Below are 144,179 nucleotides of genomic sequence, written 5' to 3'. Positions count from 1 at the left end.
AGGAGACCCAAACTTTAACAATTAGACTTGGAGCCAGTCAAGAGGGCAGGCTGGAAGATGGGGGAAGGTAGGAGGGAACACAGGAACATTAGTGGGGGGTGGAGTTGGCATTGTTGGTGGAATTGGTGCTTCAATATTGTATGTCTAAAACTCAACTATGGATAACTTTGTAAATCATGGTGCTGTAATTTTTTAATGTGTTGAATGAAAAATAAACTTAAAAATGTAAATCATCAACACTGGAAGAAAAAAGAAAAACCAAGACCCAATTTTGCATGGTTTGACATTTGCCGGGAAATACAGGTGAAAGCCAATTATCTAGTTGAGAAATTTCTCCGAAATAGGCAAAGAGGAGATTCCACAAACTAAAAGTATTTGGAATTGGATGAAGTGATCAAACAACAATAATAACAACAAAATCCCTTGTTTATTTTTTCTAAACCACAAAGCAGAAATCCAAGGAGATAACATTGAGAGATCACTGCCTAAGAAAATGAGGGACAAATTTGTCTCCAAAAAAAACACTAAACCTATGAGTCTACAACTAAGGTTAGTTATTTGCTTTCTCCAAGAGATAGCTCAATTTTATTAAGAAACACTGAAATAATTATGGGAATTGGAGAATCATCACAGGAAGGCTTAATAATTAGGCAAACAGGTAATAATCCAAATATGGTCAATCAGACAAAAGACAGAAAGACAGATGGTTGAAACTATAAACACAGTCAATCTCAAACACAAAAATAACCTTCAAATCCCTTACAAGTTCTAGTGACAAGAGCAGCTTAGAGATTCCAGAAGGAAAATCAGTAGACTTGAGCATAGATAGCTGCTGAAAGACAATGTGATGATCTAAATCAGACAAATCCTTCATTTTGCTCCAACTCCACATTCAACAGGAATTACTGATTATCATTTTACTCCCAGAGGAGAGCTACAGAGAGAGGTAATATACTCATCTTATTACCTAAATATTCTTGCTAAGGGGATGCTCAAAACTCTCATTGCAAATTAATACTGTTACTTTACTTTATACATCTATCTCTTATCACCTGGGTTAAAAGGAGCCTGTCCCCTAAGAGCTGAATATATAGCAAGCATGCTTAAAAATTTTAATGTTCAGATATAAAACTCTAACTTGCAATAGAAGAGAATATATCATAAATGACCATTTAGGAGACACAAAAATATGCAATCAATCTTCTTTAATAATATTCCCCAGCACTGCTTTATGCCATCATTCAAATTAAAATAAATAGCAGCGCTGGGTACACATATGTTAGTTCACTTCAAATAAGCCACAATGTTAAAAAGCATTGTAAAATTGCTGTGTAACATAAAATTGGAGAAATTGTCTTGAGCTATATGTGTATTGCAAGAAACAATTCAAGGTCTTTGGATTTTAAGTAAATTAATTGATGTTGAGTATTAAATTATTAAGTGGTATAGCCTAGCTTAGATATTTGAGCCACAAAGTAATCAGTCCAGTTTTCTATGTCACACACCTACACTTTTTTCAGAGCCTTGAAAAGATACTTCTAGAATTTATATCACTTCTTAGCAATTTAAAATAGTATGTAGCAAAAATCAAATAGTTTTTTTTCCATAAAAAAATAAGTCACCATATTTCTTTTAAAATAGTGACATTCTACACGTCAGGGGAAAAAACATACTGAACAGACAAATTATTTTGAACCACATAAGAGTTTAAAATTTCTGTGATCAAAATAGGAGACTAACACCCAAGAGTGGCCGGGATTAGTACCAGGAGGTTTGCTCATGGCTTGGAAGCCAACCACATATGCTAGGGGAAAAGGGAGCTCAGATAGAGAAGGGAGAACCAAATAAAGGGTGTTTGGAGGATCCTCCCAGGATGGAAGAAACTGATGAAAGTAGACTATAGACCAAACATGATTGCCACTCAATAACTCTTTTGCAAACCACAGCATCCAAGAGGAGAGAGAGAACAAAAGGGAATTCCCTGCCACATCAGCAGGGTGGGATGGGGGGATGGGGGTGGGAGGGATACTGGGATCCATGGTGGTGGGAAATGGGCACTGGTGGAGGAATGGGTATTTGATCATTGTATAATTGAAACCCAAGCACAAAAATTTGTAAGTCTACAACTGTACCTCATGGTGTCTCACTAATAAAAATTTTTTTAAAATTCTGTGATCAGTCTAAAGACTTGTGAAGGAGTAAAATTATAGAAATAAAGGGGTCTGAACTAAGATAGTGACAATGAAGAGGACTGGATTGAGGATATACTTAAGGCAATATGGAAGGTTAAATTTAAAAAAAAATCTGCACTCTAAACACAGCACCAAATTAAACAATCTCTTAAATGCACAAAGGAGCTCACAAAAAGTAAAGGATTGCACCTCTATGAAAGTAAAGTCTGTGTCAGGTAGATAGTACAGTGGGTAAGGATGCTTTTCTTGCACACAAACGACCCAGATTCTATCAATGAAACCATATATGTCCCCCGAGAATACCAGGAGTGATCCCTGAGCACAGAGCCAGGAGTAAGCCTAAGGACCAGGTTTTGGTGTGGACCAAAAACAAACAAGTAAAAATGAAGTCTAGAAACATCTGCCTAAAGAGGTCTGTCTTAGTCAAAACTACAAGTGGGCCTCTACCACTAAAGACAAAGACAAACAACAAAGACAGAGACAGAATATTGAAAGAAGCAAGATATAAAAAAGGAACTTACTTAAAAAGGAAAACCCATAAGAATCATAGAAAACCTATCAACTGAGACTCTACAAACCCAAAGGGAATGAGGGGATATAGAACAAAAACTCAATGAAATGAACACCTCTCCAAGCATCTTACTTATGCTGAATATTCTCTGTGTGAGTAAGTTTCTTCTTACACTCATAGATATTTTTATTACAATCTTTTATTAATGTAGACACTTAACAGTATCTAAAATATATATTTTTCTAATATAAAGTTAATATTCCCTTTCTTAGGGCAAAACATAATTTGTACTTTTTGTATGTCTGTGGGGCTGGAGCGATACCACAACCGGTAGAGCATTTGCCTTGCACACAACCTACATGGCTGCCCCGAGTTCAATTCCTCCACCCCTCTCAGAGAGCCCCGCAAGCTACTGAGAGTATCTCGCCGGCACAGAAAAGCCTGGCAAGCTACCCATGATGTGTTTGATATGCCAAACACAGTAATGTTACTGGGTCCGCTCAAGCAAATCGGTGAACAATGGGAGGACAGTGACAGTGACAGTGTTTGTTTGTGGGCCACTGCAGGTGGTGCTCAGGGGTTCCCTGGTTCTTCACTCAGAAATCACTCCTGGTAGTACATGAGGACTATATGGAATGAGGGGGATCAATTCTGGGTCAGACACTTGCAAGGCAAATGCCCTACCCGTTGCACTATGAGTTTGGTTTCACAATTTGTACTTTTTCAGGCCTATTCAGATGTCCCCTGTAAATGTTCTTAATTCTCTTCACTCTTTGTTTTGGCTTTTTTTGTGTTTGACCATACCCAGTGGTAGTCTGGGCTTAATCCTGCTTCTGTGCACAGGGATGACTCCTGGCATGCTCAGGGGTCTATATGGAATATGGGTGATAGAACCCAGATGAATGCATGAAAGGCAAGTACCTTACCCACTGGACTATCACTTTGGCTCTGTATTCTTATTAAATTTTGCATTGTAAAACATGCCTAGTTTTAAAAATTTTTATGTTATTTTTATAAAGTTGTTCACAATAATTTATTACATTCAGTATTCCAACACCAATCCCACCACCATTATACCTTTCCATTACCATATTTCAAATTTTTCCACCCCAACCCCCAAGGCCTTCCCCCAAAGCAGTACCTAAATAATTTATTTTGTATTGCTTGTTATGAATAATCTGCTTTAAATTTCCTCCCCGCCCCGACCAGGGCTCCGGCAGCCAAAGACCTCCAGGACCAGCCACCACCATGCTGAGACCACTCTCCACACACATGAAGGTACTGGCAGAGGGACAAAGTCATGCGGGTTCCAGGGCCGAGATCTCCAAGCCTACTCAGATTTGGGCCGAGCATCCTCCACCCAGATCCTCCAAATTCCAGTAGGCGGGGGTCATACCCACCAACTGGCCCCCTGGCGCCGTGTAATCCCATCAGCGGCCAAGACTCAGAGACTATAAAAACCAGCTCCAGTAACCGCGCGGCCGCAAATGCGACCGCGCAACCTCTTATTATGACATCTTATTATCTCATTCATACTTTGAACAAACTGGCAGGCTACCAAATGTAGCCTGCCCACACAGCAGAGTCTGGCAAACTCCTTGTGGTGTACCTAATATGCCAAATACCAGTAACAATGATGGGTCTCATTCTCCTAAAGAGCCTTGAATATAATCTCAGGGTTAGGATGAAGGAGACATTACTGGGGCCTGCTCGAGGCAATCAACGATTAACAGGATGATTTGTGATTTGTGTGATTTGTGAAATGATCAAAAAAAGTTGCTTAGAGGGAAGTGTGCAAAAATTGGTGTATCTCATCCTAGAGCCATTAAGCCCTTGTATAAGAGATTACTAATATGTTGTTACAGGTTAAACCTTGTGTGCTAATATCTATCTATCTATCTATCTATCTATCTATATATATATATATATATTATTTTTAATCGATATTTGTTGCCTTCTACTTTACACCCCATAAATGTAGTGTGCTATTCTTGATACATCAATAGATATGCCTATTTCTTATAAACTAACTAACACAGAATTATCCCACGTATTAATTGTTTACATTTGTATGCTTCATTTGAAATATAAAAAGAATTAGTTTTTGAAAAAAAAATTTTTAGTTTACAATTTTGTGAAATTTCAGGAGATAGCTCTCTTTATCTATATAGGTATCTCTACCTCCACAGGGGAAAAGGGGGATGGAAAGAAGGAAGATCTCTCCCGCATGAAACAAATAAAAATAGTAAGAGAACAAGAGAGGGTCAAAGTCATTGGAACTAAAGATCTTGTCTATGAACTGGGCTTAGATGGGTTGAGAAGAAGAGTTTTGGGGGAGGGGTTGTCCTTGGTACACTGGTGAATGGAAGCTGATTGTCTGGTAATGGGTCTGGTAGTGAAATGTGGAAAGTGTGATTAACACTATTATAGGGGCTAGAGAGAGTACAATAGGTAATGTACACATCTGACCCAGTTTGACCCAGTTTGACCCAGAACACTGCATATGTGCCCTAGGCACTCCAGGAGTGATCCCAGAGCTAGGAATAAGTCCTGAGCACAGTTGGGTGTGACCCAAAACCACACAGTATTGTAAACCCCAGTACCTAGAAAAAAGTGGTCAAATAGGGCTGGAGCAATAATAAAGCAGGAAGGGCATTTGCCTTGCACATGACTAGTTCAATCCTTGGCATCCCATTTGTTCCCCAAGCACCACCAGGAATAATTCTTGAGAGCAGGACCCAGGAGTAATCCCTGAGGATTGCCAGGTGTGGGCCGAAAACAAAAAAAAAAAGTGGTCAAATAAAATGTTTAAGTGCATAAAATAAAGCATTTATCACACACACACACACACACACACAATATATTGTTGTTTAAATAATTAGAAAATAGGGCTGGAGCGATAGCACAGCAGGTAGGGCGTTTGCCTTGCACGCAGCCAACATGGCCGACCCGAGTTCGATTCCTCCGCCCCTCTCGGAGAGCCCGGCAAGCTACCGAGAGTATTCAATATGCCAGACACAGTAAAAACAAAGTCTCCAATGGAGACGTTACTGGGCCCGCTCGAGCAAATCGATGATCAACGGGAGGGCCTTTACTTACTCACTTTTACTTACTTAGATTTTAAAATGAGTTTCAGGTCCAAGGCATCCTTTTCTTGACTGCTCTCTGGCCACCGATCTGTTAGGTAATGGTCCATGAATGTGTCTTCAAGTCTGCAGAGGATAACCGTCTCAGAGAAACCTGTGTTGAAGACTGAGTAGCATTGCAAAGGATCAGGGTTAACAACACAGATAGAGTTTTTATGATATGAAGTAATCAGTAAATGTTCATTCTTCCAACGACTTCCACTTTTCTAAAACTATGCATTTAACAGAAAATCATGTTAAGTCATGACCATGCCATTGTAACAGGCATGAGGCAATATCTTATTATGCGTTTGGCTTGCATTTCCCTAAGAATAAGTGATAAAAAGTCTCTTCATGTGCCTGTTGGGCTTCTGGTGTCTTTGGATAAAAATCCAGTCAAAGCTCTCCGGCACGGCCATGGGTCCAGAAGCACAAGGACTTAATGCAGAGCCCGCCAGCTTGTGGCAGAAAAGTGAATGGACTATGTGTTAATCCTTGCACGGCACCATGCCTGCCCGGGAGGGAAAGGGTGTTGCTCCTTTCCGCCTTTTCCTCCCTGGACAGCAATATGGCGGCCGCCTCGGAGCTTTTTGGAAAGCCAGGTATGAGCCGGTGGTGATGGGGCAACTGAAACTTCATGGGAAGAAGGGCGTTCCCAGCTTGTTCTTCACGGCCTACCGAGGTCATGAGTTGCCCCCCCACGAGAGGCTCTCCAGAACAACCATGGCTCCAGAGTCACAGAAACCAATCTCATAATTATCTGGCTCTCGGCAGAAATACTTCCAAGCTTAATAAGTAAAATATCAGAAATCCAAAATCACGCGGCCGCAATAGTGGCCTTGTAGCATCATTTGATTCTTGTGACCGGCTGTAGAAAACAAATTATTTCACAATTCCTTTTCAGCAGTTCTGATTTTGGGGTGTAAACTCTAAACAATAATGGTGCATCTTTTGTCGAAACAATGAATCTAATCAAAGTAGATAGAGTGTTAATTAGAATTCGTCTGCCTCACAGGCATTGGGAAGGGCAGGAGGGGGGTATATTGGGGTTCTTGATGGTGAAAAATAAGAACTGGTGAAAGGAAATTTGTTTGATCATTGCATGCCTGAGACTTAAACTTGAAAGCTTTGTAGCTTTTCCCACAGTGATTCAATAAATCAATTTTTTAAAAAATAATAAAGTATTAATTTGGTGGGTGAAAAAAAATCCAGTCAAATCTTCTGCCCATGGTTTTGAACTTATCTTCTTCACATTTCCTTTCCCTCACTGTTGTTGTCACAATGACCAGAGGTCATGAGCTGGGTGGGGCCCACACAGTTTAGTTGTCTGGGCATCATGTATGAGTTAATGTATCAGTAGCCATGTTGGCACACTCAGTCACACTGCTCGACAAGGGGACACTGCTTAGTTGTGGTGTTGGCATACACCATGGTGGCGCACCAGGGTGATGCTCACACTTCCAGTTGAAGTGCTCACTCAGGGATGGCTGTGACACTCACAGCTGCGCTCACAAGGGGTCATCTTCCTAGTCAGAGAGCGCCTACATCCTTCAGTCGCTGTGTGTGCCAGGCCTCAGATACTGCTGGAGTGTTTGCACATAGCGGTAGCTTGTCCAGAAATCACTTCAGCACTGGGAATCCTAGCTACAGACTTGCCAAGCTTAAGCAGCAGAGTTGACAACTCTGTATTTTCCACATCCAGTGGCACCAGGGGCTGAAATTATGCTTTTGATTGCAACCTATGAGCCCTAAACCCTAACTTCATAAGTCATGGATTATAACTCTATAAGGCTGGAGTGATAGCACAGCGGGTAGGCGTTTGCCTTGCACGTAGTCGACCTGGGTGATCTGGGTTCGTTTCTTCCACCCCTCTCAGAGAGCCCAGCAAGCTACCGAGAGTATCTCGCCCTCATGGCAAAGCCTGGCAAGCTACCCGTGATGTATTTGATATGCCAAACACAGTAACAACAAGTCTCACAATGGAGTTGTTACTGGGCCCACTCGAGCAAATCAATGAACAACAGGAGGACAGTGCTACAGTGTAGTGATATAACCCTATAATGGGGTCATCTAACTGAATTTGGAGGTAGAGAACAAAAATTTGCAACATTAGGTTTTCTGAATTTGAAAAAATAATACCTTAATTCAAGAGGTGTTTACCAGCCTCATAATGAATCTGAGGTGTTTGATTACCCAGCATCCCATAGCCCTTCGAGCATCGCTGGGTATGTTCGTAAAGATCCATGAACACTGGGGAGGGGGGCCTCTGATGGTCCCCAGCACCACAGGATACAAATAGCAACAGCCTGCAGTCCTCCTAGCACTCTCTCATGCTGCTTTTCTCTGGTGCAAAAAAGTCATGAGTTTAAGTAAGAAAAAGTTTAAGAAGCTTAGCTCTAGAATCAATGCACTATCTCCCAGGACCCACCACCTATTTTTAAATTAGCTATTTTGGATATTGTTGTTGAGACACATGAATTATTTTATACTTTTTAGCCATGAATCCCTAACTGGATGTATGATTTGCACATGTCTTTTCCCATTCGGGTTGCCTTTCCATTTTGATAATGGTTATTTTCACTATGCAAAAACTTTTTCATCTGAAGAAGTTCTACTTGGGTTTTTTGTTTGTTGTTTGTTTGTTTCATTTGTTTCTCATCATTGGAGCTGAATTTCACCAGGGCATGGCTAAGATCAATATCAAGTAGCCAACAACCACATTTCAATGCATCATCACCACAGATTTTAAAGCAAAAAAATTTTCTTTGCATAAAAGTGGAATATGACCATTAGGTGAGGATTTATATGTAGATTTACGTGTGTGTGCACACGCACACATGTGCATATCAGTGTGTCAATATAAAGAACTATCTTTGGTGCAAAACTAAGATATATATAATGCTTGTGTATATGTGATAAAGTTGAAAAATTCTCATTGACATACATCATTTCATCTTCACACTTTAGCGAACACGTTTCTGGTCTGAAAAAAGTTAACTAGTTTTTTTTATTTGAAACATTACACTTTGGAAAATTTAAAAATTTACAAATTTTACAGCAATATTGGGCTGGAGCGATAGCACATCGGTAGGGCATTTGTCTTGCACGCAGCCAACATGGCCGACCCGAGTTCGATTCCTCCGCCCCTCTCGGAGAGCCCAGCAAGCTACCAAGAGTATCTCGCCCGCACAGCAAGGCCTGGCAAGCTCCCTGTGACATATTCGATATGCCAAACACAGTAACAACAAGTCTCTCACAATGGAGACGTTACTGGGCCCGCTCGAGCAAATCGATGAACAAGGGGAGGACAGTGCAGTGCAGTGCTATAGCAATATTGAAAAGCATAGATTTGGGGGATTTGGTCTTCTGTGCTACTTCCATAGGTTTTGCTACCTGACACTAATCCACAGAGACAATGTCCTTAGTCTGCTGGTCTGCCAATGTGCCCTCTTTCGATTCACCAAGTACATTTGAAATTTTTGTCTTTATTTTTTTAATTAATTACTTAATTTCTTTTTTTTCCAGACTACACCCAGCTGTGCTTAGGATATATTCCTGGCTTTGCATGCAGGGATCACTGCTGGCTGACTCAGGGGACTGTATGGGATTCCAGGGATGCAAACTGGGTCAACTACATACAAGGCAAGTGCCCTGTCCACTGTACTATCGCTCAGGATTCAATATTGTTTATTTTAAGCTTTTTATACAGTTTTATGTGATAGAAAGTCCTAAGTTTTTTAGAAAAGAAAATCCTAACTCTTTTTTCTTCTCTTTTTGTTTTTTTTGGGTCACACCCAGCAATGCTCAGGGATTATTCCCCACTCTGCACTCAAGAATCATTCCTGGTGGTTTTCAGAGTACCATATGGGATGCCGGGGACTGAACCTGGGTCTGCCTCATGCAAGACAAATGCCCCACCTGCTGTGCAATTGCTCCAGTTCCAAGTCCTAACTTTTAATTGCCTATGAGAATAACATTTTCAAAGATAGGCAGGATTAATTCCAGAGGGTGTCGGTGGGTGATCATGGCTCAGTATCCCCTCCTTGCAGAAGCTGTTCACTCAAACTGACCATGCTCACCCACTGAGAACTCTGGGGTTGGGCATTTCAAGTCAGGAGAAAACGAATGTGCATCTCTCTGCCACTGGCGAAATATATTAGTGCTCTGTTTACCATTTCAGCTGCATGACGAATAGAATTATACCATGCCACAGTTTACGTGATGAAAGGTTGGAAACCAGTTTTTTAAACTGTAAAAGCACGGTGTGACAATTACACAGTGAAACATGGTGCCTTTGTTTCCTCCTATGCATTTTATGATTTCTGGTCTTAATTTAAGTATTTAAAACATTTTAGTTTTAAATTTTGTATAAGATAATAGTCTGGTTTCATTATTTTACATGTGGTTCTCCAATTTTCCCATAACTATGTATTAAAAGGACTCTGGGGGCAGAAAAAATAACTCAAGTAGTAGAGCAAATGACTAGCATATGTGAAACTTTGTGTTCAGTCACTTGAACCACGTGTTTCCCTCAAGCTCCACCAAGTTGGCCCTGGTAGCTCCCAGCACTGTCCATATAAGCACCAGTTCCCCCTACTCTGCTGAGTGTGTCCCTGTTTAAAATATACATAGCTTGGGGCTAGAGTGATAGCACAGCAGGTAAGGCGTTTGCCTTGCAGGCAGCTGACCCAGGTTTGATTCCCAGCATTCCATATTGTCCCCCCGAGCACCACCAGGAATAATTTCTGAGTGCATGAGCCAGGAGTAACCCCTGTGCATTGCCGGGTGTGACCCAAAAAGCAAAAGATATATACATATATGTATATGTTTGTATACATATCTTTTGGTATAAAATAGTCCATATATATGTGGAACTCTTAATTCTGTTCCACAAATCTATGTTTGGTTTACTTCAACAACATTGCTATTTTGGTTGCTGTAGTTATGCAGTATAATTTGACATCATGGCGAATAAGACCTAATTGGAATGATTTTAAGTTATCATTCTGAGGAAGAAAGACTAAATAGAAATAATAGAAAGACTAAATGCAGAAACTTGTAGATATGAGCCTCAACATTAAACTTTCATCAAGATTTTTTGTTTTACTGAAAAGCGAGAAATTAATGAAACAGTTTATCTTTCACAAATAAACACTCAAACAATATGCAAATTAATTACCAGTTTTCTCTAATGCAAATATTACTTTAATAAGAGTTTACCTCAATAGGTACAACTGTAAAATTCTTTAGGAAACTGAAACCAAATACAATTAAAATGTTCCTTATTTTCTAGATAAACTTTCAAAAAGACAGCTGAATTTTCAAATACATTTTCTCATTGACTTTCATTACAAATTTGAAGATACTGTACAGTCCCTGTCAATGAATGTACATGTTTTAAACAGAGGACTATTACAGTATAAGTGGTACTATATATCACTATGTACAAAGAAATATAATCTAACACATTTTATAATTAAAGTCAAGAAAACCGGGAAAGGTACTTTATAATTGTGACTATTCTTTTATGGTGATTAAATTTATGGCTTTAGAATTAGCTTTCACCACCTTAACTGGCTGGGTAAATGCATTCAATCCATGTAAACTCTAAGCCTTAATTTTCTTACCTGTAATATAGAGATAATATTTATTTAATGATATTGTTGTTGATTACAGCATGAAATGACAGGTTAAAAAAAAATCCAGTAAGTGATGAATAAGTAGAAATCAGAAGAAGAGTAATAGTAGCAATACTATGGCAGAGTTAGTAATGGAAGTAATAGTTATCTATTTAAATGAGAACTGGCATTACTTTCATAGAAATACCTGAGAATATGTGTGAAATGATTATGAGACAACATGAAAATGTATTGCTTGGAAAGATAGCTCTTGCCTCACATGCAGTCAACTGGGTTTTATTTCCAGCACCACATCTGATCCCCTGAGCCTTACCAGGGTAACCTCTGAGCACAAAGCCAAGAGTAAGCCCTGAGCACTGAGCACTCTCAGCTGTGGCCCAAAAAGTAAACGAGAAAGCAAACTTATTACTCAAAATCATACCTTAGAAATCAGACTTTGTTTACATACAAGTTGTACTACATAGAAAGTATCATGCTAAGTGAAATGAGTCAGAAAGAGAGGGACAGACATAGAAAGACTGCATTCATCTGGGGAATATAAAGTAACAAATTGGGAGACTAACACCCAAGAATAGCCAAGATAAGTACCAGGAGTTTCACTCCATAGCTTGGAGGCCAGCCGCACATGCTGGGGGAGAAAGCAGCTCAGATAGAGAAGGGAGCACCAAGTAAAGGGTGTTGGGAGGATCCTCCCAGGATGGGAAATGCATGCTGAAAGTAGACTATGAACCGAACATTATTGCCACTCAATGCCTCTTTTGCAAACCACAGCACCCAAAAGGAGAGAGAGTACAAAAGGGAATGCCCTGCCACAGAGGCAGGGTGGGATGGGGGGAATTGGGGGGTAGGAAGGATATTGGGATCATTGGTGGTGGAGAATGGGCACTGGTGGAGGGATGGGTACTCGATCATTGTATAACTGAAACCCAAGCACAAAAATCTGTAAGTCTACAACTGTACCTCATGGTGTTTCACTAATAAAAAATAATTAAATTTTTTAAAAAATCAGACTTTATGCTTGGATTTCCTGCTATTAGAATAAACAATAACAATACCAATTTTAGGGGCATTTTCAGGAGACCCCTAATAAAACATGAGCCCCTGATTATCTGAGAAATGAGAAGAATTTTTGAGGATTTACTCTCACGAGGAAGTAAGAAGAGTAGAGGAATTAAGGGACTTGCCCATTCATGGAGCAATGGAGACATTAGAAACCAACTCTGGTATGTTATGAAATTCTATAAACATATCTATAATTTGTTTTTCTGCTGAGTTTAATCAAGTGGATTCCTTCCCAGTAATTCCTAAATGCTGAAGAAAGGCTTTTAGATATTATTTAATTTATTGAAGTTATTGGTTAGGGGGTCACAACCAGCAAAGCTCACCGGCTCTGCACTCAGGGATCACTCCTGGCAGTGCTCAGGCTATCATATACAGTGCCATGCATTAAACCTAAGTCAGCCGAATGCAAGGCAAGCACCTTACCTGCTATACTAGCTCTCCAGCCCAGAAATCTATTCCTAACTAAATATTTGTGCAAGTAGATTTTTGTTATAATTCAGGAGATGGTATGTTTTATAAATCCAAGAATCAGCCTTAGAGATCTTGACATTGACCTTGAATGTCTGCCGAATGTAAGAAGAACCTCAGAATCTATCCTAACTGGATCACAGCAGTAGGCAGACACAGTTGACATGAGTTTGACATTTGATATCTAAATTCTTATTTACTACTCATCATTTTCACTACCAAATCTAACTTTTCCTGATTCATTCCTATCAACTCTTTAGTTCTCAAGTTTAGTTCGACAATAGTACTCTATATACTTTCTCATCATCAATCAGAATCTCAGACAGCAAATTAAGTAAACAAGCAATTCTCTCCACTGCCAAAAAAAATGGAGCACCAGAATACCAGAGAGAATCTGGGAGCTTGTCATTTACCAATAGCAGAAGGCAAGACCTCCGGACTTATTCCCAAAGGTGACCAATTTCCAAGGGGAAGGATCTTATTAAGGTTATTCCAATTTTATTTTCACCATTTTGCACCATATGTAAGATCATTATGTTTAAATAGCCCCTGGATTGCAAAATACGGAGATATCAGAAGTAGAGAACCAGAAAACCAAGCTGGAAGGAGAAGAAAATTCTTCCAGAAAGCCCATGCTTTACTCCTAAATATCTCCACTAAAATACTCTTTGAAGTTGGAGAGATAGTACATTGGGTAGGGTATTTACTTAGCACACAACAGATCTAGGTTTGGTCCCCAACACTAGGTATGTTCCCCAGAGTACTACCAGGAGTGACTCCTGAGCATAAAGCCATCAGTAAATCCTGAGTACTGTCAAGTATGGCCGCCAAATCAAACAAAAACCCAACTCCCTTCCCCGCAAAAAAAAAAAAAAAATTCTTTGGGAATGGTTGGACAGAATGTGTGGACCTAAAGTTGCATGGCTTTATACCACCAATCCTGTTCAATCCCTGTCACTACAACAAGCAACACTGCATCTCTTGACCCTGGCCCTCAGAGACAATCCCACACCAAAAAAAATCACCTTTTGGGATACAGTGTAAGAAGAGGACTTCAGGGGTTCCTGTACATAATATATATGTATATATATAGATATAGATATATAGATATATATATACACAGATAAGCAAGACCAAATACCTGAATTCTGTCAGCTGTATGCTAGCAACATGAGAGACATACAGCTCAGATCATGATTTTTTTAATCCTTAAGAAAGCTTAAATCTTAATGACCACAAAAACCAGATATACATTATCAACATAAAAATCCAGTTTAGTCTTTATTTTCCTATTATGTTACATATATATGTATACACACACACACATATATATATATATATATATGCCTCTCGGAGAGCCCGGCAAGCTACCAAGAGTATCCCACCTGCATGGCAGAGCCTGGCAAGCTACCCGTGATGTATTTGATATGCCAAAAACAGTAACAATAACGGGTCTCATTCCCCTGACCCTGAAAGAAACTCCAATATGGCAGCATTGGGAAAGATGAGTAAGGAGAGGCTGCTAAAATCTCAGGGCTGGGACAAATGGAGACATTACTGGTACCCGCTCGAGTAAATCAATGAACAACGGGATGACACCTGGACCATCTTAGGTGAAGAATCTTAAATGTATGAGAAAATAGTCAGGAACACGGCTCACCAGTACTTACCTTGCGTGTGAGAACCCCTTTTCTGAAATTCTGGCACTGCATCATTCTTTGAATATGACTGGAATTGACCTTCAAGCACCAAAAGGGATGTGGCCCTAAAAGTAAAATTGAAAATCTTGAGAGGAAAGGAAAGGTGTCTATTTGTGTGTGACAAAGGAGGGCTCTTGTCTTTTAGCCAGCTCACCCTTGTTTATTCAGCTCTGGCAATGTTCTACATGCATTCTAATCCCAAAGCTGTCCCATGTCCAGTGCACGAAGACTGCTGATAGACATCTTTATGCAATATAACACACATCCCACAAATCAACCTAGATTGTACAGAGAGAATATCTCTATCCCAAGATGAGCCAATCTACCCCTTTTCAGAGAAAATTGTAAATTCAACCATCAGATGTTCACTTTAGATACAGAGGCAAAGAAAGGGATCAAAGCCGAACCATAAAACAGACCTTTGAGCTATGGTCACAGAGGTGACAAGCGGGGAGGAGGAGGTGAAGAAGCAACGAAGGAGGGGGCCAAAGTACTGTGGGCTGAGGGAGTTGGTGGGAGATGTGGTGTGGTAATATGCACTTGGAAGTTATGAAATTGCATCCCTAAAACACATACAGTCTTGTAAAACATTACTTTAAGAAAATAGGAGAATGAGAAGCAATGGAAATCAGGGGAGGAAGGAAGAAAGGAAGGAAGGAAGGAAGGAAGGGAGGGAGGGAGGGAGGGAGGGAGGGAGGGAGGGAGGAGAAGCCAACACAGGGATACCTAAGATAGATGTCCATCCCACAACTACATATTTCTGTCCTTGAATTTCATGAGACACCCTCTTACCTTTTAAAAAAAAATTCCCCTCAACCCAATTTCTGTTCTTTGCAAACGTTCAAGTAATAATAAGAAGATTTATCCCAGAATTCATGATATTCCTTTATTGTTTAGTATCAACCACCTCCATTTAAGTTTTCTACCTCAACACAATTAACTGAGAAACAGAATGAGCACCATGAACTCATCCTGACCACTTGTCTCACTATATGTAAGCCATCCCTGGCTAACCTCCTCACACAGCTACACCATAAAAGTAGGTCTCAATTTCCCCCAAATCTCTTCTCTTTCATGTGAACCTAAGGAATAAATGGGATCCAAGTGGCTACGCCTGGTTGACATGGAACCGAGAAGTTATGTGCATTCTTTTTTTTTTCTTTTTGGGTCACACCCGGCAATGCACAGGCATTACTCCTGGCTCTGTACTCCTGGTGGTGCTCAGGGGACTATATGGGATGTTGGGAATCAAACCCAGGTTGGTTGCATGCAAGGCAAACGCCCTACCCCCTGTGCTATCGCTCCAGCCCCCCATGTGCATTCTTTACCTCTGCGTGATGTCCAGCAAGTAGGCCTGCTTTGAATGGGACTTAGGAGCTGTAGTTCTCAGAGAAGAAAGTCACATCTAGGACAATATTTTTTTGTAGGGAATCACTGTAAGATACACAGTTACACAGTTGTTCATGATTGGATTTCAGTCATAAAATGTTCCAACACCCATCTCTTCACCAGTGTACATTTCCCACCACCAATGTGCTCGGTTCTCTCCTGCATCACCCCTCACCAGCCTGCCTCTATAGCAGGCACTTCCCCTCCCCCCCCCCTTTTTCCTTTGGGCATTATGTGCATCTAGGACCATCTTCCTAGAAGTCTGACAACGGATTCTGAGAAAATGTTAGGAAAGAAAGACATTCAGAACACTTGTGATACTTTTGCTGAAGACCCAAAAAAAAGATAACCTCTGAAAACAAAGGGCAGAAATTGTCTCTTTCTTCCTGCAGTGAAGGTGTTGCATTTTACCAAGTTTTGAAGCAAGAAACATTTGACCAGGAAAAAATAGTGGAGTCCAAGGAGGAAGAGTCTAATTTTGCACAAGATCTAGGAAGCAACCAAGGTAAATTGCAACAATTTGGGTTCATAGGAAATACTCAGTGTCCCAGAAGTTTGTCTCAAAGAGCACTAAGCAATTCATCCATATGGAGATGTTGTTATTCTTTATTAATTTTCCCCCTTCATTCTTAAACCCAAGGACCCAATCAAATACGAAAATTATGGGAATGCCTAGGTCCTGTCTGATTTTTTTGACATCTGTTTACTACACAAAGTAGCAGAAAACCTGCTTAATCTTTATCAAACGGTAGAAAAACAGTCATAAAGAATCCATATGTTTTTTTAATCATCATAATTTGCTAATTAAAGAATTCATAAAGTTTAACGTTTGCTTGTTTTTTTGGCCACACCCAAAAGTGCTCAGGATTTACTCCTGACTTGTTGTCAGGGATTATTCCTAGTAGGGTTTGGGGGATGGTGCCAGAGATAAAACCTGGGTTGGCTGCATACAAGGCAAGTTCCCTGCCTGATGAACTTTTGCAATAATTTTGATTAACTTATCATAAATTTGGGCCGGAGTGATAGCACAGCAGTAGGGCGTTTGCCCTGCATGCAGCTAGCCCGTCCAAGCTGGGTTTGATTCCTCCGCCCCTCTCCAAGAGCCTAGCAAGCTACTGAGAGTATTCAATATGCCAAACACAGTAACAAGAAGTCTCACAATGGGATTAGAAACTCTTAAAGAGTAATCAGAGGTCAAATCATAAGAGTACAATGTCAAAAGCTACATTATGGGCTTTAAAATTTATCTGAAGGTAATAGAGAGCAACTAAATAACTTTAAGTAGAAATATCATTTCACCCTGATATGAAGTGAAGCTTGGAAAAGGGCATGGATGGAAGCTGTTGTAAAAATTCAAAGAATGAGTAATATAGCTGATGAAACTAGGGATCTGGTGGCTAATAACACTGGCTTCATTCTGTAAAGCTTCTTCACCTAGCATTAGTGTGATCTCTGTGACCTGCTTTAACTTCTTTATTCCTCATTTTCCTTATCTGCAAAAATGAGATAACACAAATACTGGCATCTATTCAATAGACTGCAATCTATTCAATAGTATTGTTCTGAGAATTAAAGAGAATATACATTTAAAGCAATTGGTTTAGAACATGGTACATAATAAAGATCCAATAAAAGTTATGATTTTTGAAATTTAAAAAAAAAAAGAAGTCTCACAATGGAGACGTTACTGGGCCCGCTCGAGCAAACTGATGAATCATAAATTTGAAGTATTGATGGAATTGATGTAGAAGTTTATATATATATGTATATATATAATTTTTTTTGTAAAAGCCCTGAGAGGAAGAGAAAGAAATCAAACAAAATGTATAGAAACAAATTAGCTGGACATGCAAACTGCTTTGATTCACCCAGAGTTGAAACAATCACAAATTTCACAGTTTCATATGGGGATGGGGGTGGGAAGCACGGAGAGGGCCGAGTAAAGCTTTCGATCAATGGTGAGGTTCCTGCTACGACTTGTCAGCAGGGCAGGCTCTGCCCCGACCCCCTCGGGCACGAGCATTAGTGTGGAGAGATGCGAAGAGGAAGAGAACATGAGAAACCCCAAATAATAACAATGCAGATAACAACAATCATCGCATGTGGGGAACAGTGGCCGGTGGGGAACTTGATTCTTGTTTGCCTTGAGTTAAGGACAGAAGTGGGCTCCGCCACACCCAGGCAGCCCCAAACCCCCCTTCCCGCCAAGCCAGACCCCTGGGCTCCCCTGCCTTCAGGCCTGGCACCAGTGAGGGGAGAAGTGGGGGACCCGGAGAAGGCCGTGGGGCTCAGCTACAGTGGGGTCTGGGACCTGCTCCACGCTGGGACGAGCACAGCGGCCATAATGTAGAAGTTTAAATAATGATCTCTCCTTGGTTCAAAGTGAATATCAATTAAATAGGTGCGAGACAAAATTAATCTTGGAAATTAAAATTATTTTTTTTAAAATATTGCTTATAAAACTAAAATGCTGAAATTTAAATATAAATCTGCATGGTCCTTCAAAATTACTTCAACTATTCCAAGAAACTGCTATGCTGAATTCAATCATTATCTTTAGGTTATCTAGTAACAGTTTAATAATCCTAGGCTTTGGTTTTTAAGTGCAAACACTATTCTCGTTTCCCACACATAGTATACTACTAACATATGGTGCAGTACGTAATTTACTAGAGAGCCACTTGCAAAGCTCTGGAAAATCAAGATTTCACAGACGTCTGTGAGGATTCTTCTGCTTCTGCTATAAAAACATATTTTGTCGGTTTTAATTATATTCATGAAACCCAAGTTTTCTGGGTTTTCATCATCTGTAACTGGATTTCTCAATGCACCAAGCATTTTTTTAAATGTTGCTCATTTTCGTAAACCTTTTTTGTATCCCCTAGGTTCTCAGTGGAGTGACACCCTGCCCATCTGTTCTGTCTCTCTCTGCTAAGTCCCCTGCTATGTTGCCAAGGCAACACTACCTGTTACGACATCATAAGGAAAGGTTATCCCTTTGCTAGACTTCTGATATCAAATGCAACGCTTGACTTTCAAGACCACAGCTTTTTATCTTTTGAGTTAAGGTCCCTTCGGTAGGAAATACCTGCCCGGGGAGGCAGCGAGCACTCCCAGCAGTCATCTTTCCACTGTTTCCTTAGCCAACAGCTTCCCTCCATATTTAGGAAACCCAAAGATCTTAAAACACCCCCCATTCCATCTTTCACCCTCTCAATCACAATCTCTCACAAAGACACCGAGAAACACTCGGGATTGGAAACCACTGGTAGGAAGACAACTGTGGGTGGTTTTCCACCTGCAGCATGACTCAATCCCCCCTTCCCTACCCCCAGGCTGCCTATAATGAGGACGAAGTCTCGGCTCTATCCTTCTTTGGTTTAGATTTAGTAACTGCGGTGCAGAATCTAGGCTTCTTGTCAACATCTCCTGGACAGAGGAGCAGTAGCATTCGGAAAACATTGACCTAGATTTTCTAATTCAGGCAGCCCAGCATCATGGAGTTTGACGTGTGTTTTTGTATACACGGGACTTGGGTACATGCATCAGCACTGCTGGGGAGTTTGACTGAAAATGCAGGTGCCAGAATTCTGCTTTTTACAGCAGAATCTGAGTCCAGGATCCAAATATCTGTATTTTAACCAACACACAGAGGCAATTATAATGATGCATGAGAAATCCAAGAATCTAAATCCAAACTTTGCCACAAAAATAATCAAGAGCCCATATTTGAAATAAATAATAAATAAGTGAATGTTTCCTATGTATAAAACAAAATGCTGTGATAAAATCTTTACCGTGATAAAATTTTGTCCATTAAACAATGAGAAACCATGTATTTTAAACAACAACAAATCATGGTTGTTTCTGAATCAGGAAGGGATATTTAATTGCTACACCAAAAATACTGCTTAGTCTGGCCATCAGTTCTGAATATAATGGAGTCTTCCAGAAAATCTGGGGGCAAACTCATCCCACCAAAAGGCATACTACAGTACTCCAACCCATTTTTGAGAAATGGTGGAGGGTCACAGAATCAAGGAGGTAATTTCACAAAACTGTTAATCCATAAAATATTTCTGTATTTCATGAAAATCTGGGTATTATAAGATGCAATATATAGCTGTGATTTCAGAAGAGAGAAAGACAAGGAACATTGCCTTGGAAAGGTTCTTGGACAGATTTTCTTTCAAGTTACTCCATCAGCATTATATTTCCTATGCTTATATGGATGAGCACTTCTACCAGAATCTTATTTTCTGAGTTTACTCAAGTCCAAAAATTTCTTTTCACCACCAAATATGACGCTTAAAAATAAATATAAATACTGAGCTTCCTTTACCCCTAGCACGTGTGGCTGGCCTCCAAATCATGGAGCAAAATTCCTGGTACTAATCTCCGCCACTCCTGGGTGTTAGTCTCCCATTTTGTTGCTTTATGTTCCCCAGATGAATGCAATCTTTCTGTGTCTATCCCGCTCTTTCTGACTCATTTCGCTTAACATGATGCTTTCCATGTAGTACCACTTGTATGTAAATTTCATGACTTCATCTTTTCTAACAGCTACATAGTACTCCATTGTGTAAATGTACCAAATAAAGAGAACACCAAATAAAGGGTGTTGTGAGGATCCTCCCAGGGTGGGAGAAGCATGCTGAAAGTAGACTATAGACCAAACATGATTGCCACTCAATGCCTCTCTTGCAAAACACAGGACCCAAAAGAAGAGAGAACAAGGGAGAATGCCCTGCCACAGAGGCAGGGTGGGATGGGGGGGGGGGGCTGGGAAGGATGCTGGGACCCATGGTGGTGGAGGATGGGTGCTGGTGGAGGGATGGGTACTTGATCATTGTATAACTAAAACCCAAGCACAAAAATTTGTAAGTCTATAACTGTACCTCATGGTGTTTCACTAAGAAAAAAAAAGAAAAAAATGTGTAGAATAAAATAGTACAGTATTGTATTATTGTTTAATAAAATAATATTGAATAAAAAATAAAACATAAATAAATATAAATACTGAAATAAATTCTTCTGGCCTGGTGAGAATCAGGGTACAATGCTTGCCTTGCATACAACTGACATATGGTTAATCCTTGACACTCCCCCAAACACTGCCAGGATGATCCCTGCACACAGAACCAGAAATATTCCCTAAGCACAACCAGGTATCACCCTGAAATTAAAACTAATAAAATAAAGTATTTTCCCTCCTGTCATTGGCAGTCCAGCTTTCCAAGATGCTTTCAAGATGCCATCCTAGCGATGAGTCCATATCAAGAATAAAAATTATAGATTTGTACCAGCCATTTCACAGATTCAAGGGTGCAAAGTTGAGGCTATGGTTCAAATTATCTGGAGTGATGGAAGAAGCAGAACATAATTGTCTGATTTCTATTTCCAGTTCCCATGCCGAAAGCATCCCCATCAGTTGAAGACTGCTGTTCACTTCCGAAGGGCCCTCCGACAATAAACAAGTCTGGACAAAAAGCCTCCTCAAGAGTGGCAACGGTGACCGCGGCCCATAACCCTCACACTGACCAACCTTCCTCAACGTGCAGAGGGTGGAAAACAGTCTGATACTGAGAACAACTCGAGGAAGACAATGAAATAATTGGAAAATAAAACCTTTGGGGAAGGGCTAAAGGAAATAGGATATTTTGCCTGGAGAAGAGAAGGCTGAGGAATGACCTAATTATAGGCTTCACGTACATGAAGAATTAATCTACAGCAGATGGTGACCAGCTGTTTTCAATTCCCATTGAATACAGTACAACAGAAAATTGGCTTAGAGGGTAATATAAAGGATTTAGGATAGATAAAAGAAGGAATTTGCTGGGTTTTGAGGGTCACAGAGGTTAAGAGGAGATAGGCTCTATTACTTAGGGACATGGCAACCCCTCCTTCTCTGAGGTTTCCTGGCTGGATTGGTTTGTTCAAGTGCACTGAGGGGGAAAGAGGGCTTTATTGTGTTGTGAAGACCAGCCTATTCTGTGACTGGGGATCACACCTGTGCGCTTTATTCGTATGGCTTCTTCTAGCTATAGTTTTTGTTTTCCATAAGTCATTATAAATTGAACCAAGTGGCATTTATGAAGTGCTGAGTGGCTGCCAGGCATAATCAAAGAAAACTACAGAGATTCCACCTTTTAGTCTGCAACCTTTGCCATTTGGCAATTATAAGCCCATATTGTGTGCCAGGCACTGTTTCAGGCGTACGGGGAGATGAATTTAAATGAATGAAAGTCTGTTCTCAACAACAGAGGACACACATATTGTGTGTGTGCATGTGTGTGGGATGGGGGAAGGTGGCAAGGGACATGTGATGTAATCAACTGAGGGATTTTAAAAGCACATGAGGGCAAGGTGATAGCTCAGCAGTAGAAAAAGTCACATGTTTTGCGTGTGTCAGGACCAAATTCAAACCCTGGCACCACCTGGCCCCTGGAACACCATAAGGTATAGCCCTGCTTCCCCTGCGCACCACCACAATGCACTAGTGAGCCCCCAGCTCTGCAGCAATGGCCTTGGTGGTTCCTGATTGCATCCTCAGGCCTAGTGTTGCCCAGCCTTGTTGGCTACATATCACCAGGAGTGATTGATCCTCATGTCCCTGAGCACTTCTTGGGAGTCCCTTTTCACCACAAAGTCACATACCTAGGACCCATGGTTATGGCTCAGTGGTGGAACAGCTGTCCCAAAGGTGTGAGGCCATGAGTTTGATCCCCAGTGCCTCCCCACATCATCAAATGCAATCCCAGAAGCAACCCCAGCAGCATTGGTGTTGTGATACCTAGTATCACAACAGGTGTGCAGTCTCTGGCACATAACTAGGTGTGTGACAAACACACCCCCAACATTGCACCAACAGCACCAATAATAGGGGAAGAGACAGGAGGAGAGAAATAAATACTTATCACTTCCCTCCAGAGTCTGATTTTCCTTCTTTGATGCATTCTGCCACATCATTATCATCTCCTGTAAATTGAGATAATCCATACATATGTGCAAAGGTTTTTTGACCACACTCAACAGTACTCAAGACTTATTCCCAGCTCTGCACTCAGGGATCACTCCTGGCTGGGTTCAGGACACCATGCGGGGTTCCAGAGATCAAATCCAGGTTGGCCAAATACAAAGCCAACCACTTAATATTGCTCTGGTTGCAGGAGTCCTTGTTGTGTTTTTTTTTTTAACTACAAAGTATCACAAGAAACACATCTTATTTATTCATTCATGCATTTGTTTATTTTTAAAGGGACTTATTCTTTATAATGACTCATGTCAATTGTCAACATCCAAACAGCTTTACTGTTGGTTTTTCTTTCTCTCGATCAAGCCCTTAAGAGACCTCAGCGAAGGAGAGCTCATTAAAAGACAGTAAGCAGCAGGAGCGATGCACACCTAACAAACCTCAGAAAATTCACTGAAAAGGGGATTGGAGAGGGTAATAAATGTTTAAGGATCAGGATAGAAATAAATTTTAACTGTGATCCAGTACACATTCACATGCATACATAAGCACACACACACACACACACACACACATTTATACATGTAAATGCCCATGACTGAAAAATTTTATAGAGCAGTACTACTTTTATATTTTCTATTCTATTCATTAACTTACTGTTTGATTTTGAGTCACGTCTGGCAGTGCACAGGACTTGTTCTTGTCTCTGGGCTCAGGGATCTCTTCTGGCAGTGCTCAGGGACCATACGCAGTGCCAGGGATTGAACTTGGGTTGACCATGTGCAAGCAACCCCTGATGTTATCTTTCTGGTCCTTCTATTCTATTAATGCTGGTTATTCATCTTTCCCCCTGTCTTTCCTTTGTTGTTTCTATAATGACAAGGGGTCACACACTCATGGTTGTGGTTCTAGCACACTTGGTTGTGTCAAATGTTACACAATTGCAATTCTTGCCAAGGCTCACACACTTTGGTTGTGTTCTCATACTTTCTGGCTGCTTCCCCGTGAGGGTGGGGAAGGGAGTATCATTGTGATGTCATATAGATAATTTTCAGTGCAAACTTCCTGAAGGAAGTTGGGCTTGCACTTCTTTTAATTGTGAAAGAGTTTGAGCGTTTTTCCATTGGTGCGTATACAGCCTGGCCACAGTACAGTCAGAAATCACTGGTAGCTTATTCCAGACAGCAGAGCACCAGGCTCAAGGAGCAGAGCTGTCAGGCATATACCCAGCACTGTGGTGGCCCCAGTGCTTCAATACTCACTCTCATATTTGTAAGTAACTAAGATATTCCATCAGACGCCAATAAGTTGACTTTTCAACTTGGACTGATCATGACCCAGTTTGAAGAACCCTGCCATATGGAAAGAGGGCAGCTTCAGCCCATCCTGGGAGACAGAAATTTATATTCTTTTTTTTTTCTTGTTTTTTGGGTCACACACACCCGGAGATGCACAGGGGTTACCACTGTCTCATGCACTCAGGAATTACTCCTGGAGGTGCTCAGGAGAGCATCTGGGATGCTGGGAATTGAACGAGGGTCGGTTGCATGCAAGGCAAAAGCCCTACCCTCTGTGCTATCACTCCAGCCCCAGAAATTTATATTCTTAACATTTTAGCTAACAGACATAAAGTATGGAGGTGGGCAGGAAAATACCTCAGGAGGTCAGAGTGAATGCTTTGCTGGCAGAAGACCAGGGTTTAATTCCTGCTACTACACAGTGCCCCAAGCACTACTGGGGACAATCCCCAGCACCAAGGAGGGAGGAGCTCCTGAGCACTGCTGGGTGTGGCCAAAGAACTAAATAGTAAAAATAGGGAAAAAATAGTACCTTTTAGCTAAGAAATATAGACTAAGGTCTCGAGAGCCTTTCCAAACCTCAAGCTGAAAAGCTGTGTGTGCATTTATCCCATTACCAAGAGGAGAGGCCAGAGCTCATGGGTAACAGAACACGCTGCGACTGGCCTCTGGGACATCTCTGTCCACCAGGTGGATGGGGATAGAAACTGACTCACAGGCGATAGAGATTCAGGCAAGAAACAAATATGGCATATTTGAATAGACACCAAGCAAAGAGGAAACCCAGTGAAAGGGAAAATTAAAATGTCGGATTCCAGTCGCAGATAGGTCACGACTTAGCTCAAGGGATCCAAGCAGGTCACTTAATATCCCAGGAGTCTGCAGCAGAATCTGCTGCATAAGAATGCCAGTGCCTCCAGCACCTACCACTCAATGATTATTCTCCCTTAGCAAGTCCCTTTGCAGGGTGGACTGCGGGCCTAATAGCCACCAAATAAGAATGTCAGTCAGCATTTTCCCCTACTACCTGGGGAGGCTTCCCTTCAAAATTGTGACTTAAGGCTTAGCCTCCAGCCTTTTCAAATGGATTCAAGAGCAAAGATTAAGTTTCAGGGGTCAATTGGTTATCAAACAAAGGAGTTGCAGATGGAGAGGAGAGTCCAGCCTGTCGCTCTGGGAACCTCTCCTTCCAGCCCCCAGAGCGCTTGAGGGAGTTCAGCTCCTTCCAGGAAAGCAGGCAGTGCAGGGTAGGGTGTCTGCTAGCTCCTGAGAGAAGAGTCTATGTCAGCTGGCTAAGCCTGGAGCTGAGACACTTGCACAGTCAGAGATTCAGGACAGAGAAGGCACAGCCGAGTCAGTCTCAGTGGGGAGAGGTGGGCAGTGCCTGGGTCTAGCCCGGTAAGCGACCCTTGTATTCCAGCTGCTCTGTCCCTGCACTGGTCAGCAGCACTCAGGCTCCACCAGATCCAGGTAGACCCACCAGGTAAGGGTAAGAGGGGAGAGAGAGAACTGGGGCTTCCAGCCCTGAGAAGGCGTTGGGCAGCATCAGCTGTGTCCCTGAACTCTACCATTCACCTTACCTTGGTGGTGGGTCCAACAAGCCAATCCTTTTGCACAATGAGTTCTACGGACAGTCCGTTCAATTCCTCAACCAGACACTTTCATACACATATGTATGCATTCAGACAGGATAATACACTAAAAAAAAAATCATGGCTTCTATCCTCAGAGAGCTCAGACTTAGAGAGGGAGACAATGGAAATGAGGAAACAAAATAAGGCCTTTAATAGTCCACAATAGAAATATAAATGATTAAAATACAGGTGCATCTGACTCCCTAATCACAAGTTCCTAAGTTTCCAGTTCATTTCCCAGTCAGGGCTATAAGGTACCTTCCCTCCAAGGGGACATTTAGAAATATGGTGCATAATCTTGCTTGTCAGATGTCTTAATCCATTAAGGCTGTTATCACCAAATGCCACCAATGATGTAGCTTCAAATAACAGAAATTTATTTCCACAGTCCTGAAAACTGGAAGGCTGAGATCAGAATGACAGCACTGTCTGGTGAGGGATCTCTCCTTGACATGGACTTTTTGCTGAGTCCTACTTGGGAAAGCAGCTAGAGCTCTCTGTGAGGTGGGTCTCTTTGTATGATTGCTAACCTCATTCAGAAGGGCTCCAAACTCATGGATCAATAGCTCCTGTCTTCCAGAACCATTTCAATGGGCATTTGGATTCCAATATGTGAGTAGCTGGGGACACACATTCAAACCATAGCATTGGATGACAAGGGGTGATGCTGGGAAGTTATGGCTAAGGGAAATGTGTGCAAAATGTCCTGTTCTGTGTAGGACCGTCCCACTGAAAATGCCAACAACTGCCTTGCTGAAAAAAATATCTTTTAAGGCAGCTCACATAGAGAAGGGAGCACCAAATAAAGGGTGCTGGGAAGATCTGCCCCAGGATGGGAGATGCATGCTGAAAGTAGACTACAGACCAAACATGGTTGCCACTCAATTTGTCTTTTGCAAAACCAAGCACCCAAAAGAAGAGAGAGAACAAAGGGAATGCCCTGCCACAGAGGCGGGGGGAGGGAAGGAGGTGGGGGGGGAGGGATACTGGGATTAGTGGTGGTGGAAAATGGGCACTGGTGGATGGATAGGATCATTGTATAACTGAAACCCAAGCACAAAAACTTGTAAGTCTACAACTGTACCTCATGGTGTTTCACTAATAAAAATTCAAAAACATATATCTCTTAAGATTCATGCCAGAAATCCTAATGCTCCCTAAGATTCCCCAGCCACTGACATATCACTTTTAAATTCAATAAAAATGTATTGTCATTTGCTGTGAGAGTTTGAATGTTTGTCTCCTCCTCACCACTTCATGAATTGGTGTCCAGGATGATAGTAATAGTCAGTGGGCCTTTGGAAATTCAGTCCTGAAGTGGAACCTCATAAATAGGATTATTGTTCTTACAAAAGAGGTGCCACAGAGAATCTTATGCTCTTCCTTATTCATACTTAATGAAGGACCTGGCAGTAGTTCAGCTGTAGAGCACCTGCTTTGCAGGCAGATGGCCCCAAGACAGGTTAAATCATAACAATATGATGCATTAGTGATGAAGGTAGAAAATAAACAAGTAAACACAAGTAAGGACAACATGAGATGGTGTGAAGTGATTTGAAATAAAATGGAGAAGGGTAATGAGTTAGACAATGACTTGGGAGAGGGGCTAGCTGTTTTCAGACAGGATGGACATAAGAAACTTCTGTAAACTTTTGAATTATGACCTGACTTATAAGAATAACTCGTGTATAGAATTGGTGAAAAGAACATTTCAGGCAGAAGGAACAATTGCAAAATGAAAAGGTCTGAGTTCGAGGTGTGCTTGGCAAATTGTAGGACCAGCAAAAAAGCTTGAGGAGAATGAACATGGGCATGAGCCCTGGGGAGTGTGTATGGAGCATTTAGTCAGTAGTTGAGCACAAGGACCATCAAGAGACTTCATAGGCCATCATAAAGACTTGAATGTTAAATATAATGAAAGGCATTAGACAATTTGAGTCAAGAGTGACAAGATCTGACTTATATTTTGAAATAGTCTATTCAGTCTATTGAGAAGACACAAAATGAACAAGTGTAGAAGAGAGAAAACCAAACTTAAAATGTCAAAGAAAGCATCTACCTAGCCAAACACATGACATAGCTACACCATAGTTGCCAGAGATGGAGCAGATCAAAACCTGGCTTTCAGAGCAAAGGACAGTTCCCCACCACCATCACCCTGCCACTCACTGGATTCCTAATAATCTAGCAACACTCTGAATGGCACAGCGATTATCCAGACAAAGTGCATGACCAAGCCAGTACTTCAGCAGAAACAAATGGCCATGGACATTCTCCAATGCAAGAAGGAAACAGAACCTCAAACACAAGTTTAAGGAAAACTAGCTAAAATTTAATAAAATCACCTTTGTTTGTGTTTGCATTGGAATCCTTTTAGGAGTGGTAAAACAAGTGATTTTTTTTCTTCCTTGGATTTGGCAAAGAAAAATGAGTTGCAAGACACGGTCTAAAAAAAGAAAAATTCAAGAAAATGATAAAAGAACAAGAACAGATTGAAGAAAGTCAAGGATAAATAAACAGATGAATTAAATAAAATAAAAACAAGTTCCCAGACTATAAGACTAATTATAGGCCACCAGAAGAAAAAGGAAAAACGGAGTATATAAATTGGGTAAAGTTCCCAAGTGATGATGAAAGATAGAATTGAATTTTCTTTCTTTTTTTTTAAATTTTTATTTATTTATTTATTTATTTTGTGTACCCATCCCTCCACCAGTAACCATTTCCCACCACCACGGATCCCAGTATCACTCCCACCCTCCTATCCCCCCATCCCACTGTGCCTCTGTGGCAGGGCATTCCCTTTTGTTCTCTCTCTCCTATTGGGTGTTGTGGTTCGTAAGAGTTAAGCCTGATTTTCAGGGAGAAACGTTGGATGATTTACTTTCCATTAATCATTTTGTAAATAAGGAGATGTCGCGTAAGCAACCACGTGGTTTGGAATAAAAGTCCTGGTTCCCGCATGCCCGAGCTATGCTTGCAGAGGCTCGTGGTAACCAGGGTTCCATCTGGAGAAGGCGGGATGTGGCACCTACCCCATCTGGGACTTCCCGGTGATCTCGGCTCTGTTTGGGACCTGGAGTATTCTCCGGGAGCTGTGGAGCCTCCCAGTGGTTTTTCTTCTTTGCTGCTGTGTGCTGTAAAGATGGCACTGGGGGGCCTAGAATTGAATTTTCAATGGTAAACTCTTTTTGTTTTGTTTTGGGGCCACATCTGGCAGGATTCGTGGCTCTGTGCTCAGGGATCACTCCTAGCAGTGGTCAAGAGACTATATGTGGTGTTGAGGGTCAAACTGGGGTCTGTTGCAAACTAGGTAAGTAACTTAGCCCCTGTGCTTTCTCTCTAGTCCCCTCACTAATAAATTTGATGCACTCTACACACGTGTTGGTTTTGAATGATGTACAACTAAAATCATAAATATTATGTTGCATAACTTGAATAAAGGAAATAAAAGCCAAAGGGACTATAAAGGTCAACATTCATAATGGCAGAAATAGATTCTACAGTGACTTTATGGTGATCATGCAGATATTTCATAAAGATACTAATAAATTACACCATTTTATGTGAGAATGGGGAGAATATAGAATGCCAACTCCAACAAATTTACTGTGATAGCAGGGCTCCACAATTGGAAAAGAGTAAGAGGCGAAAATGGCAAGTTATCTACAACACAGTGATTTGAAAAGGTCTTGGTGAGCAACAAGCAGTGCAGAGAGGGTAAAGTGTAGAGTGACAGAGTGACAATCAGTCTTTGGCAGTAATAAGTAAAGAAAACTTAAAGTAATATGCATTTTTTAAAATCAAGAGTTTTATGCATGGTTTGCATATAAATACAAGCAAAGAGGAAAGAAGGAAAAACATATAAACATTTTGACAATTGAGGCATTGCATAATGTGTATATTTTAATTGTGTATGCTTGATGGTAGGTATTTTTCAGATTTTCTTTAATAAGTAAATGTCTCACATAGTTTTCTTCAAGTGGGTGTTAAAGGTCATGGTAAGGTGGATGATTCTTTAAGAAGAGATTAAAAATAAGAATCCAGACACATGGCTCTGGGCTATTCAGGCAGGTATGACTTTTTCAGAGGAGGCTTTAGAAGGAGACTCAGCTCAAGGACAAGACTTTTTGTTTCCTTTTTATTTCAAAACAAGTCTTTTCCATCAAGCACTGGCACAATACTCCCTGAGAGACACAGTAGTCATGGAACAGTGCTGGAGCCAGTCCCAATTATGCTCAAAAGCCTTGGTGACTCATGACTCTGAAAGAAGCACTCGTGAGGCCGCTCTGGGCTATTGTTTAGCCCTTTTCCCCCATGTTCACTGGTGTAGACTCTGCTCCAGCAGAAGGCCTACTCATCAGTACCGTCCACAGCCTGGACTCTGCAGCATGTATCTGTTCCTGCTGGGTAGACACTTCCCCAGCCTTCTCTCTCCTCATCTAAGAAGCATCAGTTATTCCCCAGCACTGCACAGTGGAGCACTTAGACCCTCTCACCTACCTACCCTGTCTCACGGTTGTCTGTGACTCCTTCCTCCCTCATTAATTATAACTTCTGCTCTTTGTGTTTTCCAGAGCATGGAATACGGTGCCTGATAAACGTTTGCTGAATTTCACTAACAACGGCATTAGATTGGGTGTGACAAAACGTGGTTGATTCACGCTGAAAGTTTGTACCCATTCAGACCCTGATTCAGACCAAATCTAGGAGTGAAAGCACATCTGATGATCCATTCTAGAACACACATACTTACATTTTGGAGCTCTTGAGTGATACATCACAGAAATGTTCTGCCAATAGAGAACTCGGATATAAATAAAACAAAATGAATAAAAATAGCAAAAGTCAGTTTTCTTTAAACCATATTCACAGTCTCTTTCTCTCTTTTAATGCAAGTACTTGACACATTTTTTTTTTTACCATGGAGGCACCCATTTGAAAGATACCCATCTAGAATTAGCAGTGCCAGTTGTATGCATAAATACTGGCTAGACTACTAAATATGGACCACTCTCCCCCGCCCGTGAAATTTCCTTTATTAAAAAAAAAAATCTAGATACCCAAAGTAACTGATCATTTCAGGTGATCCCACTTTTCCCTTCCCACACCCTAATTTCTACCTTTATTATATGGAGGAACCTGAGGGGCCAAATTCTCACTTTTTGTCTTTTTATCTACCTAGCACCCTTGCTCCATTGCTCTTCGGTATGCCAGGTACTAAAGACCATGTGAATAAAAAATCTGCTTGTCCACAGTTCCCTGGTAGTGATTGTTGAGGTGCATATTACAATCCTAGTAAGAACCACAGGGCTTATCTAGCCAAAGGCTCCTGTGAGAAAAACATATGTTACAACCAATTAAGTGCCTTCAGACACATTTTGTCATAACTGTATAGACTTTAACTAATACAAAAAGTTTTTTGAAGTAAGCAAGTCTTTAAAATCTTTAACATGGGGCTGGAGCAATAGCACAGCGAGTAGGGTGTTTGCCTTGCACGTGGCCGACCCGGATTCGATTCCCAGCCTCCCATATGTTCCCCTGAGCACCACCAGGGGTAATTCCTGATTGCATGAGCCAGGAGTAACCCCTGCGCATCACCGGGTGTGACCCAAAAAGCAAATAAAAATAAGAATAAAATAAAATATTTAATGGATTTTTATCCATGTTTCAGAGACAACTACCAGCTTACTTTTACTACTCAAAACCATGTCCACATGCTCTGTGAAAAAAGGTTAGACTGGACTTTTTTTTTTATAAAAATGAGATATGCATCACGAATTTGCTCATTGAATTGTTTGTTTCTTAAATATAAAGGTGCAATTAAGAGAAACATATAAACCCTGTCTACACTTGTTATAACTGAGTGACCCGGAAAGCAGGACATATAAGGGAAGATTCGAAATGTCTGTATTAATCATCCTTACTCATACAGTCAATCAAGATTTCCATGTCTTTAGGACATGTTTAGTTCTATGACCTGGACCATTTGGAAATATGGAGCTTGCCTTGATTGAACTTATAATACAAAGAACATGGATGGAGTCACTTTGAGGAAAGACTCATGACTGTGCCTGTGGGAGGAAGCACAAAGCCTGTTCAGACACCTTCCACAATCTTGTGAAGATTGCTGGGCTATGTGAGTCAGAGGAGTGGAGGAGCTATTTTTACAGATTTGGGGGATCATGAGCTTAAAGGTGGTAAATGAAGTCATAGAGTAGATACCAACCTCCAGGGGTGAATGAGTGGTGGGTGAAACAGGGCAACACAGTGTGAAGTAATTGGATATAATGATACTATTGAAGGAGGCTTGAGAACAATGGTCTACAATAAAGAGAAAAACCAAGGAATATCTATCATTTGTGGTAAGCTGTATCAAATGTCACAGAGAAAACAACAGCTGACAGTCACTTACTTTTTACTCTCCCATCAAGAAGAGAGGTTCTATGACCCTTTCCCTTAAGTGGTGGTGCGTTCTGTGTCTATCTTGCCCAATAACTGACGAATTAATGCTACACCAATTTTTCAGGCCTAGAATTTAAGAGAACGGCAGGATCCAATTCCTTTTTCTTAGAATGAATCCTGCCTCGGATGCAAAAACGCACGGTAGAAATGACATTTGTACCTTTATGGTCATTGCAGCACTGTTCTCAATAGCCAGAATCTGGAAGGGAGAAAGTAGATAAAGGACCAAATGTGATGGACTCTTAGTATCTGTATTGCAAACCATAATGCCCAAAAGTAGAGAGAGAGTATGAGGGAAACCGTCTGCCTATGGAGGCAGGGGGAGGGTGGAAAAGGAGACAGTCATTCTATGATTGTCCCTCACCAATACTGGGGACATTGGTGGTGGGAAATGTGCACTGGTGGAGGGATGGATGTTTGAACATTATATGATTGAAACTCAAACATGAAAGCTTGTAACTGTATCTCATGGTGATTCAATTAAAAAAAAAAAAGAATCTGCCTCAGGAAGAAGCCACATAAGACATCTGACTACTTTGAAATCACACTGAAAAATCCCAAGCTGGCCACAAAGAGAAAGGTGCCCGGACAATCCTGCATGTTCCAACCGTCCTATGCCAGGCACCATTTGTCCAATTCTTGATCCCATGTCATTGCATTACATTGAATTACATTGAATATCTAAGATGTGGCTAAACCCAGGTAGTCAATAGATCTGTGAGAAATTATATTTTTCAATTAATTTTTAATTTATTGAGGTATTGTGATTTATAATATTGTTAATGGCCACTCCACATGTACATATTCATCAACACCACACCCATCACTGCCAGTGCATCCATGGCACCTCCCAAGGATTTAATGTACCTGACTTTTAAGCCCCAACCCCAATGAATTTATGTATTACTTCTCTAATTGTGTTGCCTTTAACCCTTCCTTGCTACCTACCTTGTTGTGTATCTTTAAGTCCCACACATAAGTGAGAGCATTCTGTACCTATTTCCTTCTGACTTTGCTCAGCATGATATCTCTAGTTCCATCCATGTTGCAACAAATTGTCTGATTTTGGTTCTCTCTTAGAACTACATAGTATCCCATAGTATACCACAACTTCCTGCTCCATTCTTTGTACTTGAGCTAGTTAGGCTGTTTCCATATCTTGGCTATTGTTCTAAGGGCTGCAATGAGCATAGGTGTTCATATATCTTTTTTAATGCTTTCTAAATTATTTTTAAACAACTAAGTAGATGATTTGTTTCATAGTATCTAATATCAACCCCCAAGTGGAATGTTGACACTATCTATCCAGAGTTAATATTGTCTTCACAGGTGGAGAGAAAAGTCCTTTGTAGGAGCCCTAACCTCAGACACAGCTGTTCAGAGTGTTCCCAGGCCATTGTCTTCTGACTGAAAATTCAAAGGTTTCCAGAATTCCCATAGGTTTAAAAATCCTCTCAAGTGCCTTGAAACTTAGAAAAGTTAATGCTTATGATTAAAGTTTTATTATAATGAATAAAATCGGGCTGGAGCAATAGCACAGTGGGTAGGGCGTTTGCCTTGCACATGGCCCACCCAGCCCACCTGAGTTCGATTCCTCCATTCCTCTCCAAGAGCCCGGCAAGCTACCAAGAGTATCTCGCCTGCACAGCAGAGCCTAGCAAGCTCCCTGTGACTTATTCAATATGCCAAGCACAGTAACAAGTCTCACAATGTTACTGTGCCCTCTTGAGCAAATCAATGAACAACAGGAGGACAGTACTACAGTGCTACATAATGAATATATGTAGGGAGAAATTTGGGAGCATCATAAAGGCAGAACATCTATGCCCTTTCCCCAGGGCATGAGATCAGGTCAACTGGCACAATAGGGTCTTCACACACTCAGTAAAGCTCCTCCAAGCTTCAGTATTCAGAAATTTTTTTATTGTGAAATGACTACGTTTTATTATATAGTCTTTTTTTTTAATGAATCACCATGGGATACAGCTACAGGCTTACAAACTTTTGTGATTGCATTTCAGTCATACAATGATCAAGTACCCATCCCTCCACCAGTGCCCATTCTCCACCACCAATGTTCACAGTATCCCTCCCTCCCACCCTACCCCCACCTCTGTGGCAGGAACATTCCCTTTTATTCTCTCTCTCCTTTGCGGTGTTATGGTTTGCAATACAGGTTGTAAGCAGCCAACATGTTTGATCTATAGTTTACTTTCAGCACACATCTCCCATTCTAAGCAAGCACCCCAAGCGTCATTCACGTAGTGGTCCTTTCTCTATCCCAGCTGCCTTATCCCCCAGCTTGTGAGGCCAGTTTCCAAGCTGTGGAATGATCCTTCTGGCCCTTATTTCTATTATCCTTGGGTGTTAGTCTCCCATTCTGTTACTTTAGCACTGTAGCACTGTCCTCCCATTGTTCATCGATTTGCTCGAGTGGGCACCAGTAACATCTCACAACAAATTGTGAGACTTGTTGTTACTGTTTTTGGCATATTGAATATATCACGGGTAGCTTGCCAGGCTTTACCGTGCGGGCAAGATACTTTCGGTAGCTTGCCGGGCTCTCCAAAAGGGGCAGAGGAATCAAACCCAGGTTAGCCATGTCAGCTGCATGCAAGGCAAACACCCCACCCACTGTGCTATAATTGCAAGAGCCAGAGCCTGGGGGCAGCAGAGAAAAACAGAGGCTCACGTAGGCGGAGCCCCTCCCCCATCCTGCACTGTCAAGGGCCTGCCCCACGCACAGCGGAGTGGTCCCTGGACTGTCCAATAATTCACAACCAGGCCAAGGGACTCCACTCTCCTCTCCACCATGGCGCTGAGGTGTCCTGAGCTGGAAGGAGGCACTGCACCCCAGCTTGGCACATGGAACCACTACATCCCTCAGCTCTGCATGCAGCACCACCACAATGCCCTTTCTGATACTTTATATTCCACAAATAAGAACAGTCATTCTATGTCCCTCTCTCTCTGGCTCATTTCACTTAATATGATACTCTCCATGTTGATCCACTTATATGAAAATTTCATGATTTCAATTTACTGGGACTATTTGATTGCATAGATATGCTTGATTAAATCATTGACCCAGTGACTGAAAAGCACCTCTAGCCTCAGAGGTGACTGATCTACTGATCTAATCATCTAATCAAGGTATACTTCCTAATGATGAACCCGTTCCTAAAACTGTTAGGGGACCCATCACTACTCATTTAATTAGCCTAATAAACATTCCTCACAAACAGGTCATTCTAAGTTTGGTGAAATTCTGTGCCAGAAATCGAGGGTAAAACCCAAAGTCTTTGTGGTATACTACATGTAGCAATAAATATCAAGATTTATGTCAAGAAATTAAGAATAAAACATACCCATTACATTCTGCAATGTGTACAGATAGTATGAGGGTTAAGGTACTAAACAGTTCAATCCCCCCAAACCAATGATTCGCTGAACGCCACCAGGAAAGACTCCTGACTATAGAACTAGAATTGCATCCAAGTGCTACTAGGTGTGGGCTCAAAACAAATAAACAAACAAAAACAGTGGATAGATGATGCAAAATGTACCATTTTAAGCAGCAGTTGAATTTGAAACAGGAATTACGTGCTCAAACATGACACGCTATTCAGGGACTCTCAAGATAATAGCACTGTTAAAACACAAACAATAACATAGTATAATTTTGTGTCAAAAATTTTTCTTGTGTGTTAAGTAAACAAACAGCCCAGGTGGGTTGCGGTACACATGGGGATGTTGTCAGGAGCCTTGAAAGGAAGGAAATGCTGCCAGATGGAATATAGGCAGTCCGCAGATGGTCTACAGCTGTCGGCTACTTAGGAACTGGCCTCAGCTGCAGAATAACCCTGCTGAGGAAGTGTGCTTCCTAGGTGTGTAAGGTCAGAAGGTCAGAGGTCAGAGTACTCAGGAGAATTACAAGCAATAGGAAAAAACATAGGCGTGTGTTGTATATATTGGTATGTATGAGTTTATTATATATCCTATTATTACTTACTTGATTGAGCGGGCCCAGTAACATCTTCATTGTGAGACTTGTTGTTACTGTGTTTGGCATATTGAATACATCATGGATAGTTTACCAGGCTTTGCCGTGTGGGCGAGATACTCTTGGTGCCTTGCCTGGCTCTCCGAAAGGGAAGGAGAAACCGAACTCGGGTCAGCCGGATGGGCCGCGTGCAAGGCAAACGCCCTACCCGCTGTGCTTACTTGATCAATTTATTTTAAACCTGTAATAATTTAGTTTTGTTGCCCACACTAATTTGTGGGCCAGAGAAATAGTATAGGGGTTAAGTTGTAAGCGTCAACCTCAGTTCAAATTGCCCACACCACCAACGATCTCACTCCTGAGCACCACTGGGTATGGTCCCCAAACCAACAATGAAATTAAAATGTTTGTTACATATTAATGTAAATATTAAATGTATAGAAATATATTTACATAGCTGACCCATGAAGGACATAATTTGTTAAGGATTTTTTGTTCTGTGGTTGTTTGAGAGCCACACCCCCCCAGGCTATACTTGGGTCTTACTCATGGTTTATACCTAGGAATCACTCCTGGCAGGCTCAGAGGACCATATGGAATGCTGAGGCCTGAACTCAGGGTGGCTGCATGTGAAGCAAGCATCCTACCCCCTGTACTATATCACTCTGGGCCCCTGAACAAGAGAACTCGAAACGTATGGGTCTACTTATATAACTGGAATTTTTTTTAAGTGCATCTTCAAATTTTATTTTCATGTAGTTTTAAAATAAATTTTGAAATCTCCTGGAAATTTATTTATTTATTTTATTTATTGAATCACCATGAGAACAGTTACAAAGCTTTCAGGTTTAAGTCTCGGTCATACAATGATCAAACACCCATCCCTTCACCAGTGCATATTTTCCACCACCAAGAACCCCAATATACCCCCTATCTCACCCATCCCTGTGCCTGTAAGGCAGATGATTTCCACTTAACTCTCTCTCTACTTTGATTATATTCATTATTTCGACAAAATATGCACCATTATTATTTGGATTTTTCCCCAACAATCAAACCTGCTGAAAAGGCATCGTGAAATAATTTGTTTTCTATTGCTGGTTATGAAGACCATATGATGTTGGCCACGCGATTTTGGATTTCTGATATTTTACTAATTAAGTCTGAAGGGATTTCTGCCAAAAGCCGCATAGTTCCGAGATTGGTTTGTGTGCCTCTGGGACCATGACCATGCCGGAGAGCCGCTCGTGGGAGGCAACTCGTGGTCTTGGCAGGGCAAGAAGGATGTGCTGGTTCTGCACTCCCATCCCATGAAACCACAGTTGCCCCATCACTGCTGGTTCATACCTGGCTGTCCAATAAGCTCTGAAGTGGCGGCCACCATGCTGCTGGGGGGTGGGGGGCGAGGAAGGCGGAAGAGACAGACACCCTTTCCCTCAGGGGGGTGGGGGGTAGCATGGCACCATAGCTTAATGCATTCACATTTCTGCCAGAAGCTTCTGAGTTCTGAATTAGGTCCGTGTGCCTCTGGGGCCATGGCCGTGCCAGAGAGCTGCTCATGGGGGGCAACTTGTGGTCTCGGCAGGGCTGGGAATTTTTTAAATATAAACAAATTATGTTGCTAGTTCCTCACTAGAATCTTCATACATATGAATAAGGAAGGATTTATTTTTCACATTACTTTTTTGCTTGTGATGTCTATGGTTATTTTTATCTGTAACATCTACAGTTTATGGTCCATGAAACAATACTGATACAGTTAGTAATGATTATTCTTATAAATTCTTGATAAATATAGTTCAGAAATACAGCACTATACATATATGTTCTCTTCCTTATGACTTTCACAATACTTCTTCTCTGTCTTTTAAGCACACAGCATATAGTACATAAAATAAAGGCCCTCCCATTGATTGTCGATTTGCTCGAGCGGGCCCAGTAACGTCTCCATTGGAGACTTTGTTGTTACTGTGTTTGGCATATCGAATACGTCACGGGGAGCTTGCCAGGCTCTGCCGTGCGGGCGAGATACTCTCGGTAGCTTGCCTGGCTCTCCGAGAGCTCCAGTGGCGCAATCGGTTAGCGTGCGGTACTTATACGGCAGTATGATATAGTACATATAGCATACAAATTATGTGTGGACTTTGTTATTGGCAAGGATTCTGGTAAATCACAGGCTGTTCATAGTTAAGTTTGTTGAAGTTAAACATAGATCTGGGGAGGCCTCCTAAATGGTATTTGGATGAGGATTGGGTGGTGTCAGAGGTTCCCCAGAATATCCCAGGATGTCTGGAACTTTAAGGGCCACACCTGGTGGTGCTTGGATGCCCATGTGGTGCTTGGGATCAAACCAGGGCTTGAAGTATGCAAGGCATGTACCTTAGCTCGTGAGCTATCTCTCTGGCCTCTGTACCTAGATTTTTATCTGTATAATACTTGTCACACCTAATTTCCCTGTTGTTCAGGGGTCAGTTGGTATATGGGGGGTGGGAAGGGTGTCTATAAATAGAGACAGAGTTAGAGATAGGGAGATAGATTCTGAGGAATTGATTCACATGGTTCTGGAAGCTAAGTCCCATAATAACTGTCATCTGTAAGCCGTGGGCCCAGGAAAGCTTGTGGCATGAGTCCCAGCCCAAATCTGAAGAGCTGGTGATGTAAGCCACAAAGTACAAAAGAGAACATCGCAGCTCATACAGTTAGGCAGAGACAATGAATTCCCCTCTCCTCCTTTCCTGTGCTTTTTAGGCCATCAACTTGTGGGATGGCGTACACCCACATGGGGGAGGGCAATCTGTTTCACTGGGTCTACTGATTCAAATGTTAATCTCATCGGGAAACACCCCCACAAACAAATTCAAAAATAATGTTTAGCCAAATATTTGGGGACCCAGTGTTCCAATCAAGTTGACACAAAATTAACCACGTCATGAGCAGCCTGCATCTGGCCTGAGGGAGGCAGCATGTAAGTACAGACCTCTGTATGAAGAGAGACACACCAATGGATAACAAAGTGCCTTTGGCCAGGGCCGCACACAGCACAGCTTCTCCATCTGCCCCATCCTGCTGCTTCGTCTTTTCATAGGTGTAGATTCACATTAAATATCTGGTATACTATGTTGAAACCACAACACCCAAAAGGAGAGAGCAAAAGGGAATAAGCCTGCCACAGAAGCGGGGGGGGGGGGGGGGGGGGGGGGGGGGGGGAGGGGGGGCGGGCAGGAAGGATACTGGGATCATTTGTGGTGGAGAAAGGGCACTGGTGGAGGGAGGGTTATTCGATCATCATATGACTGAAACAAAAGCATGAAAGTCTGTAACTACACCTCACGGTGATACAGTAAAAATAATAAGAAAATGATAATAAAATATATTTTTTAATTATCATTTTATATATATATATGGTATTCTGGTCTCTGGGTCTGCCCTGACAACATTTATATTCTCTGAGCCTACGTGGCTTGGAATAGTGAGATATGAGGGAAAGGACATGTATTTTAAAGACAGCTATATCTAAATTCCAAACACAGATCCCCTACAGATTGGCTATGTAATTACGTTATTCAGCCTCACTTGGTTTTGTTTTTTTTTCAACTGTAAAATGTGAATGAAAATCACATATACTGTAGGGTTGTCATACAAATTAGAAACAAATAAAAGGTGATATCCCTGCCACATTGGAATCATTCAGTATAGGAATTAATGGTCCACATGGAGTATAACCAATATAACCCAGTTGAACTTCCAGAGTCCAACATGAGATGCCAGCCTAGTAACCTGAAATCTCTTAGCACTTCATTCAAAACACACAAAGAACAACCTAATCAGAAAAAGAATCATGGAAACAATACTCTAAGTATTTCACTTACTGAATAGCTGAGTGGTTTGTAACAGTTATACATAACAAAAACATAAGACTATTATAACAAAAACAAGAGATCCTAACTAGTCTATAAAACTGGGGGGGTGCTTTCCAAAGAAATCATAATTTACATGAATTCTGAAAGAAAATTAATAGTAATCTTCCAGATAGAGTATGTATACGTTTAAAGGGAAGAAGATATACTCACAAATGAACTAACACTCATTTTCATATGCATCGTGACCTAATTATGAAACATACAGAAAGAAAAACATATGTGCACATACATTTTTTTATTTCATGCCACAGTCATATATTTAAGGAGCTGAAAGCCCCAAACTAAAACTGATATGTCTATTCTTGTTTATTAATACCCACTTGCTATTATGAGCCATCTGTGACATGAACACGTTGTGCTGGGACCATCTGTAATGTTCCTCATCTAATGGCTTAAATGATGGCTCATGCTCTCATTAGAAGATATTAGCACCTCAAAAACATTTGTTGGAAATAGCAAGGTACTGATCCCTTCAGATACTAGCAAATGGCTAAACTAATGTGCATAGGAACAGGAACAAAGAGAAGTAAGTGTGTTGTGTCCTGTCTATGGATCAGTACATTTAAGACTATTTAAGACTCATTAATTCTTTCAATAATATCACGAGATGAGTATTGTTATTCTAGTTTGACTTATTTTTAGTAAAATAGGCTTTTTAAAGGTCGATTAACTTGCCTAAGATGGCACAGCTCCAAAGTGATAAGAGTCAGAATTTAAACTCCAGGTTACTTCTAAGATCTGTGAAATCTGCAGTAGCTGTTATATCTCCCTTACCCGCTTTTCTTTCTTCCGAGACTTGATTTCCATAACTTCTTGGAGTACTTTCCAATACCACTAGCAATTCGGTTCTCAGGGGACATCCATCTGGCATTCTTCAAATTTCTCAATTCTGGCACTGTTTACCTGGAGATGGCATAGGTTAAAGGGTCCAGCAGTACATTCTGCCTTCCTTCCACATTAGACACCAATCACAAGTCCCAGGATTGCCTGTACTGCTAGTTGACAAGCTATAAATTAGGGTTCCCCAAACTCCCACCTTCGGGGTGTAATAAGGCTAATGGCTAGAAGGGCTTCTTACAAAGCATAGAGAAGCAGTGACTGATACTATTTGTTCTAAAGGATATTGCTCAGGAACAGCTAGCTGAAGACAGAAGGGGTACACTCTCTGGCATGCCACCCTCACAGTACCTCCACATGTTCGCTAGCCAACAAGCTAACAAAATCTCTCATTGTTCAAGCTTTCTTAAACAAAACTTAATCTGCAGTATTCCTCCCCTTTCTGCACTTGGTAGACAGGCTGGAAACTCTGGTGTGACAAAAAAGGAGTTCTGATGAATTATAAGACTCTCATCACTCAGGACATTTCAAGGGTTTGGGGCTCTCTAAGGAGCAGGCACAGAGATGAAGTCTGTCTCTTATAGGCTGCACCTCCACATGAAATATTGAGATTTAAAGGTGGACCTCTCTGAGCAGGCGCAATTATCTTTTGGGGTTGTCCAGTTCTTTCCTCTTAAGGATGATCTCATGCACCGTAGGATCTTTTTCTTTTTAATTTTTTTATTTATTATTTATTTAATCACAGTGAGATACATAGTAACAAAATTGTTCATGATGATTGGGGTTCAGTCACACAATGTTCCAACGCCCTCCTTTCACTAGTGTACATTTCCCACCACCAATTTCCCTCCCACCCACCCACCCCTGCCGCTGTGGCAGACACTTTCATTCTCTCTCTCTCTCTCTCTCTCTCTCTCTCTCTCTCTCTCTCTCTCTCTCTCTCTCTTTCTCCCTCCCCCCAACCTACCGCACCAACACTTCCTGCCAGAAGTGATCTCTGAGTGCAGAGACAGGAGTAATCCTTGAAAATTGCCAGGTGTGCCCCAAGCCCCATCCCCAAACCATCTCACTACAAATAAACAAACAATCCCAAACATTGGGTTTTCTGTTGTTTGTTAAAGCACACAAACTGCCTGATATATATTCTGGAGATTGACACTATGGGAACTGGGGCATGGGTCACACCTAGTGGTGCTCAGAGCTAACTTCTAATTATGCGCTCAGGAAACCATATGTGGTGCTAAGGATTGTACCAAGGTCAGAATATGCAATGCAAATCCCTTAATTCCTGGACTATCTCTACAGTCCCTCTTTTTCACACTTTCAGGTTCTACTATTTCTACCTGGACTAGAGAACATACTGATTTGACATCGTTAGATGCAAAGGTATTGATTTCTATTTCAAAAGCTAGCTAACTTTCTATTCCCTACTTCAATTTTGTTTTTCCTTCATGCACCAACCTTCCATGTTGCTTTTTCCTCTTTGTAGAAAAAATATATTCTTTTTCAGTTATGGGAAAGTTTTTATTCTCTCAAAATATGAGGTACTGGCGCTGGAGCACAACGGGTAGAGCTTTTACCTTTCACACAGCCAACCCAGGTTCAATTCCCAGCATCCTATATGGTTCCTCGAGCACTGCCAGGAGTAATTCCTGAGTGCAGAGCCAGAAGTAACCCCTGAGCATTGCTGGGTATGACCCAAAAAGCAAAATATAGATGGATAGATAGATAGATAGATAGATAGATAGATAGATAGATAGATAGATAGATATGAGACACTTAAGTTCATTGGCCTTAGTGTGCAAATGCCTTCAACAAGCAAGTCAACTAGGTGTGGTCAGATTAATAACATGAGAGTGAGAGCTGACAAAGCCGTAGGAATCACAAATTTTCCTCCTGGAAAACATCCAGGAGACCTCAGTGGCAGAGCACAACACTTGTTATGTGTAAGCCCCTCACTCGTTAGCATCATTCCCAAATGAGAAGAATTCCTCATGCCTCATGCTCCCTTAGCTTAAAATCATTAAATATTTCCATACAAATTGGTTCTTTGTCTAGGATAATAATAAAAACTCATTATATAGATTTTACATACTCCTGTCTCTGAAATGATAATTTCTCATTGCAATTTGTCATTATGCCCTGAGAGATCAAACTCATAAACTAAGTTCATGTGTGTCCATTCCTGAAAGATGAATTCACTCTTACTGTGCAGAGAAATGAGGTTTCTCAGCCTGATTTTCTATATATAATATCTTGTGAGTTCTCTGGGGAGACTGACTCATGAACATAAAACTTTCATCATTTTCTTGTGAAGGACAAACACGATTTTCTTGTATGTTATTTGTTGATGACTTCTAAATTTTAATTCAAAGGGGTTAGAATACTCATTAGACCTATCTTTCCCATTACTACCACTTGCTAACAGTCATGACCTGAAAAATTACTTAATCTGTTTAAGTGTTAATCTCTTTCTGCATAAAATAAAGATGGGGTGTGGGGCGGGGATATAGCTTAGCTATAGAGCACTTGCATTGCTTGTGTGACATTGTGAGATGAATTCCTAGCACTGCAAAAAAATAAAAAGCATAGAAAATCAAGAAGTTTTTAAAGCTATTAAATTTTTATGAAGATTAGGTGATTTGAATTGCTTTTGTTAAACATTTATCAGTTGTATTAAGCTTGGAACATGTAAATAAATAGAAAATAAGTAAAGACTCTGGAGTCAAAAGAGATAGTACAAGGTTAAGGTATGTGTTTGCATACAGCTGACATCTGTTTTATCCTGGGCATCACATATGGTACCCTGAGCATCACCCTGGTGATCCCTGAGAACTACCAGATATAGTGTAATACCTCTCACTCACCATAAAAATAAAATTTCAGTGTTATTTGGATTGGAGAGATAGTACAGGAGTTAAGGTGTTTGCCTTGCATCACACTCATCCTGGTTCAAATCCCCCAGTACCATAAATGGTTCCCTGAACATCACTGGGGCCATTACTAAGCACAGAGTCAAGAATAGCACCTGAGCACTATAGGGTGTGGTTCAAAGACCAAATAAAGAAATATGGGTAACTTAACTAGAATTTTCAATGACATTGGTGGTGGGAAATGTACACTGGTGAAGAGACGGGTGTTGGAACATTATATAACTGAAATCCAATCATGAACAAACTTGTAACGGTATATCTCACTGCATCATTCAATATTAATTTTTTAATTAAATAAACATTTATTTCATACTAGAGGAATCATAAATGTATATCAGGCATGTGAAAAAAAATTGACCCCAGCTACAATGCAGTTCTATGGTATCTCTATTAATTACTAAATTTCCAACTATTGGTTTGCCATTAATTCTAAACTTTCAGATAACTTTTTTCTGAGATTAAAAAGCTGTCTTGGAGCATCAGAATTTGTCATTAGAGAAAGAATCTCTCAGCTACAGGAATCAGGTAGGGCCCCTTTCCACTAAGTTCAAAACAGGTAGTTATAACTTCTTTTCAAAATTTGGTTCTCCCTCTAAATGAGCTTCTGCTTTTAGAATGCTAGTAGAAACCTTTAGTAACAATTAATTCTCCATACCAGGTTAATTTTTAATAAATTTTATCACACATTTTTATTAATTTTTGTTGTGTATTCTGTTACTGTTTATGAACTCTAGGTTTTTAAAATTTGTTATTGAAGAACTATGATTTACAATTATTGATAGTTGATTTTTAAGCATATAATATTTCAACATCAATCCCGCCACTAGTGTTAACTTCCCTTTACCAGTGTCCCCTTATTCCCTACCTCTACCCCTACCTTATTCCTCTTGTCAACTTGACAAGCACATTATAAATTTTCAGTGGTTCCAGCTTAGATCTCATGTTTTCAGTTTTGCTGAGTCTGTGTTTTGGATATATGGCCATACCACTCACCCATATCAGCAGCATAGCAGAAGCCCAGATGCCTGTTTACCCATTACTTCTCATTGTCTTCTTCTCTCCTTGATTCCTTTCCTTCTCTGTCTCCTCTCTGAACACAGGGGACAAGGGTGATCTAGGCATCTCCCTTTTACTATATTTCCTCATCCATAATTCTATATACTACAGATGGATGAAATAAACCTGTTTGTCTTTCTTCTTCTGGCTTACTTCACTTGACATATCTTCAACTTCTAACCATGTTGCAGAAAATTTCATGATTTCAACATTTCTTGTAGCTGCATAGCATTCCAGTATACACACACACACACACACACACACACACACACACACACACACACATACCGCATCCTTATCATTCATTCATCTGTCATTGGACACCTAGGTTTATTCCATATCTTAGCTATTGTCCTGAGTACATCAATAAATAACGGTATGCATATGTCCTTTTGAGAGAGTGCTTTTATGCCCTGGGAATAGATGCCCAAAGTGGTATTGCTGGGTCATTGGTCGTTCAATTCTAAGTTTACTGAGAAATCTTCATACCATTTTCCACCAGACAATATTCACACCAGCAGTGAATGAGATGAGCTTTGGTTTTAATAAATGAGAATAAATTAGAATATCTAGAATAACTTTTTTATTAGATTATTAGAATCAGAATATATTTTAACAAATAAATGAGGGATCTCTCATAATTTATTAGATCTAATTGAAACATTAAAATGGTGTATTAGAATTGCATTAGCTTTTAAGATAAAATTTCACTTGGTTAAAAATTTTTCTTTGAAGTGAATGGACTATGCATTAATCCACAGTACCATGCCTCCCCAGGAGGGAAAGGGTGTCGCTCCCTTCCACCTTTCCCACGCCCTGCCCCCCCACAGCCCCCGCACTCGCCACCCCCCCACCCCCCACTTGCCACCCCCCCGCCCCCCCACCCCCGGCAGTAAGGTGGCCGCTGCCTCAGCCTCAAAGCTTATTGGAAAGTCTGATATGAGCCAGCGATGACAGGGCAACTGCAACCTCATGGGAAGGGTGGCATTCCCAGCTCATCCTTCACGCCCTACCAAGGTCACAATTTGCCCCCCACGAGCGGCTCTTCGGCACAGCCATGGCTCTAGAGCCACAGAAACCAATCTCATAATTATCTAGCTCTTGGCAGAACCAGCTATAGAAAACAAATTATTTCACTATGGCTTTTCAGCAGTTCTGATTGTTGGGTGGAAACTCTAAACAATAATGGCACATCTTTTGTCGAAGTGGTGAATGTAATCAAAGTAGATAGAGAGTTAAGTAGAAATCATCTGCCTCACAGGCATTGGGAGGGGTGGAGGGGGGTATATTGGGGTTCTTGATGGTGAAAAATAGGTATTGGTGAAGATAAAGGTGTTTGATCATTGCATGACCGAGACTTAAACCTGAAAGCTTTGTAATTCTTCCCACAGTGATTCAATAAATTAAAAAAAAATTCTTTGAAGTATGTATATATTTATATATTGCAATATCTATATATAAATAGAGATTCTGAGTTTTAAAGTTCTAGAGTAGGTACAACTTCCCTTAACCCCATCTGCCCTGTACTTGTCATATCGGATGTAATAAACAGAAATCTAATACCCAAGAGCTTCACTGAATGGTATACATACACTGTCTCCCTGGTTCTCAATCAAATATAACTTAGGTACTGATGCGAAGGACTTTTGAAGATGAAGCTAATATCCCAAATCAACTGACTGCAAGATAGGTAGATTATCCTGGGTAGGCCAGACCTAATCAATTGCAGTCTTGAAAAATAAAGGACATTTCCTGAACTAAGCTTTAAGAATTGAAAATAAGGGAAATTCTCTTTTGTTAACATTAGGATGAAGTCAGCCATGTGGTAAGAAAGGCAGAGCAGCCCCTTGCCAAGGAAGAAAGAAAATAGAAACCTGTTAGACAACTGCAAGATGAATCCTACACAGCACATGAGGTTGGAAAAGGACCCAAAACTCCTGAAAAGGATGCAGCTAGACCTACATCTTGACTTTAGTCATGTGAAATCCTGAACAGAGATCCCATTGCCATCATATTTTAACCTGCGGAACTGGAAATTCATAAATGGATATTTTTGTGTGTGCGATATTTTGTTATTTGTCACTATTTTGTAACATTTCAGCAATATCAGCTCAAGCTGACAGGGTATGCAAACATTGATATATAACCTCTATACTAGATGATGTGGTTTGGAACCTGTACAATGAGAATTACAATATTCCTGGAAGCCATTTGTACACTGGACAGCTTGCAATAATTAAAGTATACACACAAAACTCTGCTAAAAATATCCTATGAAGCTGCGCTCTCAATTTAACTAAAAAATATGTGGGTACATTCTAGCACTTTACCGAAGTTGGGTACATACAATGATTAAGAAGTCAGAGTTGGAAGAGATAAGAGAATACACTAGTAATATTTATTTTGAAAATTTTACATAAAAGGACAGCATTTGGCCATGTGAACACCTTTGCCTTAAAAAGGGTTCATGTAGCTTAAGAAAACTGAGCTTAAGTTTCTTTAGGTTTATGACAATTCTCTCTCCATTTAACATTTGCCAAAGTACCCAGCCTAAGAACGGTAGGTCTCAAAGAATTTTTCTATATAGTACACTAAATTAATCATTGAACAGGTGTTTATTTTAGTAGAAGTCATTTCAAAGTTTTTTTAAAGTGATAAATGCCTGTGAGTTTCCAAAGGAAAAACGGTGGTGCACGGCAGGGGGGAGGGGAGGGGGGAAGTACTTGGTGGCCGAGAACAGTTCCCCTGGTCAGCCCATGGTGACAGATGGATGATGGACCAGGGGAATGTAGAAACAGGTCCCCAGACTGGTCAACAAACAGTTTATTTCTCTCTCCTCCCCAGTGTAGTCCAATCTGTCCCTTATAGCACAGTCGTAGTCGTAGTTTTGGTCTCATCCTTGTCCTCATTGTAGTCCTCTTAGTTCTTGTCTATTCTAGTCCTTATCTTTCTAGTCCCTTCTTTCCCCTTACAGCATATAGAAACCATGAAAGTTGGAGGCACACATAGGTGGGGTTCACAAATCACAAATCACAAATCATCCTGTTATTCGTCGATTGCCTCGAGCAGGCCCCAGTAACGTCTCCTTCATCCTAGCCCTGAGATTATATTCAAGGTTCTTTAGGAGAAAGAGACCCATCATTGTTACTGGTATTTGGCATATTGGGTACGTCACGGGGAGTTTGCCAGACTCTGCCATGTGGGCAGGCTACATTCGCGCGACATCTTATTATGACATCTTATTATCTCATTCCTACTTTGGTCAAACTGGCAGGTGGGGTTGAACATTGTCATAACAACAAACAGAGGTAAAGCCACTCCTTCAGGGGAAATTCTAGGAGATTAACTCAAGGACAAAATCTCATCTGAGGGTTCAGCACTCCAGATTATTAAGAGATCAGATCAAGGGCGGGATTCCATCTATAGTGTATTGCTTTATCCTTTCCTCAGCTAATCCATTTGAACAATCATAGTAAACTTACTTCTTAAAATATTTGTAGTAATTTTGTATGAACACAGTAAGAGATATATTAAGCTTAAAGATTGGCTCTTCCCGGGGACATCTCACTATATGTCCCAATCCACAGCCCTCAGGCCAGGTTAGTCTTTCCTAACCCCTGCAGAGCCCGTTTTCAGTTACTTCTCTTTGGGTCATGACAGAGTTTGTCCCATGACCATGCTCTTAATTTATTATACTCATGGTGCTTAGCTTGTCCCCTATAATGCCAGGGTAGCTTACAGTTTGCCCTCGATCCATTTGGTCCCTTCATCAGGTCCCTGCTTTTGGAGTTCAAGGAACTAAGGGAAACCGAGGCTTAAGTCAAGTAAATATGGATGGCCAGGATAAATATTATTTTGAAGTCAATTAACTCTCATGTTACAAAGCATAGCATAAACTGTCTTCCTGTGTCCATATGAAAAGGACATTGCTAAACCATGCAAATGACATAAAGGAAAGAGAAAAGCAATATAGGATTATTAGTGCTTAATGGAATTGGGTGTGCCTCAGGAGCACTGTGTGGGAGTAACTCAATAAACCTAAGCTCCCTGTGGGAGGAGTGAGGACAACCCAATGTTATCCAACCTTGTTTATTTTAGTAGAAGTCATTTCAAAGTTTTCTTAAATTGATAGAAGCCTATATACTAAGTTTACTTTCAATTTCCTATATCCTGAGTCACTTATAATAAGACATGTTATATACTAACTTCCACACTGCTTATTTGCAAGAAAGGAAAACAATTCAGTCTTTCTGTTTCAATTTTTCTTGGTTTGTTCCTATAAATAAGCAAAATAGTTTAAGTTTCAAACTAAAGAATCCCACATCTCTCCCTTCCCTCTTTTCCTTCCTTCCTTCCTTGCTTCCTTTTCTTTTTTTATGTAGAAGTACTGCTATTTATTCAGCCACTGATTAGGCTGATTGAATTGTGCATGAACTCCACCTTACTTTTTTTTCATTTTTTATAATTTTATTTATTGAATCACCATAAGAGCAGTTACAAAGCTTTCAGGTTTAAGTCTAGGTCATACAATGAAACACCCATACCTTCACCAGTGCCCATTCTCCACCACCAAAAACCCCAGTATACCGCCATCCCACACCCTCCCCCTACCTGTGGGGCAGATGATTTCCACATTACTCTTTCTCTACTTTGATCACAGTCAATATTTTGGCACCAGATCCACCATTATTATTTGGGATTTTACCCCAACACTCAGATCTGCTGAAAAGGCAACAGTAAACAATTTGTTTTCTATTGCTGGTTATGAACGTTAGACAGAGTGGCATCTTGAACTCCCGAGAAACCTCAATGAGCTTGGTTATTGTGTGGATATGGTCGATGGTGCTGAATCCTTTGCGGAACCCGGCTTGCTCGCATGGTTGTCCTTCATCTAGTGTTCTGCCAATCCTATTTAGGATGACTCGAGTGAACAACTTGTAGATGACAGACAATAGGCAGATCGGGCGATAGTTGCCAATGTCGTGGATGTCTCCCTTCTTGTACAGTAGTACAGTCCTGCTGGTTTTCCATTGGTTCATTGGTTTAAAGAAGGCCTTTGATTCTGTTGAGACAGAAGCAGTCATGGAAGCCCTAGCCAATCAGGGCATTCAAGCTCAATACATCAAGCTCCTCCGTGAGCTTTATTACGGATTCACTACCAGGATCTCACCATTCTACAAAGAAGTAATCATTGATGTCAAGAGAGGGGTTCAGCAGGGTGATACCATTTCACCGAAACTCTTCAGTGCAAGAACATCATGCGATGACTGGAATGGGAAAGAATGGGAGTGAAGATAGATGGTCGGCAACTACACCACCTCCGCTTTCTGATGACATTGATTTAATAACACCAAACATTAGCCAAGCGGCACAAATGCTGGCCGACTTTGACCGTGAGTGTGGAAAGGTCGGACTACAGCTGAATCTTAAGAAGACAATGTTTATGAGAAACAGCCTCGTTCCTAATGCCCCATTCGCTCTCAATGGAACGACCATCTCCGAATGCAACAGCTATGTGTACCTAGGTCGAGAAGTCAACATGACAAATGACCTGGCACCCGAGCTGCACAGGAGGAAGAGAGCGGCTTGGAACACCTTCAAGGGTGTCAAAGAAATACTAAGAGGACAAAGAACCTCCGGGTCCGGGCACATCTCTTTGATTCCACTGTTCTTCCTGCATTAACATACGTCTCAGAGACCTGGGCCCTACGTAAACAGGATGAGAACGCTATTCGGGTCTCCCAAAAAGGAATCGAAAGAGCTATGGATGGTTGGAATATCACGTTTCACTCAAATGAGAGAAAGAATCCAGAGTTCCGACCTCCATCGACAATCAAGAATCAGGGACGCTGTCTCGTTTGCCAAGGTGTCAAAAATTAGATGGGCTGGTCACGTAATGAGATTTAAAGACGACCGCTGGACTAGAGCTGTTACCGACTGGATTCCATGGGATGTCAAAAGACCGCGTGGCCGCCCACCTACCAGATGGTCAGACTTCTTCATCAAGATCATGAACGATCGGTTTGAGGCTCTTCGTGTTCCTAGAGCGAACAGATGCCATTGGGCTACACTAGCACATGACAGGGACAAATGGAGACTTACTGGCGCCCACTCGAGCAAATCGACGATTAACGGGAAGTCAAGTGATCAAGTGATTGCTGGTCATGAATAACATATGATGTTGCGCGGCTGCAGTAGTGGCCACGCAATTTTGAAATTCCAAAAATTTAACAATTAAATCTGGAGGGATTTCTGCTAAAACCTGCTGTGGTTCCGAGATTTGTTCCCGAGTCTCTGGGATCATGGCCATTAAGCAGCTTAATCAGGAGCCAGAGAGGCTGTTCGTGAGCGACGTCTCAGGCTCATTTTGGGACAGGGAGGAAAGGGCCGCTCCACCCCCATCCCGTGAGGCCCTGCATGTCTCACCACTGCAGACCCAAACCTGACTGTCCAGTGGCCTCTGGAGGATGGTGGCCACGGAGCTACCAAGGGGGGAGCAGGTGGAGGGACAGCACCCTTTCCCCCCCTGGGGTGGCCTGGCGACAGTAATCTACTGTGCAGTCCGGACACATTTCTGCCAAAAGCTGCTGGGTTTTGAGATTTGTTTCTGAGTCTCTGGGATCATGGCCATTAAGCGGCTTGATCAGGAGCCAGAGAGGCCGTTAGTGGGTGCCGACTCAGGGTCTTGGGGTAGGGAGGAAAGGGCCAGCTCCAACCCCATCCTATGAGGCCCCACGTGTCTCATCACTACAGACCCAAACCTGAGTGCCCAATGGCCTCTGGAGGATAGCGGCCACCGGGTCGCCAGGGGGAACAAGCCAAGGCACGGAACCTATTCCCACCTGGGGTGGCTCAGCACCAGTAACCTACTGCAGGGACCTGACACATTTCTGCCAAAAGCCGTTGGGTTTCGAGATTTGTTTCTGAGTTTCTAGGATCACGGCCATTAAGCAGTTTGATCAGAAACCAGAGAGGCTATGCCTCCAATTATATAGCTGAGTCAGAGGTGGTTTGTGGGTGTGTCTCCCACTTACCTAACTTTTTTTTTAATAGTTTATTTCTTTATTGAATCACTGTGGGAAAAGTTACAGAGCTTTCGGGTTTAGGTCTCAGTCATGTAAGTATCAAACACTTTTCCCTTTACCAATACTTATTTTTAACCGTGAACCCCAATAGAACCCCACCTCCCACCCCTCCCAATTCCTGTGAGGCAGATGAGTTCTAGTTAATACTCTATCTACTTTGACTAGATACATTGTTTCGATAGAAGATTTACAATTATTGTTTTGAGTTTACGACCCCCCCCCCCCCCAATCAGATATGCTGAAACAGTGTTGTGAAATGATTTGCTTTCTACAGCTTGGTTTAAGAATAAAATGATGTCACGGTCGCGCGGTTTTGGATTTCTGCTGTTTCACTTATTAACCCTGGAAGTATTTCTATTAAAAGTTAGATAGTTAAGAGATTGGTTTCTGTGCTCTGGAGTCATGGCCGTGCCGGAGAGCCGCTCGTGGGGGGCAGCTGGTGACCTCGGTCAGGCGTGAAGGCCCAGAACGCCCCCCTTCCCATGAGGCCCCTGCTGCCCCCCGCCCCCGGCTCAAACCTGCTGTCCACCCACTTACCTAACTTTTGGCCCTTTACTTTCTTGGTAAACTTGGTCCCAAGTTTTTGGGATCTGGCCAAAGACACAACAGCAATTTGGGGATATCTGAAAGTCTGAAGGCGCCATCAGGCTGCTGATGCACTCGCCTCACAGGTACAGATTGACCTGCCGGCAGCACCATACCCCTATCGCTCTTTGCTTTCTTTCTTTGTGTTCTCTCCTTTAAAAACTGCTCCAGAGTAAAATCTTACCAAAAAAAACTAATTGTAAAATAATTATTTTTAGATCATTTTTATGAAATAATTTTACAAGTACAAAACCTCGAAACCACAATAAACAATTTTATTTTATTTTATTATTGTTTAGGAAACACGGATTACAATAGCATGGATATTTATATTTTGAGTATACACAGCTGCTACACCATCACTAATGAAGTGTCCCCCAGCACTCCACCACTGTCTTAGTTCCTTCTACAACACTTTATCCCTTACGTCCCTACCAACCTTCACTTGGTTACCTCCGTTTAAAGTTCAGTTTCCGGGAAGCTACTGAGAGTATCTCGCCCACACAGCAAAGCCTGGCAAGCTATCCATGACGTATTTGATATGCCAAAAACAGTAACAACAAGTCTCACAATTTGGTGTGAGATGTACTGGTGCCCACTCGAGCAAATTGATGAACAACGGGAGGACAGTGCTACAGTGCTTCTTCAGAAACTAATCTGAAGAAAATTTTTGTTGGTAAATAGGTTAAATGAGCCAAATTTTACCCATCTGATTTTAGATGGCAAAACACTTCTTACCTCTTGATCTCTTTAGGTGTGGAAGCAAGATAGTATTGTGACTCCCAGTGACCCTTGTCTCATATGTTAATGCCCTCTGTAGTCCTTTCCTGTGCAATATACTAGCAGATCTTGGACCAAATACATCCATCACAAGTGATGTGACATTCAGGCTTGTCCTTGGATCTGCTCTCCCTCCTATCACTTACTCTAGAATAAATTAGCTACCATGTGGCTACTCCAACAATCTGATAGAGATATCCCTGTGACAATCTGTCCAATCAGGAAGCAGTTTAATAGTACAAACTTGTCTCGTGTGTGTGAATCCCCAACACAACAACAATCAATGAGTTAAAGTGTTTATATACATAAAAGAATGTCTCCTGACAAGAGTCCTGTGAGTGAGTCAACTTGGATGGTAACCTCCAGTCCCAGTCAGGCCTTCTCACGGCTGAAAGATTAGTAGCAATGCCATGATAGAATCCAAGCCAGGCAGCCACAACCAAGTTATTCCTAGAAATGTGATGTGCAAATCTTTGGTAAAAATATTATTTTCTTATCGCTCATATTTTTGAGGAAAGGCTCCTGATCACTGATAACAGTTTAAATTTCTTAAACTGCCTAATTTAAAAGAGTAATAAGAGGACTGGAGAGGTTAACAGTGGCAGAGGAGTTGCAATACATGCATTAGGCCCTGAGATTTGAGCCATGGCTCTGCAAACATAAATTCATTAGTTAAAATAAGATAAAAGAAAAGAGCAATAGAACAACAGAGATTCTAGGCACAAACCTAAATTAACTTTGCATAGTCCTCTATGTAAACCCTTAGATATAAAATCACTTTTTAAAATACATTATAGTTATTTTTTAATAACACCTTTTACTTATTTTGTTGTTGTTGCTATTTGGGGGATATACTCAGAGGTACTAAGTAATCTCTCCCAGTAGTACTAGGGGTGGCTCCTTGAAGGTAATTGGGGCAGGGGGCAGTGAGTAGAGGGGGCCTGAGATGCTTGGAATCAAACCCAGGATTCCTGCATGCAAAGCATGAGATAGAGACCTTGGAATACACACACACACACACACACACACACACACACACACATATTTAAACAAGAAAGCATGTGGGCTGGAGAGATAGTAGAGTGGGCAGGGATATTTCACAGTTAACCTGGGTTTGATCTTTGCTGCCTCATATTCCCAAAGCTCTGACCCCTGCCAGGAGTGATCCCTGAGCACAGAGCTAGGAGTAAGCCCTGAGCATGATTATGTGTGGCCCCCAAACCAAAATTAATAAATTAGTTTAAAAAGGAAGTGTGGAAGATCTACTCTTATTTTCTTCAGATTAGAAAAAAAAATTGATTCTATGGTGGTCATTTTCCTTATACTCATTCCATTATGCAGAAAATCCTGATGATGTCATTGTTAGTGGCAAGATAAGGATTGCACATGAGGGAGGGGTCCAGAAGAAGGGTGAAACACGATCTCACTGTTCCTGTACCACTTATTTCCCAAGATCTCATCTCACACAAAAGACATCCTTAGCAGAAGGTTTTCTCTATCCAAACCTCCCACTGGGACTGAGCTAGCTTATACAGTCTCAAAATTAGAGAGAAAACAGATTTCTCTTTATCAAACTTTAAAGGCCGTTAGTGCTAAAGATTAAAATTAATGGAAATACTCTTGGGAGCAGTAAGTGGTTTTCTCTTGAGTACAATGTGAGGTACACTCTTCTGCATTCCCATTCTCATTCCAATTCTAATTTTTTTTTTACCAACTAACAACTATCCACCAACTAACAGAAGACACAGAACACATTAAAGGTGAGTAGAGAATAGGGTTTAAAGTAATTTTATGATCTAGTCTCTGCAGATAAAAAAAAATGCAGGTAAGATATTACTAATGCAATGTGATTCTGTTAGAGAGGTCTTTAAATACATTCTAAGGACACAGCAGAGAGTCCCGGAAGGCACCACAGCTCCAGAGATCCCTCTGGGCCCCATACCATTCACTGGGGCACCCCAGATGGAGCAGGTGCAGTCTCCCTGCCTACTCCAGATGGAATCCCAGAGACCAAGAGTACCACAAGTAAGGCCCAGGTATATGGATACAGAATTAAATCTCTAAGCCACATGTTGGCAGAGGCACTGGGCTGTCCCTTCCTGGATCCCTGCCCGCTCCACAGCTTGGCTGTCATGCTCACAAGCTTCCACCAGGCACCTTCTTAGTGCACCAACAGCCCTGGTCCAGAGACTCCCAAGTGAATCCCCAAATGAATCAGTGCCCTACAAAGATGTCTCTGGAACCTAACCATTTACAATGTGAAGCTCTCATGATATTCAAAATGAGCAATGAAAAATAAATTATCTAGCGTCTGCCCCTGGCAGGCAGGCTTAAATGGTGGTGGGAAAATTCGGGCAAAACATAATGCCCAAAAGTAGAGAGAGGGTATTGGGGAAATTGTCTGCCATAGAGGCAGGGTGAGGACTAGGTGGGTGGGTGGGTGTGAATACTGGGGACATAGTGGTGAAAAATGTGCACTGGTGGAGGATGGGTGTTCCATCATTGTATGGCTGAATCTCAAACATGAAAGCTTTGTAACTGTATCTCACGGTGATTTAATAAAAAAAAAAAAAAGAAAGAAAGAAAAAAGAAAGAAAAAGAAAAAAATACATTCACAAAAACTTTTCACCTGCAATTTGGTATACATGTCCTCTCCTCATAAAAATCTACTTTGGTGAGTACGCTCAGATCTTTCAGCAATTCTATTATGTAAGAAACTGAGATTTTATATCTATTAAAAATTTTTTAAAAAGTTTGAAGAGGATTTTCTCAATGGCAAGTAGTTAGAGGCAGGGAAGAGATTGTAAAGAGACCTCTTAGAATTCAATATTGCCAAGGTACTGTGATCACATAGACCTGGGCAGCTGCTATGAAATCCATGCTGGATAAGTCTTGAGTGAGGCTTGGCCCACATACCCACTTCAACACAAAGCATGCATTTAGGAATTGGCAGGGAATAGTTTGGCTTGCCGTAGACAGCAAAGTGTGGGGATTACAGACAGTGGGACCTTCTTGCAAGCAGGTTTTGCTTTGGGGATGTTTCTTTCTGGTTGTAGGGATGCAACTTGATTGCTAGCATTAGTGGGCACTGGTGGAAACCGATGGGGACAGGGTCTCTTTGTATGCAAAGAGTAAGCACTCTTGGGACTGTAGCAATAACACAGGGGGTAGGGCATTTGCCCTGCATGTGGCCAACCTGGGTTCAATTCCCAGAATCCCATATGATCCCCCAAGCACCGCCAGGAGTAATTCCTGAGTGCATGAGCCAGGAGTAACCCCTGTGCATCGCTAGGTGTGACCCAAAAAAGGAAAAAAAAAAGAGTAAGCACTCTTGGGAGTTGTTTTTCTGATCTTAAGTAGCTCATATATTTGCTAAGAGTATGGAGTTTTCCTTAGAAATTTGCCCTTAGAGTCTATTACTATGGAGAATAAGTTTTTATTTGGTATCTACCATGTCAGCCAGCTAGCAGTCAAGTTGTGAGGGGGTCACCAAGATGGCGTTTGCAATTAACTCTGGCCTGGTTTATATTCTATAATTCCTTGCCTCTTATTCCATAGGACTATAAGGATAGTATGGACACCTATTTGGCACACATCTCTTTTGTTTGTGTTTTTTTATTTTCTTTTTGCCTCAGGAGTTCTATTTGTCTGAGGTTCAGGTTTTGTTTTTATTTAGATTAACCAGATTTGGTTGTAGATATAGTATAACTTAGAGTAGAGATAAATATGTCTTCCTTATTTGGTCATCTTGACCCAACCTTATCCCTAGCCCCCAGCAATTTGTTTTTAGGTAAAAGTATAGGTTACCTAGAGAAGATTATATATGACACAGGAATATGGCTCAGCATTAATATGATGATGATGAATTTATCAATAAGACAAAAGTTGGGAAGTAAGAATGAAATTTCACACGCAAGGAACAGAATGTGCCAAGTTCATGGGTCTGCTCAGGGAAGTTCAAGTTTCACAAGGAAATTAGTTTAGTGACCCATATCCTCTAAAGTTGGCAGATAAAGGAGAAAAGGAGATCATTGTTTGGGTACAGTGACTGGGGTTTAGTGGCCTTGCTTCCTATTGCTCAATACTTTCTCTTTGTTGAGCTTTCACTGTGTAATTTTACTAGCAACCCACCAGGAGTGAACACAGAGGAAGGAATAAGCCCTGAGCACCACGAGGTGTGGAACCCACAAAAATCAAAGAAACAACGCAGTAAAAGGGCTTATTAGTATCTTTGTTAATTTAATTAAAGACAAGAGAAAAAGCAGCAAAAATTAACAAATTTAGGTAAAATGATGGTACACAGAGAAACATTACATTGAAAAGTCACAAAATTTAATGGACACAATATTTGCACACCATACATTTGACCTAATATCCAAATTATGTAAGGAACTCACAAAATGCAACAATTAATAAAACAACAACAATTAATAAAAACAAAAAATGGGCAGAAGAGTTTAACAGACACTTCGCTGAAGACATTCACATGTTCAATAAGCACATGAATCACAAATCAAGAATCACGACCATCCTGTTGTTCGTCGATTGCCTAGAGCAGGCCCCAGTAACGTCTCCTTCGTCCTAGCCCTGAGATCAAAGTTCATTCAGAGTTAGGAGAACCCATCATTGTTACTGGTATATGACATATTGGGTACGCCACGGGGAGTTTGCCAGACTCTGCCGGGTGGGCAGGTTACATTCAGTAGCCTGCCAGTTTGTCCAAAGTAAGAATGAGATAATAAGATGTAGCATGAAAATAGTTATTATCACTTACTATCAGAAAAATGCAAATCAAAACAACAAAGAGATAATCACCTCAGACCTCTGAGAGTAACCTATAACAAAAGGATCAAAACCAAGAAGTATTGGCAGGGATGTAGAGAGAAAAGAAACTTCATACACTATTAGTAGAAATATAAGCTGATTCAACTGCTACGAAAAACAATATGGAGGGGGTGAATTGATAGTACAGCAGTTAGGGTGCCTGCTTTGCATGAAGCCCACCTGGGTTTGATCTCCAGTACCCTATATGGTGACTGAGCCAAGCAGGAATGACTCTTGAATTGAGAGCCAGGAGTAATCCCTGACCACTGTTAGGTATGGCCCCAAAACCAAAACCAAACCAAACAAAAAACAGCAATAACAAAACCAAAAAAACCAGCATGAATATTCTCAAAATATTTTTTCAATATCTGATATATTCTGGTAATTTTACTCCTAGGTATTTATCCAAAAAACACAAAAACACTAATTTGAAAATACATATGCACAACTGTGCTCATTTCAGCAGTACATGGAAACACCCCAAGTATCCCATGACAGAAAAGTGGATACAAAAAAAAAAGATGTGTGGCTATGAATAAAAAATACTAGTAAGATGTAAGAAAAGATAAAATTTTGCCTTTCGTCGATGAAACTGCAGAAGGTCATACCAAGTCAGAAGGAGAAAGACAAATACCAAATGAGCTCAGCATATGTGGGATATAAAGGAATAAAATAAGGAACAAAATCAAAGGAAAACAAATCCTTCAACTCCTAAAGACTATACACTGGGGTTAGTAAAGAGAGAGGGAGAAGTATACTGAAATGCGGATGGGGGGCGGGTGAATGGTGCCCAAGAGCTAATGTACATTAGAGTAACATACATTTTGATCCCTATAAAAGTGTACCCTTTGTAAATCAACATTGCCTTGACCTTTTAAAAAGGTAAAAGGTAAAAAGGTAAAAGGCCCTCCCGTTGATCGTCGATTTGCTCGAGCGGGCCCAGTAACGTCTCCATTGGAGACTTTGTTGTTACTGTGTCTGGCATATCGAATACTCTCGGTAGCTTGCCGGGCTCTCCGAGAGGGGCGGAGGAATCGAACTCGGGTCGGCCATGTTGGCCGCTTGTAAGGCGAACGCCCTACCCGCTGTGCTATCGCTCCAGCCCTTTAAATACCACCCTGAACGCGCCCTATCTTTAAAAAGGTAAATAAGTTAAAAACAATACATGATTCTGCTTCTACTTCCTCTTCCAGAATTGTGCTCTATCAGAATATGGTCTGGTTTAGCTGCAACCATCATGAGTGAAGCGAAACATACATTCAAGAAATAAGAGGTGAATGAGCAAAAGTTAGGCTTTCTTTGAAACAAATTTTCAAAGAGTAAATTATGAGTATTCAAAAAAAATTCAAACTGTACAAACAAATTTCAGGGAAAGGTAGACCTTCCAATCCCACCACCTCCTTTGGTTGGTACCTTGTGTTTCCTTTAAGAAGATTTAGGCGCCGGAGTATCGTCCTTTTTTCATAGAGCTTTTTCATACTGCTGGTTTTCAACTTTTATACACCTGCAGATCAACACTGGACTGGCAGTTGAAACCCATTACTTGTACAACATATTTATATAACAATAAAGTAAAAGTTACACATGACCATCAGTGTATCCTTTCTATGTCTTATGTATTTATTTGTAAGTAACATACAATATTAATTTGTTATAAATATATACATATTGGGCTAGAGCGATAGCACAGCGGGTAGGGCGTTTGCCTTGCACACAGCCAACATGGCCAACCCGAGTTCGATTCCTCCGCCCCTCTCGGAGAGCCCGGCAAGCTACCGAGAGTATTTGATATGCCAGACACAGTAACAACAAAGTCTCCAATGGAGACGTTACTGGGCCCGCTCGAGCAAATCGATGATCAACGGGAGGGCCTTTACTTTACTTTACTCGTGTTGTGCCTTGGTTTCGCTAAGGATAAATCACCTTTTCGCTCTTGCTGCATTAATATCGCACCACAGTAGCATATTCTTGACACAGTAGCATATCCTATTCTTGATTTAACAGTACTCAGTTCACAAATGCTCCCACTTGCACTGTCAAGGATCTGTCCTCAAACACAGCAGCACTGTGCCCCTCCGTGCTACTTGAAATGGTTTCCGAACTCGGAGCATCTCCCATTTTAAGGGAGGTGTGGGGTGGGGGTGGGGGGGTGGAAAGGAGAGGAGCTTTTTGCACCCAGCGATGCTGTGGGGCTGACGGTTCTTTCTAGATGGTGCTTAACATACGCGGGGCCGGGGTGGCAGGGGATGCACGCCTCCCACTGGGATCGGACCAGGAGATTTATACACGCTCCAGCCCTTGCAGCCACCTCGTGGACCTCCAGCACTTTTTCAGAAGGTGTACGACGAAGCACGAGAGCCGCCACCACCTGCTTCCCATCACGTGCCCCGCAGCCCACGACGGGCGGAAGAACGGGGCACTGGTGCTGCGCTCTGTGACGAAACCAAACCTCTCCCTCCCCTCCCCCAGTCTCCTTCCAGTCACCAGGCTCGCCAGCTCACGAGCTGGAACACTCCCACGCCCAGCCTCGCCCAGCTTAAGGGCGGACCAGGACGCACCGGGAACTGCCGGCCGGACGCTGGGCGGGACTCCGGGAGGGCTGTGTCACGGACAGGGCCGTGCCGGAGGGGCGGAGCCCATTCTGGGGGCGGGGCCAACCGGGGGCGGAGCTCTTGGGAAGGTGGGGCCAGAGCCTGCAAGCTGGCGTAGAGGGCGGGGCTCCGGCCGGCGGCTCTCTTGGCAGGGGCGGGGCTCCGGCCGGCAGCGCTCTGGCGGGGGCGTGGCTCAGGCCGGCGGGGCGCGGCCCGGCGTACGGGGCTCCTCCCCTTTCCGCCGCCGGCGACGGCCGTCCGCAGCACTTCCGGGTCGACGCGGAGGCGGGGCGGAGGCGCCGCGGCGGCTGTTATTGTTCGACAGAGCTCGGTCGGGCGCTGCGTCCCTGGACTCGGCCAGTGTCAGTTTGTCCCGCTTGCTCTTGGCCCGTCACTCCCGTGTCAGAAGGCGAGCGCAGCGGCGGCGGGCGGGGTGTGGCGTTTCCAGGCCGAGCGGCGCCGGGGTGAGGGTCGCGGAGGAGGAGGAGGAGGAGGAGGAGCAGCAGTAGCCGGAGGAGGAGCCGTGTGCCCTGGCACCGAGCGGCCGCGGCCATGGCGTACGCCTATCTCTTCAAGTATATCATCATCGGCGACACAGGTGAGGGCCCGGGGCGCGACCGGGCGGGCGCGGGTCGCCTCCCCGGCCCGGGGCGAGAGGGGCAAACGGCGTGTGTCGGCGGCGCGGGCGCGGCCCCGGCGCGGCGCCTCCCTCCCTCCCTCCCTCCTTCCTTCCCGGCCGCGCCGCTCCATTTCCGCAGTGCTGGAGCTGGTGACGTGGGCACTGCGAGCGGCGCGGCCTGGCCGGCCCGGCCAGGCTCCTGGGCCCCCGCGCGGGCCGGCGCTCTGCAGCGGGGGCGCCGCCGCAGCCGTTTGCCCAAGACTCTTCCGGGCCCGGGTTGGACAGGAGGGGCGGCCCGCGCTGGGGGGGGGGGGGGGCGGCCGCGCCCGTGACAGCTCGAGGTGGAGGGGAGAGGCTTGGTCTGGGGGGCGGGGGTGTTGGGTTCTGGCCAGCCCCGTTTCCTCTGACCTCTAGAGCGCATCTGCCAAGGCCGGGGCACCGTGGGGTGGGACAGCCTGCTGAAAAGGGGGACAAGGGACTCTTGGAAAAAAAAATACATATATATATATTTTTGGCTTTAAATGTCTGTACCGTCCTTAGCGCCCCCCCCCCCCCCAGCAGTAAGTCACATCTCATTATACTCGACGGCTGGGCAGTTCTTTTCAGTGTATTCTTTAAAGCGTGAAGAGTGGCGTCGTCTCTTGCCACGTGTAAATTACCGCGGGGTGACTTGATAGTATTGCGGGCTGCAGCGCTGCGGGTGGGTGTGGTAGGTGTCCTGGTGTCCTGGTATCCTGGTGGTGGTGGTGGTGGTGGTAGTGGTAGTGGGTGGGCGTGTGCGCGACATTGATTTTGGAGGACAGTATCCAATCGGGGTCCCAACTGCTCGTGACTTGCAACCACTTTCTAGGAGGAAGACGTTGAATTATTGTATCTCACTTCAAATCACGCCCAAGTATTTGACGGAGAAGTAAAGACACTCTTTTGTGTTAATATTTTTTTTAATACCTGTGATTCTGGGGGGCGTGCGGGGTATTACTTTGACTCTAATAATATAACTCAGATTTGTTCAGGTGTTATAACTATTAATATACTAGGGTCTGATTTCACTGACAGCTCTTGCACAACTTTGGACCCTTTGCACAACTTCGGAAATGGAAGCGGCAACTTGTGGCTGCACTAGTGAGAGAAGCCGATTCAATAAGTAACACAAAGAAGCATGCTGATTGCTGCCTAAAAAAACATGTTTTTTTTTAATAAGGTGTTTTCACCATATTTCCAAGGTGCTTTGGTATGTTCAAGGAAACTAGCTTTCTAGTAAGTCCTATGAGAAACAGTGTTGTGCAGCTGTCTCGAGTTTTGTTTTTTTAAATACAAAATGTCTTCGTGTCTGTTAAATGAGAAGGAAGGGAGGTTCTGGACCTGGCTGTGAAGCCAGAACTGCAGCGGAAATTCTTGTTTTGAGTGGTTTGATAAGTAGAAGCCAGTGATGGTGGCCGTTTATCTGTAGTAAAGGTTCAAATTAGCCTTTGCAAGTACCCACCTTTCAACTTTTCTGCTTGAGAATCAACTGTGGTTTAAATGTACTGGTGGTTGTTGAGCTACAAATACTGGTTAGTGCTGTTTTCTCTTGCAATTTGTCATTTGGAAACAACCCCAAGGGAATTCAAAGAAGCTACTTCTTTCTTGCCAATACTCTGAACACCTGACACTGGCCTGTTTATAGCAGTGCTTTCTCCCTTACTGCTGTTCAACCAGTAAGTTTACTGTCAGATTAATCTTCCTGAGACATGGCTATCAGGAGACTATTCCTCTGCTCACATTCTTTAGCTAACATTTAAGGAACTCCAAATGTTACCCGTATCTAGTTTTCTAACCTTTCTCATTATTCACTCTCCCCTCCCTTGCTTCTGGCACTTTGTCTTACTGGCTGACCTCTGTGAAGTCCGCCCCCCCCCCCCCCACCACCAATAATTCCCCATTGCTTTCTCTGGTTGGTATGCTTTTTCTGAATATTGTCTGTATGTCTTCCATAATACATTTAGTATCAGCATATTAAATACTTTTTTTCTTTTTGGGTCACACCCAGCGATGCACAGGGGTAGTTACTCCTGGCTCTTGCACTTAGGAATTACCCTTGGCGGTGCTGGGGGTGGGGGGGGGGGACCATATGGGATGCTGGGAATAGAACCTGGGTCAGCCGTGTGCAAGGCAAACACCCTACCTGCTGTGCTATTGCTCCAGCACCAATATATTAAATTCTTACGGATGTGTCAGGATTTTTTTGTCAATCTTGGTTAGAAGTTAGTAGTCCTCTGTAGCTGGATATTTGTATCATTCTTATGATATAAGTTCCTGACCATGGAGGAATGTAGATAGTTGTGGAGAAACCAAATTTTTATTGTAGACTTCTTGCAGGCAGAAAGGGTGATTTACATGGCTTTTTATTTCAGCTAGAAATAAAAATTTTAAAGCCTTGTGAAAAAAATTGTCCGCATTTAAATTAGCACAAAAGTAGCTTAACATGCCAATATATTCCTATTGTTACACATTACTGATATGGCAGTATTATTCTTTTAAGCAGAATTTTGAAATTTGCCACTCCCTTTTCTTTGATGCTTTAGTTGAAAACTTTTTGTTTTGCTTTGTTTTGTTTTTAAGTTTTTGGGTCACACCCAGTCATGCTTCTGTTACTCCTGGCTCTGCCTTGAGGACTCACTTTTTGGCCAGCTTGGGGGACATTATGGGATGACAGAGATTGAATCAGGGTCAGCTGCATGCAAGACAGGTGCCCCACTATCTCTCCAATTCCAAAGCTTTGGTTGAAATCTTTTACTGGATTTCTTTAATTCCAAGTATTCCTCAGGTTTCAGAGGCCGGAGAGACAGTACAGCAACTTGGGTACTTGCCTAGCATAAGGCTGAGCTAGGTTCAGTTCCCAGTCCCCAGTGCCCCATCAGGAATGAGGCCTGAGCTCAGAATCAGAAGCCCCAAGCACCACTGGGTATTGCTCCAAAACAACAGTAAAATAGTCCCCGAAGACAGTAAACAGTATAATACCCGTAATTATTATTTTTTTAAAAGTTGCTGTTCAAAAACATGTGTCTTGGGGGCAGGGGGACACTTGAGCCACACCTGGCTCTATTCAGTGACTTACTCCTTGATCTGTGTTCAGAGATCGCTTCTAGTGGTGATCAGGGTATCATTCAGTGCTGTCAGTCACATACAAGGCAAGAACCCTAACCCATGTATTATCACTCTGACCCCCAAAACATGTAATTTAGAATGAAGGAAATAACTCTTTCCCTAATCTATAAAGCATTCTTAGCTTGTTTTGCTCTGGGCAATGAGATAATAAAGGAGGACAAATGTGAAAGTATTTATTTTCTAAGAGAAAGGAACCATGCCCATTTTCCTTTTCAAAATTCTCTTTCATAGAAGAGATTTTTGAAGTTTTTTATATTATCATGATGATTCAACTGAAATTCTTGGCTTCCTGTTTTATGGCCAACTACTATTAAAATACAGTTTTTAAGAGAAAGATCGTTTTTTTTAAAAAAAGTTTTTCCAGCTTCATTGAGTTACAAATTTTTGCAGTTTCAGGAATTCAGCTTTAATTATTTGTATGCTAGTGTCATCACCTCCACAATAGACTTTTAAAAATATCTGTCTGTCATAAACGTGGTATATAAAGAATTAGTGTATGGGAACAACAAATGGCCAAAACCATTGGAACTGGAGATTTTTGCCTGTAGAACTGAGCTTATATAGGAGGGGGTTATGGCTAGGAGTAGTCCTTGGGACACTAGTGGAAGAAAGTGGACGGTCTTCATGGCTGTGGTGTTGGAATGATGTATGCTTGCATGAAAATTATAATGAACAGTATTGTAAAGCCCAGTACCACAATAAAAACAAGAAAAGCAACTTTAACTTTTAAGCTTTTTTATTGGTAATACCTTATTTTGAATAAAATCAGCCCTTTTTATGAAATTTAATTACTTGATTCACTTCTGGCTACAGCAAACTATACTTGAGGGACAATGGGGTACCAGGGGTTGAACTTCTGCATGCAAAATGTGCTCCAGCCCTTTAAGCCATCTCTCAAGCACAAGAAATCATTTAGGAAAAATTGTTATTTGAATCTAGATATGAAGTGGGAATTGATTTTTAAAAAAGCCTGGCCTAATGGAAAATATCTGCAGAGGGAGAGACTTGCAATAAATTTATAATTGTTGCTCCTGAAATTCTGGCATCTGCTTCCTGTTTTAACCTTATCCATAACTCATTCTTTTCATTCCCTTACAGACATGGTTATGTTCTATCTGTTGTGCCCCTTCTTGCCCCACTACTAACCCAAAATGAGAAAAAAGGCTAGGTTAAAACTTTTTTTACTTGGGGCTGGAGATACTGTGCAGCGGTAGGGCGCTTGCCTTGCAAGCAGTCCACCCAGGTTCTATTCCTGGCATCCCGTTTGGCTCCCCCAAGCCTGCCAGAAGTGATCCCTGAGTACAGAGCCAGGGGTACTGATCCTCGAGCATTACTGGATGTGACCCCAAACCCGAAATAAATAAATATTGAAAAAATTATTTTTACCTGGCTAACTCTTTATTCAATCAATTCTACATTCTGCTTGTCCTCCTCTCTTTTGTTTTTTGTTCTTTTTTTCCTCCTCACTCCACGTGGGGTTTTTTTAATCTCCCCCCAAGTTAAAATATTTTTGAGGAGGGGTACATAATTGTGGCTCAGTGGCCCTATGTTCAATTCCTGGCATGACCAAAACAAAACAAAAAAAAACTTTTGGGGGAAATAGTATTATATAAGAAAAGAAAAAGTCCAGCTTAGTTGCACATTATCATATTACCCAAATCTTTTTATTTCCCCAGTGCCAAGAATCTAACCTAGAGCCTCGTACGTGTAAGGCAGGTGCCCTATTTCTGAATCCCATTTCTGATCCCTGAATCTTTTGAACTGTACCCAGTGATATTTAAGGGGCTATTGCTGACTAATGCTCACTTGATTGTGGCAGTGCTCTGGGAATTAGACCTGGGTACCTGCATGGAGGGCATGTGCTTTTTCCCTGGTCCTGAATCTATTTTTACATTGATACGTAATTGCAGGTAATATTCCTTTTAGGTGTCCCACATAATGATTTCACATTGGTATGTATTGCAGAATGATGGCCACAACATCTATCAGCACACAAATAGTTTTAAAAGTTTCCTGTGATAAGAACTTGTTTTAAAACTGGAGAGATAGTACAATAGTGAGAGAACTTTGTGCACAGCTAGCCAGGCCTTAATCCCTGGCACTGCATATGGTCCCTCGAGCACCAGAAGTAATCACTTAGCACAGAGCCAGGAGTCGGCCTGAATGGAAAGAAAGAAAGAACTTACTTTATTTGGAGTCCACACTGGCGGTGCTTAGATGTTTTTCCTTGGATGCTTGGTGGACCCTATGTGGTTTCAGGGATTGAACAAGCATTTGCCACATGCCACTACCTTGTCCTATCTATCTGGACCCAATGATAAGAACTTTTAAAATGTGTACTGTTAGCTTTCAACTCTGCAGTGCAATGGTTAGTATACTCCTCATGGTGTACATATGTATCTCATGTGTCTTAAAACTTTTATATTAAGCTTTATTATTACAACTGGAAGTTTGTAACTTTTGGTCACTTTTACTTACACATGTTGAATCTTTGATGGAAAACTTGCTTTGTCTGGATCATAAAAGAAGAGCATCCAACTGTCATATTTGGATGGATCCTTGAGGGATGAAAGTGCTACACGACTTTGCCTGGGAGGTGATAGATTAAATTCAAAATAGAATGTGAGTAGAGTACTTGGGGAAAGAATGGGTTAAGGCAGAGGTTTCTAAACCTAGCCTAATGTGCCCTCTTAAGGAAAGAAACCACTCAGTGTCCTTCTAGAAATCTGCCTTCTTTAACTGAACACACAGAGCACCCCTACCAGTTGGAGTCAAGGTTTAGACTACCTCCACATCTGTGACCTTTCCATTAACCTGGGGCAGTATCTCCCACTTTGGGAAAAACTGGGATTAGATTTTCTAGAGCCTTAACTTCTTTAATTAGCAAGGGGTTGGGGGGTGGGGGGTGAAGGGAGGGAACCTGGGGACACTGGTGCTGGGAAATGTACACTGGTGGAGGGATGGGTGTTGGAATACTGTGTGACTGAAATCCAATCATGAACAGCTTTTTAAGGGTCTGTCTCACAGTGATTCAATTAAAAAAAAAGTTAAAAATAAAAACCCCACAAAAAGTCTTTAACTGTAGTCAGTCAGGTCATATAACAGTAACGGGCCATAGTCTAGAGGGGGTTTTTTTGTTTGTTTTTGTTTGTTAGTTTTGCCTTTTTGGGTCACGTTCAGCAATGCTCAGGGGTTACTCCTGGCTTTGCACTCAAGAATTACTCCTGGCAGTGCTTAGGAGACCATGTGGGATGCCGGGGATTGAACCCGGGTTGGCCATGAGAGCAGTAATAGCAAACGCCCTACCCGCTGTTCTATCACTCCAGCCTCCATCCAGCCTCCATAGACCAGAGCTTTACCAGGCAGATTTCTGCCAGTGGGAGAATCAGACATGAGTGTACATTTTTAAGTGTTATTTTTTTTAAAGCAGTGGCCCTATCCCGAATAATTTTGATTAATTAAATCTGACATGACTCCTTATTGCAAAATCTGAGGCCAAAATCCCTTATCATTTTATTGACAGATTTGTTAATTATCTTTAGTAAACTAATAGTTGGGGGTGGCCTGGGAAATTCAGTTAGAATAATTTTATTAAACTTTTTTATTATGAAGTATATCATTGAGTAGAAGCACATACATGTGTAAAATATGTATACATAGGTAATAGTTTTTTTAAATGGTAGAAATAAAATCATGCTAAAGAAATACACATCCTCATCACATCCTTCCTCTCCCAGCCTTAATTTTCTATTCATCCTTTCCTTACTTCATAGTTGTATCACTGATACACTCCTAAGCTACATTATTTTGTTTCGTCTGTTTTTAGGTGAATGTAGACGTATTTTCAAATAAGTGCTAAAACATGTTTGAAACCTTTTAAAGTCATCTAAATTTTTACATGTTTTCCTAAAACCTTTGTTCTCTGCGTGTTGTTGGTGATTTTTCAAGATTATTGCTGGCCTCTTTCTTTTCTTTCTCTCTCTCTTTCTCTCTCCCCCCGCCCCCCTCGTTTATAAATGAAGTTCACATTTTCTTTCCTCAATAATTTTGTATGTGGCTATATTGAACCATAGAGGCTGTTGCCCAATTGTTTTCATGCCTATTTGTCCCTTAACCTCTACTGGTGAATTTATGTCTCTGTGTAAATCTACCATCTCATTGCAAAAAAAATTGCCAGCTCTTCTTGCTCGGTGCACTTTTCCTTTTTGTCCCTGCTCCATTCCTGCTCCTGCTCTAATATGAAGTTAATTTTCTCCTTTATCTCCCCCAAAGCCTCCTCTCCCTCTTTTAACCTCATCAACCCTCCCTTTTTTGCAGTTTTATGTGAGCAGATTCCAGTTCTGCCTGCTCAGCTATTTTTCTCTCATTCTGTTCCAGCTGTGCTTGCTCCATTTTGTCATTCACTTCTCATCCTCAATCTTGAGGCTGTGTCCTTTGCTCAAAACATGCTGCCACGCATTGACCTTCCTGGTCCATTTTCCAGCCTAACGTTTTCTACGCTAAACTTCCCAGTTGATTTCATCAGCCTGGTTTATCTACAAGTTTTAAAATATTCTGTGTTCTGGCTGATGGTCTTTACTTGTAGGTAAAGAATGCCTTGCAAGAAGATGCTAGATTTCCTTCCAACTATCTATTTACTACTATTTTGATTCCCATAGTGTTTCTCTATACAAGCCACTTGAATCTCATCCCGAGATGGCTTTCACAGTAAATCGGCAGTATTATTTGTAATAACAGGTCTGTAGTATTCCTCCACTGCACAGTCATTTTTTTTACATGTTTTCTGAATTAGATTCTTTCATGTCTACTGTTTATCTGCTTCCTGAGATTTTATTTGAAATCCGTGTTTAGTGTTGGGGTTATATTACTTAAGTTTGGGGCGCTATATATAAGGGAGGAGTTCTTTGTAGGTTTGTACACAATTTTAAAATCTTCTTTTAATTTTTAGTTTTAACACATATATTACACTAAAATTTTACAGATTAAATGAGTTTTTGTTTATTATTTATATTTTGGTTGGGAGGAGGCACACCTGAGTGTGCTCAGAGCTTGCTTTCGGCAGTGCTCAGGGAAAATATGTGGTGCTGGGCATTGAACCGGCTCAGCCTCATGGGAGCCAAGTGCCTGCTCTACTATCTCTATGGCTTGATAAGTTTTGTTTTGTTTTTAGAATTGCTGCAACAATGGTAATTTTATATTAATACTTTGAGGGTGCTGTGTTCTTTAGGACAGATTTCTTCCATCACTCCCCTATCTCTTTTTAAAAGTTTTAACTTTGCAGAGCTATTATGATTTTTAAGCTACTCTCTGTTCTCTGCTTCAGATGTTTCTATTTTCAGGTATAACTGACAGTTACTCTGTTTCTTGTCAGAAACTTAAAGGAGTAAAGGAAGAAAATGAGTGTTGATAAATGCTGCAACAAGATTTTCATGAGGAGGAGGGCTGGTTGGGAGCCATACCCTGTGGTACTCAGATCTTGCTCCTGGCTTTGCACTTGATACCCGTGGCAGGGGTCAGGGAATCATATGGAGGGGCCAGAGATTGAACCCAGGTCAGCACCTGGCAAGGCAAGTACCCTACCACTGTACTATTGCTCTGGCCCCTGCAGCAGCAACAGTTTTAAAATCAGTGTCTCCAGGGGCTGGAGCAATAAATGGCACAGCAGGTAGGGCTTTTGCCTTGCACAGGACCAATCGGGTTCGATTCCCAGCATCCCATATGGTCCCCCGAGCACCACCAGGAGTAATTCCTGAGTGAAGAGCCAGGAGTAACCCCTGTGCATTGCTGGGTGTGACCCCCCCCCCCAAAAAAAAAGCAAAAAATAAATAAAGTCAGGGTCTTTGCCTGGTACTGTTAGAGCTTCCATAAATGTTGAGTGTGTACTAGTTAGTTTCTGATCGGTAGGCTGCATGCATCGACAAATTCATTTTTTTCCTGTGTAAAAACAGGATTTGCATAAGATTTTTGTTTCAAGAGTTGTTTTTTTTTCCCCTCTGCTTTTTGGGTCACACCCAGCAATGCACAGGGGTTACTCCTGGCTCATGCACTCAGGAATTACTCCTGCAGTGCTCAGGGGACCATATGAGATGCTGGGAATCAAACCTGGGTCAGACACATGCAAGGCAAACGCCCTTTCTGCTGTGCTATCACTCCAGCCCTCAAGAGTTTTTTAATTAAGTGAAATGTTATATGTTATGTGTGTATGTATGTATGTATGTATATAGTATACACATGAGCTGGAGCTATAGCACAGAGGGTAGGGCGCTTGCATTGCACGTGGCCAACCCGGGTTCGATACCTCGGTCCTTCTCAGAGAGCCTGGCAAGCTACTGAAAGTATCCTGCCGGCACAGCAGAATCTGGCAAGCTCCCTGTGGAGTATTTGATATACCAAAAACAGTAACAAGTCTTAACAATGGAGAGTTACTGGTGCCCTCTTGAGCAAATTGATGAACAATGGGAGGACAGTGCTACAGTATACACATATATGTATGTGTGTGTGTGCTGCCACAAACTTACTAATTCAAAATACAATTATTGTACTGTTCTAAAGTTCTAAGTAAATGCTACTACATGGCAGAAGTCTGACATGTGTAACCTGTCAAATGTTTCAGAAAAGCTAGATTTCTTTCTTGAGGTCCTTCGCTGTGTGTTGGGTGAATATAGCATATTGCAGTTTTAAATCTAAGATTTTCATTTTCCTGTTACATATCATCTAAGGGGTATTCCCAGTTTCTCTAGTTCACCCTCACACCCACATTCCTTGGCTCATGGTCCTTTTCCTATGTGCTTAAAACCAGTAATAGGAGTTCTAGTCTCAGTGTTATCCTGACTTCTGTTGGTTTATTCCATCTATCAGGCGGGAGCCAGTAGGATAGTACCATAGTTAGGCACTATCCTTGCATGGCTAACTTAGATTTGATCACTAGCACCCTATATGGTCCCCCTGAGCCCGCCACGAGTGGATCCCTGAGGGCAGAGCCAGAAGTAAACCCTGTGCAGTATTGGGTGTGGTCCTCAAACAAACAAACAATTTATGATGATTAGTTTGGGCTTGCCTAGGTGACCTTCAATAAATCTCCCCATCTCAGACATCTGATTTTAGTTGTATCTGCTCATTCCCCTTTGCCATGTGGCCTGTCAGTCACAGATTTGGGGCATGGGGATTGCATTGTGCATATCTTTAAGACAGTGGGGTTGGGATAGTGGCATTGTTTCCCACTTCAAAGAGAATTTTCTTACTTTTGTAGGAGAGACAACTGTTTCTCCTTAGTAGAAACTTGGACAGAAACCTAAGTAGAAATAAAGATGAAGGGCTGTGGAGATAATGCAGGGAGGGTTTACCCTTCCAATCAGGTTTTACCCCTTACACTTCATGGTCCAAAGTATTGCCAGGCTTACTCCTAAAGACCCCCAAACACAACTGGGATGACGCTGATGGTCCCTGACACCATAGGTCCTGAGCAGCACTGCATCCTTTGGCCCTGGCACTGACCCCTCAGCCTGTTTTGGCCAAATTACTGGGAATAGCTTCCTGAGCCCAGGGAAGGTCATCAAATTAAAAGGTCCATTTAAACGAAAGTAGTGAAGATGAAATAAGAAGCAGCATTAATATTTAATATATATGATAATGACAAATGAAAAATGGCATCTCCTTTTGAAGTAGGCATTGTATTTAGCTCTCACAGTATAAAGAGAAATTTGCTCATTTCCCCTGATTTCAAAATTTGTGGCATCCATATTAAAAATGTGTATGTATATATTTCATTACGCCATACTGGATCTTGATAGAAATTTTTTTCTATTCCTTTTATAAGGAATTCAATGTCACAGTGAAAAACTAAAGCTACTAGAGCAGGAGTATCCGTCTGGAAGGCTCTGATCAAGTTGCGCTGTGAACCTAGGTCTTTCTTCCTCCAAAGTTCAAGCTCTCCCTCATACATGTTTGATTCCCATAGATTCCATATTACACCTCTTCTGTTGGCTTACTAGCTCTTGGTCTATTAAACTGCAATTTCAGTTTTCTTTCTAAAAACAAATCTGTGAGTTGAAGGGATAGTATATAATTAAGGGCTGGAGCGATAGCACAGCAGGTAGGGCTTTTGCCTTGCACATGGCCGACCCAGGTTTGATTCCTCCATCCCTCTCGGAGAGTCCAGCAAGCTACCGAGAGTATCCTGCCTGCATGGCAGAGCCTGGCAAATTCTCCGTGGCGCATTCGATGTGCCAAAAATGGTAACCAGTCTCACAATGGAGACATTCCTGGTGCCCACTCGAGCAAATCGATGAACAATGGGAGGACAGTGCTACAGTGCTTCTGTGCCAACCTCAGTTCAGTCCCCATCATTTCCAAGAGTAATCCCTGAGCACACCTACGTGTGACCCAGAAATAAAACATAAAAAACCTGAAAGGCAAATCAGACCTCCCTTTGTGCAGAACTGCCCTGTATAAGATAAAGTCTTTTCTCTGTGCTTTACCAGCTTTATGCATACTTCCTTAACCTCTTGAGTCTTGATATCCTCATCTTTAAAATTGGAATGAATATTTGAAATTGTATGTAATGTTGATTTAGGAAATGCTTAACCTATATCCTTGATGTTTATCCTGTCTTTTTGACTTTCTATAAATTTCACCATATGCCTTTGAAAAACCAACCAAAGTTGTCAGTGCTACTTGGTGTTTTATGGTTATTTGATACTTTGAGATGTTTGCTATCCATGACTCTTTTTTTTTCTTGTCTATGTTAGTGTTTTCTCCTTCTCATATTTGTTTACATCTTAATGTCTTATGGAAAGCTCAGATTTGAGATTTATTTATAAAACTCTCTTTTATTCCATGTTACTGATTTTAATAGTTTGTCATAATTTAGTTCCTATGACCAACCAAGTGCACTAATGGATTAGAAAGATTGTAGGATTTTGTTATCAAAAGGATCCTTTTGGTAATACCAAACAGAAACCTATTCCAACAATCTCAAGAAAAGAGACATAATAATTCAAAAAGTACACAATGAAATTCTAGAAAAAAAACGTAAGGCAGATTTCTGGGAATTGGCTTAGCTGAATTTCTACCTTCCTCTCATAACTTCTTGATAGGGAGGAGCCTTCAGGGGAGGGGGTTTTTGACCTCACCTGGTGATGCTGAGGGGTTGCTCCCAGCTCTGCACTCTGGAATTACTTCTGGCAGTGCTCAGTGGACCAAATGGGATGCCAGGGATCTAACCTGGGTAGGCTGCATGCAAGGTAAAGGCCCTACCAGCTGTACTATTGCTCTGACTCCTCATGGTTCTTTTGAACCTTGAGAGTAATAATACATACAGTTTTTCCAGTTTGTTTTTTATTAAAGGAAATTTTAAGGTGGACTTTTTGTTGTTGTATAAGACAATATTATAGGATTCTTCTGAGTTTTGTTTATATTTTAGGTTGTTTGTTTTTGCAGTGCTGGGGAACTACATCCTCAGCCCTGTATGGATTTTTTTTTTTGTAGGAGGGTGGGGCACACCTGGAGATACTCAGGGTCTATTCCTAATTTCCGCTCAGGAATCACTCCTGGTAGATCATATGGGGTACCAAGGATCGAGCCTGGATCAGCTGCATGTAAGATAAACACCTTCACTGTACTAATGCTCCAGTCCTGCCTGGATTATTCTAATGCCTGATTCCTTGAATTTGAGTTCTAGAAATATGCCTTTAAGTGGCATTGAAGGTGGAAAATGTACACATTTTCATTTCACCAGCTAATGTTAATTTAATTTTAATCATTTCCAAGGGCAGAATAAAAGAAAGTGCCTCAAATCATTTATGCTCCAAAGCTTTACGCACTTGATACTAAATTTAAAAATAGGGAAATGAGTTGTTACAGAATGAATCAATAATCATAGTATGCCTGGGCAAGTTGATTTCACTTTACTTTTTCAAGATGCCTTTGACAGAAAGTGAAGAAATTAACTGGTTTTTCTACTAAGTGAATTTTTTAACTGGTTGAATAAACTTCCATGAATGATGCCACAATGGCAAATTGGAGGAAGCATGCTGCTACATTCAGTCTTGATTATTTACAGTTCATATTAGTGACAACTCAAAATTCATTTTGTTGAAAGGTGTGATTTGTGGAATACTCCAGACAGAATAGCTGACTCCATTTAGAAAATCAAATTTAATAAAGTGAAGTTAAAGCTGTATGACATAAAATGGAGACCAACTGAGTGAATAGAAATATATATTTAAAAACTTGGTTCAGTATGAGTCAGATGAATAATCTAACCAACTTAAAGTATAGCACTAGGCTGATAAGAGTATAATTCTGATAAAGCAATTAGTATTCTATCCTTTCAGGACTATAATTCTATAATAGAAACTTATTTCAGAGGACCATTTACATGTTGAGGTCAGTGCTCAGTAACTTGTCAGGGTAGTATGAAAGCTTTCTTAGCTATGACGTTTTAGGAATGGCTGAAACAACAAATAACCTTAGAGAAGACTTAGAGGAGACTTTAATAATGATTTTTAAATTATTATTTCATGTAACATTACATTACATTATTTCCATGTAACTGCAGATTTAAAGTCCCTTTGTGGCTTTTTATACTGGACCAAGACCTTGAGGTTGAAGGGAGATTTTGACTCCCAAGACGTGGGAAAAATTTACAAAGTGGTGAGTCTACTTGTTTCTAAGCCATTCAGGCAGAGGTTTTATTCACATACATTAGGGCTTGGAAGGCTAATTTTACCAAAGGGTAGCACTGTAGCACTGTCCTCCCATTGTTCATCGAGTGGACACCAGTAACGTCTCCATTGTGAGACTTGTTACTGTGTTTGGCATGTTGAATGTGTCACGGGGAGCTGTCAGGCTTTGCCATGTGGGCGGAGTACTCTCAGTAGCTTGCCGGCCTCTCCTAGAGGGACAGAGGAATCAAACCTGGGTCAACTGCATGCAAAAGATTTTATTTGATACTTTTTCTTTAAACAAAAAAATACTCAAGAGGGGGCCACAGTAATAGTACAATGGGGCAGGCATTTGTCTTGAATGTGGTCGACCCCAGTTCTATCTCTGGCATCCCGTCCTCCCCTCCCCCCCCTCAGCACTGCCAGGAGTAATTCTTGAGTGCAGAACTAGGATTACCTCCAAGCATCACCAGGTGTAGCCCTAGAAAACAACAACAACAAATATTAAAAATATTGTTGTGGGCTGCCCTCTGTGTCAGAGTTAGATAAATTACTGAGTCTGCCCCACACTAACGGGAAAGCTAGTTTGCCCCAATAACAATAATGTAATAGCAGTATCAACAAACTACTGAAAAGCCATAGAAAAAAATTATTCTAGCTAGTGCGAATGATTCATGACATGATTTTTGGTAGACATTTATTACAGAGGACCTGCTTTACGCTATGTGTTGGCTTTTATATATGTATATATTTTTATTTATGTATATATGTTTATAGAAATCCAGACAGCTGTTGACTTCTGTTTTGTACCTTATATTAGGTCTGATATGATCAGACATGATCTCATGTTTGACTAATTCCACTTCATAATTCTGTAAAATCAGTTGGTGTTAGGGTCCTTTTTTTTTTTTTCTCCCCACATGTGGAGAATGCTTCACAGCCTTTTATTTTGCCAAGAAACTTAGATGACCTTAAACCAGGAATGTTTCACAGCATATGGCAGTATGGGATTTTTGTCAGGATTTTGTCACTCTTAAACAGTCTTAAGAGTCATGGAATCTTGGGACCATACCGTACTGAGATGTGGCATAGTTTAATGAATTGCTGTTTGACCTTCTGCACAGCTTCAGAAAGAAACCGTATTTCACATTTCTTCTTTTGGTGGGGGGGATGGTGGTGTGGGTCGGAGGAATGCCAGAGATAAACCAGGGCTTTACATAGCCAAGGCAAGTGCTCTATTGTTGAATCACATCCTTAGCCTTACTTTCTCCATTTCAAAGTGGGACACATCTATTTAATTCACATTTCTTGTTTTGGCTTGGGGGCCATGTCCAGTGATGCCCAGGGCTTCTGGCTCTGTGCTCAGTGGTCACTGCTGGCAGGGCTCAAGGGGTCTTGGGGATTGAATCCCAGTGTACTGCATAGAAGGGAAGTGCTCTTCTCACAGTACGGTCTTTCTGGTTTCCAGATTTCTGATACTAAGTGATGAGTCCTTTCCACTATATTTTTCACCTTACTCTCCCTCCCTTTATCTTTCTTAGTGTGGGGCCACAGCCAGTTTTGCTCAGAAGTTTCTTCCCACTTAGTGCTCAGGGATCACAGTGATACTGGGGTAAGGGAAGGGACAGTGCAGTTCTGGGGATCAAGCTCCCTGATACTTTTGCCCCTAGTTCTTGGCCTTTCTCCCCATCATTTCTGATGTAAGTTTTCTTATTTACCTTTACGTGTAATTGCATGTGTATGTATCATTTTCTTTTAATTTTAGCCTTGAGTATATCTTGTTTTAAAGTACTTTCAGAAAATCTGTCGCAACACTTACACTTTTTTTCACAAGAGTAAATATTGTGTATAGCATATTGTACGTAAGTACTATTCTCTTTGTTTTTATTTATTGTTTTCATTTGCTTATTGTTTGGGGGGCCACACTTGGTGGTGCTTTGGGGCTATTCCTGACTTTGTTCTCAGAAGTGATTTTGGCTGTGCTCCAAGACCGTATATATGGTGCTGTGAATTCAAATTGGCATTTGTTGGGTGCAGGGCAGCTGTCTTGCACCCCTATACTATCTTTGTGGCCCTGAATCTTTTTCATTATTTTTTTTTTGGTTTGGGAGGGGGGGGCTACACCTAGCGGGACTCATGGCTTACTCCTGCGATTACTCCTGGTGGGTTCAGAGGATCAAATGGGGTCCAGGGGATCAAACCCAGTTCAGCTACTTGCAAGGCAAGCACTCTACTCACTGTGCTCACGCTAGCCTCTAAACCTTATTTTTAAAAATCTCATACCTGCACCATATTTAATAATCAGTTTCTTATTCTGGTAGTCCAAGTCTGTAGTTGCAAACAACAAGTCCACTATTGTTAATTTAAGTAGAAGTTTTATTATTGGAAAGATTGTATCGTTCGTGTGATTGAAAAGAAGGTATTATAATCAAGCATGAAATGGCAAAAACAAGAGAAGGTATAGCCAAATTCCTGCTATAAGTACAGCTGATATATAGGTTTGTTTTTGTTTTATTTTGGTTTGGTTTGGTTTTTTGGGCCCACACCTGAAGTGTTCAGAATATATGCCGGTCTCTGCACTGAGGGATCACTCCTGGTGATACTCAGGGGACCATACTGGGTACCATGTGCAAGGCAAATACCCTATCCACGATATTTATCTCTCTGTCCCCTCACATATCTTAAACTAAAACTTTTTCTTATGATTTTGAAAGTTGTCGTTACCAATTTTTAAGAGTTACCTTGATTGGTGGAAATTGGTTGAAAAATAAACCAATTTAGGAAAATAAACTAAAGGGCAAAATCCAGCAAACATCTGAGAGGACACATTGTAGTAAAGGATTAGACCTAAAAATCATTTAGTACAGCTTATTAATTAGAATCTTGGACCCACTCAGTGACCCACAGAATCTAGAATCCCTAAGGTGGGACTTCAGGAGTCTGCATTTTTTCATGCGACCAACTTGTAATTGTTTGTCATCAATATGCTAGTCTTACCTCAACACCATGTCCTACTGTGGACAGTGACTTGGACCCTGTAAAAGAAGGTAAGCTTCATGGTCAGAACTCTTAACATTCTATGCAGTACATTATAGTAAAAGAGTTGGCATGATCTGAATAGAATGCCTACATGAAACCCTGAAAAAGACTATTTACACATCTGGTTTTCATTTACTTAAACAAATATTGAAAGAAATGCGGAGTGGTTAACCATTCTCAGTACTTTGAAGTATAAAAAAAATGATTCATATATAGATCTGACCGTTGGTGGACTTGGTTTATAAATGAGATAAAAGATCCTTTTAAATAACTTGTAATAAAAGGTACAAGTAGTTAAGTGCTATTCAAGAAATGAAAATGGTCTCCTGGAAGTCCTTAAAAGGAAAGATCAGGTCCAGCAAGCAGGGGTGGAAACAGGTTTCATGAAGCTGACTGCAGAGACCTAGCGACAGGCAGAAAGTAAGCCATGGTTTGCTTTTCATTGAGGAAAACAAATACATAATCTTTGCCATTTGGACACTCAAATCTCCTAATCCTTAGAGTAATTTTTTGTGTTATACAGACTTTTTTTATTTATAGATCTTTCTGGTTTTTATTTGTAGCCACATCTGTCCAGGTGCTTCAGGGGGACTGTGTGATACCAGAGCTGACACTCTGCCTCTTGCATGCAAAGCATGCACTCCAGCCCCTGAGCTCTGTTCAGCTCCAACGAACTTGTTTGTTCAAGCCTTCTTGGACCTTCTATCCTTCCATTGTATTAGGGTGATGCTACCAGAATTTGGTGAACGAGACATTGCTGACCATAATTTGGGAGTGAGAGACTCTCAGGGCTTATGATGACAAGGAGTTGATGATGAAAGAATCATAAAGATGCAAGAAAAAGGATAATGGAAAATGATTTCTAGTTTTGAATGATAAGGTATTATTCTTTGCCTGATAAGAAAAGAATAAAATACATAGACCACTGGAGAAAGTTGAGTGTAAAGAGGAAAGTTGAGACAAAAAAAAAACCCAAACAAAAAGTAATTTTTTGGTCTTTTTAAATTAATTGATATAACAGTAATAGCAGTACATTTTTACATAATGCTTTTCTTTATGTTGACTGATTTAATTCTGATCACTCTGTAAGTTAAGCATTATTCTTATCTCCATTTTGTAAAGAATAGAGGCCAGTGGTTTATCTAAATAACTGGAATATACTTGTAACTACTGCACAGTGCGGTAGAGGCCACTTTCATGCTTGTTCTAGTTCTGATTTTGTTACTGTGAAAGAAGCATGAAGCAATGTGCCGAGTATTTTTTGTTCCTTCTGATTCTTCTTTTCATAGGTCTTTGAATGCCTTTTTGGGTTGGTTAGTTTATTTGTTTGTTTGTTTGTTTGTTTGAGGGACACATCTCTGCAGTGCTCAGAACTTATTCCTGACTCTGCTCAGGGATTGCTCCTGGCAGCTCAGCGTACCAAATGGGATGTTGATGATTGTGTGCAGGGCAAGCGCCTTATCTGCTGTACTTTATATTTTGCAGCCCCTCTGAATAATATTTTATGCATAAAACTCACTGTATCTGCAACCTGAAATTGTTTCCTTACTCTGTACCTACATATCCAGTTTTTTACCCGGTCTTACTACTTGTATGTAGCACTGCACTGTAGCACTGTCCTCCCGTTGTTCATCAATTTGCTTGAGCAGGCACCAGTAACGTCTCCATTGTGAGACTTACCTTTTTTTTTTTTTTTTTTGGCATATTGAGTACGTCACGGTTAGCTTGCCAGGCTTTGCCATGCGGGTGCGATACTGTTGGTAACTTGCCAGCCTCTGCGAGAGGGGCAGAGAAATCGAACCAGGGTGCAAGGCAAGCACCCTACTTGCTATGCTGTTGCTCCAGCCCTCTTGTATGTAAATGAAGCAAAATACAAAATAAACTGAAACTGATAGCTCTAGCTATAATTTTCCTATCTCATTGCTCTTTCATTTTATCAGTCAAAAACATTGGAGCCATGCTTAATTCTCTTTCTCAAAGTCTACATCCATGCTGGAGATAGCTGGACAGTCTGGAGTGCTTGCTTTGCACACAGGAGACCTGGATTAGATTCCTAGGACTATGTGGTCTCCCAACCACCAGGAAAAAACATTACCGCCCCCCCCCCCCACTTCCCGCACTGCCAGGCACAAAAAAACAAAATATATGGGTTTTGTGTATGTGTGTGTGTGTGTTTTAACATATGAGCCGTTCTTTGTTTGCTTTTTACTTTTTGGGTCACACCCGGCGATACTCAGGGTTACTCCTGACTCTGCACTCAGGAATTACTCCTGGCAGTGCTCAGGGGACCATATGGGATGCCAGGGATTGACCCTGGGTTAGCCACATGCAAGGCAAATGCCCTACCCACTGTACTATCATTCTGGCCTCCATGTAAGCCATTCTTAATATATTTCTCTTTCTCAAAACCCCATCCATAATAAGATTAGAAAATTCTCTTGACTCTGCTCCAGAGTATTATGGAATCCAGTCACTTCAAGCCACTTCCATTGCTGCTATCCCCATGTGAGATACACTCAGTGAGAAGGCCTCCTAGCAGATTTCTTTCTGCTGCTTCTTGTAGGTTATGTTGAATTTTTGTTGCTATGTGGATTGAGGGGTGGGGGACTGCAGAGGGGCATACTCTGAGACTATATTTGGTGCTAGGAATCTAGTAGGAGGTAAGCCGCATGCAAAGTAAGCACCTTTAACTCCTGTACTATCTCTCCACCCCTTATGATGGCAAGTAATTATCTTTGTATTTATCAGATGATATTTCTTCTTTCAAAACTAGTGAATCTCCTGTTTTGTCACAAGTGAACTTAAAAAGGCCTGTAGGGTTTCATAGACCTTTTGAGTCCTGGAACTTTAGCTCCTAGAGACATGATCTTTCCTGCCTTCTATGCTTTAGCTACCTCATTTCAGTTTGTCCAAGTATACTGTGTCATGCTGTTTGTTTTGTTTCGTTTGGGGCCAGTTCTAGCAGTGTGATACCAGAGATTGAACCCCCTGCACCTCCCACATGTAATGATACCTCAAGACACTTCAAGCTATTTACCTCTCCCACTCACTACCTAATAGCTTTTAGTTTATTTCCTCAGCCTAATACTCTTCTCTCTGTGATAATAGATATTTCTTCACCTCTTTCCAAAGTGTTTGAACTCGTACCTTCTCAGTGAGAGATCACCTCACTTTATTCCCTTCCCTTCAAGCATCCATGCCATTATCCTATCCCTTCTATGCTTTTCCTATGTACTGCTATACTTCACACCTTGCAGCTGTCGTGTTCCCTTGTCTCTGCTTCTGTCTCCACTGTTTTTACACACCACACACACACACACACACACACACGCATGCATGCATTAAGGGGGGAAGGTTGTTCCTGTTTCTTTGTCCTCCCTTTACGAGAGCAGGAATCTCTGTATTTCTTGTTTATTGATCCACTCTAGTTCCTTACCCTTACAGTGGATGCACAAAAGTTGCAAAAAAGATTGAATTTTAGCAAGCTTGGGAAGTATATGTGTTTATAGTGAAAAATGAATAAAACCTGTTGTTTCTTTTTAGGGAACCTAAAATGTAAACAGAGGTAGTAATAAGTGATGGTGATATTAACCACTCATGAATATTAAATCTTTTTTGAAATTTTGTTATACTCCCAACACTTTTAAGCACTTAAATGCATTAACAAAGCAGTTAATGCTCCCAGTAAGCCCCTAAAATAAGTGGTAGTATTCTAGTTTTTTGTGATTGTAAACAGACATTGAAAGGAGAAATAATTTGAGGTGCCAAAAGGTGAGGATTGGATTTTATGGTGTATGACTTCAGAGTCAGCAGTTTTGCGTGAGTTGATATATGTGAAGTATAAAAACTGTACCTCACATAAGACACGTTCTTTGTAAAATTTTTCTTTGTCTGGAATAACTGTTTCAAGCAATACACTCATCTGGCATATTTTCAGGGATCACCGGGACCTCACTCAGCAGAGTCACCTCCCCGTATGTGTGCGGGTAGGGAACATGCTCTGTAGGGGTTGAACTCTGTGTCTCACACACAAATTCAGTCTCTGGCACTGCCTATAATCTTTGAGCCTTGCCAGAAGTGAGCCAAAAATAACAGAAAAGAAAACATCAGATTTGAGCAAAATAAATTTAGACAATTTTGGTCATTTCTTGTGTGGAAATTACTTGTCTATAAACAGAAGTTTTTAAATAGTTATTAATCTTGAGTTTTTAAATAGTTATTAATCTTGAGGGAAATAGCAGTTCTGTTGAATTAATATGTGACTTTAACTTAAGCATACAGAAATATGACTTGCTGTTTGACCTAGGTAAACGACAAGATACGTATAACACCAGACTTTTAAAAGAACAGTCTGATACAGTAGCCCAGTAACATAGGAATACTATTAGGCTTTATAGTGTAATAAAGATTGCCCTGACATTCTAGATAGCATGATTTATCATAAAGGAATTGGCTCTTCTTTTGAGAAGGATGCGTCTGTTTGAAATTAAATTTAACATTTGGTGACTTTTTGCTATATTTCAACAAAAGAATGTGACCTATACATCTAGAAGTGGAAAAGAAAGTTCTTCTATGCTGTTCTTCATTTATCTATATTTTTTATTATCTCTGTATTGTTTTTGAGGCACACCTGATGATGCTAGGGGCTTACACCTGCTCTCAGGGATCACTTTTGGCGCTGTGCTCCGGATGTAGTGCCAGTGATTGAACCCCAGTTAGCTTAAGTATAAGCACCTCACTCACTGTACTCTCTCTCCAGCCCCCTTATTATTATTATATTTTATGGCATGATAAAGTCATTGTCTTTCATTGGCATTTAAACATTCTGTTGTTACTTTAAGCCCACCCATAGTAAAAAGAAAACATTAGGAGTCAAGGATAATAGCGGGTGGTAGCTCATGGGCCTTGTGTATATCAGTGTCAATCTGTGGCACTGTAGAGCCTCTAGGCACAGCTAGGAAGTTGGCCTGGTGTACTCTAGCCCCATTGGGGCACCACAGTAACAACAGCAAGAATGAAAATTTTAGGGCTCTTAGTAATATAATAAATCAATAAGTCTAATGAGTAGAATTGTCCTTTTCATGTAGCAAAATTATATCCCAGCAACCCCAAATTAACATGATTTGCACAATGTTGTAAGCAGCCATCTTCTTTGATTAGACATTTTCAGAATTAGCTCATCTTAGCATTTTCTTTTCTTGAGTCAATAACTGACTTAGTTTTCTACGAAGATAGGAACAAGAATGGAAATATGCTTTATAACACTTGATTGTAGCTCATAAGTGCTGAAGATAGATTTTTGATCAGGTCTTTATCTTAGTAGAAATCATGTTCTATGGGGGCTTCATTCTGTTCTAGAAGAGCCTAGAAAGCATTATGCTATAATTGATGAGCAAAAGCAATAGCTTTTATTTGAGGATGTTCTGTCATTTACATGCAGTACTTCACTGGTGATAGTGTCTATAAGTATTTGTTGTTAGAAATGAACAAAACTAGAGAGTGGTGTGTGTCAACGTTGCAATTAAGATTGATTTACTTGACTGGTGCAAATCTGAAACCTGTAGGCTTTGTCAGAGTTGCTGTTTACAAGTAGTTATTCTCTTAAGGATGACTGTTCATCCAGATATCTAGAAATCTGCCTTTTTTAATGTCAATTATGTATATTAATTCCATCCACTAAATGTCTTACTAGTATCATGTAGATACACGTTTGAATGACCAGGAGATATCCAGCCAAATTGATGTATCAGAGTTGATCATGTAGTTTTTATTTTTGTTGAAGTATATAATGCATTTAGAAAAAAAATAAGTCAACAGGTTCGCCTCTTCCCTTTTTTGACCATAAACTGCAGTGCTCATGGCTTACTCCTGCCTCTGAGCTCAGGGATCACTCATGGCAGGGCTAAGGGTTCTGTATGAGGTGCCAAGCATTGAACCTGGGTTGGCCACATACAAGGCAAGTGCCCTACCCACTGTACTGTCTCTGTGGCCTCGTAAGTTTAAGAATTTTTATAAGATGGACATGTTTACATTTATTTAATTTGATTCTTACTGTAGGTTTTTGAGAAATAAATAAGCATTAACCCCATTTTGTAAATAGGTTGTCAAGGCTCAGAAAGATCAGCTATCTTGCTTCATAATAACTAACAAGATTTAACACCAGCGTTTGAAGCATGTATTGACTGTTGTGGAAATCAAAGTACCATTAATTCTGCATGTGAATTGGTAGAATCTTTGGAATAGAAATGCTTTGCTGAAGAGGGCATAAGAATTCCTAAGTAATATCTTAAAGCATGAGCATAAATGTTCTAGTGTGTGAAATGTTCCTTCCTCTGAGGTGCCAGGGAAAGAATATGATGTCGTTTCAGAGGGTAGAAGTTGCTTTGATGGTCTTAACTACACAGTTTTAGTCTATCATGTGATCATGTAATCTATTGTAATAATAATTTTCAGCCTAAATACAAAAGACTTTATATACTCTTGGAGAACTTGAACTTTATATTTTAAGCAATGTAATAAGAGAGTGAATGACGTCTGCATTTCAGCAAAATTTTTTCACACTGGTATTTAAAGTAGGTTAGAAAAGGAACAACTGCTAAAGGGAGAATGATCATGTCTAGGAACAAGAACTAGAGCAGCAGATTAACATTATGAGACTGATAAACTCTTAGATTAAAATAATAAAGGAAGAATAAGAATTGGTGATGATTGTAATTTTCTTGTTGGTGTGATCCTTTGAGAGGCATTTCCAGAAATAAAGGAAATACAGTAGAAACTGAGTTTGTTATGTGTTGTTGAGAGTGGTGGAAAGAGGAATGAAAAGAATGGATTCGATTTTGAAAGTGTAAGTTTTAGTCCTGGAGGAATTTAAAATGGAGATGTTCTATAGGGAATCAAAAATAGGTGAAGTTGAAATGCTAACTGGAGAGATGGATTTGATTATCACTGGATAATTTACAAAAGTAGGTCAAAGCTATAGGACTGGATTCATTCTTTCAGGTGAAAAGATAACCAAAGATGGGAATCTGGGGAGGCCGCTAGTATTTAATGTCTGTATAGAAAAGGAGCAGCAATTATTACAGAATTAACACGTCAGGGAATAATTGTAGTTTGATAAAGTCAGATGTGCTTATTCTTTTTTTTTTAATGTTACCAGCATATAAGCCATGTAGCTATAGTCTATGTGCAGAATTTGTGGGGCAAGTAAGAAGACAGAGAAAAAAAATTTTTTTTCTATGACTGCACTCATTTGTGAAATATAAAATAACAGTATGAGACTAACACACAAGGGCCAGGAGGATCGCTCCATGGTTGGAAGCCTGCCTCGTGAGCTGTGGAGAAGGCAGCTGGCATGGAAAAGGGACCACTAAGTCAATGATGGGTGGAGGGATCGCTCAGGATGGGAGATATATGCTGAAAGTATACAAAGAACCAAACATGATGGCCTCTCGGTATCTGTATTGTAAACCATGATGCCCCAAAGTAAAGAGAGAGTAAGAAGGAAACTACTTGCTGTAGAGGCAGGCGGTGGTGGGAGGGATAATGGAGAAATTGGTGGTGGGAAAGCTGCACTGGTGGAGAGATGGGTGTTCGATTAACTGAAACTCAATCATGAAAGCTGTGTTACTGTATCGTGACTGAATTTTAAAAATTCAAAAAAAATATTATTTGGCAATTTGGAAAAGTAGCATGTGTCTAAACCAGATACTCCAGGTATTTGAAACAAGTTTATCTAGAGTTAAAATACAAGTCAACAGTACTGAATAAAACATTCTGGGAATTCAGGCGACTTGAAAAACACCACAGTGGCACCTCGATATAGGCTTAACATTGAAAGATTATTTGATTACCTAAAGAAAGAATGTGGAGTCTCAGGAGTAAACCCAAAAGTTTGCACTTTTTGTGTTTAATCAGAACTTAGAATAAGTAGTACTGAGACTCCTGTATTATTTAAGTAATTATCCAAACTTTACATTTCTGGTGATTAGATTCCCACAACCCTTCTTGCTTGTGCCAGGGAATGAACCCAGGTTTCAAGGAAAGTGCTGTCTTTCTGGCCTCAAGATTCTTTATTCCATAGTAAAAGCTGAGGTTTCTAATTAATATTTTTTCTGTCATAAGAAAATATATTGAGAAACCTTAAATGCTTATTACCAAGCGAACAAAAGCCATTTCAAAAGATTGCATACTGTTTGATTCTAGCTACTGTATGAAATTTTAGAAAAGGCAAAACTTGGGAGATAGTAAAAAATAATAATAATAATGGGTTGATGGGGTTAAGATGATGGAGATGCTAATAAGAGGATGGAACACAAGGAAACTTGAGCTCAATGAAACTACACTATGATTCTGCAGTAGTGGATATGTGAAACATTTCTCCTAACGCCAAGAATGAACCCTAATGTAAACTATGGACTTTGATGATGTGTCAGTGATGGTTCATCGGTTATGACCATTGTTACCACACTGGCGCGATATACTGATAATGAAGGAGGCTGTGCTCTCATGGGGCAGGGAGTATATTGAACTCACTGTACTTTGAATAAATATTGCTATAGACCGAAAATGCTCTTTAAAAAATCTGTTTTTTAAAGTGCTGAATAGTTACAGATGAACTAGAAATCTGAAAAATGAGCTTGATTTTGCACTTTTTGTACTGTTAAAAGAGAAATAGATAACAATGAGAAGGCAATTGTTGTCAAATGTTTGCAGTTTCCTTGGGGACTGGAGGGATAGTATAGTGGGCCAGGCATTTTCCTTGCATGCAGCCATACTGAATCCCCGGCATCCCATACGGTCCCCTGGGCACTGCCAGGAATAAACTCTTGAGTGCAGAGCTAGGGATTACCCCTGAGCACTGCTGCTGTGGCCCAAAAACAGAACAAAAGTTTGAAATTTCCAGTTTAAGTTAAATAAAATCTTAAACATAGTAGAAAAAAAAATGGAAACCTGGTTATGCAGCCAGTAGTAGAATATGCTTTTGTGTGTGAACATTTTTTTGATTTGTTATTTGACCTTTGACAATATGTAATTCCAGGAGCAGTCCCATAGCAGAATTATTTAAGTGCCTTGGTTCTTTGTAAAATAGGAAGTGACAAGATACTCATTGTCCTTGTTGAGTTTTATTGTGTAGAATATCTTAAACAGCCTATTTTGCTCAAGTTACTTCTTTAGAAGGACTCCAGCCTTCAGTCTCAATTAAGTCTCTTGTTACTCTTCTTCAAATGATAGTTATTATAATTATTTTAAACGTAATTCCTATAGATTACTTGGGTGTTCATTCCATTTAGTTTGGCTGCCTATACTGGACTTGTAAGGGAACAACCATATTGTTTCCACACAGTTTTATCTTTTAAGTCTCTAGTGCAAGTAGTGCATAGTTAGCAATCAGTAAACACTTCTTGAGTTAGTGAATATATGATTAATGAATGCCTTGAGTGCTTTTAGAGTATGTTATCAGTGAAATAGTCTTGGTCTAATGCAAATATAAAGGTCTCAGAATGAGCAGAAAAGAGTTTCTTAATATCCAGTTCTGGGAGGACAACTAGAATGAAATTTTTAAAAATTCCTTTAATTCAGGAATGTGGAAGTTACTCATGAATGAATCTGATGAGGTAAAATTTGGTGGTAGAGTGAAGGAATACAATTCATATTAAATTTTATGCTTAAAAAATTGGAAAATAGAACAAGGTGCTATCCTAGAAAAGTAGATCACAAACACATTGCTAGCTAATTTATTTGCAGAAAAGTAAAATAAGTTACAAAGAGGAAATTGTTGTTTTTAAACACTTTTAGAACATACAAAAACAAAAACGTGTGGACATTTAGTAAGATGATAACTTGGATAAAAGTTAGGAAGTTTTTGCCATAGAGTTGTTGTTTTAATGTGTTTGGGATTGGTGAGATAGTATAGGAATCAAGACAACCCTGTTTGATTCCTGGTGCCATGTATGGTTCCCCAAAGCACAGATCCACTTACTCCACCTGACTGTGTACTTGGGGTGCTGAGCACAGAGCCAGGAGTAAGCCCTGAGCACCACCAGGTGAGCTCCAGTCACTACCCGACCCCTGTAACGTGTCTGTGTTGGTTAACACTTCTCATCTAAATCATTATTCTTTGTTTTCTTTCTTTCTTTCTTTCTTTCTTTCTTTCTTTCTTTCTTTCTTTCTTTTTTTTTTTAGTGGAACACCATGAGGTATAGTTGTGCTTGGGTTTCAGTTGTACAATGATCAAGTATCCATCCCTCCATCAGTGCCCATAGGGCACTGGAGAAATTGTGTATTTCATATACTGACTTTTGAGCTTTTTAAGAGTTTTGTGATTTCTGTAACTCTTAAATTTTTTTTTCAACTTTTAGGTGTTGGTAAATCATGCTTATTGCTACAGTTTACAGACAAGAGGTTTCAGCCAGTGCATGACCTTACTATCGGTAAGTATTATAAGAAATATGAAAAGTATTAAAAGTTGTGAGTAGAACAAATGGAATATGCTAGAAAAATTTTTTTAAAGTGAAACTAAGGGGGCTGGAGAGATAGTACAGTGGATAGGGCATTTGCCTTGCATATGGCCGACCCAGGTTTGATTCCCCGGCATCCCATATGGTCCCCCAAGCACCGCCAGGGGTAATTCCTGAGTGCAGAACCAAGAGTAAACCCTGAGCATCGCTGGGTGTGGCCCAAAAAGAAAATAAATAAAAATAAAGTGAAACTAAATTTGTTTATTCACTTGTCTTTAAAATTGAGATTCTGTAGTTTATAATTCTTCAGTAATGGTTTTATAATTCCAACAGTCTTCATCACTTTTTTAAAGTATTCAATAAAAGCAATGTTACAGAACCTAATGAAAGTGGTTGGAATGCAACAAGGTATTAATATTAAGAATTTGACTATACTTAATATTGAAGCTTATGTCTGGAAAGGAAATATACAATAGGGTAAGAACAGAGACTCTAGACCAACCCACCACCATTCATATCAAGACTTTATCACTAGCCAGCTATACGTAAACCTCATCACTCATGCCTCATTAATAGTAATACCAATCTCATGATTTTATGAGCAATTAATGCATTAATGTGAAACATTGGGGAAATGCCTAGCAACAAAGTAGGTACTCTGGGCATACCTATAATTACTGAGAAAACCTACCATCAGGCTTTTGTTTATTCGTTTGTTTCCTCCGTTGTAAAGAATAAGTGAACTAGTATAAAATACCTAACAAAATTAGCTATTAACTATTATTATTAGCTAATATTACTTAAATATTAGTTGTTGTTACTATAGTAGAATAACTACTATCAAATAGCTATTCTACTATTTTTTGTTCCCTCAGTTCTATTTTTCGTCCCCTCAGTTTTAAAACATAAGTGAGGACATTATTGGTAAGGAGTAACCAAACATACAGCTATTTCAGTGCCATTATTAATATCCAAAAATTTAAATCAGTGGGGAAACTAAAATTTTGATAAATTATTTTGCTTTAAGGGATGGAGGCTGGAGCAATAGCACAGCGGGTAGGGCATTTCCCTCGCACATGGCTAACCCGGGTTCGATTCCCAGCATCCCATATAGTCCCCTGCGCACCACCAGGAGTAATTTCTGAGTGCAGAGCCATGAGTAACCCCTGTGCATTGCTGGGTGTGACCCAAAAATGCAAAAAAAAAATTACTAAGGGGGCCAAAAGAAAAGTATAGCAGATACTTTTCTTGGGTCTCATGTGGCACTTCTGGGATTCAATCCCCGACATCTTCTATTATTGGAGTAAACCCTGAACCAGCCAGCTAGAAGTAATCCCAGAGCACAGCCAAGTGTGGGCCCCAAAACAAGCAAACAAAAATTGATCCTACCCTGAAAAAAAATCTAGAAGATTTATTTTTGTGTGACTATAAGCCTCTAGCTTAGAAATCATTTAATTATGAAGAAATAAGATAATTAGAAATCTAGGTGTGCTTCAACCAATTGCTGCTGATTTTCTATAAATACCATTAACTCACTGTTAGCATGTTCATGCTCACGTTCTGTTTGTTTTTAAGAGTACCAAATCAGATATAGTTTATACCAATATTGTTGATATATTGAAATCTTTCCTTAATGTTTACTTCAGATTCTAGTTTTGATAGCTCAAAATTATCAAAGGTAAAAACAAATACTGCTGTTTCATGCTGGTCCTCATATATAATTTAACTTCAGAGAACTGATTTTACGCTCTTTGCTCAATAGAGTCTGAACTTTGGTAATCCTGTAGGTATGATAACAAGCCTGAGATAACTTAACTGCCATTTTTTTAGTATAGAGTACTAGATAAAGTGATGTTCTTGTATGAGTACCTAAGTTGTGCCACACTTAAAAAAGAGGCTGGCCTAGACCGCTAGTTTGCACATGACATACTTGTAGAAGGATAATAACTAAGAGAGTTGTTTGGGAAATTTATATTTCATGTCCAGCTGTCTTCCCTCTGACTTTGTAGGATGCTTAAAAGAAAACAGAAATGTAGACTATTTTTGCATTAGTTGACTGTATATTTTGTATGGTTCTTGCCTCAGCCCTGCTCTCGAGCGGTCTGGCTCCAGAGATTTGATAACCTTAATTTCTCTCTAAACATGGAAAGGTGGCTGTTACTCCTATTGCTTATGCTGGCGTGCTTTACCTTATCTTTGGTCTTCTCAAATCTTTCTTTACTGTAAACACTTCCCTATACTAAATTCCCACTGAGTACTTAAACTTGGCTTCTGTTTTTCTAGTTGGACTCTTACTGCTATACCTTTCACCCCATCACCACCACGTATTTTTCAGACATAAAGAAAATTTAGTAAGGACTGTAGAGCTAGTGCAGTGAATAAGGCACACTTGTGTTGCATGCAGTCATCTGGAATTCAATTCTCGGCACCCCATACTCTGAGCCCGGGCACCAGCACTGATCCCTGAGTGCAGAGCCAGCTGGGTAACCCCCAAACAAAAACAAAAATTTAGCAGGTTATTTATGTATTTTCTTAAGAAACATTGCAGTGTTTGCTAAAGTAGACCTGAAATAACATCTTAGCTCTGACCTATACTTGGCTTTTGCTTAAGAGTAAAGTGATAAAATTAGTTGTAACTGAGTATTAAATGATAGAAGGGAAAAGAACAGAGCATAAAAAATCAAGGAAAACTATGATTTATTCTTTGACTACTGTCTGGTTGAAATTGTAAATTACAGAATTAGTTTTGTAAGTGGTTTCCTGGGTAGTTACATTAAACGTCCAGGTACGTTTTATAATTCAAAACTTATAGTTCAAGAGGACTATTTATCGTATAGCAGCAGCAGTAGCCTCTATTAAAGAATCTATTAAAGAATCTACTAAATCAGATTATATACAGATTTTATATTTATTTGATCTCTACATAATTCATGTGATTCATATGAATATTAAAGTTTGGGAAGTATCAAAACAGTGTTTCCCAAAGTGGGGTAGAGGAATATAAAGATCAAGGAAGTAATACTAGCCTCGTACAATTACGGAGCACTTCCTGTTTGTGCACTCCCGCCATCCCCTCCCCAACCCGCACACATGTGGCAGGCTTCCTATCATGGATCAGACCTCCTGGCCCTGGTTGTATTGTTCTCATACTATGTTTTTTTATAACCTACAAATGAGTGTAATCATTCTGTCCATTCTGTTCTCCCTGACTCATTTCACTCAGCATGATACTCTGTTGCTGAAGTATTTCTTATCTCCTTGTCCTTGACTCTTCTTAATCATGAACTTAATCATGTTTTTGGTATTTGGTTTTTGGTATTTCTCAGTCAGAGGGAAAATGGTTATTTTTACTTTTTGGTTTCTAAATTTTTGGTGAGGCTGTATAAATTCAAAAATAATTTTTATGTTTAGGAACCTCTTATATGTCTTTAAGTTACCTGTTCCTGTATTTGCCTTCCTAACAGAAGGCTCCCCACAGAAAATTTATATACATATTCTCTTAAATATTCTTCATATGTCCTGAGTAATTAGAAGCTGTTTTCTCCCAAAATGACACCTGCTTTCTAGGAACCATGTGTTTTCCTTTCACCCTGACTCTGGCATAAGTATTGATATGACACAATCTAGACAGTAATAATTTGGAACAATGTAAGTGATGGACATATTTTAGTATTCACAGCTATTTGCTATTCTGAAATTATTTTTTTTCTTTTTTTTTTAATGTAGGGGTACTTTTTTTCTCTTTTGATAATTATTTTCAAAAGAGATCGTAATTGTATTAGGGAAAAGGCCAAGTAGAAAACTCATTATATTGACATTTGTATTCCCAACAATCAAAAATCACATGTTGAGAAATACACTCAACATGTGATTAAATTATTTGAGCTGAGCAGTGAGAATTTGGGGACAACCAAATTTGTAGCGTCAAGTACCACTTTAGTAAAGTGCATGTATGTAGACACTTGGAAATCTTACACTATCATTGAAAATAATAGTGTTGATTTTTATCCTAACTGATAAAAATCAACACTATTATTTTCAAAGGCAGTGCTCAGAGGACAGTATGGGATTCGAAGGTATTTGGAGATAAGAAGGTAAAGTCTATGACTTACTGAAGAGCAAGTTGCAAAACATTACATATTTTCATTTATGTGATGTTGTATACTTATTTTTGTTTGAGTTTTCATGGAACATGGAAGTGTATCCAACAGTAGTTATCTCTGAGTGCCTTTGAAGATTACTTCCCTGTTTGATAACCTGCTAGGAATCAGGGCTGTTCATTACATTTAGTGATTTTTATACCACACTGATTATTAATCTAAAAGAAATTTTAATATTTGTTACAAATAATTATACTTTTTAAATCTAAACCAAGCCTGTGAAACATAAAGGCTACAGTAGATTTCTTCATTATTTCGTACTTCATTATTTCATTATTTTGTATATTTATACAAAATATTAAAATTTTAGGTGTATGCTTATGTTTAACTAGCACGTCTGTTGGCATACACATTTCCTAAGATAGGAGCTGTATTTGGGGGGGACTAGAAGGTTGTTGAGCCATACCTAGTGTTGCTTATAAGCTGTTCCTAGCTCTCTGCACAGGAGGCATCCTTAGCTGTGTTCAGGGGACTGTATGTGATGCCAGGGATTTGAACAAGGGTTGTGACCACACAGCCACTTATAAAGCAAGTGCTTTACATCTTGTACTATCTCTGTAACCCTAGGAGCTATATTTGTTAAGGTTTATTTAACACCTGCATGTTCCAGAAATAGGCATTCTTTTAAAAAAAAATTCATACATATACAATATATTCTCCGTAATATATGTAACAAACCATTTTCTGCTCTATTCAGGTGTGGAATTTGGTGCTCGAATGATAACTATTGATGGAAAACAGATAAAACTCCAAATATGGGATACAGTAAGTACAGCAAAAATATGTTGTATGACCTTATGAAAATTGTTTCATAAAAGTACATTGTTTTGCTTTTATGTCATTTTATACTTTAGTGGGCTGGAACAATAGCACAGTGGGTAGGGCGTTTGCCTTGTGTGCTGCTGAGCTGGGTTCGATTCGTCCATTCCTCATTGAGTGCCCGGCAAGCTACCAAGAGTATCCTGGCAAAGCCTGGCAAGCTCCTCATGGCATATTCAATATGCCAAAAGCAGTAGCAACATGTTTCACAATTTGTTGTGAGACGTTACTGGTCCCTGCTTGAGCAAATCATGAGCAACAGGAGGTCAGTACTACAGTGCTACCTCAGGATTTAGGTATTGTGAACATATCTGAGTACTCAGGCTGTGTGATCTAAATTGAAATTTTTTTTTTTTTGCTTCCCCCCACCCCCATGGTTTTTGGGCCACATGTGACTATACTCAGGGTTTATTTACTTCTCACTTTGGTACTCAGGGATAACTTCTGGCTTCTGTGCTAGGATCACTTCTGCTGGTGCTCAGGGCATCATGTGATCATGTTCAGTGCTGGGAATCAGCCCACACTGGTCACATGGCTTACCACCTATATATCTCTTCAGCCCTACTTTAACATTTGTAAGAAAATAATCCTGAGACAAAGAGATAGTACATTGGGTAAGGCCTTGCTCACACGGCCAACCCAGGTTCTATTCCTGACATCTGATCCCCAAAGCACCACCAGGAGTAATTCCTGCATGCAGAGCCAGGAATACCCTTAAGCATCACTGGGTGTGGCCCCCAAACAAAAAGCAACAAAAAGAAGTAACATATCTAAAATACACATATGAAATTATATATGTTAGTACTATAGTCACTTAATCTGGCAGTTTTATTCAATTTTTTTTTCATTAGATTTAGTCTCTGCCACTTGAAGCTGCCTTGTTCCAGTTATAATTCTTTATCTGTCCTTTGTTCATTAAGTGATTATTACAAGTCATGCTATACAGTATGTTTTCTTGTTAAAAATTGAACCCAGGTCTCGTGCATGCTTTATCACCCCTGAGGCATGTTCTTGAGGTTTGGGATTTGTTCCCCCAGTCCCCTCTCTGAGCCGTGCCTGTTGGTCATGGTGCTCAGGGAATCACGTGATATTGGGGATCAAACCAGGGATTGGGAGCTGAAGACTTACAGTGGGAGTTTGACCCCTGACACCCTCTGTGGTCTACTGATCGCACACGAGAAGTGATCCCTGAGCACAGAACCAGAAGCTAAGTCCTGTGCACTGTCAGGTTGGGCGCAGGGGTGGGGGAAAAGGCCAGGGGTCTACAGTCAGTGCATTTGTTCAGCCTTTTAAGCGATCTGCAGCCCAGACTTTTCTTTACATTTTGTGGTACCTGGGATCAAATCCAGTGTCTCACGCATGCACTCACCCCTGATTCTCCTACCCTATTTTTAAGTTTAATTATGGTAGTTGAAGTCCCCTCTCCATAATAGTGTTGACTCTACGGATTTACCCTTATGCAGATACTTCACCGCTCTAAAACAAACGAGTACAAGGCCCCTGGCCCTTGCCGCCAGTGTTACTCTTGAGTGCTTCTTGCTTCCCCCTCCATTTCTTGGCATTTTTGTTTCTGTAATCTAGGGCCAAGGGTTTACCCACTTTTTTTTTCTTTTTGGTTCACACCTGGTGATGCACAGGGGTTATGCCCAGCTCTGCACTCAGGAATTACTCCTGGCGGTGCTCAGAGGACAATATGGGATCCTGGGAATCGAACCCGGGTCAGCCGTGTGCAAGGCCAATGCCCTACCCGCTGTGCTATCGCTCCAGCCCCCGTTCACCCACTTTTGATATCTTCTGTTTCCTTGACATGTTTGAATGTTATGTTATCTTTATGTGGATATATGGTTTCCCATACCAGTGTTTTGCAGTGTGTCAGTAGATTTCAATGATAACGATAAGTAACAAAAAAAAAAAATAAGTTACATTTTTTATTGCAAGGGTCATTGTCTATTACTGGCCCAGGACATTTGCAATACCATCTTAAGAGGGAAAATTTTCATATGCTAGTGTTGCTGCATCAGCCTGGAAGAATTTTTTCTTTGATGACTAAATCTGACATTTCATTGTACCAATGGCATATCCATTTTCGTTCACCTTTTCTCACCCTGCACCAAAAAGTAAAAGAAGAAGTCATAAGGAGTCTTTTTGTTTGTTTGTTTTGGGTTCACACCCAGACTTACTTCTGACTCTATGCCCAGCGATCACTCCTAGTGGGTTCTGTGCTTAGGGATCACATCTGGTGGGCCTCGGGGGGCCATGTGGGATGCTGGGGATTGAATCCAGACTGGCCACTTGCAAGGCAAGTGCTATACCATCGAACTCTTACTCTAGCCCCCAGGAACAAGTCTTTCTTTAAAAATGTCAATAACTGCTGTCTTTGGTCTCTTTACAATAGTAAAGATAGCTACTCAGAAAGTCCCTGGAGCCTCTCTAGGAGCAATGGTCACAGTATGCCACTGCCCCTTTCCTTTTACCTGTGTAACTGTTTTCTTTATGCAAAGTCAAAAGTGCGATTTTTGTTTCTGTTAGGGGAAGTTGAGGAAATGTTAGATTGTACCCAGTTCTTTAAAAGATGAGACAGACTTCTCAGCACTTTTTAATTGAGTATGGCACTTATTCATGGTGCTTATGGTTGCCCTCTACCGGACCAAGAAAGGTCTGTTTACAAGGGCCAGGGAGATTGCTCCACAATTGGAAGCCTGCCTCATGAGCTCGGGGAGAAGGCAGCTAGGATAGAGAAGATCACTAAGTCAATGATGATTGGAGGGATCACTCGGGATGGGAGATGTGTGCAGAAAGTAGATAAAGGACGAAACATGATAACCTCTCAGTATCTGTATTGCAAACCATAATGCCCAAAAGTAGAGTAAGAAGGAAATTGTCTGCCATAGAAGCAAGGAGGTGGGGTGGGGTGGCGGGAGGGATACTGGGGACATTGATGGTAGAAAATGTACACTGGTGGAGGGATGGGTTTGTTCGATCATTTCTTGACTGAAAATCATGAAAGCTTTGTAACTATATCTCACAGTGAGTTTGTGGAAAAAAAAAAAGGAAAGCTCTGTTTATTCCAAGCTTGCTAATGAAATACAGTTTCATTTATATTGAATGTTCTATGACTATTCAGGTGCTTTTTTCCCCCCACATCTGTGGAGATTTTTGTTACAATCTTACTAATGCAGATACTCAAGCATTATCTGTGTTTCTAACATAAATCCAATATTCCGCCCACACCCCCTTTTTTTCTTTTTGGACCATACCCTGCAATGCCCAATTCTTATACTGGCTCTTCATTCAGGAATTAAACTCCTGGTAGTGCTCAAGGGGCCTTATGGGACGATGGGGTTCAAACAGTAGTCAGCTGCAGGCAAGGCAAATGCCCTACCTGCTGTACTACCGCTCCAATCCCCCCAAAATATTTCCTATTAAGTACTAAAACACACTTTCATATTTCTTATAACCCATTCAGATTTTCCCTTAAAATTTTCTTAATTCGTCTTTCCTCATAATAGTATATTCAGAATGTATTAGCATGAAATTAAATAGTAGCACTGTACTGTCTGTAGCACTATTCTCTTGTTATCGATTTGCTTGAGCAAGCACCAGTAACGTCTCCATTGTGAGACTCGTTGTTACTGCTTTTGGCAAATCGAATACGCCTTGGGGAGCTTGCCAGGGCCTACCATGTGGGCAGAATACTCTTGGTAGCTTGCTGGGCTCTCTGAGAGGGATAGAAATTTTCTCTCAAGAAAGCATTGACAAGATCCAGCACCCATTTCTGACAAAAGCCCTCATCAAAATGGGGATAGAAGGGACTTACCTCAATGTAGTTAAAGCCATCTACCACAAGCCTGTGGCAAGCATCATCCTCAAGGGGGAAAAACTAAGAGCCTTCTCTCTAAGATCAGGGATGAGGCAAGGATGCCCACTCTCTCCACTGCTGTTCAATATAGTACTGGAAGTACTTGCAATAGTGGTCAGGCAAGAAAAAGATATTAAGGGCATTCAGGTAGGAAAGGAAGAAATCAAGCTCTCACTATTCGCAGATGATATACTATACTTAGAGAATCCTAAAACCTCTACCAAGAAACTACTAGAAACAATAGACTTGTAAAGTTGCAGGCTATAAAATCAATACCCAAAAGTCCATGGCTTTCCAGTACTCAAATAATGAGAGAGAAGAAAGTGACATAAAAAAAACTATCCCCTTCACAATCATGCCCCAGAAAATCAAGTACCTAGGAATTAGCTTAACTAAGACTAAGGAAGTAAAAGACCTGTACAAAGAAAACTACAAAATGCTACTTCAGGAAATAAAAGAGGACGTGAGGAAATGGAAGGATATCCCCGGCTCATGAATCGGGAGAATTAACATTGTCAAAATGGCAATACTCCCCAAAGCATTGTACACATTCAATGCAATCCCTATAATGATACCCATATTCTTCAAAGAAATGAAGCAAACACTCCTGAAATTTATATGGAACAATAAGCACCCACGAATAGCTAAAGCTATTCTTGGGAAAAAGAAAATGGGAGGAATCAACCTCCCCAACTTCAAACTCTACTGCAAAGCAGTAATAATTAAAACAGCATGGTATTGGAACAAAGGCAAAGCCGCAGACCAGTGGAACAGGGTTGAATATACTGACATCTCTCCTCAAACATATGATCATCTAATCTTTGATAAGGGAGCAAGAAATGTGAAGTGAAGGAGGCCTCTTTAACAAATTGTGCTGGCAAACTGGACAGCTACATGGAAAAAAAGGCCTCAGATCTCTACCTAACACTGTGTACAAAAGTAAAATCAAAACGGATTAAAGACCTCAATATCAGACCGGAATCCATAAGGTACATTGAAGACAAGGTTGGCAAAAACTTCCACGACATTGAAGCTAACGGTATCTTCAAAGATGACATGCCACTGGCCAAGCAAGTGAAAACGGAGATAGACAAATGGGACTATCTTAATCTAAGAAGCTTCTGCACCTCAAAAGAAACAGTGACCAAAATACAAAGACAGTCTACAGAATGGGAAAGGGTATTTGCCCAATTCCAATGCGACAAGGGATTGATATCAAGTATATACAAAGCACTGGTTGGACTCCACAAGAAGAAAACATCCAAGCCCATCAAAAAATGGGGTGATGAAATGAACAGACACTTTTTTTTTTTTATTGAATCACTGTGGGAAAGGTTACAAAGCTTTCAGGCTTATGTCTCAGTCATGCAAACATCAAACACATTTCCCTTTACCAATACTTATTTTTTACCATGAAGAACCCCAATAAAACCCCACCCCCCACCCCTCCCCGTCCCTGTGAGGCAGATGAATTCTAGTCAACACTCTATCTGCTTTGATTAGATTCATTGTTTCAATAAAAGATTCACCACTATTATTTAGAGTTTACCCCCCCCCCCCAATCAGACATGCTGAAAAAGCATTGTGAAGTGATTTGCTTTCTACAGCTGGGTTCAAGAATTAAATGTTGGTTTTGGATTTCTGCTATTTTACCTATTGACCCTGGAAGTATTTCTACTGAAAGTCAGATAGTTAAGAAATTGGTTTCTGTGTTCTGGAGTCGTGGCCGTGCTGGAGAGCCGCTCGCGGGGGGCAACTGTTGACCTCGGTAGGGCGTGAAGGACGGACCGGAACGCCCCCCGACCCATGAGGTTTTAGTCGCCCCCACACTCCCAGCTCATACCTGCTGTCCACAAGGCTCCCATGTGGCCGCCATCTTTCTTTCCAGAGAGGAGAGGGCGAATGGGGCAACACCCTTTCCCCTCCGGCAGACTTGATGGCCTGGATCAATGCATAGTCCGTTCACTTTTCTGCTCCAAGCTGCTGGGTTCTGCATTAAGTCCTTGTGCTTCTGGGGCCGTGGCTGTGCTGGAGAGCCGCTCGTGGGGGGCGACTGGTGACCTCGGTAAGGCGTGAAGGACGGACCAGAACACCCCTCTTCCCATGAGGTTTTAGTCGCCCCCACACCCCCGGCTCATACCTGCTGTCCACAAGGCTCCCATGTGGCCGCCACCTTTCTTTCCAGAGGGAGGAGGGCAGAAGGGAGCAACACCCTTTCCCCTCTGGGCAGAAATGATTGCCTGGATTAACTCATAGTCCTTTCACTTTTCTGCTCCAAGCTGCTGGGTTCTGCATTAAGTCCTTGTGCTTCTGGGGCTGTGGCCGTGCTGGAGAGCCGCTCGTGGGGGGCAACTGGTGACCTCGGTAGGGCGTGAAGGACGGACCGGAACGCCCCCCTTCCCATGAGGTTTTAGAACAGACACTTTTTCAAAGAAGAAATCTAAATGGCAAAAAGGCACATGAGAAAATGCTCTACATCACTAATTATCAGGGAGATGCAGATCAAAACCACAATGAGATATCATCTCACACCACAGAGTCTGGCCCACATCCAAACGAACAAAAGCAACCAGTGCTGGCGTGGATGTGGTGAGAAAGGGACCCTTCTTCACTGCTGGTAGGAATACCGACTGGTTCAGCCCTTTTGTAAAACAGTATGGACGATTCTCAAAAAATTAGAAATTGAGCTCCCATTTGATCCAGCAATACCACTCCTGGGAATATATCTCGGAGAGGCAAAGTACAGTCAAAATGACATCTGCACTTGTATGTTCATCACTGCACTGTTCACAATAGCCAAAATTCGGAAGAACCCCCGAGTGCTTGAGAACAGATGACTGATTAAAGAAACTTTGGTACATCTACACAATGGAATACCATGTAGCTATTAGAAAAGATGAAGTCATGAAATTTGCATATAAGTGTTACTACTACATGGAAAGTATCATGCTAAGTGAAATGAGTCAGAAAGAAAGGGACAGACATAGAAAAATTGCATTCATTCTGGGGAACATAAAGTAACAAAATAGGAGACTAACATCCAAGAATAGTGGCAATAAGTATCAGGAGGTTCACTCCATGACTTGAAGGCCAGCCTCACATGCTAGGGGAAAAGGCAGCTCGGATAGAGAAGGGAGCACCAAATAAAGGGTATTGGGAGGATCCTCCCAGTATGGGAGATGCATGCTGAAAGTAGACCATAGACCAAACATGATTGCCACTCAGTGCCTCTTTTGCAAATCTCAGCACCCAAAGGGAGAGAGAGAGAACAAAAGGGAGTGCCCTGCCACAGAGGCGGGATGGGCTGAGGAGGTGGAGGGGAGGGATACTGGGATTTGTGGTGGTGGAGAACGGGCGCTGGTGGAGGGATGGGTACTCGATCATTGTATAACTGAAACCCAAGCACAAAAACTTGTAAGTCTACAACTATACCTCATGGTGTTTCACTAATAAAAATTTTTAAAAATAAAAATAAATAAGTTTGAATTGTAGTACCCACATTTTAATAAACAGATTTAAAAGGTGACAGTCAAGATGACAGACTAGGGTTGGGCATCTTGGAGTAATAGAAGAGGGAATTGAGAATACAAGTAGAGGAAAGTTTTTTTGTTTTTTTGCTTTTTGGGTCACACCTGGCGATGCACAGGGGTTACTCCTGGCTCTGCACTCAGGAGTTACTCCTGGCAATGTTCAGGGGACCATATGGGATGCTGGGAATCAAACCCCCATCGGCCACATGCAAGGCAAACGCCCTACCCACTGTGCTATCTCTCCAACCCCGAGTAGAGGGAAGTTGACACTGATAGTGGGACTGGTGATAGAGCACTGTATGTCAAAAACCAAAATATAAATAACTTTATAATTCACAATGCTTTAACAAAATTTTGGAAAGAAAAGAATTAGGGGAAAAAAGCAACCCTATAATTAAAAAAAAAAAGAAATTTTCTCTCAAAATTAAATAGTACATTACTTAAATCAAACAAGCAAACACCATCCTCCCATTGTTCATCAATTTGCTTGAGCAGGCCCAGTAACATCTCCATTTTGAGACTTCTTGTTACTGTGTTTGGCATATTGAATATATGCGGGCGAGATACTCTCGGTAGCTTGCTGGGCTCTTCAAGAGGGGCAGAGGAATCGAATCAGTCTCGGCCAGACTGGCTGCGTGCAATAGCACGCTCTACCATTGTGCTATTGCTCCAGTTATATTTTCATGGCATACTTTAAATGTCACAAGCATTCTGTTGTTCATCGATTTCCTTGAGCAGGCACCAATAACGTCTCCTTCCTAGCCCTTAGATTTTAAAAGAGCCATTTCAATGCTCTTTCGGGATTAGGAGAATGAGACCCATCATTGTTACTGGCATATTGAGTACGACACAGGAAGTTTGCCAGACTCTGCTGTGCGGGCAGGATACTTTTGGTAGCCTGTCAGGTTCTCCAAAGGAAAAAATAAGATAATAAGATGTCGCGCGGTCTTTATAGTCTCTGCGTCTTGGCCGTTGATGAGACCAATCTGGCACTGGCAGCAGCTGGTGGGTATGACACCTACCTACGGAAGATGGGGGGGGGTCTGGTTGGAAGGCCCAGTCCCAATCCGAGTAGGCTTGGAGACCTCAGCCCCGGGACCCGCATGCCTGGGTTCCTCTGCCAGTTCTTTCATGCATGAGAAGCTGAGGACCTCCGGAACCAGCCACGGCCATGCTGGGACCACTCTCCACACGTCCGGACAGGCCTCATCCATTTTAAATGTATTAGCATAAATTATGTTATTGATTTTTTAAAATTTTATACCTATAAGAAGAAGATTAGAATTGTTTTTATTGATTCACCATGAGACACAGTTACAAAGCTTTCATGTTTGAGTTTCAGTCATACAATGATCAAACACCCATCCCTTCCCCAGTGTACATTTTCCACCACCAATGTCCCCAGTATCCCTCCCATCCCACCCCACCCCCTGCCTCTGTGGCAGAGAACTTCACTCTTTCTCTCTACTTTTGGGCATTTTGGTTTGCAATACAGAAACCGAGAGGTCATCCTGTTTGGTCCTTACTTTCAGCACACATTTCCCATCCCGAGCGATATCTGCAATGGATCATTGACTTAGTGGTCCCTTTTCCATCCCAGCTGCCTTCCTCCCCGGCTCAATGAGGAAGGATTCCAACCATGGAGCAGTTCTCCTGGCCCTTGTCTCTACTATCTTTGGGTGTTAGTCTTATGTTATTTTATATTTAACAAGTGAGTGCAGTCATTCTATGTCTGTTCCTCTATTTCTGACTCATTTCACTTAGCATTATACTCTCTTATTTCATCAGCACGTTATTCTCCATGTCCATCCACTTGTAAGAGTATTTCATGATTTGATCTTTCCTAAAACCTGCATAGTATTACATTGTGTAAATGCACCAAAGTTTCTTTAACCAGTCATCTGCTCTCAGGCACTCGGTTGTTTCCAGATTCTAGCTATTGTGAACAATGCTGTCGTTAACATACAGGTGCAGGAGTCATTTCTGCTGTGCTTTTTTGCACCCCTGGGGTATATTCCCCCAAAGTGGTAATGCTGGTTCAGATGGAAGTTCAATTTCTAGTTTTTTGAGGAATGCCCTTATTGTTTTCCAGAAAGTTTAGACCAGTCGGCATTCCACCAACAATGAAAAGAGGCCCTTTTCTCCCCACATCATATGGTATTGGTTCTTCTTGTTCTTTTTGATGTGTATCAGTCCCTGTTGTGTGAGATGATATCTCATTGTTGTTTTGATTGCATCTTCCTGCTTAGTGATGCAGAGCATTTTTTCATGTGCCTTTTGGCCATTTGTATTCCTTTTTTGAGGAAGCTTCTGTTCATTTCTTTTCTCCCTTTTTTGAATGGATTGGATGTTTTCTTCTTGTAGAGTTCAACCAGTGCCTTGTGTAATCTTGATATTAACCCCTTGTCAGATGGGTGTTGGGTAAATATTCTTTCCCATTCCGTGGAATCTCTCTGTATTTTGGTCACTGTTTCTTTTTAGGCACAGAAGCTTCTTAGTTTAATGTAGTACCATTTGTTTATGTTTGTTTCCATTTTCTTGATCAGTGGTGTTTCATCCTTAAAGATTCTTTTAGCTTCAAGTGAAATGAGTCAGAAAGAGAGGGACAGGCATAGAAAGATTGCATTCATCTGGGGAATATAAAATAACAAAATAAGAGATCAACATCCTAGAATAGTCGAGATAAGTTACAGGAGGTTTACCCCATGGCTTGAAGGCCAGCCGCACATGCTGTGGGAAAGGGCAGCTCAGACAGAGAAAGGAACACCAAGTAAAGGGTGTTGGGAGGACGCTCCCAGGATGGGAAATGCATGCTGAAAGTAGACTATAGACAGAGCATGTTTGTCACTCAATGCCTCCTTTGCAAACCTTAGCAACCAAAAGGAGAGAAAGAACAGAAGGAAATACTCTGCCACAGAGGCGGGATGGGATGGGGGTATGGGAGGGGTGGGAGGGTTACTGAGACCTTTGGTGGTGGAGAATGGGCACTGGTGGAGGATGGGTACTCAATCATTGTATGACCAAAACTCAAGTACAAAAACTTGTAAGGTCAACAACTATACCACATGGTGTTTCACTAATAAAAAAATTTAAAAAAAAAAAAAAAGGAAGAAATAAAACATTTTAAGAGTTGGGGGGGGGGGATTCTTTTAGCTTCACTGTCATGGAGCGTTCTTCCTACATTTTCCTCCATGTACCTTATGAATTCAGGTCTGACATTGAGGTCTTCAATCACTTTGATCTGACTTTTGTGCTTGACATTAGACAGAATTCCGAGTTCAGATTTTTGCGTGTAGTTGTCCAGTTTTCCCAGCACCACTTGTTGGAGAGGCTTTCCTTGTTCTACTTCACATTTCTTGTTCCTTTATCAAAGATGAAATGATCAGATATTTGAGAGAATATTCAACTCTGTTCCATTGGTCTGAGGTTCTGTTTCTGGTCCAGTACCATAATGTTTTAATGACTACTGCTTTGTAGTACAGTTTGAAATTGGGAAAGGGATACCACCCATCTTCTTTTTCCCAAGGATTACTTTTGCTTATTCGTGCGGATTTATTGTTCCATATGAATTTCAGGAGTGTTTTTTCTATTTCTTTGAAGAATGTCATGGATATCCTTATTGAATCTGTGCAATGCTTTGGGAAGTATTGCCATTTTGACAATGTTAATTCCTCTGATCCATGAGCAGGGGATGTGTCTCCATTTCCTAGTGTTCCCTTTTATTTCTTGAAGTAATGTTTTTGCACTTTTGTTTGTATAAGTCCTTCACCTCTTTAGTTAAGCTGATTCCAAGGTACTAGATTTTCTAATGCACTGTTGTAAACAGGATTTTTTTTTTAAATAATCTCTTTCTTCTTTTGCATTATTTGTATATTGGAAAGCCATGGATTTTTGTAAAGAAATTTTAGCAAAATTTATGAACTTTGGATTTTGTGGAATTTCAGGAGTTTAGTTGTATTTATATAGTTTATATTTATATCACTTTATTTTTATTTTTTGTTTAAAAAAATTTCTTAAATGCCATTTAAGAAGAAAACAAGTGTATAACCAGAGAGATTGTACAGGTGTTAAGGTACTTGCCTTGCACACAGCTGACCATAATTTGATCTTACAAATGTTCTCCTGAGCAATGCCAAGAGTAATCTCTGAGCGTAGAGCCAGGAGTAATCTCTTAGCACCACTGGATGTGACATCAAAACAAAACAAATAAAATTTATAATTAAATAACTATATAGTTTATATTTACTAAAGTTGTTACCACCTCCACAACAACTTTTTTTAATGGCCAAAGTGATCGAAACTGGAGATTTTGTGTATGGTTTTGAGCTTACGTGTGGGGGTGGAGAGTTGAAAGAGGGGCCCTTGCAACACTTAGGGAGGGAGTTGGGCTTTCTTGCGATAAGTGTGATATTGGGATGGTGTATGCATGAAATTATAATGAACAGTACTGTAATTCCCTGAATAAAATGGTAAAAATTGTTGTTTAAAAAAGCCATTCTCTGGCAGGGGAGATTGCTCAATTAACTGTAGTGCATGCTCCATGCAAAATGACCACAATAAAAGTGGTTTTGAATTTTGAGGGGGGTTATGGATTATGGTAGGCAAGCTTCCTAGTTTCGTGGGAATTGGGGGCTTCAACTGGTACTTAAACATAAAAAGTTTTAGTTGGAAGCTAGAGAAAATTGTTTTTCAGAGAAGTAACATAATGTATGTAAAGTTGTATGTTATGAAGATCACCCTGACTGTGGTTAGGATGCTACTTTGTTGCTGTTCAGTTAACCTCATTTTTAAATATTTTTCTTTACACCATCAGCTTAATACTTGATAGTATTGTTCCTTGCTGGGGGTAGCCGAAGAAATAGTACATTGGATTACCTACTTACACAGCCGACCCATACAGTACCCAAGCCCCACCAGAAGTGATCTCTGATCACAGAGCCAGGAGTAAGCACCCTAAGTCCTGAGCACCTTCAGGAGTAGCCCCAAAACAAACCAGAAGAAAAAAAACTTCTTGTCAAAACTGGAGAGATAGTATAGGGGTTAAGCCATTTGCCTTGCATGTGACTGACCCCAGTTCAGTCAAAGTACTGCATATGATCCTCTTGAGCACTACCAGGAATGGTCCAAGAGCATCATGGGGTGTGGTGCTCCCTTCCCCCCAATAAAAACAATAGTAAGGAGAATTAATTGTTGTTGGGAATTGTGCCTTCTGTTCAGTTTCAAGCTTCTAAAATAAACCAACACTTTATTGTAGTGGATCAAAAATAGCATGTATATTTCTGGAGTTGATAATTTTTTTCATTTAAAATAATACAGGTCAGTTAGTTTGGACAGGTTTATAAATGACGTGTTTTTTTTTTTAATTTAGATTCACCATTACTGTCCTCCCGATCATCAGTTTGCTCGAGTGGGCCCAGTAACATCTCCATTGTGAGACATGTCGTTACTGTGTTTGGCATATCGAATACGTATTACTTGATTTAAATTGGTCGTTAAAAAATTAACCATTGCTGGGGCTGGAGCAATAGCACAGCGGGTAGGGCGTTTGCCTTGCACGCGGCTGACCCAGGTTCGATTTCCAGCATCCCATATGGTCCCCTGAGCACCGCCAGGGGTAATTACTGAGCGCAGAGCCAGGAATAACCCCTGTGCATTGCCAGGTGTGACCCAAAAAACAAAAAAAATTAACCACTGGACTTTTTTAATAGCAGTGAATTTTATTTATTATTTCTTCAAGTTTTCCCCCAAGTTTTTAATTGTATCACCATGACATTCACAGTTACAAAGTTTTTCATGATTGGATTTCAGTCATACAATATGCCAACACTCATCCTTTCACTAGTGTATATTTCCCACCACCAATGCCCCCAGTTTCCTTCCCCCCCATCTGCCTCTATGACAGACCCCTTTCCTCTTCTCTCTCCCTCTCTTTCTCAGGGCATTATGTTTTGTAATATAGGATATCATGTTTATCCCGTTAACTCCTTTCAGTACTCAGTTCTTGTTCAGAGTGCTGATTTCCAACTATTATTGTCATAGTCCTAACTGCCCTCTCCTCCTGCAGCATCCCCCTACACACACACACTCACACACACACACACACACACACACACGGCAAGTTTCCAAGAGTCAACCAGTCCTCCTGGCCCTTGGCCCTTGTTTCTACTGTTCTTGGTTATTAGACTCATACTAAGTTTTTTTTTTATATTTAGGCTAACTTTTTTTAACTTACATTAACATCTTGTTTATAGTTGTAGAAACCATAACAAAATACCTGTTGGAATAGATTTATTTCAAGGCCACCAGTCCCATTAACAAAGAGAGTAGATCTTATTATGGGGTGTTTTTTATTCAAATCAGGTCACAAGAATTTGGAAACTTTTCTGATACTGATCTTTACTTAGTGTAAAGTTGTAATAGATGTTTAAATGGATAACTGTGGCCAGAGCCATAGTTCAGTGGGCAGGGCATTTGCCTTGCATGCCGCCTACCCCAGCATCCCATATGGTCCCGCAGGCACTGCCAGGAGTGCAGAGCCTGAGTAACCTCTGAGTATCTCTGGGTGTGACACAAAAAGAGGAAAAAGGATAACTACAATTGTTGTGTTCGTTTGGATTTTTTTCCCTCTATTTGATTGAGTTTTTGTTTGATTTTTGTCATGGGTAAAATCCTGGTTCAGTAGTTTCTGTGTAAAGTGTTAACATTATAGGCGTTATTTCCATATTGTAACACTTTTCCTTCTTTACAAAACAATTTAGGTGGAGTGAGACCTGATTTTCTCTTTTCTCCTTTCTCTGAATTTTCTTACTTTCCCTTGCCTAGACTATAGACAGTTTTAGAACCTATAGTAATATTCTTTCAGCGTTGTTCTTTTGACAGCTCCATGGAATGCCCTTGCATGATTGTCACAAAGGACTTTTTTCTTTGCTAGGAGAAAACTTCTAAACTTGGAACTCTTAATTATTTTGAACAAAAAAAAAATTTTTGTATTATTTGCCACAGAATCCTTCTTTGGCACAGATAATACCCGATGAACTGGATCTTTTTTGATAATGGATTGGGGGAGGAGGTTGAGGAAGGGATTGGGTACGGGTCACCCCAATCTGTGCTTAAGAGGACTAGAGGCCACTCCGGGCATTTCTCAGCCACAAAGCTAGTAATGGTCCTAGTGCTGAGGATCTCCAGGGCCAGTGGAGCAATAAGGATCTGCCCCACGCAGTGTTAGAAATAGAGTATTAAGGGGCCAGAGAAATGCAAGAAAAGCTCTTGTTTCTCACTCTGCCAGCATGGGGTTCCATCCCCACCACCATGTAATGGTCCCCTGAGCACTGCCAGGAGTAATCACTAAGCACTGGGTGTAGTCCACAAAACCAGACCTCAGAAATGTAATGGTTAGTCCAAGGAGAGAGGTCAAAGGACTGGAGCACCTGGTTGGCATGTGTGGGGCCATAGGTTTGACCTTTAGCACTGTGTGACCTCCCTTATACTGACAGATGTGACTCTGATAGCTCCAGCACTTTGGGGAGGCCCCAAACTAAGAACAAAGGTGAATTAAAATGTTCTCTCTTCTCTGCTCTATGCCTCCTACTACCTCACACAACTAAAGAAGAAATTTCATAAAGCTTTCTGGAAATTTTTTAATAGCAAATGAATTTTTCTTTTCATTTATTACATTCACTTATAGCAGATAACATTCAAGGAAGTGTTGTTATTACTAATGTTAGTCACTGAAATGGCCATAAAGCTTACTGTGCCAGAAGCCGAACACTTGGCATAGAGAGAGAAGTCAGCAGGCTGGAGTGCAGGCTTTGCATGGGAGTCTGGGTTTGAGATCGAAGTCCCTTTACCACATGGGCTCCCAAGCACCACTAGGTGAGACTCCTAAACACTGTTTGGCGCAGCCCAAAAAACAACCATAAAATGCTGAATCCTTAACAGTTCTCATGCCTGCAAATGCTCACTCAGCGAACTAGAAAACCAGGACATCGTAAAAGCTTGCATTTTGATCTTGGATTTAAGGGGGACTCTCTTTGAACGATAAGTCTCAATAAATTAATTATAAATTTCCTCTCTCCAACTAGCATCATCTAGATTTATAGCCTCAAAAGTAGATGAAATGAGTGGGCTATTTTGGGATTGGCGAGGTCACACCCTCTGGTGTTCAAGGGCTACTCCCATCCCAATACCTCAGATATTGCTCCCAACCTTGCTCAAGAAACCATGTGCCAGGGATCAAACCTGGGCATCCTTATGTGAAGTATGCACCATTGAACTCTTTCTCCCCGGCCCCAGTTTGGCTGTTTTCGTAGCCCTGTTGTGGTATAGCTATTTTGAATTGCTAAGAACATCATTCTAAGTACTAAAATTGCTGTGAGTAACCAAGAAAGGATTTAATTGTTTGTTTCCCGAAAGGGGAGATTTTTGTGAGGGTGGTGGTGTTTCACCAGTGTCAGGGATTGAACCCATTGGCCTCAGTGCCAAAAAAAATAAAATTTAAAAAAAAGGTCTTTACCACTCCTAGGAAAAAATTATTTTTACTGAACTTTAGCTTACTAAGATTTTCTGATGTGCCCTTCTGTTGTGTATGAATAACGATCATTTTGTGTATTTACAAAATGAGCACAAAGATGCATCACAACATGGGAGTGAGCAGCAACAGAGAAGGGAACTAGTTGAGGTTCTGTGAGCACTGCCCAACCTGCCAGCCCCTTCCTCAACCGGCTGACCTCTTTTGTTAGTTGGGGTGGAGCTGGTTCACATGCAACAGTGCTCAGGGGATTACTCCTGGCTCTGTGCTCAGCAATCATCCTGGTGGGGCTCAGAGGGTCATATGCAGTGCCCAAGATTTTTTTGTTTGTTATATGTATTTATTGAATCACTATGGGAAAAGTTACAAAGCTTTCAGGTTTAAGTCTCGGTCATATAATGATCAAACACCTTTCCCTTCACCACGAAGAACCCCAGTATACCCCCCCTCCCACCCCTCAAATGCCTGTGAGGCAGATGATTTCTACTCAACTCTCTCTACCTTGATTACATTCATTATTTCAAAAAAGATGCACCATTATTGTTTAGAGTTTCCACCCAACAATCAGAACTGCTGAAAAGGCATTGTGAAATAATTTGTTTTCTACAGCTAGCACAGCGGTAGGGCATTTGCCTTACGCACAGCCAGCCTGGCCGAGCCGGGTTCGGTTCCCCCGCCCCTCTCAGAGAGCCCAGCAAGCTACCGAGAGTGTCTCACCCACACGGCAAAGCCTAGCAAGCTACCCGTGACATATTCAACATGCCAAACACAGTAACAACAAGTCTCAAAATGGAGACGTTACTGGGCCCGCTCCAACAAATTGATGAACAACAGGAGGACAGTGTGGACAGTGTTGTGTATTTACTAGATACTAGATTGATTCTTTCACGCAACGCTCGGCTTTCTCTGTATACCTGCTGTAGATCAGGCCCAGTGCTAGACACAGTCGTTGCTGGTAATGTGAAGGAGCCGTGTAGTGGGAGTACCACCAGGACATTACTGTATTGAGTGTCGGAAAGGGCAGAACCTAAGCATTCTTTCTGTGTCTGTTCTTACGGTGGGAAGGGCTTAATAGTTACACTAAACATGAGGAACTCAAAACATGCAGACATGAATAATTTTTAATAAGTAGATTTTGAATGTGGAAATTATGAAAGCTGATTTTATGTGTTTGTGTTTTCCCCCCACAAAGAGCAAAAAGGTATTGTTATTATTTTTATTTGAACAAGCATCCTTCTTCCTCACCACCTGTTAAAAGAAAATGAGTGTCAGCAGGAAAAGAGAATTTAACTAATTTTGCTTAATCTCTTGAAATCTGTTTTCATATGTATAGAAAGATCACTTACATCCTCTTGCCATTTGACAAGCATTGTATATCAAATACAGAGAAAATTGATTAAGTGTGGCAAAAAAAATTATATAAATTGAATACAGAACCATTTTCTGTTTTTCATAATAAAATGATTGCCCAAAGAATTCCATCTGATGACCGTTGAAAGCTCACTGCCGCTTATGATATAACTGATAAAATCTGCATCCTTGGCCTTCCAACAACCTTTATACCAGCAGATGGTGGGCGTAAAGATGTCATTCATCATTTATTTACAATGGGCTTTATTTATTCTCATGTCAACAGCTGCCCCAGGGAGTGGGTTATTGAATTCAAATGTGAGGCTCTGGGTTATTTGCCTCCTTTCAAATTTGTCTTCAGAGTTTAGTTGCTAGGAGTCCATTCTGTGTTCTAATGGTGATTCATGTGTTGCAAAGTCATTCGGTAAATTGGGTTGTCAGGGATTGCCAAAAAAGGTTTTAGAGGTCTGGAGGGGTCTGGGGAAGATTGTTGATTGCATGTGTGTCTAGTTGACTTGAGCAAAGGTAGCATTATGTGACTTTTCATTGAGACTGGTGAAGTTAAGTTTCCTTCTTTATGCATTCCTTCCCTGTCTGCCCATATTCTACATTATGAGTAAGGAAATGTCAAGGACAATTTTTTAAAGGAAAATCTTAACCTTTTCTTTTTCCACAGGCAGGACAAGAGTCTTTTCGTTCCATCACAAGGTCATATTACAGAGGTGCCGCAGGGGCTTTACTAGTGTATGATATTACAAGGTGAGAACTTGGAAATTTTTTCATTTCAGTGATCATGCAGAAAATTTTCTAAACAAAATACCATTACCAGTAATAAAAAATATAGCTTGCCTTTATGCTAAAGAATGAATGTGTGTTGATCAAAATTTTAACTTATTACAGAAATCTGCACTTAAATTATTTTTTATATGAATAAGTAACCCTCAACTTGATACACTGGAATTTTCTAAAGTGAGGCTGCATTTAATTCCTGAGTGGAACTGTAATCAATATACTCTTTTTTTTTTTATGTAGGAGTACTTCTATTTATTCAGACACTGATTAGGCTGATTGAATTGTACATGAACTTCACCTTACTTTTTTTTTCCTTTTTTTTTTTTAATAATTTTATTTATTGAATCGCCGTGAGAGCAGTTACAAAGCTTTCGGGTCTAAGTCTAAGTCATACAATGAAACACCCGTACCTTCACCAAGTGCCCGTTGTCCACCACCAAAATCCCCAGTATACCCCCATCCAACACTCTCCCCCTACTGTGGGGCAGATGATTTCCAAATTACTCTCTCTAGATTACATTCAACATTACAACACCACACCCACCATTATTATTTGGGATTTTACCCCAACACTCAGATCTGCCGAAAAGGCAACAGTAGACAATTTTTTCCCTATTGCTGGGTATGAATAACATATGGTGTCATGTGGCTGCAGTAGTGGCCACGCGATTTTGAAATTCCAAAATTTTAACAATTAACTCTGGAGGGATTTCTTGCCAAAACCTGCTGGGTTCCGAGATTTGTTTGAGTCTCTGGGATCATGGCCATTAAGCAGCTTGATCAGGAGCCAGAAAGGCCGTTTGCAGCAACTCGGGGTCTTGCTGGGGTAAGGAGGAAAGGGCCTGCTCCACCCCCATCCCATGAGGCCCCACGTGTCTCGTCACTGCAGGACCAAACCTGACTGCCCAATGGCCTCTGGAAGGAAGATGGTGGCTATGGAGCCACCAAATGAGAGCAGGCAGAGGGACAGCACCTTTCCCCCCTGGGGTGGCCCGACAACAGTAACCCATTGAGCGGTCCGGACTTGTTTCTGCCAAAAGCTGCTAAATTTCGAGATTTGTTTGTTTCTGAGTCTCTGGGATCATGGCGGTTAAGCAGCTTGATGAGGAGCCAAAGAGGCCGTTTGTAGGTGGCGACTCGGGATCTCGTTGGGACAGGGAGGAAAGGGCCAGCTCCACCCCCATCCCATGAGGCCCCATGTGTCTCGTCACTGTGGCCCCAAACCTGACTGTCCAGTAGCCTCTGGAGGATGATGGCCACCAGGCCTCCAGGGGGAACAGGCCAAGGCACAAAACCTATTCCCACCTGGGGTGGGCCAGCACTGGTAGCATACTGCAGGGACTGGATGCATTTCTGCCAAAAGCTGTTGGTTTTCGAGATTTTTTCTGATTCTCTGGGGTCATGGCCGTTAAGCAGTTCAATCAGGAACCAGAGAGGCCATGCCTCCAATTATATAGCTGAGCCGGAGGTGGTTTGTGCATGTGTCTCTCACATACCTGACTTTTGGCCGTTTACTTTCTTGGTAAAGTTTACCCCAAGTTTTGGGGGTCTGGCCAAAGGCACAGCAGCAATTTTGGGCTATCTGGAAGTCTAAAGGTGCCATGAGGCTGCTGATGCACTCGCCTCACAGGTACAGATTGACCTGCTGGCGGCACCATACCCCCTGTAATCAGTATACTCTTAGGCTCAGATGCTATACTTCACTTTCTTGTTATTAGTTATGACTGAAAGTAATTGTTAATGAAATGTATATTGCTCATTGTATACTACTAGGAAAAATACTCTTAAAATTGTAACCAACTTATCCCTTATGTTTAGGAGAGATACATTCAACCACTTGACAACCTGGTTAGAAGATGCCCGCCAGCATTCCAATTCCAACATGGTCATTATGCTTATTGGAAATAAAAGGTAAAAAAAAGTCATTAAAATTGTTTGCATTAATGATGACAACTCTGGATCGCTATTTACAATGACATATCTCATTTATGAATTTTTCTGAATGTTTCTTAAATTATACAATTTTGAAACTCTTTAGGATGTTTCTTTTACTTTTTTAAAGATATTGGGGAACCAGAGAATTATGTCTGCCTTGTAAGCATGTGGTCACAGGTTCAATAACTGGTGCCATCCTGTGTGCCAGGTGAGATCTTTGCAGCTCTGCTGCCTGTGATCTTTGGTGCCACAATTCCCAGCTATGATTCTTGGCACACCACAGCCGGTTGTTTATAAGCACCACAAGAAAGGGATGCAAATCCTGGCAATCACAGCGGCTAAGAGAGAGCAAGCACTGTGGCAGGGCTATGTGAGTACCACAGTGACCCCTGGCAAGCACTGCAAACAGAATGAACATGTGCACCAAGGCTGAAGAGTGTCACCCTCTGTAAGGTTTGTGCCAGCACTCCATGGAAAGAGCGGACTCTGCAGGCAAGGCTTGGTGCCAGCACAGCAGCCTGATGTGTGCACTTTCATGGCGGCACCACAGCTAGCTGGATGTACGATCCCTGCGCTTAGCACCACCACAACCAGTGAAGGCAGAGAGGGAATCTGAAATTTTCATATATATAAGGACGGGATCAGGAGAGTACTGCGGGTAGCGTTCTTGCCTTGCACCTGGCAAACTGGTTAAATAACCTACAAGCTGGAGGAGAAATTGAAATATATATAAAATATATATATGTATGTGTGTATATCTGTATATAATTATTATATTATAACATATTATAATATAGTGATAATTATACACACATATATTTGTATCTATATATGGACAATTAACAAGTAGGGAAAAATATTTGCAAACCATGTATCTTACAGTTTTATGAAACATTTATATTAAGGATATTTAAAAGATTTTTACAGATAATAAAAATACAGCCCAGTTTTTCTTTTTTACATGAAATAAGAGCTAAATTAGCTTTTCAGAAAAAATGATTATAAACAGCAAGAAAGTGGGCCAGAGAGATAGTACAGGGGAAAGTATAACACTTACTTGGTTATTATTTTTTCATCTAAATTATTTCACTAAAACCTTTTAAGTTGAAGTCTATTAGAATATAAAACTTTGTAAATAATAGTGTTGCTATACCATTCAATGGTAATGTGTGAAAATTTAAGGTGAAGATATTTAGAAAATAAAGATAATTTTCATACTTTTATCTTGCCAGTGTTTTCCTTGTGACTGAAACAGTGGTGAGTGGCATCTTACTGGTGACTTAAGTTTGGTTGCTGTTCTTGAGGAGCTTATAGTCCAAATGTGAAAAAGAAAAGGGAAGTATAGTATATACTAGAGATATTTCTAATGATTCCAGTTGGATGTCCCTTACAATTCAGACTATGGAGAGATAACTTAAAAAAAAAAAAGAAAGTGGGATGCAAGTGGCTTGCCCATGACTAATCCAAGTTTGATCTTTGGTTCCCCCGAGTCCTGCCACAAGTGGCCCCTGAGTCCAGAGCCAGGAGTAAGCCCTGAGCATTGCCGAATGTGGCCCCCAAATCAAAACAAATGAAATAAAAATTTAAAAGCTATGAAAAAGGAAAAATGGAACAGTGTTATGCGACTTACAATAAATGAACAGAAATAAATGAAGTGATTAGTATTAGATGAGGTGATAAACATGGAAGCTTATTTGCTTATAAACAAATAAACAGTTTTAAATTAGATACATTAAACAGTAGGGAGCCAATGAAGAGATTTGAGAAAGGGCATCAACCAGTCTGAAAAACAGATGATGCAGATTTTTCTTACTGTGGCATTTTACATTGGTTATAGAAGAAAAAGAAAGCCAAATTTATATACAAAGCTTAAAGCTTTTAAGAATTGACGGATTATGATGCACATCTTAAACCGAAAAAGACTAATAAATTAAGGAAATGGTTTAGGGTTCAGAGAGATCACACAAAAATTAAGGCACATGCTTTGCCTTAACTCATACAGCCCTGGAGGCCCCCAACACCACTGGGATGGTCCAGGTAATCCCTAGCACCATAGAGGCCAAGCAAAAATGCAACCTTGAACTCTTTTTTCGGGGTGGGGGGGCAGGCATTGGGATCACCAGGAATGGCTTCTGATGTTGCTTGGGGATCATAAGGCATGCCTGGAATTGAGCCCAGGTCAGCTGTGTGCAAGGCGAACGTCCTACTCGCTATATTACCATTCCAATCCCCACCTTGGACTCTTACATTAAATCTCCGGCCTGTTTGGCCAAGAACTGCTGGGAGAAAATCCCTAAGCTCCCTGAGCAACTCTTCCCAAAAAGAAAAGGGTTTAACAAAGAAAGAAAACAATGATTATTTAAATAGGATTCTTGGAGTTGCAAGTCTAAAGACAGTATGATTTTTATGCCTATAAAATTGAGGAATTGACCAAACTAAAAAGGCCAAAGTAAAATACTTCGTATGGTATATAGTATATACTGTAATAAATATACTGTAGTATATAGAATAATAAAGTACCACTTCTTTCTTTTTTCAATTCCTCAAACATGTGTCCTTAGCCCAATTTGCTAAGATTATTGCAGTTGCAGATGCAAGCTTAATTTAAGATATTGGGAGCAGAGAACTGTACATAACTTTACATATTCCCCAATAAAGTATTCTTTAGCTTTTGTTCAGTGTTCTACTGTGCTTGGGAGCTACTCTCAGCACTTTGCTATATGGCAGTCCAATACCAGGGTCCAAACCCAGGTCTCCTGCATTCTACACGTGGACTCCTGCTCCAGTAATTGCTTTAATAAAAACATAAGGTGTGTCCATGTATGTATACATATACATATACACACACATATAATTAGCTGAAGTATAATTTTTGTTTTGTTTGAGCAGTACACCTAGCAGCGCTCCGGGCTTACTCCTGCACTCGAATTGCTCTTGGTGGTACTCAGGGAACCATATGGGATGCTGGGGATTGAACCCAGGTCGGCCACATGTAAGACAAATGTTCTACCCACTGTACTATCAATCAGTCTAGCCCCTAAAGGACAAATTTTTTTTTTTGGGTCACACTGGCGATACACAGAGGTTACTCCTAGCTCATGCACTCAGGAATTACTCCTGGTGGTACTGGGGGACCATATGGGATGCTGGTAATCGAACCCAGGTCGGCCACGTGCAAGGCAAACGCCCTACCCGCTGTGCTATCGCTCCAGCCCCTGAAGGATAATTCTTAAAAAGTTTTCCTAAAAGCTTTGCTATAATTTGGGACAGGGAGATAACTCAGGTAACATGCTTTGCATGCAGGAGCCCTGGGTATAATTCCTGGAACAATGTGTTCCATGTCTCAAAGTGGTTTTTCAGTATGGTCAATTATTATCAGCTCTCAGTTTTATTTTGTTTTTGGGCCACACCTGTCCATGTTCAGAACTTACTCCTGATCTGTGCTCAGGGTTCACCCCTGTCAGGCTTAGGAGACTATATGGGATCCGAGGGATTGAACCCAGGTTATGCACATGCAGGCATACCTGCACCATACCTTCAGCTTGTAGCTGTCAATTTTACAAGTTTGTTGTTGTTGGCCCATGATACTTGATCAACCAGGCTGAGAGCTTAGTGTTAGGTTCAGGGCCACTCCTAGTGATTCCCAGGTGCTTGGGATCAAATCCAGGTTAGGTGCATTCAGAGTATCCACCTTCACTTTGTACTGTCTCCCTGTCCCCCATGTAAAAAATGTGTAGAGTTTCTTGTTTTTTGGGCCACACCGCTGGTGCTCAGGGCTTATTCCTAATTCTGTGTTCATGGATCATTTCTCAGGATGCTTGGGGGACCATCTGTAGTTCCAGGAACCAGACTGGAGCCTTCTGTTTACAATTTGGACACCATCTTGAAAATATAATTATAAATAGATGTAAAACAACATCAGTTTAGGTTAGAGAAAAGACTAAGAAGAAAGAAATCAAGTGAAAGTTAATGGGGCAATGACTACTTTATCCCACAGAATTATGTTCCTCTTCACCCTGGCACTCCTAATTCTAACTCTGTTCTTTCACTCTTGAACTTTCTAACACACCATATCCTTCACTCATTTACTATAGTATCTGTCCCCTACGGAATAATTTTAGTGCGGGAGGGGGGGAGGGAGGAAGTCTGGCTTATTAATATATCCCAAGTACCTAGTAAAATTCCCAACTCATCAGTAAATATTGAATAAATGAATGACTTCCTTTTGTTAGATGTTTCTGTGTGTCCTAATTTAATATGGACATTAAAGCATTTTTTCTGAAACATATAACCAACTATAGGTAAATTTAAATAAATGTGTAATCCTATTCACATCCATCACATGCATCAAATTGTCACAAATATGTTCTTACCAAATCTTGGTAAGATTAATTCAGTAGTAACTATCAAACATTGCTGCTAAGAGTATAAATTATGCAGCTATTTTGGGAAGCATCTTTAAACTAAGCATAAATCAAGTGCATTGATTGGCTTCTGAACTTTTTTTGACACAAAATAAATACATTTTACATCATAACTTGAATTAATGTGTGTACCTACTAAGTAACAAAATCCTAGAAGTGGTGGTTGATACACTCTATTTTTTTTCTTTTTTTAGATTGTGGTTTATAGAGCTGTTAATGGTTTGATCCATACAATGTTTGAACTCCAAACCTACCACTAGTATCAGCATCCCTACACCAATGTCGCAAGGTTCCCTCCCGTCCACCCAATTTTCAGATTTTGCTTATGACTTACTAAAGTGGTTTTACAACTCACTGAGTCATAACAAAGTTTGAAAAATACTATCCAAGAAAGTTTTGGACACAAGTAGCCAAAAAACAACACCTAAAATTAAGAAACTTGATCTACATGTATTTCATAGACAAAGTAGAAGGCAGTGTTGATTAATAAGTTGTAGAACCAAAACTCCATCTGAATTTATTAACCTCCCTAGCATTGTTTAGGGGCCTGGGGACAACTCCCTATAATACTCAACGGCGCGGTGTGGAATAACGGTTTGGGTCCTGGGACCCAGTGGTCCTGGCAGCCACCAGGGCACACTTGATAGTCAGGACCCGTCCTGGCTTTGTGCTTGCCAGGAGTGTACTCCAGTCCATTGAGGTTCATTTCCAGCCCTCCATCAAAGATTTTTTAAGGCAGAATATAACCCCTTTGTAATGTCTGGCTATGAACATAAATTTAAAAATTAAAATACTCATAAGTGTGAAAACAGCAGATACAGAGTATTGGTTATCTTTGTGGGAAGAGAATGAGATCAGGGACAGATAAGCACATAGGAGGAAGGTTAGCTATAATTATTGGCTTTCTCAAAAGAAATCTGATAAATCTCTCAAAATATTGTGACAAGGATTAATGGAAATTCCTGCATATTTTTCATCCTTTTCAGTGTGCTTTTAAATATAATAGTCAAGTTTTAAATTTTTTATAATAAAACAGACTTGAAAATATTTTTGTACCTCACACTAAACTGATACAATTCCATTGTGATAAAAATGAACATATGCTTTTGTCTAAATCCTCAGACTGTTTTTTTCTGTACCAGCTGGGATCAATACTGTAGTGTTCTGGATTGTCCAAATAATATAGTGTATTTTGGACTTTATTGAGCAGTTGATATTGCGTGAGAGTACTTTCTGACTTTTTTTGGTCGGAGTTGGGGGGTTCACTCCAGGGTCCACTTGTGATCTTTGACCAGTCAGGGCTGTATGTAAACGATTCATATCACCAGAGCTAAAACCTGGCAATATGGGGGTTAAGGGCATGATGCCAGGGTTCACACCTGGTCCCATCCATGTGCAGACTCCCTAGCCCTGTGTGACTTACTTTTGAAACTGTTGAGATTTGCTGAGATTTCTGTGGTTCTGCTTTCTCAAATTACTATTTTTAGAAAACTTTTTTTTTTTAAGTCACTGTAATCATAGGCAGATTAGGTTAGATTTGTATCCTTTAGGTTTCTCTCAAGTCTAGTATTGTATGACTGTAACTCAGAAGTTTCTTCCTGCTGGATTTCAAACAATTTTGAAACTGCACAGCCAAGACACTGTGCTATAGACACTGTGACCCTTGTAATACCCAGAATGATGCAATTGGTCATTCATTGTGTATTATCAACCAGAAGAATGGTTATCACTGCTTTGAATTTCGTGTTACTCTTTGTATAGATGCCTCTCATTTGTACTGTATTAGTCAATGCCATAACCTTTTTCTTTCTCGTATTTAGTGATTTAGAATCTAGAAGAGAAGTGAAAAAAGAGGAAGGTGAAGCTTTTGCACGAGAGCATGGTCTTATCTTCATGGAAACTTCTGCGAAGACTGCTTCTAATGTAGAAGAGGTAAATAGCACTTTTAAATATTTACCTGCTTACATTATAAAATTTATGCATATCTTAATATGTATTGACATATCTCCTCTTAGCTTTTTTATTCAACTATCATAAAGTAGGAAAATATCTTCCCCTTGAACATTCACCTTATGTCAGATGCTTCTATTCTGAGCCTTATCCTGAGGCAAAACTTCTTTAACATTGTTTATGTATTCCCTTTTATAAATTACATGAGAAGGAGATAAAAAGAACTCTAATAAAACTTGGAAATGTTTTAAGACACTATTTAAACATTTATAGCCATTTGTATCTACCTGTGCTTAAACAGCAAAATATAATAGCAAAATCTGTGTAACGAATTTTGCAAAGCATGGGAATTCTTGCATGTTTTAATAGATAAAACATGAAATATGTCACTTTTTCCATTTACAGCCTGAACTACTGGAACTTCTAGCACAGCATGTCCTTTAATGCTTTATTTATTTGGATATATTTATATACTGCACACAGAAAAGTAGAGTTAATCCTCCCTTAGGTAAATATGTTGGTACACTGTCTTATAAACAACAGAAATGAGACTGAGAAAAAATGTAATTTGGTGAAAGTAATGCTGTAGTTTCCACCCTCTGTGTAAGAATCTTTGGAGCAGGGCCAAGAAATATCAACTAGCTGAGCACATGCTTTATATGCAGGAGGCTGGGCTTAATCCCTCATACCCCATGGTTCCCGGAATACTGCCAGGAGCAAGCCCCAAGCCAGGAGGAGCTCCCAAGCACTGCCAGGTGTGGCCCCCAGACCACATACTTAAAAATAACAAAAACAAAAGAATCTTAGAAGCAACGGGGGAAAAAGGAACTCTTGAAACTATTGAAGAATGTCATTGTTCTGAGGAAAACATGAGATGAAGTCCTAGACAGTAACTAGCACTATGCATTTAGCATAATAAGAAGTGAATAAATATTTACTGCAATACTTGGAGCTTTCTAATTAACCCTTTGAGCCTAGAAATCGACTATAGTAATTTAACAACAATGATATTCTCACCGAAGAAATTTCTATTTTTGCTTTTGTTTTGAGACCACACCCAGCCGTGCTCAGGATTACTCCTGGCTCTGTGGTCAGGGATCACTCCTGGCAGGCTTGGGGACTATATGTCGTGCTGGGGATTGAACCCTGGTCAGCCGCATATAAGGCATACACTCTGCCTGCTATACTATCTCTCCAGCCCTTAAAGAAATTTTCTTAAATATCAATATATTTACCATACTTGACGAGGTGGTCAGTGATTATCCTTAATTTTATACAGACGTAAATGATTTACCTTTGGTTGCTGATGATTAATATTTGAAACCATGTTAGAATAATTTTTCACACTATAGAACAAACTCATACAAAATTTTGCTTCATATTTTTAGTCTTGATTCTTAGAATACATCTTTTGTTGTATTCTGTTTCAGAGATGTGCTTTTATTAGAGATGTTCCTTTTGAAGGACCAGTATGTTGTGAGAGTTTCAAGTCATCTAAAACATGATTTATTAACAATGGATTTTTTTGTTGATTTTTGAGAGCTATAAAGCCAATATTGTTTGCATTTTAACAAAGAACTTGAATACATACAAATTTCAAGGCATCGGGTGACAAGGCATCAATTGCTGAAAATAGTGCTGTATTTCAGTTCTGTCTGATACTTTTGTTGTTCATTTTTCTTGATTTTAGTATATAACAGTCGGTATTTATTAGCAGAGTATTACTGTTGCCATTTAACAGAACTTTTTTTTTGCTTTTTGGGTCACACCCAGTGTTGCACAGGCGTTACTCCTGGCTCATGCACTCAGGAATTACTCCTGGTGGTGCTCAGAGGACCATACTCTAGGAAACGAGCCTGGGTCTGCCGAGTACAAGGCAATGCCCTATACCTATGTGCTATAGCTCCAGCCCCCTGACAACATTTAAATGGAATGTATTTTGGCAGCACTTATTATAAAAGTTCTATATCTGTGGTGAAGAAACAGTAAAGTAAAGGCCCTCCCATTGATCATCGATTTGCTCGAGCGGGCCCAGTAACGTCTCCATTGGAGACTTTGTTGTTACTGTGTCTGGCATATTGAATACGTCATGGGGAGCTTGCCAGGCTCTGCAGTGTGGGCGAGATACTCTCGGTAGCTTGCCGGGCTCTCCGAGAGGGGCGGAGGAATCGAACTCGGGTCGGCCATGTTGGCTGCCTGCAAGGCAAACGCCCTACCGCTGTGCTATCGCTCCAGCCCAGAAACATTATTGTTTGAATTTTATTTGAGTATGAATTTCATGTATACTTACACGTATGCTAGTTTTCCTCCCAAAAGACCAGAATATTGAGAAAAAATCTGGATTTTATTATTTTTGTTTGGGGGTATGGACGTTGAACCAGGAATTGAACCCAGAGCCTCAGTCATTGAAATAATCTATTTAAACTTCATGTTCAAGGGATTTATAGGCAGTTCACTAAATAATATAGCTAGTTAAGCTATCCATGAGAATTTGCCTAAAAACTTGTATATATGTATGTGTGTGTGTCTGTGTGTGTGTGTATGTTTGTATGTATACATATATGTATATATATCATGGTAAAATCTTTCAAGATGCTGAAGGACCATGTTGTCCAATAAAGGATGAAATCAAATCTGGATCTCTGTATATGCTTAAAAACTGATGGAACATGAAATAATAACCATACTTTTTATTAGGTAGGGTGGAATAGACTTACTTTCTTTGATCTATCATCCATTTAATCTAAAATCCTGAAAATTACTGATACTACAATTTCAAGATGACTGAGGTAGAAAGAAGAAGGTAATTAGATGAAGATCTTGGGATCTGAGGAATATACCACAGAAGTGATTTTCCTTGTTTTTTCTTTTTTGCCACGTTTATACCTCAGTTTGGATGCTAAAGAAATAGGCAGCCTAGAAAGTTCAGCAGGTGTCATGATGTAGATGGAGTGGTTGGGGAAAGCTTACATTCTAGCAAAAAGTCAAGAAAGGATACAGTCCAGCAAGACAAAAAGCTCTTAGAAAATAATTATTCTACTGTAATCAAACATCACAGCCAGTGGGACTGGGGGTGGGCGTGGGGGCAGCACCACCACCAACAGGCTGCAGTGACATTTTCCTGTGCATATCTTTTCCTTTTGTGGGGGTGGTGTCAGAGGAAGGTAGCTAAATCATAGATTTTAAAAGGACTTAATTTCATAACACAGTACCCAGAATGTCTAAGTTTCGATTAGAAATGACTTTTTATACCTAGAATCAAGATGATTTTGAACTGAATGGACCCAAAAAAAAAAAAACATGGCCAACAGTACAATGACAGATGTTAAAATTACCTGAAGAGATTTTTTTTAAAATAACAAGCATATAAAATGCCTTAACAATTACAAATATGTATGAAACAAAAGAAAACCAGTCTCAGTAAAAGAAACACAAGATAAAAAGAACTTTAAAATATAATATTGAAAATATAACCAAAAATAAAAAACTCAGTGCAAGGCATCAGCAACAGAATGATGAGGACAGAGAATAGAAATAGTGAACTGGATACCAAAACGATAAAAGTTACTCTAAACTGTAAAGAAAAATAGACTGAAAAAATTGACAGTGCCTTAGGGACAGGGACTATAACAGAAACTCTTACATTGTGATATCAGAGTTCTATAAGAACAAAAGAAAGAAGATGGCTCTGAAAAGGTACATAACTAATGACTGAAAACTTTCTATGGCATGAGATACAAACCTATAAACCTACAGATCAATAAGAAGTCATAGTGACACCAAATACAATGAACCCAAAAAAAATCCATCCAAAGATGGACTTATATCAAATCTCTGGAAGCTAAAAGCAAAACCAAAAAATTACTGAAAGCACTAAAAAACAGCACCATAGCAATTCTGATGACTGCAGATTTTTTTGTCATAAACTATGGAAGCCAAAAGGAAGTGATACAATATTTTTCAAGAGCTGAAAGAACTTTCAATCCAGAATGTTGGAACCAGCAAAAATACCTTGCAGAAATTAAGACAAAACATTTCCACATAAAGAAAAAAAAACAATTTATCAGTAGCACATGTTCCATAAAATAATGGCTACAGGAATTAGTTAACAGAAATGATTTTTTTTTTCTTTTTGGGTCACACCCAGCGATGCTCAGGGGTTACTCCTGGCTCATGCACTCAGGAATTACTCCTAGCGGTGGTCGGGGTACCATATCGGATGCTGGGAATCAAATCTGTGTCGGCCATGTTGGCTGCGTGCAAAGCAAATGCCCTATCCGCTGTGCTGTCGCTCCAGCCCCAGAAATGAATTATTTTTTAAAGTGAGAAACCTTGGAGGAAAGAATACAATTACCAAAAGTATGTCTAGCTGTGAGACTTTTTCTTAAAGATTTGAGCTTTATAAATAATGTTTGACAAATGAAACAAAAGTATGTTATCTAAAGGGATTCTTAGTGTCCTTAAACTACTATAAACTATCATGGCTAAATGGACGAGAGGTAAGGTTTATACACTTAGTATAAAAAAGATAGTACTTACAGACTGTGATAAGTTGTATGTTTATAATGCAGTGTTTGGAACTACTGCTAGAAATAAACATACAGAGATAAGTTACTCTAAAAACTAATATATATTTGTCTAATATTATTTCAATATTATTTCAGTATTATCCTAAAAACTAATATATATTTACTGAAAATTTTGCTATTTTCTCAGTAGCAAATTCTAAGAAAATACTCAATTACCACTCAAGAAATTATGGAAAAGAAAGCAAAAAGTGATAAACAAAAATCACATGTCAGGTGTAAAACCTTTCTTGGCAGTAATAACATGAAATATTAGTGGTCTAAATATACCAACCCAAATGACAGATTGGAAGAGGAGTCTAAAAGACATGACCTAGTTTTAAGGTGTTTGTAAGAAACTCATTCAAATATAATGATTCGGGCCTGGGGGTATGGCTCAAAGGGGTGGAGCACATGCCTGCAGTCTGGTTCAGTCTCTGGCACTACAGGTGACTCTCCCCAAGCACTGCTGAGCATTGCCTTTGATGGCCCCTGATTACTACCAGGTGACCCTGGTAGGCTATCAGCACTGATGAGGTTTGCATTACAAAAAGAACCCCCAGACCCTTGGAGCACCACTGCATATAAAAAATAAACAGATTGGCCTGGAATGGATAGCACAGCAGGTAGGGCGTTTGCCTTGCAAGTGGCCGACCCGGGTTCAATTCCCAGCACGCCATATGGTCCCCTGGGCACCGCCAGGGGTAATTCCTGAGTGCAGAGCCAGGAGTGACCCTGTGCATAGCCAGGTATGACCCAAAAAGAAAAAAAGAAGATTAAAAATAACATGGCAGGGCCAGAGCGATAGCACAGCAGGTAGGGCATTTGCCTTGCATGTGGCCGGCCTGGGTTTGATTCCCAGCATCCCATTTGGTCCCCTGAGCACCGCCAGGAATAATTCCTGAGTGCAGAGCGAGGAGGAACCCCTGAGCATTGCCAGGTGTGACCCCAAAAAAGCAAAAAAAAAAATAAATTTAAAAAAAAATAACATGGCAAGCTGTATCATGTAACATTAATAAGTGGAGTAGTCTAAAAATCAGATAATGTAGACTTAGAAGCAAAGAAATTGCCAGAAATTAAGTGAGGCCTATATAATGAGTCCCCTCCAGAAAACAATGCATTTCTAAATATGTGTGCACCAAACAGAGTTACAGTATGTATGACGCAAGGGACTGAGGTGTGACTCAGTGGTAGAGTATAGCTATGTTCATGTTTTATTTATATATGTAGATTTATATAGAGAGAGAGATGGTGTGTGTGTGTGGGGGGGGGGGGGTTCAATCCTGGGCACCATACAAGCAAATCCAACAGTATCTATTAACTTAAATTCTAGACTAGAGATCCCAAGTTTATATAACCTACCTTCCGATTTTCAGAAAAAAACTACTGTATCTAGGGACAAAGAGAGTTCAGGAAGTAAAGCAGTTGCTTCGTGTGCAGCTACAGTCACTACACTGGTTTTAATCCAGTACCATATACAGTCTTCTGAGCATTGCCTCCAAAACTACCACTTTGTGGGAATTAGGGCCACAGCTGGCAGTGCTCAGGACCTATTTCTGGTTCTCTGTCCAAGGATCACTCCTGGCTATATTTGCTCGACCATTATCCAGTGCTAGAGATTGTACCAGGGTTGGCCACTTACAATGCAAACACAGCACCTTAATTCCGGGAGGGATGGACTCTGTTTCTTTGCTTAATGAAGATATCAGGGGACATTTAAGTCTGCCTTAGGATTTTGCTTTTTAAGGACTCAGCTTTGCCAAATTATGGCATCCTTTTGATCTTTAGGACTTTTAAGCAATGCTCCATGGCAGAGGAAGTGAGTAGAGACTCCAGCTTCCATCTCAGATAGGAATCTGTCCTCAGTTTACTTTATGAACTTGGAGCTGGGAGGGTTTCCCCCTCCAGAACAGCTGATTATGTGAGAAGTGAAAAGATAATGGGTTCAGAGAGATAATACAGCAAATAAGACACTGGCCTTGCACACAGCTAACCTGTGTCCATCCCAGCCAATGCTAGCCAGAGTGATCTCCAACCTCAGACTAAGCATGCAGCACAGCTGGGTGGACCCGAAGAACAAACAAAAGAGAGGGTAGTTACTACCCTAAACATGAATCTTAGCTATCAGTTGAGAATATTGGTGGTGTGAGCTGTTCACAGAAGTTCATTATCACGTTTTATATAATATATTGCAAATTGCTTCCTGACATTCTTGGCTCTCATGTATAAAGAAATGGGGAACCCTATGTTTAAAAAACTCGTAGATGCCTTTAAACTATATGTATATGTACAAATACACATATATTTTAAAGGTTATTATAATTACATTGAAAGAATGACTGCCAGTATCTTGGATATAGATACTACAGTTTCACCCAACTACAGTTTCTTGTATAGAAATTTTAAACTACATGATTGTTCACTAATGTTAAGCCTAACTGGTATATTGATAATTTCTTTCTAATTAGAGTTATATCTGCTTAATTTTGCTATGCTTTTGTAGTCTGTTTTTATATTTAAATGAGATCTAATTAAGGTAATACAGGTAGAAACTATAGTTTCATTCTCATAGTTGCCTGTAAGAAATTGCATAGTTTGCAGGATAAAATAGCGCCATATTTCCAGTATTAGTTGAGTTGTTACAGGAAAAAGATTTATGATTAATCTGTGGATCTACTAATTTACTCATTCTAATGATTGCATCTGAAAGGATCTATTCAGGTGTTAGAGAAAAATGTGCAGGATAGTTCCCCATAACAAAGAATTACCTGGTTAAAATGATGTGATATTGAAGTTGAGAAACACTGAGCTAGTATAAGGTATACTTCATGAAGTGAAACATCTGCAGGTCAAAATAAAGCATAAATCCTCTTTATTCTTTTAGTTGTAGATCAGATGATTATTTTGATCTTTGGTGACAATATAATGACAACTGGGGGTGAATAAAGACTGAAAACTAATTATAAAATGGAATTGCCTATATTTTGTGGATTGTCTCTGACCTATGAAACTTTTCATGGGTATCCTCAACTGTGTCAGCATCTCCCTTAAGATGTTAACAACTGGACCCAAGTTCATTTTTTTCCTAAACCATTCTGACCTCCTCCTTTCCATTTTTATTACCCACTAAACACCATCATTCAGCTCTATTCTATTTAGAATATTTTGAACTTTATAGTTTCCTATAATTACAGCTTCTTGATGTACCCAACTTTTTAGCCTTTACCTGAAGTTATGCTGCCAATTCTGGGATCCCCATGAAGCTGCCTTTCCTCTTTATTTTACCCCATAAGAATTTTAGGCAAGTTCTGCAAATTTTAGTTATTCATACTTGAAAATTATTCTGAAGAGCATGAAAATTATATCTTAAACTGCCTAGGCTTGATAGTATTTAGGAAACAATTTCTTAGGCAAAACTATCTGCTATTACAAGATAGTTTTATATTATAAAATCATATATTGCATTAATCCATACACATTTTTAGACAAAAAAACATGCAGGTAAAAGTTAATATAAAAGCTCTGTATTAGAAAACAACCATAATACTTGGGTACTATATTCAGTTTCTAAGCTCTGTCATATCTTAGTAATAAGTTATAAGGTTACGTAGACCTGTTACCTTATTTAAGAATCAGAAATTTCTTTTTTTTTTATAGAAGAATAAATAGCTTTTGCCAATGCCCATACCCCAGCATCATAGCATAAGATGCTTTTGTATATAATTTATAAAGGAATTCATATACAATACGCATTTTAATCAGTTTTATACAACTTAGGATGATTTCAGATCTGCTGGGTTTTTTGTTTGTTTGTTTGTTTTGCTTTTTGGGTCACACCCAGCAATGCTCAGGGGTTACTCCTGGCTTTGCACTCAGGAATTACTCCTGGCGGTGCTTGGGGGACCATATGGGATGCCGGGGATTGAACCCGGGTCGGCCACGTGCAAGGCAAACGCCCTACCCACTGTGCTATCACTCCGACCCAGATCTGCCTTTTTTATTTAACCTTTTTTTTTTCACTGAGGAAATAAGCTTGTATCTATAAAGATAATAGAACTATGCCTCAAAGTTCATTTCCTTACAAATAACAAAATCAAAGAGTAAATTTCAAATAGAACATTGTTGTCTGTATGGTATTTCTGTGGTAATAGGAGACAAAATCTCATTAAATGTAAAATTTGGGTATTGTATATATACATGTATATTATATATACTTATTTCGGTACATAGCATAGAGCAGGAACCATATATTTATTTGTAATTCATTTACTAAGTTACTAAGTATGCAGAGTACATTCATTTACTAAGTTACCGATAAGTAATTGAGTACGCAGAGTATTAATATTAGAGGATAAGGTTTAAACTTTTGTTACCTCCGGTTGATGACTTTTTTTTTTTTTTGCTAAAGATTTTGGTGCTGATAAAGTGATTTTTTATGTGATCAGGAATAATTTTTTTAATATTATTTTCTTCTTTCACTTTCAGTTGAGGTTTGATCATGAAGGACATCCAGAAATCATACTTGCATGATGACTAGCACTTTTTTCCCATTAAGTGTCCTACTCTGCAGGTTCTAAAAAGATACCACCTCTTTGATTTGTCATTTTCAAACTGAGGAATTAGTATGAAGTTTACAAGAAACCTCTTGTTACTAGAATTTAGTTACCGCATTTGCACACAAGGGTGTCAACGTTCTCATAAGTAGGAAATTTGTTTTTGAAGCATTTTTCAAATGATTAAAAATAGACCAAGTACCTGGAACAGTGACATTATCGTATTTTTATATAGCACATTCTCAAAGTTACTTACATTTTTTACCATCATTTTTCATAGAAAACTGAAAACCGGGTTGTTTTGTTTTTGTTTGGGGACCACACCCTGCCGTGCTCAGGGATTACTCCTGCCAGTTTGCACTCAAGAATTACTTCTGGAGGGACTTGGGGAACCAGACGGGATGCTGGGGATCAAACCCAGGTCAGATGCATGCAAGGCAAGTGCCCTGCTTGCTGTACTTATCTCTCCAAACCCTGAAGACTGGATATTTTAGCTCCCTGGCTATCCCTTTTTTTATTGTGTAACATAATAAAGGGGCAATTATAACTATTCTTTCCACTTCTAAGAGCTTTAATTAAAATCTGCATAGCATTCCATGTTCAGATGAGCTTAGGAGGAGATAGTATATCCACCTTTTAGAAAATTTGAATCCATCACTATATGTTAGTTTTTGAAAACCGCTATTAAGAAACTTGACTTTTTTGTTTTGTTTAATAATTCAGGGCTTTCTAAGTACAGGTTGGCTTTCCTACTCTCCCCACAAAATGGAGTTCGGGGCTGATGCTTAACATCTTAAATGATTGCTGTATCTTACTTTGCTATTCATCATGATAACATTGATTTTACAAGGGGTTCTAGATGCTTTTATTAAGCCCAGAATAGGTTTTTGGTCTTGATTTTTTTTCCCCCTGCCCCTTCCTTCCCTCTGTTGCTGCAGTGTCCTGAGATTGCACATACTTGGTTATAGTGTTAGCACACTTTGTCCATTTGATTATGGTGTGACCAGGGGCCATACCCTTGGTGTTGTGCTCTTACACATTGAGTTGCATGCTTACAATCAGTTGTTTGCAGTGTGCTGGAGACCATACTCGTTGTGGCACTGGGGTTCACAAACTACTGTGGTGCCAGGACCATGCTCCATTTGCAGGATGGGTTCCATACCCGCATTTGTGTTCTTCATATTACACTGGTTTTATTAGCTGACTAATATACTCCGCTGCACATTCACAATGTCCTCTGCACTTGAAATGTCCTTTCTTTATAACAAACTTCCTGAGGATCTAGTTTAGAATGCCATGACACAAAAAACAACCAGTCTTCCAGAAGCAGCCATCGCACATGTGCACAGACAGTCTGAATCGGTGTGCTCATTTGACTGCTCTCATTGTGGTATTGCCCTGTGCGAGAGAGTCTGTTCACTCTATTATGATACATGCTTTTCAGTTCCATCCACCATATGGAATTTTGTATTCCTTGAAGATACAGGCTGTCTTTTCGCCTCTGCATCAATCCCCAATACCTTTCTTCTCCAGATAGTAGATAACAGATTTTGGACAGCTACTTAATTCTATCCTCTTTCTTAGGTCTTTCTTTCACCAGGTTATGATGTAGTCCCACTTGTTAGCATTTAGAGTGGAATTCTACTCAAAACCTTCTTTGATCTCTGAATTCTTAAGCCTATGAGATTTTTGAAAAATTAGATGAACAGATAGGCTCTACATTTGAATCAAGAGCATTAAGATCTTATAAGTTGAAGAGGCCTTTTTAGACCCAGTAGCAAAGATTTTGGTAGATTATGGTCCCCTTTCCAAAAGCCGCCTGCTATCATTTTGAAGATTTCAAAATACCCAAAGACTTTTATGTATATATAATTATTTTGCTGTGAATATCCCTGTATTTTTCCTCTAAATTAAAATGTTATGTTCTCAGACTTGTAATTCCCAAAACACAGTATTATATTCTCTTTGGGACTTAAAGGTCATTACAGTTTAAATGATTAAATTTGCCATTTAACAAACACTTACCACCTTGTCAAGTATGTTCCTTGATCTCCTTAGCCTGTTGGTGATTTTCTTTCCTTATGTTCATTTATTTTACTTAAGATTGGAAATTTATGTAAAACCAGAAAAGTATCTAAACATAAGAAACTGGGAGAGATCAGAACATTGCCAGGTATGGCTCCCAAACAAAACAAACCAACCCAACAACAACCAAAAAATACACAAAAATTCAGAACTGGAAATACCTAGTTTAGCTTCTAAAGATTACAACAAAAAGAAAAACAGAAGATATAACCAAAATGTAGCTGAAATATACATCAAACTCATCCTAGGACCCATTGCAGTAACCTTCCAGGTCATATACTGACCAGATAGTTGTATTTTTTTTATATCTGGGGAACATAAAGGATTTAATATCATAATGCCTAGTTACCAAGGGGTCATGGTGTCCTATCTTAGTACTTGAAAATATAGATTTAATTTGCATTGAAGGGACTTCATAGCTATCCTGAACTGTTCTGTAAGTAGTACAACAAATAGTTCTCTATTGCTGAAATGAATATGACTGTAAACTGAAGACTTTGTTTTGCTGTCCACTTAACCTTGTTCTGAATGTCAAGGTTATAGGTGCACAGGCCTAACACAGCTTCTCACTGGTGATCTGACCTGACCATAGCAGCCTCCCAGCACCTCATGAAAAGAGATCAGTTGAGTACATATTCACTACTGTCATACACAGTGGAAGACTTTGCACACTGGAACAATCCAGGAGGGATGGTAGAAACCTAGTGTGCAATTGGAGGGCAGTTTCTGTTTGTTCGATTAAAGTAGATTTCTAGGGAGGCACTGAGTTTTATTTCGGTTTTTTTTGTTTGTTTGTTTATTTCTTTTTTTGTTTTGTTTTTTTATTTCACAAAAGAGGGAGGGGTACAGAGTGATAGTACAGTGGGTAGAGCGTTTGCCTTGCACATGGCCAACCTGGGTTCACTACCAGCATCCCCTAAGGTCTCCCGAGCACCTCCAGTAGTAATTGCTGAGTGCAGAGCCAGGAGTAACCCCTGAGCATTGCCAGGTGTAATTCCCCAATCCCCCCAAAAAGAGGGAGATAGGCCAAACAAGTTTAGGAACCCCTGTTCTAAAGCTTCAGCAAATTTTCTAAGTATAACTTCATCACAAATTATTTTTGAAAATGAATTCATCCTTGTTTTTATATATATTTTGAGTTTATCTTCAGATATCATTAAATCCTTTCTAAATCACTTAGCATCATGATTGGTCTCTAAGTACTTAAAGGTTATTTTAGCTTAAGCACACAGAGACTTCCTGGATGTCCCATCACCTTGAAGAGCAATTGAGAAGAAAGTCAGGCTTCAGTCTTAGATAACTCTTGTATCCAGGTTTTAAGAGAAAAGATTTTTAGAAATCACTTACTTCACAGGATACTTTTCTCTGTAGCATCATCTGTTCAGGATGTCTTAAGTAAAACTAAGATAATGTGACTTGTTATTTTGTATTCTTACCTAATACATGATGTGGTTTGTATCTTACCACCAGGTGGCAGCACATTACATAAGGAAATTATATAAATGTTACTCTTGTAGATTATTTTTCATATTCTCCTTAAAATTTGTTAAACTATAATTTTAAAGCACATTACCCTTGTGTTCTCTTCTCTTTACTGGGAAGACTCTTAACCACTGAATCCACTGTCTTCAATTATAACTGCCTAGTCAAGAACTGTCCCTCACTCAGTGCAAAATGTTTGTCTTTCCTGCTTCTTCCCTTGCACTTTGATTCTTCCAATCCAATTGCCTAGTCAGGCAACAATAGGAACTCTACCCTCCTTCCCCCCCTTGACCTAGTATCTTCTATAGTACCTAGAGAAGTGCTGGGGTAATGATTTAATAAATGCATTTGGATACATGTCAGTGAGTAGGCAACACATCACTTTATGTGTTGGGTAAATATTTATTTGAATTATGATCAGTCACAGTCCTTTGTAATTACGCTTAATGTGTGCTATCAAAGTCCCTGAATTTTTTCTAAGGTTTTCATTGTTACCAGAACCACTCAGATAATGTCTGCCCTGCCGATGGTTGAAAGATCAGTGTGTGAGGTGGAAGGCAATTAATGGCTAATGAAGGAAAAGGACTGAACGTAGCAATTAATCAAAGTAGGGCAAAAGGAGAGAGCTAATGATAAAATGAAGAGAGGGTCAAGTTTCTGATAGTGGAATGCAACACTGCAGGGGAAAACAAGAGGCTCACCAAATTAAGTTGACTGCAAGGAGAGCTATTTATACTTCATAATCATGGCTCTGCTCAGACATTGTTTTGATCCACAGTGCTAATAAACGAACATCCTTGACATCTGTCACCGGTTTTCCCATTCTATCATCAGCCCATTTGTTGTTATGCATATTCAAAATGTATATTACAGTGTTCATGCTTTTGGGGGGACTCCCAAGCAGTGCTCAAGGGGTCGAAGTGTCACGGTGATACTCAACCAGCTGGCCTAGTGACTTGAGGCCAGGGCCTGAGGGTGCAGTGCAGTTTGTGTCCTCAGGTGCAGGAACCACCAGGCCTACTCCAGTTGTGCTAGATCAGTAGGTTCCGGAGCTGCTCTGACAATTGTTGGGGTTCAGACCTAGATCCCCACATACAAAGTATATTCCTCTAATTCCTGTGTTATCTTCCCAGTCCCTTGCTTATTAATTTTAACTTGTGTCTCAAACAGGTGCTTGGAGTTTTCTGGAAGCATTCTAACACTTTGACTTTTTTTTGTTTGTTTGTTTTTGGGCCACACCCAGCAGTGCTCAGGGGTTACTCCTTGATTCTGCACTCAGGTTTCACTCCTAGTAGTGCTCAGGGAGCCATATGGGATGCCAGGGATTGAACCCCAGTCAGCTGCATGCAAGGCAAGCGCTCTGCCCAGTACTATCTCTCTGGCACTTGGTATTTCTGATAATAAGGAAATTAGTATTCCAAGTGTATCGAAACTATAGTAATGAAAGTATCTCAAACATTTATTTTGTATTTGTTTGTTCGAATTGGGGGTCATACCCAGTGGTGCTCAGGGCTTATTCCTGACTTTTTGCTCAGTGATCACTGCTGCCATGGCTTTGGGGACTATAGATGGTGCTGGGGATCAAACCTGGCTTGCCTGTGTGCAAGTCAAGCACCTCAGCCACTGTACTCTCTCTCTCTTTCTCTCTGGTCTCTGTGTTAAACGGCCAGTACTGAATAGCTCTCTGTTCTTGGTACTGGGACCGTGCCATCAGTAGCTGTGAGGTTCCTTCACGAGCCTGCTGCCCTGTGCGCACCACCATGTCCTCTTCCTTCGCATGTGCTTCTCCCCACAACACTCGGCAGGCATCCTTCCACTTGCTTCTTTCTCGTTCTTCCCCCTCCTCTCTCTGTCATAATTGCCTCTATAGGGTAGAAAACAGGAAAAGTAACACTTGTTAAAATTATGTCTAAAATTCGAAGAAATTTTAAGACTAACTTATTATTAATGAAAGAGCTTTGGTATAAAGACTTCATGGTGTCTAGCTTTTTATTAAGTTAATCTTTTTTGTTGTTCTTCTAGAGGTATTTCAGATTGCTTTATGTCTCCCCTGAAATATATACGTGTGTGTGTGTGTGTGTGTATGATGATTGATTTTCAGTAACTGGAATGAAATGAGCAATTAAGAAAGTTCCGGCTAATTATTGTAACAGATACGTATCTCTTGCCTCTTGAAGTTTTAGAAATGCAAGAAACATACATGGACAGATACTCTCTGTGACACCTGTGCTTTAAGTTTCAGTTGATCTCTAACAACAGAGATTCTTCATGGTGTTTGGGTTAGTGCTCATTATATTTGGGAACACAACAATTAAGTCCATATACAGCTATGCATATTAAAGTCGGTGTATAAATATCTATATTTGTTGTATTTTTAAACTCTTGGGCTGGAGCGATACAGCGGATAGGGCGTTTGCCTTGCACGCGGCCGACCCGGATCCTCCCGTTGTTCATTGTTTTGCTCGAGTGGGCCCAGTAACGTCTCCATTGTGAGACTTGTCATTACTGTGTTTGGCATATTGAACATGTCACGGGTAGCTTGCCAGGCTTTGCCGTGTGGGTGAGATACTCTTGGTAGCTTGCTGGGCTCTCCAAAAGGGGTGGAGGAATCGAACCCGGCTCGGCCAGGCCGGCTGCACGCAAAGGCAAACGCCCTACAGCTGTGCTATTGCTCCACCCTTCTCAGCACTGTATGCTATCTATAATAAGCTGAATGTAAAAATATATTATTTCAGTGCCTTGATTATATAATTAGAGAGTTGGATGAGAAGTCAATATGCATTACCCAAAGACTCTATCATTGAGATGATGGGAATCATAAGAGAATATGTAACTATTAGTTATATTTCAGTTGTAATGAGATTAATTGCATGTCCTTCAGGTATAAAATACATCCTTTTTTTCCCCTCTTTCCTTCCCTTTATTGTTGCTCGTGTCCTTGGTTATACACCACTTGGTTGTGGTGCTTGTCCACATTGGTGCACTGTGCCAGAGATCACACATTTGTTGTCGTGCAAAGGATACAGAGAGGTTTTGGAGATCGAATTCTTGTGGATTGCAGTGTAGGTGCTCTACCTCTGAGCCATGTTCCATGCTCCTGTAAAATACAGAACAAATCCATTGGGTTAAAAAGCATAATAAAATAATATAGCATTAAATATACAACTCAGTATAATATAACAGACAATATTGTATAAATGGATTATTTTATATATATCAGCTATTTGGGAAGGTTGCATGGCGTGACCCCCAAGCAATGCTTGAGGGCCAAGGGCTACTCCAATGACTCAGGCCCACTGGGGCTTTTTGGTACTGAGGATTGAACTCAGGTTCCTGCACATGCCACGTGCACGGGCCCTGACTCCTGTACTATCTCCACGGCTATAGTCAATAACTTTTGTATACTTGGTGCTCGATAAAATAATAAGTATTTTGGAAATAAATTTAGTAGTGAAGAAAAGTTATACATAATTTTAACTTTCTTAACCTATCTTTTAAAGTGATTCTTCAACATAATGTCTATATAAATAGGCACCTTTAATAACTTTCACAATACAAATGTTTGCATGATTATAATTTATAGGACCTTGTAGTTCTAATGTTCTAGTAAAGTATGCATGCCTGGATGTCTTTATAAGGAATTCCAGTGCTATGAATTAACTAATCTCTTTGCGTATTTAGTTACTCTGATTTCATAATAATTGACATGTTACGAGAAATGAAGTTTTTCCTTTTTTATAAGCATAACTTCAATTTTGAGGTATGTGATTAAGTTCACAGTTGGCTGAAAACCAATTTCTCCTTCACTTTAACTCCAGCACACACATGAAAAGCGAACTCGCTTTCTAAGTGCCTTGTGAATCTACAATGATTAATTCTTCTCATTATTTTGCTGCAAATTCTCATGACCCTCTCTGATGATTCGATCAACCACTTAGACTTTATGCATATTCATATCTCTGTGCTGCTGTAGTCGGTCACGTCTCCTTCACTGACTGGTGTGTTCTTGGTGCAGTAATTGAGCTGCAGTAGATTGATTACTCTGGGGAGCTGTAAGGCCTTTAAAGGTGAAAACATATCAGTCCTGTTAATTAGGAAACAAAAGCTCTAGTGGCAAGTTCAGCAGTCAAATGTTTCCAATGTAAGAAAGACGAAAGGTATGATTTGTTCCTCTCCACAAGCCCTGTTTACTTTTCAGATTTTGAATTAAGGCAGTGTTAGTAGTAGTAGAAAATAGTAAGTTTTCTTAGTAGAAAATAGTAAGTTTTCTTAGTAGAAAATAGAAATAGTAGAAAGTAGAAAAGCTCATTTTTGTTAATTTCATAGACTGCTAATTGAAGAGAACTGGTTTATAATATTGTTTTAATACTATGATCTGTAAGCTCCCAAATCTAGTAACTTAAAACCTGAGGTTATGGCTACTTTCTTTTTTTTTTTTTTAAATTAGGAAGAGATTTTTTTTTTTTAATTAGTGAAGCACCATAAGGTACAGTTGTAGATTTACAAATCTTTGTGCTTGGGTTTCGGTCATACAATGATCAAATACCCATCCCTCCACCAGTGCCCATTTTCCACCACCATGGATCCCAGTATTCCTCCCACCCCCATCCCCCCCAACCTACCCTGCCTCTGTGGCAGGGCATTCCCTTTTGTTCTCTCTATCCTTTTGGGTGTTGTGGTCTGCAAAAGAGGCATTGAGTGGCAAACATGTTCAGTCCATAGTCTACTTTCAACATGCATCTCCCCTCCTGGAGGATCCTCCAAACACCCTTTATTTGGTGCTCCCTTCTCTATCTGAACTGCCCTTTCCCCTAGAATACCTGGCTGGCCTCTAAGCTATGGAGTAATCCTCCTGGTGCTGATCTCAGCTATTCTTGGGTATTAATCTCGTATTTTGTTACTTTATATCCCCCAGATGAATGCAATCTTTCTATGTCTATCCCTCTCTTTCTGACTCATTTCACTTAGCATGATACTTTCCATGTTGTACCACTTGTATGTAAATTTCATGACTTCATCTTTTCTAACAGCTACATAGTACTCCATTGTGTAGATGTACCAAAGTTTCTTTAACCAGTCATCTGTTCTTGGGCACTCAGGTTTCTTCCAGTTTCTGGCTACTGTAAAGAGTGTTGCAATGAACAAACAAGTGCAGATGTCACTTCGGCTACACATTTTTGCCTCTCTGGGATATATTCCCAGGAGTGGTATCGCTGGGTCAAATGGGAGCTCAATTTCTAATTTTTTGAGAAACGTCCATACTGTTTTCCAAAAGGGCTGAACCAGTCGGCATTCCCACCAACAGTGAAGGAGTGTCCCTTTCTCGGGTTATGGCTACTTTCTGTAGCATTAACAATTGTATTAAGTCTCTTAATATTTTACCTAAATACAGAAGGCTCGTGGTTTAATTTTTGTATTTAGAAGCTTCATTTGATTAGTGTACCAATTTTTTGTCATTTTAGCAACATGGCATTTGGAAAATAATAGAACCTTATTCCACATAGCATAGAAGTTGAACTTCCTTTTTTCTCCATACTATAGCATTCTTTGGTGCTTTCCTTCTTCCACCTTATTAGGTTCAGCAGTACCTTGTCTGTATCAGAAGGGGCATGTGTGGAACAGTGCCTCCACAACGAATTGCCTTTCAGCATGGAACTCCATGCAGTGAAGCTCCTCAGTGTGCGTGTTTCTCGTGTGTGCTGTTCTCCTTCAACTCCCATCCTGCCTCCAGGGTTAGAGTTTTTTTTTAAGACATACTGTACATATAATGAAATTGATCCTTTAAAAGGATACAATTCAGCATTTTTTATTCCTTTCACAAAGTTGTACAGCTGTCACTACTATCTAGGTCCAGAATGTTTTCTTCCTTTCCCTGGAAAAAAAAAAACAAAAACCTTTAATCAGTAGTCACTCTCTGAGACAAGGTTACTTTCCCACTTTAAGAATTGGCCTGTTCTGAGACCAGAGTGATAGCACAGTGGAAAGGGCACTTGCCTTATATGAAACCAACCCACGTTCGATCCCCCCAGCATCCTATACAGTCCTCCGAGTCTACCACAACCTGTCTTGTGTTCTTTGTCTCCCTCTCTCTCCCCCTCTCCCTCTTCCTCTCCCCCTCCATTTCCATTTCTTTTCGAAATGAAATTATTCTACTTCCCAAAAAAATTTTAAAAATTACCTATTTCAGACATTTTGTATAATTGGAGTGTATTCTTTTATATGTGATTTCTACTTCGAGTAATGTTTGCAAGGTTCATCTACATTGTAGTATGACTCCAGTAGTACATTATTTCATTTTTGTCTGGGTAATATTCCATCATATGGTTATACTATACTTTGGTTTTCATTCATCAGTTGCTTCTACTTGGGCTATTATAAATAGTGCTGCTACATAAAATGCTAATAAACATTTGCATGCATCCTCACCTTCTTGATCTTGGAGGAAAAGCTTTCCATCATTATTAGATTAAGTATGGTATTTATTAGCTTTGGGTTTTTCTTTTCTATTTATCAGTTTGAGAAAGGTTCTTTCCTAGTCCTACTTTGAAAGATTTTATTATGAAAGATTAAATTTCACCATATACTTTCTCCATCTATTGAAATTTTGTGATTTTTTTTGTCCTATGGTATATTATATTGATTTTCTTGTGTTGAATAATTGATATACTGTAGAGCTGCTTTTGTGTAATATTTGTTTTCTGTTGAGGTTTAAAATAATTCAAAGCAATTTTTCTACCTTTTATTTCAGGCATTTATTAATACAGCAAAAGAAATTTATGAAAAAATTCAAGAAGGAGTCTTTGACATTAATAATGAGGTAATATTTATAGAAATATTATTGGATGATATCAGTTTAGAATTGAGTTTTAATTACTGATTGCATTCATGATCTTATATTGCTTAAATTCCTAAGATAGATCTCTTGACAGGTAGTATATTAGCTTATAATCTAAGTGAGCATTTGTTTTATGTTATGTGATAGCTAAATGTTTGTGTTCTAGTGCAGCATCACTGGGATAAAAATAAGTGACCCTATCCATTTATGTGAGCAATGCAAATAAATAATTTAAATCCCCCAAAGAGAGAAGAAAATCCACTTTCATTCACACATCCATATGGTGTCATCTGCTTTGGGGAATAAATTTCTAGTGTGTAAATGCATGTGTTGTGTTACTAATGCAAAATATTCTCTGTTGTCTTGGTATGAAAGAAAGAAATATCCAATTTGAAAATTACTCCCAGTGCAGCATAGTACATTTCAGTAAATGAAACTAATAATACTGGTTAATGGCAGTTGGCATTCATTTTTTTTTGTAATGTTATTATTTGAGCTCATTCTGGTCAGGAACTTGGGTTTTGGTTAGTTTTGGTTAGAATAAAATACAAAGCATATAACTTAGAATTTTTTCCGAAGATGCTCATTGTAATCTAAATTCTCACTGAGAATCTATACTTTCTTATTTCAAAATGCTTATGCAAATGCATTTGATATTACATAATATGTTTGCTAGTCTGTATTAATACTTTTTTGCATACAAGAGAAAAACCCTAATTTATCCCCCAGTTACAACAAGGGAAGTTTGTTAGAAGCCATTGTTTGTGTCCTCTGACTTATACATAAAGAAGGCTTTTCATTGTTTGCCTCAGTATTCTTTGCTGAAACAAACCACATTTTGCCTAAGATTTCTGAAAAGTACTTTTCTCATTTTGGTATAGTAGTTTCTAAATATTACCTTCTAGGCTGATATGGTAGTAGATCTTGGGGTAATTTAAAGGCGACACTATTCAGAGACTAATGCTATATAAATTGAACAGTAATTGGGCCTCTATTTAAAAGGGCACATTCATTGTTTCTGTCTGGTTTCATATAGTAGCTGACTGCTTTACTGTGTCTTGTGCGGCTTTGATTGTAATGTGCTGTCAGGAGCCAACAGGCCGTGCGATTTATTTGGCCTAATGCCAAGTCTGACTCCTTGATTCCTCAAGAAGTTGCTACCAGCCCAGAGGGGGCAAAACCAATGAGCCATAGGGCATGCTTTTTATTAAAGAGGAGTCAAAAGAGCGAAAAGAAACCACATCAGCTGCTGTCAATACTGAGCTAGTGCCAGAAACCCCAAGGCTACTACTGTTGCAGAACAACTGCCAAGCACTATAAATCTGAGATTTACTGTGACGTAAAGTTTCCTTAAGAGCTTAATTTCTGAAGCTACTGTATTACTTTTCTCAAAGTGTTGTATTTTTAGGTAAAATCCACTTGAGGGAGTGAGGGTTAAGACATAAGTGTGAGTTTGATGAATGAAAGAACTGCTCTGTGTGTGGGTTCTTGGCAAGCTGCCATGTCTTTGGGGATCATAGAAATTATTGATGACACAGAACACTCATATGCCCTTAGCCTACACAGCTGATTCAACACGGAACAGAAATACTGTCTAGAGAAAAGATTTTTATGTTGTGTGAGAGTAGCACAGGTTTTGCATTATTTGGCCTTTTGAAAAGTCCACGCAACAATTGCTTTTAACAGTTTCTCCATTATGAGAATTTCTTGAAAAGTGGCACTGTTCATTTTGTTGACCCAGAACGTGGTATGAAAAAGAATTACTTTCAAAATTGTTTCCACAGTGTTATATCTGAAAAGGCGAAAACATTCCCCCTAAGAGATACCGTTTTGATTGTTTTCAGAATCTGCTCAGTATATACTTTCGGAGTTGTTTAGTGAAATCGTGTCTTTAAGAATTAAATGAATTGCTTAAACTTAATTAAATATACTAGTTGAATCCAGTTTTATTTATGATCCTTTCTCTTTTATTTCAGGCAAATGGCATTAAAATTGGCCCTCAGCACGCTGCTACTAATGCCACACATGCATGCAATCAGGGAGGCCAGCAGGCCGGGGGAGGCTGCTGTTGAGTCCATTTTTACTGTCTTGCTACCCAAGTGGGGCCCACTCACCTATTCTTTCACCCTCTCCTCTGCTCAACTGAGACATGAAACTATTCGAAATGGCTTTATGTCACAGAAGACTTTAATCCTTCAAATTCTTGTATAACTTTGAATAAATGGTTAATGTTCACTTAAAAAAGACAGATTTTGGAGATTGTATTCATACCTATTTGCATTTGATTTCTAGGTCAATTGACGTGATTATTTTTGTTAAATGTTGTCTTGTGCCCTTACCTACAAACTGAATTGTATTAAACACTACAAAGTCATCTTGAGTATTTTAAGTGGGTTCGTGTAGTTAGGTTTCCCAACACCTGTGGTTACCTAATGTTAATATTATAGAACTGTCCTCAAAAAGTTTGTCAGTTTTCAAAGCTATAAGGAAAAACAGAAGGACTCTTTTAATTCTGTATTTATCATTTACTTTCTGTATATATAGTTTAATAACCTGCTTGGGTGTAATTTGCCAAGCTTGATTCTTTAATGCATTTGCATAAATTCTATACTGTTTAGAGCTTAAAAGCTACAGAAGCATTGTTAGGAATTGCTTGGACACTGAATTTTAAACTTTTTGACATTGTTAGCAAGCATGTTCATCTTTTCTTGTCACTAGTCCAAGAAAACTATGCTTAATGTACATTACTAAAGGCTATGTATGTATTAACCTGTTTTAATGCCAAAAGTTTGCTATTGTCCACAATTTCTTTAAGACCTCTTCAGAAAAGGATTTGTTTGCCTTAATGAATACTGTTAGGTGAAAACACAGTATAACGAGTGGAAAGGGTGGAAGCAAGAACTCCAAGCGACTCCAAGAAGAATGAATGTCCACATTTAGATGGCACATTATGAGGACTTTAATCCTTCCTTAAACAATAATGTTTCTTTTTCTTTTATTCACATGATTTCTATTTTTCATGCAGGACAGTTTTTCAACTTTGATGTACAGTGACTATGTAAAATTTTTCTGTTAGTGGCAGCCTATAATCTTTAAAATATGGTAAGCATCTTGTCTGTTTTGAAGGGAATACGACAATAAATCTACCAGATGGAAAATCCTGTTAAAAAGTAGAAGAGCTCTAGTAATTTACTCAGTGTTGTGGTTTTATCCTTTTTCTTTTTTTTTTCTTCCTCCTCCCTTGGTCTATAATGAAATTGTTATAGCAGTGCAAAATAAAATTCTATGTATAAAAGTGTTTTATCATCATTTATTCATGTTATGATGAAGACCACATCATTTTTAAGTATTTTTTCAGTCAGACTCCTTCCACAGCTTTTCCATCTACTTAAGCATGCCTTTGTTAAAGGGTCTGAATGTAACACCGTTCCCCTTGAAACTTTTTTGCTAAATGTGACAAAATTTTTACTGTGTTGAATTTCTCTTTGTTATAATGTAGGCAAGTATTTTCTACTGTACAACCAGCACAAAAATCACTTACACTGTAGGTCAGCATTATAAAGAAGTTTGAAGTATGAAAGTATTTAAATTTACCTCACTCCCATGGACGTCAGCTTCCGGGTTCCCAAAGCTTCCTCAGCTTTCTTACCTTTGTTGTCTTCCTGAATATTCAACAATACCATGTCAAATAGTCAAATATTTGACATAATGCTCCTGGAGGGCAGTGGAAAAGGTGGCAAGAAATCCAGTTTCCTGAGTATATTCATTATGAAGTATTTTTTTTTCTTTAAAGTGGTCATATCAGATTCATTGATCTTACAGTCACTTTCTTTGGTGATAAGTAGAAAAAGTAATCACCAATAGGACTTGTTCTTATATATAGCATAAAAGAGAATGACTTGTTTTAAAATGTTATTTCTAAACTGCTGTAACCTTTTCCAGAAGTTTTTTGTTTTCTTTCCTCCTAATTGTTTTAGAGATCATGTATCAAAGGAGGATCCCTGAAGTACAACTACACTGCAACCTTAATTTGCCTTGTCTTAAGCAGTGTAGTGGCCTCTATAGTAATTACCACTTTCTCTACAAATCTTGTCTGCCCTTACTCATGTATGATGAACCCTTTTCATCCATGGACAAAACAGCGTTACTGTCTATGCCTCTTTGCTCATTTTTATTATCCATATTATGAAAAACTGACGCCAGTTTATAAAATTTTTATTATGTAATTGAATCTTTCATTGATCATTATTAATGGCATCTTTGAGTAGGTTTTGGTAGTTAGAAATTTAGGCACTAACTAAAAATTTAAATAGAACA

At 40.3% G+C, this 144,179-nt stretch overlaps 1 protein-coding gene across 1 annotated transcript; it reads left to right on the top strand.

The window, feature by feature from the left end:
* The first annotated feature begins 61,327 nt into the window (after nucleotides 1-61,327).
* On the top strand, nucleotides 61,328-143,160 carry RAB2A (RAB2A, member RAS oncogene family). Its single transcript, XM_056110060.1, has 8 exons — nucleotides 61,328-61,668; nucleotides 88,898-88,969; nucleotides 93,854-93,921; nucleotides 111,918-112,000; nucleotides 113,852-113,944; nucleotides 120,213-120,324; nucleotides 139,776-139,844; nucleotides 141,839-143,160. Exons 1-8 carry the CDS (start codon nucleotides 61,623-61,625, stop codon nucleotides 141,932-141,934), a joined length of 639 nt encoding a protein of 212 aa, XP_055966035.1. The 5' UTR covers nucleotides 61,328-61,622; the 3' UTR covers nucleotides 141,935-143,160.
* Nucleotides 143,161-144,179: the final 1,019 nt, after the last annotated feature.

This window comes from Sorex fumeus, unplaced genomic scaffold, assembly GCF_029834395.1.
Source record: "Sorex fumeus unplaced genomic scaffold, SorFum_2.1 ptg000002l, whole genome shotgun sequence".
Lineage (NCBI taxonomy): Eukaryota > Metazoa > Chordata > Mammalia > Eulipotyphla > Soricidae > Sorex > Sorex fumeus.
Note: the sequence above shows the minus strand (reverse complement) of the source record. Positions and strands in the feature narration are given on the sequence as shown.

Coding starts and splice junctions, on each gene's coding strand:
- RAB2A (XM_056110060.1), top strand. CDS start 61,623: ATGGCGTACGCCTATCTCTTCAAGTATATCATCATCGGCGACACAG. Junction 61,669..88,897: donor TATCATCATCGGCGACACAG/GTGAGGGCCCGG, acceptor TTCAACTTTTAG/GTGTTGGTAAATCATGCTTA. Junction 93,922..111,917: donor AACTCCAAATATGGGATACA/GTAAGTACAGCA, acceptor CTTTTTCCACAG/GCAGGACAAGAGTCTTTTCG.